Source organism: Bufo bufo, chromosome 6 (genome assembly GCF_905171765.1).
Source record: "Bufo bufo chromosome 6, aBufBuf1.1, whole genome shotgun sequence".
In the NCBI taxonomy this organism is placed as follows: domain Eukaryota; kingdom Metazoa; phylum Chordata; class Amphibia; order Anura; family Bufonidae; genus Bufo; species Bufo bufo.
This window is the reverse complement of record NC_053394.1, coordinates 175,612,028-175,756,206: the sequence shown is the minus strand read 5'-3', so window position 1 is coordinate 175,756,206 and position 144,179 is coordinate 175,612,028. Positions and strand designations below refer to the sequence as shown.

Here is a 144,179-nt window from a genome sequence, read left to right as displayed (position 1 = left end):
AGTTTTCACGAAGTGAAAACTCAGCTTTGAAAAAGCTTTTATGCAGACGGATCTTCGGATCCGTCTGTATAAAAACTAACCTACGGCCACGGATCACGGACATGGATGCCAATCTTGTGTGCATCCGTGTTCTTTCACGGACCCATTGACTTGAATGGGTCCGTGAACCGTTGGCCGTGAAAAAAATAGGACAGGTCATATTTTTTTCACAGCCAGGAAACACGGATCACGGATGCGGCTGCAAAACGGTGCATTTTCCGATTTTTCCAAGGACCCATTGAAAGTCAATGGGTCCGCGAAAAAAAACGGAAAACGGCACAACGGCCACGGGTGCACACAACGGTCGTGTGCAGGAGGCCTAAGGTGTATCCATATAAATGGCCCACCCTGTATACTGAATGTGAACAGAGGCTTTATAGTGAGCGCTACGGCTGTGGGGCGTCGCTTCTATAAAGTGCAATATTGCGCGATGACGTTCATAGCGGCCAGAAGAAGCGCGATAGTACGCGCGAAACGGCCGTAGCCGCTAATCATCTGCAACAGGCTGTCCGCCCCTGCACCCCACTCATTATTGTCCTGGAAGAAGGAAGAATAACGATTTACATAGGTTCTACTTCGGTGAGTGCCGCATGATACTTTGTTATCTTGTACCAGATTGTTACTGTTGTTTTTTTTTTGTATTTTACTTTTTTATTGATTACATTTTATTATGTGTATAAATAATAAGGCTTGCACTCTCAAACCTGGTACGTGTTATATCGAAATATTGTATTTATTAAAACAGTAGGTCAGAATTACTGAAGACAAGATGATAAAGGAATGCATGATATAATCAAATGCCTATCATTACTATTGAAGGCAAGTCGTGTTCTATTAATATTTATTGAATAACTGTGCCATCAAATACATAGACCTTGTTGGTGCTACTATATAAATCTACATATGTGGCAGTAAAATAAAAATATGCCTACGGATGAATATGAATATTGAAAACTATATAAGCTAAGTGGACTACCTTTTTTAATTGATGTTTATATTTATATTCATTTTTAACTATATTTTTTATATATTTTTTTTTAAATATATTTTTTGACATCATTTTTTTCCTTTTCATCAGTTTTTTTTTATTTTACAGCGGGGGCCCCATGATAATTAATAAAATGAGGGGGTTTGGAAGCAATAACTATATATTTCATACCTTTTTCATCTAATCTATCAGTAATTGTGAGCTAATGTTTTAATAAATATGTGTACCAGGTGTGTGAGAGTGCCAGCTTTATTCTTTATACACTTATCTATTGCATTAAGCCAATAAGCTACAGCACCAATTTTTTCCCATTTTTGCAGTAACATTGAGCCGCTATTCAGTGTTGCAATCTTACATTTTATTATGATTGGGCTCCTGAAGTATCAGCTGAATTAACCCCTTAGGTCTCTTTCACCGCAAGATTTACGTCTGGGTGCGATGCTTCATTTTTCATGCATCATTTCTGTGTTCAGGAAAAATGGCAGCATGTTCTATATTGTGCTTTTTTCACGCAGCTCTGGCTCCACAGAAGTGAATGGGGCTTGTGTGAAAAATGGAAGGCATCTGGGTGCGTTTTTCACTGGTGGTTGCTAGGGGATGTAGATCTTCATTCTTCAGGCTTTTTTCATATGTGTGAAAAACACAACCATTCAGGACTGAAAAAAAATGCACACACTGAACGCAATCGCAGACAAAACTGATAGTTTTGTATGCAAATTCAATACGTTTTTTCCTAAACAGATCCTGACACAATCCTTATCACTCTTGTGAAAGAGACCTTAGATGGCCCCTTAGATTAACCCTTTAGATGCCGCTGTCAATGCTGATCGCAGAATCTAAGGGGTATACAGAGGAAGGGAGCTACCTCTAACTCTATCGGCTCCCCACAATGAGATTGCTGGATGCTGATGGTTGTCATGGCACCTGGAAGCCTTACAAAGGCCTCCAGACCTGCAATGTACAGAAGTCTTTGAGGCCCAGCCCAACACAATCTGCTTCCTCAGGTGAATGCTGTAAAATAAAACACAATGCCAGAACAGGTTACCTTGCCCCTCCCAAAAATCGTAAAACCAAGTGATCAAAAAGTCTTATGTACCTTAAAATGGTACCAATGAAAACGTCACCTCATCTCACCAAAAACTAGCCCTCACACAAGACCATCAGTTGAAAAAAAAATTATTTTTAAAATTATGGCTCTCAGGAAATAAAAACGTACGTATTTTGGTGAACACCGTAAGAAAATAAATAAATAAAAACTATGCATGAACTATGCATTTGTTTGGTCACAACTAGAGATGAGCGAATGGAAGTTGACTGATCATATAGTCATGACATCATCACAGGTCCTTTACTCCTGGGCAGCACAGCCTGGAACCTGACTCTTCCCACACAGCTGACTGATCACGTGATTCTGACGTCACCACAGGTCATTTAACTCCTCAGGCAGCAGCACAGAGTGTGACATGCTAAATTTACGTGAGCTTGTAGCAGCAGGGTAATATCTTCATCCAGTGCGCTCTGGTAATACAGATTAGTAATATAATAAATAACCCCAATTAGGGTGAATCGCACGCTGAGTTGGTGAGTGAGGCTTGTAATGTCATGTGACCCTGTGGATGTCACAAGGTCCCTACTACGCATGGGATTTAGACAAACTACACATGTGACTGATCACATGACATAATCAAAGGTCCTTTAGCCCACTGGCATCTATTGAGGAGTCACTGGTCAGGATAAGTGTGATTTGTAGTCATTGTTATTATGTCCTTCCGGTCTGTAGAATGCACGATAAGGAGGCGGAGCTAAAATTGGCGTGCAGGATCAAGGCGGATGTCGCCCTCTGATCTGAGGTCTGCAGGTAAAAGTATTTAAAGGGGTCAGAGGTAAAGTGGCCAAACATGTCAGAGCCTGGTACAAATCAAATTGAGACCTCTCAGGGGCCTACTATTGTAAGTTACTAAAAGTCTCTTGGGGGAATGATTTATATTTTTACTTATGCTAACCCCCTTGTATCTCTGTCTCCCTCTCTTCCTCTATGCATGTAGAGTGATAAGGATGGGGCTCAGAGAGCTAAGTCTAGTCCTAAAATTAAGAGGTGTGTTATATGTTCGGTAAAATTACCCGATACATATAGTAAAAAAAACTCTGCAAAAATTGTACTACTAATATGGCGAAGGATCTGGTTCCTTCTATTAGAGAGGAACTAAGGGACGTAATCAGGAAAGAGATGCGGGTGTCACCGCCAGTTCTGTGAGAAGGTCTGGCAGACGTTCTTCTCTACCTCTTGCATGACGTTTTTTGTTTTGGTTTCACTTTGTCATCTCCTTTTCTTCTCCCAGGTGTCACCTATTTAGACTAATTGTCTCCCTTTATATTCCCTCCCATACTGCCTCACTTTGCGGTTTATACTACTTCCTGGATGAGGTGTTCACTGCTGGAGGCTGCTGCTGCTGTTTGCTAAGATAAGTCTTTTTCTTTATTTGTGTTTCCCTGCTGGCTTGATTTTAGGTGACCCTGACTCCGTCCGTATTAAGTGCAGGGAGCCGGTGGTCGTGTCCCCTCACTATTATAGGGTCTTCAGGTGTCACACAGTCTTAGGTTCGTGGGCATGCAATCGTCTACCATTCAGACCCTTGCATGGGCATAGCAGTCAGGGAGAGCTCTTAGGGTTTTATAGGGCTCACCCATATGCTCCTTAGTTTGGGATCAAGCCAGTCGGATGTTTATTTATAAGTTTCAGCTATCTGCAACATCATCCGTGACAGCGGGCTGCCCTATCTGAAAATCCTATGCCTATCCCTGGTAAATCTACCTCAAAACAGAATCGTCCTCAGATTCAGAGGGTCTTGACTCTTCTGATTCCTCTGGATTTGATTTGGAATTTTAAAGCTTTCCCTTATCCTCTGAGGATACAAAGGAGTTAATCAAAGCTGTCAGGAAGACCATGGATCACTCAGACGAAAAGGTCAGAGAAAAGGTCCAAGATCAAATGTTAAGTGGATTAGAACAAAAGAAAAAGAGAGTTTTTCCAGTCCACAAAAACATGCAGGAGTTAATAAAAAGGGAATGGAAGACTCCGGATAGGAAATTATTTATTCCAAAAACTATGAGATGAGGCCTTGTTAACGTCCTGCCCTAAAGTAGATGTATCTCTATCAAAATTGGTCAAGGGGGCAAATGCCCTTCCCTTTGAGGACATGGACAAGCAGATTCATGTCTGAAGAAGACCTGGGAGGCTGCCGCTTCCTCATTAAAGAGGACCTTTCACCTGAAAATGAAAGTTAAACTAAAGATATAGCCTTACTTACATGCCCCCGGTATTGCTTATTCAGTCATTAATTTTTCAATCAGTGCCCCCGTTTGTCCGCGCTGCCCCCCGGAATATTTGCCGCCTTGTATGCGAATGAGCCATTCGGCTCAACTGGGCGGGCCTTCAAAAGTTCTCCCGGGCGTGTCATTCTTCTCCCTGGCACGGAGCGCATCCAATCAGCGCGCTCTGCTCTTAGCCAGGGAGAAAACTCTCCTGTACCCTAACCACTTTTACAAACTCAGACCCTTTCAGATCACTTCGCCAATCTAATCTATCATTAATATAACAAGTAACTCACGTTACTCCTGGGATATTACAATTTTTCCATGTCCCCTTTTTGCTAAATTAAGCGATGGACCTTCAGAGTAACCACCACCACCTAATCATGCAACTTAGAACTACGTATGCAAAGGCATATGGACACACGCGCGTCCATATAATCTATAAAGTACCATTCACAGCCATATGGCCTTTTTGTACATCCAGTTTTTCTCCAGATTACAGATTTATGGGGTACTCCCCAGGTGGATCCGTTTGCCTCAGCAGAAAAAACTAAAAAAACTATTTTCCCTAAACCCCTTCGACGGGAACATAGGAGTAGACGCGCTGTCGCAAAAGTGCGACTTTCAGTTGGAATATGCCTTTCCTCTTCTTCAGCTAGCTCCCAGGGTGCTAAAAAAGATCCATCTAGACAAGGCCCATGTGATTTTAATAACCCTTCTGTGGCCGAAAAAGCCGTGGTTCCCTCTTCTGAAGCTCCTGTCAGTTCAGATCCCATGGATTCTTCCCTGGAGACAAGATCTGTTGTCGCAGGGTCCAGTCTATCATCCCAAAGTGGAAAGGTTACATCTGGCGGCTTGGAACCTGAAAGGGTGACATTGAAGTCCAAGGGCTTATCGGACGCCATAATTGACACCATGGCGGCTAGCAGGAAAGAGGTTACTTCCAAGATTTACTCTAAAGTCTGGAGAAGGTTCTGTAGTTGGTGTACTCAATCGGAGAACTCTTCTCAGAAATTTTCCATTCAAGCAATTTTGGGATTCTTGCAAACAGGATTTGAGAAAGGGCTGCGTCTGAATACCTTGAGAGTACATACAGTCAGGTCCATAAATATTGAGACATCGACACAATTCTAACATTTTTGGCTCTATACACCACCACAATGGATTTGAAATGAAACACACAAGATTTGCTTTAACTGCAGACTGTCAGCTTTAATTTGAGGGTATTTACATCAGGTGAACGGTGTAGGAATTACAACAGTTTGCATATGTGCCTCCCACTTGTTAAGGGATCAAAAGTAACGGAACAGAATAATAATCATAAATCAAACTTTCACTTTTTAATACTTGGTTGCAAATTCTTTGCAGTCAATTACAGTCTGAAGTCTGGAACGCATAGACATCACCAGACGCTGTGTTTCATCCCTGGTGATTCTCTGCCAGGCCTCTACTGCAACTGTCTTCAGTTCCTGCTGGTTCTTGGGGCATTTTCCCTTCAGTTTGGTCTTCAACAAGTGAAATGCATGCTCAATCGAATTCAGGTCAGGTAATTCACTTGGCCATTGCACTTCTTTCCCTTAAAAAACTCTTTAGTTGCTTTTGCAGTATGCTTTGGGTCATTGTCCATCTGCACTGTGAAGTGCCATCCAATGAGTTCTGAAGCATTTGGCTGAATATGAGCAGATAATATTGCCCGAAACACTCCAGAATTCATCCTGCTGCTTTTGTCAGCAGTCACATCATCAATAAATACAAGAGAACCAGTTCCATTGGCAGCCATACATGCCCACGCCATGACACTACCACCACCATGCGTCACTGATGACGTTGATTGTTGACTTTGACACACATACACCTACATCCTGGAGAGTGTTCTTGATCTGGCCAACTGTTGTGAAGGGTGTTTTCTTCACCAGGGAAATAATTATTCGGTCATCCCCCCATAGTTGTTTTTCGTGGTCTTCCGGATCTTTTGGTGTTGCTGAGCTCACAGGTGCGTTCCTTCTTTTTAAGAATGTTCCAAACAGTTGTTTTGGCCACGCCTAATGTTTTTGCTATGTCTGTGATGGGTTTGTTTTTGTTTTTTCAGCCTAATGATGGCTTGCTTCACTGATTGTGACAGCTCTTTGGATCTCATCTTGAGAGTTGACAGCAACAGATTCCAAATGCAAATAGCACACTTGAAATGAACTCTGGACCTTTTAACTGCTCATTTTAATTGGGATAATGAGGGAATAACACACACCTGGCCATGGAACAGCTGAGAAGCAAATTGTCCCATTACTTTTGGTCCCTTAACAAGTGGGAGGCACATATGCAAACTGTTGTAATTCCTACACCGTTCACCCTCAAATTAAAGCTGACAGTCTGCAGTTAAAGCACATCTTGTTTGTTTCATTTCAAATCCATTGTGGTGGTGTATAGAGCCCAAAATGTTAGAATTGTGTCGATGTCCCAATATTTATGGACCTGACTGTATATCAGCATTAAGTTCGGTGTTTGATAAAAATAAATTGCGGACCACCCAAGGGTTATCCGTTTTTTGAAAGGGACAGGTAGGTTAAGATCCTTCTTAAGACCTACAGTTCCTCCCTGGGATCTTAATTTAGTTCTATCAGGTTTGACAATTCCCTCCTTTGAACCCCTTTCAGAAGCCTTGCTGAAGTATATTTCACTAAAGACCCTATTTTTGGTAGCAATTACCTCAGCACGTAGAGTAAGCGAGATCCAAGCTCTAAAAATAGTGGAACCATTCTGTATAGTGTTCCCGGACAGGATTGTTTTTAGATTGGATAATTCCTTTCTTCCTAAAGTCGTATCCAATTTCCACAGACAGGAGGAAATTTATTATTCCATCATTTTGTTCAGATCCAAAAACAGAAGGGGAAGAGAAGTTTCACAGACTGGATGTGCTTAGGGCTATTTTGTTCTATCTAGAAACCACAAAGCCTTTCAGAAAATCAGATTACTTGTTTGTACAATTCAGTGGGGCACATAAAGGTCACAAGGCCACAAAGAATTCATTGTCCAGATGGATAAAGATGGCGATATCTGAATCCTATAGGCCAAAAAAAAAAGTATGTGAACCCTTTGGAATGATATAGATTTCTGCACAAATTGGTCATAAAAGGTGATCTGATCTTCATCTAAGTCACAACAATAGACAATCTGAGTCTGGTTCAACTAATAACACACAAAGAATTAAGGCCTCTTTCACACTTGCGTTGTTGGGATCCGGCATGCACTTCCGTTGCCGGAGGTGCCTGCCGGATCCGTAACAACGCAAGTGTACTGAAAGCATTTGAAGACGGAACCGTCTTCCAAATGCTTTCAGTGTTACTATGGCACCCAGGACGCTATTAAAGTCCTGGTTGCCATAGTAGGAGCGGGGAGCGGGGGAGCGGTATACTTACAGTCCGTGCGGCTCCCGGGGCGCTCCAGAATGACGTCAGAGCGCCCCATGCGCATGGATGACGTGATCCATGTGATCACGTGATCCATGCGCTTGGGGCGCCCTGACGTCACTCTGGAGCGCCCGGGGAGCCGCACGGACGGTAAGTATGCTGCTCCCCTGCTCCCCGCTACACTTACCATGGCTGTCAGGACTTTAGCGTCCCGGTAGCCATGGTAACTATTCAGAAAAAGCTAAACGTCGGGTCCGGCAATGCGCCGAAACGACGTTTAGCTTAAGGCCGGATCCGGATCAATGCCTTTCAATGGGCATTGATCCCGGATCCGGCCTTGCGGCAAGTCTTCAGGATTTTTGGCCGGAGCAAAAAGCGCAGCATGCTGCGGTATTTTCTCCGGCCAAAAAACGTTCCGTACCGGAACTGAAGACATCCTGATGCATCCTGAACGGATTACTCTCCATTCAGAATGCATTAGGATAATCCTGATCAGTATTCTTCCGGCATAGAGTCCCGACGACGGAACTCTATGCCGGAAGACAATAACGCAAGTGTGAAAGAGCCCTAAATGTTACCATGTTTTTATTGAACACACCATGTAAATATTCACAGTGCAGGTGGAAAAAGTATGTGAACCCTTGGATTTAATAACTGGTTTAACCAAACATTTCCTGTAGTTGCAGATCAGACGTGCACAACGGTCAGGAGTAATTCTTGACCATTCTTTACAGAACTGTTTCACTTCAGCAATATTCTTGGGATGTCTGGTGTGAATCGCTTTCTTGAGGTCATGCCACAGCATCTCAATCGGGTTGAGGTCAGGACTCTGACTGGGCCACTCCAGAAGGCGTATTTTCTTCTGTTTAACCCATTCTGTTGTTGATTTACTTCTATGCTTTGGGTCGTTGTCCTGTTGCATCACCCATCTTCTGTTGAGCTTCAGCTGGTGGACAGATGGCCTTAAAATCTCCTGCAAAATGTCTTGATAAACTTGGGAATTCATTTTTCCTTCGATGATAGCAATCCGTTCAGGCCCTGAAGCAGCAAAGCAGCCCCAAACCATGATGCCCCCACCACCATACTTCACAGTTGGGATGAGGTTTTGATGTTGGTGTGCTGTGCCTCTTTTTCTCCACACATAGTGTTGTGTGTTTCTTCCAAACAACTCAACTTTGGTTTCATCTGTCCACAGAATATTTTGCCAGTACTGTTGTGGAACATCCAGGTGCTCTTGTGCAAACTGTAAACGTTCAGCAATGTTTTTTTTGGACAGCAGTGGCTTCCTCTGTGGTATCCTCCCATGTAATCCATTCTTGTTTAGTGTTTTACATATCGTAGATTCGCTAACAGGGATGTTAGCATATGCCAGAGACTTTTGTAAGTCTTTAGCTGACACTCTAGGATTTTTCTTCACCTCATTGAGCAGTCTGCGCTGTGCTCTTGCAGTTATCTTTAAAGGACGGCCACTCCTAGGGAGAGTAGCAGCAGTGCTGAACTTTCTCCATTTATAGACAATTTGTCTTACCATGGACTGATGAACAGCAAGGCTTTTGGAGATACTTTTATAACCCTTTCCAGCTTTATGCAAGTCAACAATTCTTAATCGTAGGTCATCTGAGAGCTCTTTTGTGCGAGGCATCATTCACATCAGGCAATGCTTCTTGTGAAAAGCAAACCCAGAACTGGTGTGTGTTTTTTTTATAGGGCAGGGCAGCTGTAACCAACACCTCCAATCTCATTGGAGTTGACACCTCACTCCAATTAGCTCTCGGAGATGTCATTAGTCTAGGGGTTCACATACTTTTTCCACCTGCACTGTGAATGTTTACATGGTGTGTTCAATAAAAGCATGGTAACATTTAATTCTTTGAGTGTTATTAGTTTAAGCAGACTGTGATTGTCTATTGTTGTGACTTAGATGAAGATCAGATCACATTTTATGACCAATTTGTGCAGAAATCCGTATCATTCCAAAGGGTTCACATACTTTTTCTTGCAACTGTAGGTATGGGTTGTATATAGGTGGAGGTATGTGTTGGTGTGAATGAAGAAAAAAAAAGGAAAATACTCTCTAGGCTGGAGGAGGAGCCGGAGGAGGGTGAAATATATTCATCCTGTCCCCACCTGGATGGAGGTGGGTCATTTCATGGTATGCCGTCATGGAGGATTTATGAAAGGGATCACCCACAATGCCATGCATGCAGCCAATCAGCAGCTAGCCAGCCTCTGTGATGTCACAGCCTTATAAATTGCCTCACCCATCTTGGATTCAGCCATTTTCCAGTGTACTTAGTGCAGGGAGAGACGTCAACAGGCACTAGGGAAAGTTGTAGAAAAGACTTTAAAACTTTTTTTTGGCTGAATAGAAGTTCAGGAAAAGATCATTAGAAGTGTAGGGAAAGGATAGGGAGAAATTATTACACACTGTAAAAGGAGAACAGGGTCCAATAGGGGAGTGTACAACCCGGGTAATTGGAGCGATTACACCTTGCTGCACTGACTGGGGATCCAAATTGCCATTATACTGCTGCTTTTAGGTTTGCAATAGATGAAACCTCTGTAATTCCAGCAAACCTTTCTTGTTATTGGGGTGCAAGTGCTGTGTGATACAGCCATTAACAGGGTGTATTACTTGGAAATATTTGTATGTCTCATTAGCCGTTGTGCAGTGCAGTTATATGTTTTAAAGCATTTTTGTGGTGTATTAGTGGGAAAAAAGGGCTTATTAGCCGTTCAGCGGTGCAGTTATATGTTTTAACCCCTTAGGGACCCATGATGTACCGGTACGGCATGGTTCCTGAGTCCTTAAGGACCCATGACGTACCGGTACTTCATGTGTTGTTCCGATCACCGCCACCCGGCGGGCGGTGATCGGAACAAGGTGCCTGCTCAAATCATTGAGCAGGCACCTCGGCTAAATGCGCGGGGGGGTCCCGTGACCCCCCCGTGTCGGCGATCGCCGCAAACCGCAGGTCAATTCAGACCTGCGGTTTGCGGCTTTTACCTGGTGCGGCGGTGGTGCCATCGGGTCCCCATGGGGCTGTGGGGGGGACCCGATGGCATGGAAGGCAGCGCGATGCCTTCCTGAGGCATCTGTGCTGCCTTCCGGTGAAGAGTCTGTGAGATCCAGCCCCCTGGATCTCACAGGCCCCGGAAGCTGTATGAGTAATACACACAGTATTACTCATACAGCCAATGCATTCCAATACAGAAGTATTGGAATGCATTGTAAAAGAATATACCCCCAAAAGTTCAAGTCCCAAAGTGGGACAAAAAATCAAGTGAAAAAAAGAGTTTTCCCCAAAAATTTTTTAAAATTTCAAGTAAAAATAAACAAAAACATAATTTTCCCCAAATAAAGTAAAAAAAAAAGTTTGTAAGAAATAGGGGGGGGGGGGGGGAAAGTACAGTCGTGGCCAAAAGTTTTGAGAATTACATAAATATTGGAAATTGGAAAAATTGCTGCTTAAATTTTTATAATAACAATTTGCATATACTCCAGAATGTTATGAAGAGTGATCAGATGAAAGTCCTTCTTTGCCATGAAAATTAACTTAATCCCCAAAAAAAACTTTCCACTGCATTTCATTGCTGTCATTAAAGGACCTGCTGAGATCATTTCAGTAATCGTCTTGTTAACTCAGGTGAGAATGTTGACGAGCACAAGGCTGGAGATCATTATGTCAGGCTGATTGGGTTAAAATGGCAGACTTGACATGTTAAAAGGAGGGTGATGCTTGAAATCATTGTTCTTCCATTGTTAACCATGGTGACCTGCAAAGAAACGCGTGCAGCCATCATTGCGTTGCATAAAAATGGCTTCACAGGCAAGGATATTGTGGCTACTAAGATTGCACCTCAATCAACAACTTATAGGATCATCAAGAACTTCAAAGAAAGTCCAGCAAGCGCCAGGATCGTCTCCTAAAGAGGATTCAGCTGCGGGATCGGAGTGCCACCAGTGAAGAGCTTGAGCAGGAATGGCAGCGGGCAGGTGTGAGCGCATATGCACGCACAGTGAGGCGAAGACTTTTGGAAAATGGCCTGGTGTCAAGAAGGGCAGCAAAGAAGCCACTTCTCTCCAAAAAAACCATCAAGGACAGATTGATCTTCTGCAGAAAGTATGGTGAATGGACTGCTGAGGACTGGGGAAAAGTCATATTCTCCGATGAAGCCTCTTTCCGATTGTTTGGGGCATCTGGAAAAAGGCTTGTCCGGAGAAGAAAAGGTGAGCGCTACCATCAGTCCTGTGTCATGCCAACAGTAAAGCATCCTGAGACCATTCATGTGTGGGGTTGCTTCTCATCCAAGGGAGTGGGCTCACTCACAATTTTGCCCAAAAACACAGCCATGAATAAAGAATGGTACCAAAACACCCTCCAACAGCAACTTCTTCCAACAATCCAACAACAGTTTGGTGAAGAACAATGCATTTTCCAGCACGATGGAGCACCAAAAGTGATAACTAAGTGGCTCGGGGACCAAAACGTTGACATTTTGGGTCCATGGCCTGGAAACTCCCCAGATCTTAATCCCATTGAGAACTTGTGGTCAATCCTCAAGAGGCAGGTGGACAAACAAAGACCCACTAAGGCCTCATGCACACGACCGTTGTGTGCATCCGTGTCCGTTGTTCCGTTTTCCGTGATTTTCTACGGACCCATTGACTTTCAATGGGTCCGTTGAAAAATCTCAGAAAAGTCACCGTTGTTCATCCGCGTCCGTAATCCGTGTTTCCTGTCCGTCAAAAAAATAGGACCTGTCCTATTTTTTTGACAGACAACGGTTCACGGACCCATTCAAGTCAATGGGTCCGTGAAAAAACACGGATGCACACAAGATTGTCATCCGCGTCCATGATCCGTGTCCGTAGGCTACTTTCACACAGACGGATCCGCAGATCCGTCTGCATAAAAGCTTTTTCAGATCTAAAACATATATTCTAACACAGAGGCGTTCCCATGGTGATGGGGACGCTTCAAGTTAGAATATACTACGAACTGTGTACATGACTGCCCCCTGCTGCCTGGCAGCACCTGATCTCTTACAGAGGGCTGTGATCCGCACAATTAACCCCTCAGGTGCCGCACCTGAGGGGTTAATTGTGCGTATCATAGCCCCCTGTAAGAGATCAGGTGCTGCCAGGCAGGAGGGGGCAGACCCCCCTCCCTCCCCTGTATTACATTCATTGGTGGCCAGTGCGGCCCCCCCTCCCTCCCCTGTATTACATTCATTGGTGGCCAGTGCGGCCCCCCTCCCTCCCTCCCCTGTATTACATTCATTGGTGGCCAGTGCGGCCCCCCTCCCTCCCTCCCCTGTATTACATTCATTGGTGGTCAGTGCGGCCCCCCTTCCCTCCCTCCCCAGTATTACATTCATTGGTGGCCAGTGCGGCCCCCCCTCCCTCCCCTGTATTACATTCATTGGTGGCCAGTGCGGCCTCCCCTCTCCCCCCCCTCCTAATTAAAATCCCCCCCCCATCATTGGTGGCAGCGGAGAGTTCCGATCAGAGTCCCAGTTTAATCGCTGGGACTCCGATCGGTAACCATAGCAACCAGGACGCTACTGCAGTCCTGGCTGCCATGGTTACTTAGCAATTTTAGAAGCATTATACTTACCTGCGCTGTCTGTGACCGGCCGGGCGCTCCTCCTACTGGTAAGTGACAGGTCTGTGCTATAAGCAATGCACCGCACAGACCTTTACCTTACCAGTAGGAGGAGCGCCCGGTCGGTCACAGACAGCGAAGGTAAATATAATGCTTCAAAAATTGCTAAGTAACCATGGCAGCCAGGACTGCAGTAGCGTCCTGGTTGCAATGGTTACCGATCGGAGTCCCAGCGATTAAACTGGGACTCTGATCGGAACTCTCCGCTGCCACCAATGATGGGAGGGGGGATTTTAATAAGGAGGGGAAGGAGGGGAGGCCGCACTGGCCACCAATGAATGTAATACAGGGGAGGGAGGGGGGGGGCTGCACTGGCCACCAATGAATTTAATACAGGGGAGGGAGGGAGAGGGGGCCACACTGGCCACCAATGAATGTAATACAGGGGAGGGAGGGACACGGATCACGGAACTACGGAACCCGTTTTTGCGGACCGCAAAAAAAAACGGTGGTGTGCATGAGGCCTAATTCTGACAAACTCCAAGAAGTGATTATGAAAGAATGGGTTGCTATCAGTCAGGAATTGGCCCAGAAGTTGATTGAGAGCATGCCCAGTCGAGTTGCAGAGGTCCTGAAAAAGAAGGGCCAACACTGCAAATACTGACTCTTTGCATAAATGTCATGTAATTGTCGATAAAAGCCTTTGAAACGTATGAAGTGCGTGTAATTATATTTCACTACATCACAGAAACAACTGAAACAAAGATCTAAAAGCAGTTTAGCAGCAAACTTTGTGAAAACTAATATTTGTGTCATTCTCAAAACTTTTGGCCACGACTGTATACATATTAGGTATCTCCGCGTCCGTATCGACTGGCTCTATAAAAATATCCCATGACCTCGCCCCTCAGATGAACACCGTAAAAGAATTAAAATAAAAACTGTGCTAAATAAACAATTTTTTGTCACCTTACATCACAAGAAGTGTAATAGCAAGCGATTAAAAAGTAACACGCACCCCAAAATAGTGCCAATAAAACCGTCATCTCATCCTGCAAAAATCATACCCTACCCAAGGTAATCGCCCAAAAACTGAAAAAAATTATGGCTCTCAGACTATGGAAATACTAAAACATGATTTTTCTTGCTTCAAAAATTAAATCATTGTGTAAAACTTACATAAATAAAAAAAAAGTATACATATTAGGTATCGCCGCATCCGTGACAACCTGGTCTATAAAAATATCACATGATCTAACCTGTCAGATGAATGTTGTAAATAACAAAAAATAAAAACGGTGCCAAAACAGCTATTTCTTGTTATCCTGCCTCACAAAAAGTGTAATATAGAGCAACCAAAAATCATATGTACCAACAATACTGCCACCCTATCCCGTAGTTTCTAAAATGGGGCCACTTTTTTGGAGTTTCTACTCTAGGGGTGCATCAGGGGGGCTTCAAATGGGACATGGTGTCAAAAAAAACAGTCCAGCAAAATCTGCCTTCCAAAAACCGTATGGCATTCCTTTCCTTCTGCGCCCTGCCGTGTGCCCGTACAGTAGTTTACGACCACATATGGGGTGTTTCTGTAAACTACAGAATCAGGGCCATAAATATTGAGTTTGGTTTGGCTGTTAACCCTTGCTTTGTAAAAGTAAAAAAAATATTAAAATGGAAAATTGCCAAAAAAGTGTAATTTTTTAATTGTATCTCTATTTTCCATTAATTCTTGTGGAACACCTAAAGGGTTAACAACGTTCGTAAAATCAGTTTTGAATACCTTGAGGGGTGTAGTTTCTTAGATGGGGTCACTTTTATGGAGTTTCCACTCTAGGGGTGCATCAGGGGGGCTTCAAATGGGACATGGTGTAAAAAAAAAACATTCCAGCAAAATCTGCCTTCCAAAAACCGTATGGCATTCCTTTCCTTCTGCGCCTTGCCGTGTGCCCGTACAGTAGTTTACCACCACATATGGGGTGTTTCTGTAAACTACAGAATCAGGGCCATAAATATTGAGTTTGGTTTGGCTGTTAACCCTTGCTTTGTAACTGGAAAAAAATTATTAAAATGGAAAATCTGCCAAAAAAGTGAAATTTTGAAATTGTATCTCTATTTTCCATTAATTCTTGTGGAATACCTAAAGTTTGTAAAATCAGTTTTGAATACCTTGAGGGGTGTAGTTTCTAAAATCGGGTCATTTTTGGGTTGTTTTTATTATGTAAGCCTTGCAAAGTGACTTCAGACCTGAACTGGTCCCTAAAAATTGGGTTTTTGAAAATTTCTGAAAAATTTCAAGATTTGCTTCTAAACTTCTAAGCCTTGTAACATCCCCTAAAAATAAAATATCATTCCCAAAATGATCCAAACATGAAGTAGACATATGGGGAATGTAAAGTAATAACTATTTTTGGAGGTATTACTATGTATTATAGAAGTAGAGAAATTGAAACTTGGAAATTTGAAATTTTTTACAAATTTTGGGTAAATTTGGTATTTTTTTTATAAATAAAAATGATTTTTTTTACTTCATTTTACCATTGTCATGAAGTACAATATGTGACGAAAAAAACTGTCTCAGAATGGCCTGGATAAGTCAAAGCGTTTTAAAGTTATCAGCACTTAAATTGACACTGGTCAGATTTGCAAAAAATGGCCACGTCCAGAAGGTGAAATAGGGCCGAGTCCTTAAGTGGTTACAGCCTTTTTTGTGGTGTATTAGTGGAAAAAAGGGCTTAACTGTTCAGCGGTGCAGTTATATGTTCTAAAGCCTTTTTTGTGGTGTATTAGTGGGAAAAAAAGGCTTGTTAGCCGTTGTGCGGTCAAGTGACAAAATTACAGCGAGGACGAGCTACAAAATTACAGCGAGGGTGAGCTACTAGAGGACAGTCAGCAGCTACTGCCCAGCCAAGATCTGCAGGAGACATCTGCCTCTACCTCCAGTAGGCTGGCAAGTAGTGATGAGGAGAGTGGAGTAGATGCTGGTGTTGCGAGCGGTCAGGCTCCTTGCAAAGAGACTGTTGAGGAGGACACCCCACATTGAAGATCCGCTGGACTACTGGGCAGCCAAACTGGATTTTTGGCCACAACTGGCCGAGTTTCCCTGGAAAAACTGTCCTGCCTGGCCAGTATTGTGGCATCAGATCCGGTGTTTAGTGCGGCGAGGGCCATAGTTAACCCAAGGAGAACTCTCCTGTCCACCCAAAATGTGGAGAGACTGACCTTTGTCAAGATGCATCAGGCGTGGATCAGCCAGGATTTTCACCCACCAATGCCTGATGTATCATATTAGATCATCTATGCTGCCTTACCCAAACCTTGACAAGAGACCGGTTTCATCTGGCTACCTGCCTCAGCTACTATTCTGTTGCTGCCACACATCTGATGCGAAGTGCTCCTTCTTACACCCACCATCGTCAGCGGGTACTGTTATTGCCACCCACATCCCCACTCTGTCACCGGGTCACTCTGTGGTCTCCTGATGCTGCTGCTGCCACCTCCACACTCTGTCATTGTGCGACTCTGTGGTCTCCTCATGCAGCTGCCACTTCACCACTCTGTGGTATCCTCATGCTGCTGCCAAATCACCACTCTGTGGTCTCCTCATGCTGCTTCCACCTCCACACTATGTCACCTTGACAGTCTGTGGTCTCCTCATGCTGCTGCCACCTCCACATTGTCGCCTTGCAAGTCTGTGGCCTCCTCATGCTGCTGCCACCTACACAACTCTGTGGTCTCCTCATGCTGCTGCCACTTCACCACTCTGTGGTCTCCTCATGCTGCTGCCAAATCACCACTCTGTGGTATCCTCATGCTGCTGCTACCTCCACACTATGTCACTGGGCCACTCTATGGTCTCCTCATGCTGCTGCTGCTGCTGCTGCTACCTCCACACTCTGTCATTGTGCCACTCTGTGGTCTCCTCATTCTGCTGCCACTTCACTCTGTGGTCTCCTCATGCTGCTGCCACTTCACCACTCTGTGGTCTCCTCATGCTGCTGCCAACTTACCACTCTGTGGTCTCCTTATGCTGCTTCTACCTCAACACTATGTCACTGGGCCACTCTGTGGTCTCCTCATGCTGCTGCCACTTCACCACTCTGTGGTCTCCTCGTGCTGCTGCCACGTTCACACTATGTCATTGTGACACATAGTGTGATGCTGCTGCCACCTCCACACTATGTCACCTTGCCATTCTGTGGTCTCCTAATGCTGCTGCCAACTCACAACTCAGGTCTCCTCAGGCTGCTGCTGCCACCTCCACACTCTGTCGATGTGCCACTCTGTAGTCTCCTCGTGCTGCTGCCACTTCACCACTCTGAGGTCTTATGCTGCTGCCAAATCACCACTCTGTGGTATCCTCATACTACTGGGGCCACCTCCACACTATGTCACCTTGCCAGTCTGTGGCCTCCTCATGCTGCTGCCACCTCCACACTATGTCACCTTACCACTCTGTGGTCTCCTCATGCTGCTGCCAACTCACAACTCTGTTTCTGGGCCACTCTGTGGTCTCCTCATGCTGCAGCCACCTCCACACTCTGTCATGTTCCACTCTGTGACCTCCTCATGCTGCTGCCACCTCCACACTATGTCACCTTGCCACTCTGTGATCTCCTCATGCTGCTGCCTCATCACCACTCTGTGGTCTCCTCATGCTGCTGCAACCTCACCACTATGTCATTGGGCCACTCTGTGTACTTCTCATGCTGTTCCCACCCTCCCCACTCCATGACTGGGCCACTATTTTGCATTTTTTGCCTGGTTGACATAATTTATTTGACCCTTCTTCTGATCTGTCAGAAGGAAGTAAAAATGAGCCGCACAACTGATCCTGTCTATGTAGCACCTGTAACGCCTGTATGACATGGTCCCTATTTTGCATCAGAATTGGCTTATGATTTGGTAGCCAAAAGCAGGAGTGGGTACAAAACATTCCATTCACGTGTCCTCTCTGTTTTGGATCCACTCCTGTTTTTTGTTTTTTTTTTGCTTTAGCAATACTGATGGATTACTGACCAAATGCTGACCGAGTGAAGGCAGATGCTCAACAGACAGAATCAGTTTTTTGGGGGTTATTGTTCTGACGAATGAGAGGAAAAATAATCTGTGACGTCAACACAAACTTATTGCTGACACCCTCTCTATTCTATCGGGGGGCTCTACTTGTATAAGAGTTTCATAGAAAAGGTTTTGTAGACATCTGTGTGGAATCAGCTGACGACGGTGTTAAAGGAGTGCGATTCTTCTTGATGCTAACATTGACCTGTAAGGCTGAGTTCACACTTGAGTTATTTGGTCAATTTTGGCCCTGTAACTGCCCAAATAAGTGAAGTGTGCAGTGATTCTAAGAGCGACGCCTGTCATCTGCATGTCATACTGACCCACAGTATTGTTTCACTACCACAGCAGACTCCCTATGCATGTTACTGCAAGGCACAGTGTTCTACACCACTATACAGGCTCTCTGTAGCCAGGAAATAGCTATTTTTTAACGTGATTCGCCACTAATAAATTCGTATTGAATCAAATCTTTTCGGAAAATTCGGCGAGCCGGCCGAATCGAATTATTGAGAAATTCGCTCATCTCTAGCCACAACATCTTATGTACATGAAAATCATACCAATGAAAACATCAACTCTTCCTGCTAAAAACAAGCCCTCACATAAGACCAATGCCAGAAACAAAAACATGAGTTTTCCTATATAACTTCCAGCTAGTTGGATACTATACTTCATATAAGATATTCTTCCAAGTGTTATATGACTCACCCTCCTTTCCCTCTCTGGTTGTATAACAAAAAATAGGCATTCTCCTGACTGATCTGCTAATGATGGACAAGAACAGAAAAAAGGTGGCTGAGAGAATATTAAACTTCACCCTAGAGATCATCTACCTGCTGACTGGAGAGGTAAGGGGTTCTGGAAATCATGTCACCTTTGAAGTCTTGTATCTCATAATATAGCAAGGACATGACTGGAGAGGTGAAGGGAATAAATACAGTGATATTAGTGTCTCTCTCCATGCACAGGATTATGTAGTAATGAATAAGATGACTAAGGAAGGATGGAGAAAGAACCAGCATCCTATCTTGTTGCCTCCACCTCATTTACTGATAGATGGGAGAAACAACTATCGGGAGATCCTGCAACTCACCAACAAGATCAATGAACTTCTGACTGGAGAGGTGAGCGCTGCTGGGAATGATGGGAGGTGGCAGGCTGATGACTATAGTCTTGTGTGTAAAGGCAGTTAGTTAAATTGCCTGGGGGCAGAGGGCAATTATTGGGAAAGGCCTTTGAGTGGGATCAGTGGGGGTAAGAAGCCATACTCACCCCCACTGATCCCCCTCCTCCTCCTGTTCTGACATTTAAAGGATCCCCACTAGTCTCTGATTCTTGGTTCATGTCAAGCCAGCGTCGGACTGGAGTTCCTTGGGCCCACCTGAGAAAATTACTCTAATGGCCCAACCCCTATATCATCAATAAAGTATAATTGATTCAAAACCTAAGACAAAGGCACTAGTGGCTAGTGATTGGCTCCAAAGGCATCTCCAAATGCATTTTTTCTCTTAGGCCTTTGGGGTCCATCATGGCTTCATAGACTGGGCTCACCGGAGGATGCTCTGGTACTCTAATGGGCCAGTCCAACCCTGCATGTCAACACACTGTAAATGTGAAGAGATGCCTAAAACATCCCATTGACTCATTATCTTTTTATAGAGCCCCATTAAAATGGTTTTCTGAGATTTACTTTAACTGACAACCTATCCTCTGGATAGGTCATCAGTATCTGATCGGTGGGGATTTGACACCCGGGTCCCCCGCCAATCGCCTGTTTTGAGAAGGCAGGGATGCTCACCAAGCATAGTGCCGTACATAGTATAGTGGCTGTGCTTGGTATCGTAGCTCGGCACCATTCTAGGCCACGTGAATGACGAACTGACGTCACTGGCCTAGGAAAAGCAGAGACAAGGCTGCAGCGCTCACAGCTGTTTTGCAGGGGTCCTGGGTGTCGGACCACCACCGATCAGATACTTATGACCTATCCTGACCTAGTTTACCAGAGAAGTTGCCTTGATAGGTTTGATCCGAGTCTGACTCATTGTAGGTTGAGTCTAGTTTCAACTTACAGTGGGACAAAAAAGACCATTGTATGTTGGAAATATTTTATCCTGATGCCATGTATCTTGAGGGCACTACACCACACTTCCTGTGGGTAAGGAGATCTGTATACAGCGTGAAAATTACACTTTTGATGCTTCTGTTCATCAGTAGGTTGAGGACACTGAGATATAGTGAAATAACTTTACAAAGGATTTGAGAGTGGTGGATGCATGGATAGATAATGCTCTGCAACATTTGGGTAGGTCAGCATTGTCCTACTAACAAGGTGTAAGAATGGTGGTCCAGGCCATATCTGCTTCACCTTATAAAGAATAGTTAGGTTTATCAGGGAGTCTAAGCATGGCATTTTAGCATAACTGTAATTTCTCGTGTCAGATCTCTACCAAGTTGTTTGGTCAGCAGTGAGAATCAGTGTACAGTTGTGTTAAAGACCACTTCAATATTTGAATCTATCTCCACCCAAAATCTGAATCTTACTTATGCAAGTGTACTAAATTCTTTGGGAACATCAATATAATAAAATAGCAGAGTAATTTAACTGTTAACAGCAATCCAAGGGCAAATTGCCAGATTACAAAAATGGTATAAGGTATTGGAGTCCCCCTAGAGCAAAGGATCTGGAGGGATGTTCACTGGCAAGGCTGGAGTGTTCAATCAAAACTGTCCATATGAAATCAGATTTTCATAATGATCCTTTTTTTTTATTAAACCCCTTTTTAACTGTATTGTGGTTGACCTTTCATTTCAGGTTAGTTATCAGGGGTTCTTAGATTTAACAGTATGAAGTAATTTTATAGCTTGGTATAGAATGGTCAACATAAGTGGCTGGTCACCTCAGGGTATTTAGACCACCTTCCCCTGTGGTGCCTGAGCAATAGTTTCTAGTTCACTACGTGTCCTGCAAAGGTGTGCTGTTATATTGTTTGACTGCCCTGTTTTTAGTCTGTTCTCTTATTGACCCTGTGCTACCTGCCCTGACCTCTGACTGTTTGCTGGATTGCAGATACACCGCCTGCTCGAAAATTGTCCTGTACCTGACTACTGCTTTGCCTGACCCCTCAGTGTTTCTTGACCCCCCCATGAATCAGCAGGCTACTTTGGGTGGTTCCCCTGCAGCAGAATCCAGGTTCCTGTGCAGGGTTTAAAGGTGGAAGACCAGGGGTCTGCCAGGATGACACTCTTAGGATTAGCCCTAAGACAAATCTGTTTCTGTAGGCACAGCGGATCCATATATGCTTTGTAGCAGAAATTTTTCACGAAAGATATGAAATCAATCATAAGAGAGGAAGTATACTGTATCTGTTGTGGGATTATCTAATGCTTCAGGCACCAAATCATTGTGCTCCCTTTAAACACCACAAAGCTATAATCCTATCCTCCTTTATATTCTGACACTTTAAAGGGTTTTCCGAGATATTTTTTTACTGATGGCAGAATACTTAAAGGCTATTTGAAATGCAATGAATTCCAAAGAAGTGAAACAAATCAGACTCAGATGTTTACAAGCTTTAACCATAGACACTGGGGTGATAGGCAATCAAATATCAGGTTAGGACCGAAGTCTTTGAGAACTGAAAATGTTCTTTCCTACATTAGTACTTGATTGTTGTACAATCCCATTGTAATACATGTCATGATATTTAATGCCATGTAGACCAATCTTATTTATGTTTTTGATATAGATATTCATTATCATTTTACTATAAAGCAGAATTTACTTTTTTGAACCTTAAAAATTTGAATAAAAAAATGAATTTAAACAGATGTTTACAAGCTTTAAGGCCAAAAGCTTCTTATACTTATGGTGTCCAGAGAATTCAACAGACTGCAATTTGATGAGGAAAACTTAATGCTTAGGACAAGTGATCTGGGTTCTTTATATTCCTCTCATATGTGTACTAGCCTCCAGGAAGTATATATCTTTTCCAGGGCAAGCTGGATGAGATATAAGAAATCCAGAAATCTGAATATCCCTATCAAAAAGCTGTTTGCTAAGGGTTTTGGTAAGAACCTGCAGAGAGGTTGGGGCTTCTTAGTCCTGATGAAAGAAAGAAGGATCAAGGGACGTAGACGAAGTTGGCAAAGCTAGCAGCTTCTTGGCCTCTTTATGGAACTCTGCTTAGCATCGCAATACTCTTTAAAGAGGTTATTCAACTCTGATGAACTGATGACTAGGCATAGGCCCTAGGTCTTGGTGGGGCTGAATTACTCTGGGTTATGTGACCATCACTGGTTCTGACATCACTGGCCTAGGGTAAGCAGCAAGAAGGCTGTGGCGCACACAGGAGCGCTGGGGCTTTCTCAAACTGCTGATTGGTGGGGGGTCCCGAGTGTGGGACCCCCACCGATCAGATTCTGATGACCTATCCAAATGACAGGTCATCGGTTACAAAGAGTCATAAAACCCCTTTAAGTGTACACTGTTCTCATTGTCTGCCTGTGTACCCAACTTCTGCTTGTTGACCAAATCTCTGCTGCCTGCCCTGACCTTAGCATGTGTACAATTTGGTCCATTTGCTGTATTCCCTGACTTTGGATTAGTTTCACAGAATTTCACAAACTCTGCCTCCCCTGACCTCTGCCTGTTTACAAGTATTGCCTGACCCCTTAGTGCTTCGCACCAGTGTCGATGACCCCAGTGGGTCAGCTGCCACAATTCTGGTGTAAAAATCAAGGTAAGCCAACCAAATAGTTGGTAAAAGTGTCTATTCCTGCACCATGTAGATCATCAAGTCTGAGACCCTATGATAAATCTGGTGCAGGTTTAGACCACCTGTCTAATCTTAAGGCATCTACAGGCTTAGAAAGAGGTAATTTGACTACAAAAGGTGAATAAATTCTAAAGGCCCAGATCTACTATCTGTAGCATAGCACCTTAAAGCCCAAAGACTATACACAGTGTATATATACGGACAGAACCTTTGACACTGGATTAGTGGCAATTATGTACAACACAAACATAGTTTAATATTGGTATGAAATAGAAAGATGTTTTGCTGTAATAACAATATCCACTAATAGCTGTCTATATTTCAGGTTTCTATGAGGTGTCAGGATGTTACTTTCCATTTCTCCATGGAGGAGTGGGAATATTTAGAAGGACACAAGGATCAGTATGAGGACATTTTTGTGGTGAATCAACCTACTCCCATGTCACCAGGTAAGACGAGACTTTCCATGTTTGTTACTGTACCGATAATTGCCTGATTATCAGTGGAGATGAGGGCTGCGTTTACATTCAGCAGTCACCTCCTGTGTATAGGGAAAATCGATCAATACAGAAATCGCTTGTCCCCATAGAAGATCATTATTCTTGGGCAGTAGATGGCTGGTTAGACAACACGATCTCCTGCACAGAAAATTATTTAAGGTACTGGGTGAAAGATGATCATCTTACACTCGTTCATCGCGTAATTGCTGGCAGCTTTTACACAGGCCAGTTATCTGGAATGAGCATTTCTACAAACACTCATCCCTGATAATTGGCTGATTATGGTTTAGTTGTAAAAGAAACTGAAAAAATAGCATGGTGTTAAACAGGCAGGAAGTGCTCAAACCCATATGCAGTTGTGCATGTGTATACAGGGGAGCAAATCCTGCACTTGTGGCCCGTTGCTAATGGCGATTTCCAGCAAAAATGCATACAGTGGAGGATGCCCGCAGCGGACCACAAGTACCACAATAAACATCCTACACAAGCTAGCAATTATGTGGATGTGATAATCAATATAACAATATAATAATATTTGCAAAGACAGGTGCACTCTGCGGTCTTACTAAACCCTTAAACTGATGTTAAAATTGAGAGATTAGACACCATGTCCTACTATGGAGGACATGTCTGAGCCCGAGCACCGCGCCAAGGTTTCTCAAGTAGCTCGGGTCCTAACACTCACATCCACATAATTGCTATCTTGTGTAGGATGTTTATTGTGGTACTTGTGGTCCGCTGCAGGCATCCTCCACTGTATGCATTTTTGCTGGGGATCGCCATTAGCAACGGGCCACAAGTGCAGGATTTGCTCCCCTGTATACACATGCACAACTGCATATGAGTTTGAGCACTTCCTGCCTGTTTAACACCACGCCATTTTTTCAGTTTGTTTGTTTATAGCGATGCCTGGAGGTTTATAAACTCTAATTTAAATGTGCCTGATTTCCATCTACAGGCCACATTTAGGTGCACTTACGAGGTCTGGGCCATATCAACCAGTATTGAGTGGGACTCGCAGACTCCTCCCTCCTCCCATTGCAAGCATGGTTACATGCTGGAGGTAACTGGTGAGTTGTCTGTGAGTCGGACCTCACGCTCCTGTAATTCGCCCACTGGCCCCTGGTATTGCCCATACGGCACAGGTAGGTGAGTGTTAGGACCCGAGCTACTTGAGAAACCTTGGCGCGGTGCTTGGGCTCAGACATGTCCTCCTGGTAGGACATGTTGGCTAATCTCTCAATTTTAACATCAGTTTGAGAGTTTAGTAAGACTGAAGAGTGCACCTGTCTTTGCAAATATTATTATATTGTTAGTTGTAAAAGAACCTTCAGAGCATGCTACTTTTCATAACATCCAATCACCCCAAAAAATCGTTGTATGCAGACTTTTAAATGTTTTGCTGGAGAGTAGCATCTGGCAGCCGCTGGTTTGACCCAAAAAAGCCACAAAAAGGACACCAAAATGCATTACCACTGTGTGTGAGCCACATTCAGATACAAAATCATCTTTAAAAAATTCAAAAATTTATAACATGCCCATTATGTTGCTTAAGTGTCTTTAAAAAATAGATTTACATTTCTGTTACATAAGGATGTGTGGCAAAACTTGGCCAAATCTGAGGTGATAAGTCCTTCTACTTTTCTGTTGGATGGTGCTTTGCCGTTGACTGAAATAACTGCACTGTGTACACAAGGCAAAGCATCCAAATAAAGCGCTTACCTTGATGAACATATATAAGAGTATTTAAAATATTTTGCAACAATGACAATCGCATCTAATTTATTAAAAGGTGCATGAGCTTTGTGGTTGAACAATATTTTTTTTTTGTTTTTGTATTTTAACAATGGCACGATAAATTTGACTCGTCTGGGTTGGGAAACTTACAGTACACCTGAGATTCCTCCATTTAGATTGCATCAAAGTGACTGTGCCACTGTAGATCTCTGGGAAGCTGCTGCCTGCCACTGCCTGTCCTGCCTATTCATCACTTGTGCCTTCGTGAATTTTTGTTGCTGTCACAAAGCTGGTGTTGACCCACTGTGTCTCTAAATAGATATAACTTGGGCCTACTTTTAAGTTGCCCCCTGCTCTCTTCCCTTTAACCACTTACAGGGATCTGGATTCTGCTACAGGGGAACCACCAGGCTGCTACCTCTTGAAGTAGACTCTTTTCAGTGACAGCTGACCCAGACAGGTCAAGAGACATTGGTGCGTGGCACCCAAGGGACAGCCTGAAGCACAGTAAGTGGACAGACTGAAGTCAGGGCATGGAAGTCAGGCAGTAATCAGGTCAGGCAGCACAGGGTCCGATCCGGTAAACAGGCAGAGGTTGAGCACAAGAAATCAAAATTGAATAATAGCACACCTTTGCAGGACTAGAGAAACTAAGACCTATTGCTCAGGTATTGACTGGGGACAGATTTGAGTGTGTGTGCAGTAGCTTTAAGAGGCATAGAGAGCACATGTCCGTGCCCCAAAAAAGCATGAATTAGCAGAAGGAAGATAGCATGGGACTGAAGTGGACACACATCAGCGGTGGGCACTAACGGCTGGTGATACAGCTCTGCAGGAGAGTTAAGTATTTTGTCAGCCATGCCCACCGAGGGCAGGAAAAAGATGGCAACCCCAGACTGCCAGCATTACAGCCACTGTCACCAATCCTGACCACCCATGGTGCACAATACTGTGTGAACATGTTGCAAAATGTTCTGCACACTCAAGATTAAGGTGACCGCACTATATGGGGGCATTATAAGAAAGCAGAGCTTCACTTGCAATGCTAGAAAGAGGGAGCAGTCTTGGCAGTAAGGTGACGGCATTGTATGGGGGCATCTGGTACAGTACTGCTTGCCCACCAGTCCACTCATTCTCCTAGACTTGAATGGCTATGCCCCTTAGTAGGCCTCACGGCAGACAGTCTGTCAGTATCCGTTGGTCACACCAACTCTGGGCTGGTATATCCGTAGCCCACTCTGAACCAGCAATGGCTCCCATAGTTTCTTAGTCTCTTGTTTCAGCTATGCTTGGGCCCTGCTGAGCACCACCACTCAGGCTCCCTCAGTCTGCAGCTCAACAGTTTTTCTCATTGTGTCTACATTTGGATCAAATTGCTAAGCACTTCCTTGGCAGGCCCCTCTGGAACTACATGTGGTTACTCCACAATACCTTCTTCTGATACCAGCTCTCTCTTTTTATCAACTCTCCTGCCACCTTTCAGTGTACTGATGCAACACATAGTCCCAGAATGCTTGCCATATTTTCACTGACACATGCCACATCCTACCCCTCCAAGCTGGCAACTGGGCAACTGGTGCCCAGCAATACTCACAGAGTTTGGTGTTACCACCAAATTCAGAGGCATGTTAGCTCTTTAAAACACAATAAGTTAAATAGGTGCACAAACATTGGAGGATGCAAACTAGGCAACAATAACATTTAAATGTAAATACACTTTTAATGTAAGATGGTGAATTATGAGGGTGCCCTCACAATCACCAGGACAAGTTTCATGTCCTCATATGGATAGACAGCCTCAATTAGGACAGAATGGTAAGTCGATTTGGGAGTCTTAAACTTTGCTATTTGATAAATTAGGCTAAAAGTTGGTTTACACTCACTTTTCACGGCTGTTTTGCTGCTTTGGTTGAGTAGACAAATGTCACAAAATTTGGCTGAGTTTTATTTGTTTAAATCCATGCAGTTTTCACCAATCTCAGGTAATAACTCTATAATAATTTTAGGCCATTATGTTCCATCACTATAGGTGTGCCTTCTACAGATGAATCCAGTAAGGAAGAAAGACCAGAGAGATGTCCTAGTCCTCTATATTTCAAGCACTTTCCACATGAAAATGTCCCACAGGGTCACCAGGTAGATAGAGTTGCCAGATGCTGTATTGTATATGATGGTGTTTGATCTCTGGTTATGAATTTAATAATGAAGGAAGAAGATGGAGGATCACATGACATTAGAGGAAGTGGGGGTGGAGGACTTGCCCTGATGCAGGGCCGGTGCAAGGATTTTTGTCAACACAAGCGAATCTAGTCCATTTCTTGCCCCCCCCCCCCCTCATCATTTCACATTTCTGCCCCTCATGATTCATGTCCATTTCTTGCCCCCCCCCCCATCATTTCACATTTCTGCCCCTCATGATTCATGTCCATTTCTTGCCCCCCCACCCATCATTTCACATTTCTGCCCCTCATGATTCATGTCCATTTCTTGCCCCCCCCCCCCCCCCATCATTTCACATTTCTGCCCCTCATGATTCATGTCCATTTCTTGCCCCCCCCCCATCATTTCACATTTCTGCCCCTCGTGATTCATGTCCATTTCTTGCCCCCCCCATCATTTCACATTTCTGCCCCTCATGATTCATGTCCATTTCTTGCCCCCCCCCCCCCATCATTTCACATTTCTGCCCCTTATGATTCATGTCCATTTCTTGCCCCCATTCATGTGCTAATATCATAGTGCCATCCTCTCCCCCTGCCCCCTAATGTGCCAGTATCAAGTGCCTCTCTCCTCCCCCCTCCATGTGCCAGTATCATGGCGTCAATAGCCCCCCCCCCCCCCCCCCCATCGTGGCAGTAAAGTAACAGTCCGGTATTTAAAAAATACCAGACTCTAGTGTTGAAGATTTGGTGCTCGTGTTCTTATTTAGCCTGTCTTTCAGAAAAGTTTATGTTATAGATAACTTTGATACCTAGTGTACATCCATACACATGACAGCTGCCCCAGTACACTGTGTATGGATGTAGCAGTGCTGGGTGTGTTGGGGCAGCTGTCATGTGTATGGATGTAAACTAGGTATCAAAGTTACCTACAGTAGAAGTCTTATATATTTTTTTTTAAGTAACTGGCTATACAGCTCTCATAGCTGTGTGGGTAAGTGCATTGCCTCTGATGTGAAAGGTTGTGAATTCGAATCCCAGGAGAAACTTATCTGAAAGACATTCTAAATGAGATTTAAATACACCAGGGTCTCGTAGCTCAGAGAGCGTGTGTGTGTGTGTGTTTTTGTGTTGCTGCGGCTGCTGCCTCAGCCTGTCAGCTGCATGCCGCTCGCTCTGTGACTGAGACAGTGAGGGCAGGGGGGCGGCCGGGCTGCTCGGCAGGGTAAGTTAGCAAGTTAATTGTTTTCCGCCCCCCCTTCTCTGCGCCCTGAAGCAGATGCTTGGGCTGCCTTATGATAGAGCCGGCCCTGCCCTGATGGGCTCAGTATCTGACTGAGCCAATCGGGCAGGATTCAGGTAGTTCCTTTGCTGAGAACGACATAGAACGCCATTTTGTGTACAGTTTATGAGCTGGAAGAATGTGTTGGGGCAGGTCTAAGAAAAAGCAGTTGCAGACACATTCCACTAATCTAGCTGTACTAAGGAAACTATAGTGATTTATTTATTTTAAACAAGTTTCTACAGTTCATAGGCTCATTGCCAGCATTCCAATAGCATATGTTCTGCTCCAAATGCTGAACAATTGAACATTTTTCTTCTTCTAAAAACCAGTTAAAATTTACCATTCGTAATTGGAGATATCAGTGCATTATTAGACGTCAGTCTTAATAAGCCCCTGCGCTGGCAGTGGATTGCTGAAGTTATGTATAGACGCTGGCCTCTACATAACTTTGACGTAAACACTGCCGATTCTAAATGTAAGACGACTTTCTTGCTATCTTACATTTCGACCATTTTTTACTTCTTAACCAGGCGTAGAAAATGATAAATGAGACAGGCCTGGAAGAAGTTGCAGATTCTGCCGTACCATGGTGTGTGACAGAATCTGCGCCAGATATACGCGTATATCTGTTTGTAAATGACCTCCATAGTTTAGAGGTGCTGGTCTAACGTTCTTTTGTATTGAGAAAGGCTCTAATGTTGAGCTGAAACGTCAGGTCCATTTTCTTATTAAATATTGAACTTGCAGTCAGATATCCAATACTAGTACCTCCTGTTACTTATCTTGATACTTTTTACATTTCCATTGCTGCTGTATGTTTGTTTCTTTTGTATCGTACATTTGGGGGAGTGGCTTCCCCTATTTAGATCTTGCACTCCCCCCCATTTGCCTACTGCTTCTAATCAGAGTATCATATAACTGGATTCTACATTGCCTTGAATTTTGTAGGCCAAAAGGCCAGGAAAGGCAAGTCTTTTTGTGTACGTCCCATCAGTTAGAAGCCACCTTGTCATTAGTAGATGTGCCTGACACAGTTTTGATCAAACGTGCACAAAGCGCTTCTAATTTTCATAGAGTAAGTGTAACAGTTATGCAATCTACTTTTATTCGTGTTCCCAGTGTTTGCATGTGTCTTTGTGCATAAAGCAGCTTATTTTGCTTTTACATTGCAGCTATGGTAGTTTGCACCTGAACCCCTCTTTTTATACATAGTTTGGAGGTGCTAGTCTAACTGCGGCTCTCCAGCTGTTGTAAAACTACAACTCCCACCATCCCCTGCTGTAGGCTGATAGCTGTAGATAGTGTGGGCATGCTGGGGATTGTAGTTTTGCAACATCTGGAGAGCCTCAGTTTGGCCATCCCTGATCCAGAGAATAGGACATCAGTTACAAAGTTTTAACCTTAAGGACCAGGACGTTTTTTGGAAATTTGACATGTGTCACTTTATGTGGTAATAACTTTGGAACTCTTTTAGTTATCCAAGCCATTCTGAGATTGTTTTCTTGTGACACATTGTACTTCATGATAGTGGAAAATTTGAGTCAATATAATTCACTTTTATTTATTTTAAAGTCCCAAATGTACAGAAAATTTGGAAAATCACAATTTTTTACATTTGAATTTCTCTGCTTTAAGGCAGATAGTGATACATCATAACAGTTATTACAGTTCCCAAAACCCACTTTTTTAAGAACTAGTTCAGTTATGAAGCCATTTTGTGGGGTTTACATAGTGGAAACAACCTATAAATTACCCCAATTTAGGAACTACACTCAAGTTATTCAAAACTGATTTTACAAACTTTAACTTTTTAGGTGTTCCACAAAAATTAAAGGAAAAGGGAGAAAAAAAATTAATTTTACTTTTTTTTGGCAGGTTTTCCATTTTAATCCATTTTTTCCTGTAACACTTCAAGGGTTAACAGCCAAAGAAAAATCAATATTTATTACCCTGATTCTGCAGTTTACAGAAACACCCCACATGTGGTCGTAAACTGCTGTAAGTGCACATGGCAGGGCGCAGAAAGAAAGGACATTTATAGCCCCCCGATGCACCCCTAGAGTAGAAACTCCAAAAAAGTTACCCCGTTTTGTAAATTATGGGATAAGGTGACAGTTTTATTGGTACTATTTTGGGGTACATATGGTTTTTGATTGCTCTATGTATTACGCTTTGAAGCTTTGTTTATTTTTTGTTATTTTACGGCGTTCACCTGACAGGGTAGATCATGTGCTATTTTTATAGAGCAGGTTGTTACAGATGCAATAATATCAAATATGTCTACTTAAAATTTTCATTTTTTTTCAGGTTGACTTGGGGCTGCCAAGGCAACCATCGGGTCCCTGTCACCGCATTGCGGGGACCTGGTGGATCAAGAGAGGGAGCACGAACCTTCCATATGCCGTGGTCAGCGCTGACTGCTGGTGGATGTAGCAGGGGTCTGGCTTTCAGTAACAGCCGGACCCCTGCCGCTGATTGCGGCACCATGTGTGGGGCAGGGGAAAGAACCCAGGATGAAAATGCTCGTCCTGGGGCGCAAAGTATCGGCAATTTATGACGAGCATTCTTGTCCTAGGTCCTTAAGGAGTTAACCAGTTCCCGACTGCCCATTGACTATAAATGTCCTGGGCGTCCGTTCAGAGATCACCGCTGCTGAGTGGAGAGCTCGCTGTCAGCAGAGCAACCCATAGAGAAAGCAGGGATGGTTCCTCAGCATTGTACAAGCTCTCTGGGGGTTGTATTCCCCCTGTAACTGGGGCTACTATGTCTGTCCCAGTTATAGGAGAAATCTGCAGTAAAAACAAATGTAATGTTAAATGTCCCCCAACGGTCTTCTATGACCTTATAGGGGACACCAAGTGTAAATTAAAATATATAAATAAATCAAGTAATTAAAAAATTGTAAAAAGAAAAAATAGACATATTTGGTATCCCTGCTTCTGTAACAACCAGCTCTATGAAAATATCCCATTATCTACCCCATCAGGTAAACGCCATAAAAAAATTAATAAAAATTATGCCTAAACAGCTATTTTTTCACCTCATCCCAAAAACATATCAAACTATAAAAAAATTGTGTATACCCCAAAATGGTACCAATGAAAATGTCACCTCATCCTGCAAAAAAATAAGCCCTCACACAAGACCATCACCATAAAAATAAAAATAAAATGACTCAAAATGGCGACAAAAACTTTTTTCCAAAAATGCTCTTATATAAAAACTGAAAAAAGATCACACTATTTACCCCATCAGGTGAACCCCATAGAAATAGGACTTGAGGGGATCAAGGTTATAGTTAGTTTGTTCTTGTTAGATAGACAGCTCACCTTATACTGATATTTGTAAGGGTGCCAGGATTGGCAGCATCAATGCAGATGCCCTGGTATCCAGGAACAGAGAAAGAGAAACATATAATAGAATGTTACCCTTTACCCATGAAGAAGACATGGGTTGTTGTTGATGCAAAACACAATGTGCGCATCTATAAACGTGGCTGTGTCCACGAAAGTATGTTTATGTTTATCTTTTATGTACTGAAAATACAATAAAAAGATTGAAATATAAAGGGTTAACAACAGTTCTAAAATCTGTTTAGAATAAATTGAGGGGTTTGGGGACATTTCTGGGTGGTTTATATTATATAAGCTCCTGAAAGTGAAAAATTGTCTTTTAAGTATCTAAAAAAAATTTTTTTATTACATTCCCAAAAGGATGCCAGCATAAAGTGGACATATGGTGAATGTTAATTATTAACAATTTTGTGATATATTTTACCTTTATTTATATAACAAATCCAAAATTGATAAAAATATGGAAGAATTCACAAATTTCAAAATTTCTATCTCTCTGCTTTTAAGACAGATATGTCTTAAAAGCAGAGAGATAGCAATTTTGAAATTTGTGAATTTTTCCATATTTTTATCAATTTTGGATTTGTTATATAAATAAAGGTAAAATATATTGATGCAAATTTACTACTAATATGAAGTACAATGTGTCATAAGAAACCAGTCTCAGAATGGCTTGGATTAGTAAAAGCATTCCAAAGCTATTGCCACATAAAGTGACACATGTCAGATTTGCAAAATTAGGCTTGGTCAGGAAGAGGGGTAAATTGCCTGGTATGGAAGTGGGTAAATGACTCATAAAACGTCTGCACAACAGAGTAGTGCAAAACAAAAGAGTCAGAATGTTGGTAGGAGCAGCACCAGCTATCTGACCAGTAATAGTAGTTGACCACAGTTCTCCCTGACTTCCGATTATTATTGAGGACAAAGAGGATGAGATTGTGAACTGGATGGCTCACTCCTCCTCTCATTTATAGTAGGATCATATGAATGTCACTTCTGAGTGCCTTCCTCCTGGCAAGCCCAGAGAAGTCTTTCAAATGCATCCTCTCTTTCTTCACTGCCCCCTCCTAGTGGGGCACCTCCTTTTTTTTTACTAAGAGCCAACAAACCCTGTGTGCTATGGAAGATACTCAAGATGATCTCCCTGTTGATGTCTGATATAAGAACACTGTGTTTGGACTGCCATGAGGATTAGGGTCAGGCAGAGGACCCCATGCATAGCTGTGGTAGTAGTGGTGGTAGTAGTGACACTTGTAGTCATAGTGGTGGTGATAGGGGCAGCGATAATGACAGTGGCATTTGGGGCAAATACAGAGCAGGGAATGGGAGAGGGCCAAGGAGCCCACAATGACATATCACAGTCTGATAAAACTGGCATGGAGGGTCAGGATGATGATTGTGTTGAACAGTACCTCGGCTCCGGATCAGGGTGCTGAGGAGGAGGGTGGCAGCTGCAATGGCAATAAAGAGCAGAGGCAAAGTATATGGCCAGAACCTCCCAGAAAACTCCCAGGGCCAGATATGCTTCTGCTATGGTCAGCTGGGGAACTGGTGATGCCGCTGATACTGTGGGTGTATGCTCAAAACATGCCACACCTAAGCCAAGCTTGGCTGCTGCTAGCTCTATGCCAAGTGTGTATCCCCTGCCTGGCAGTTTTTCTCCACAGTACCGGAAGACAAAAGCATTGCCGTGTGCAAGATCTGCAGGATTAGAATAAGTCGTAAGAAATCAAACACAAACGTAGGCACCATAGCTCTATTGCAGCACATAATGTTGCATGACCAGTTACTGCGGGGAAAATAGAAGTGGCCACCAGCTAGCGCAACAAAAATGTGCTCCTTCTCGTCCAGGAGATAGTCCGCATTTCAGCCATTCTTAAATGGCATGGAACGTTGTTCTGGACTTGAGGCAACAGAACAGTCTGCCCAGGGGTCAAGTCCTGGGAAAAAAAGTGTGGGAACTCACCCAAGATCCAGCCCCCCCGTCAGTGCCTCTCATCACCCCCCCCCCCCCCCGTCAGTGCCTCTCCATCAGCCCCCCCCCCGTCAGTGCCTCTCATCAGCCCCCCCCGTCAGTGCCTCTCATCAGCCCCCCCGTCAGTGCCTCTCATCAGCCCCCCCGTCAGTGCCTCTCATCAGCCCCCCCGTCAGTGCCTCTCATCAGCCCCCCCCGTCAGTGCCTCTCATCAGCCCCCCCCGTCAGTGCCTCCCATCAGCCCCCCCCCGTCAGTGCCTCTCATCAGCCCCCCCGTCAGTGCCTCTCATCAGCGCCCCCCCTGTCAGTGCCTCTCATCAGCCCCCCCCGTCAGTGCCTCTCATCAGCCCCCCCCCCGTCAGTGCCTCCCATCAGCCCCCCCCGTCAGTGCCTCTCATCAGCCCCCCCCGTCAGTGCCTCCCATCAGCGCCCCCGTCAGTGCCTCTCATCAGCCCCCCCCCCGTCAGTGCCTCTCATCAGCGCCTCTCATCAGCGCCCCCCCCCCCCCGTCAGTGCCTCTCATCAGCGCCCCCCCCGTCAGTGCCTCTCATCAGCGCCCCCCCCTGCTGAAAAAAAAAAAAAAACACTTACACTTACCTCTCCTGCTCCTGGACGCAGACGCTCCTCTTCTACTGCTGTAGGCTGCGCACGGAGTGACGTCACAGAGCGACTCACTCGGCTCCTGTGCGCAGCCCTCACAGCCGACAGCCGAGGATCAGGAAGGCGGCGGTGAGTACAAAGCCTTCACCGCTTCCTCCTGGTCCTTTTGCCCTGAAAGGGAACGGCGTTCCTGCCATGAAAAAAGTGCAGGAACGCCGTTCCCACGCGTTCCCCCTTGACTCGACCCCTGAGTCTGCCATTGCACTGCTTGATCCACGAAGTTCCAACTCACCGGAATTCCACCTTGCATATGCTAGAATGTCTGTACGAGCAGGGCAAAGTGGTGAATAATTTTGCCATGCATCAGACCTCCTCAGCAGGGAGTTTGTATTGTTTCGAGGGTAGGCAGTGAAAGCACTTCAGAGTGTGGGTAAACAGTTTGAAGGTTCTCTAAGGGATGCTATTCTGAAGTATCTCAATGAAAATAGGCGTATTACACTGTATCAGCATAACTTCATGAGGATTCGGTCATGTCAAACCAATTTATACAGTTTCTATGAGGAGGTAAGTTATAGACTTGATTGGGGTGAGTCAATGGATGTCATATATCTTGACTTTTCCAAAGCATTTGATACTGTGCCACATAAAAAGCTAGTACATAAAATGAGAATGCTTGGACTGGGAGAAAATGTGTGTATGTGGGTAAGTAACTGGCTTAATGATAGAAAACAGAGGGTGGTTATTAACGGTACACACTCAGATTGGGTCACTGTCACTAGTGGAGTACCTCAGGGGTCAGTACTGGGCCCTATTCTCTTCAATATATTTATTAATGATCTTGTAGAAGTCTTGCACAGTAAAATATATTTTTTTGCTGCTGACACTAAACTGTGTGAAGTAATTAACAAGGTAGAAGACAGTAGACTGCTAGAGATGGATCTGGTTAGATTGGAGGCTTGGAAAAGGAGCATATATGCAAGTGATGAGAACATAGTCCTGACAATTTACAAATCACTAGTCAGACCACACATGGAGTACTGTGTACAGTTCTGGGCTCCTGTGAACAAGGCAGACATAGCAGAGCTGGAGAGGGTTCAGAGGAAGGCAACTGAAAGTAGTAACTGGAATGAGTGAACTACAGGACTCAGAAAGATTATTAAAATTAGGGTTATTCAGTTTAGAAAAAAGACGAGTGGGGAGATTTAATAACTATGTAGAAATACATAAGGACAAGAAAATTTAGACTAGCACATCCAAAGTCACAGGTGCACATCCATAAAGCTAACATGCAGATAGCAAACAAAATACGTATAGCAGCACACTTATACATGCAAACAATAGAACTAGGGATTAGAGATTATTCTGGATTACAGTGGTTACTCTACATGAAAAATGGAAGCTCTTCACGCACATTTTTGATCAAATGTGTCACGGCTCTCATAGTGCCAGAGGCTCTAATGTGCTGCATATACTGAATGTACTAAGTCAGCCTTAAAGAGGACCTTTCACCGATTCTTACCCTATGAACTAACTATACAGACATGTGGAGCGGCGCCCGGGGATCTCACTGCACTTACTATTATCCCCGGGCGCCGCTCCGTTCTGCCGTTATGCCCTCCGGTATCTCCGCTCACTAAGTTATAGTAGGCGGAGATACCAGTCCCTAAGTTATGGTAGGCGAAGTCTGCCCTAGCGCTGGCCAATCGCAGCGCAGAGCTCACAGCCTGGGAGGTTATTTTCTCCCAGGCTGTGAGCTATGCAATGCGATTGGCCAGCGCTACAGAAGAACAAGGGCAGACTCCGCCTACCATAACTTAGGGAACGGAGATACCGGAGGACATAGCAGGAGAACGGAGCGGCGCCCGGAGATAATAGTAAGTGCAGTGAGATCCCCGGGCGCCGCTCCACATGTCTGTATAGTTAGTTCATAGGGTAAGAATCGGTGAAAGGTCCTCTTTAAGAACTGTACAGATAGGCTGGCGTTATCGCTACACACTCATCACTAGAGTGTTGTAGTACTACACCTGAGTCAGCGCTAAAGATAGCACAGATAGGCTGGCGCTATCGCTACATACTCACCACTAGAGTGTTGTAGCAATACATCTGAACTAGACTGTGTATGGTACTCTTTGCTCCTGATGAAATACCGATTAATATCGGCAGGGAAACGCTTCGAGCAATAGAATGCACCTACTTATGTTCAGTTTCAAGAGACTAATGATATTTGCAGAGCCGCTGTTTTAGTTGAGGGACAGTCCATTCAGCAATCACTAGGGGTCGTGTCCTTTGCTACAGTGTATGTAGCGGGGCTAATAGATGAGTAAGGACAGACCATACAAAGTGACTGAGTTAGGATTAAACTACCTCACTAATCCTATGGGCTTTATGTAGATCCCACAACAAAATAGGGAGACGTTTTTGTGGCAGTGTCAGTTGAGGAGATAGTATTTATACAGATTTTCTATGCTCCGGCTCACATCATTAACCTGACTGTTAGATTTGGTGGAGAACCTACTTTTAATAATATATCTAATAAAAATGTTTTTAATGTACTTTATTCAGGCAGTTAACAGCAAACATGTGTCAGGCCTATCTACCAACGTCAAGGTGGCTTCTCCAGATGGATACCTAACACTAACAGAACTGAGCCTAACTTAACCCTACAATGTTCAGGGCAGTGTGGGATCCAGATATATTTATACTCTGCTTAGAAGTCCTGGGCAGATGGGCGGGGAGTGCTTAATCTAAAAGGAGGCAGCTACCCTCCAAACACAACGCAAACAAATTTAGACTAGCACCTCCAAAGTCACAGGTGCACATCATAGTTACATAGTTAATACGGTTGAAAAAAGACATAAGTCCATCAAGTTCAACCAAGGGATAGGTGAAAATGCGAATCCCAGAAGGAATTGAGACATCCATAAAGCTAACATTCAAACAGCAAACAAAATACTTATGGCACTTATACTCTGCTTAGAAGTCTGAATGTTAGGTTTATGGATGTGCACCCATGACTTTGGATGTGCTAGTCTAAATTTTCTTGGAGTGTGTTTGGAGGGTAGCTGCCTCCTTTTAGATTAAGCACTCCCCACCCATCTGCCCAGGGCTTCTAAGCAGAGTATAAATATACATAGTTCTTACACCGCCCTGAACACTGTAAACTTAGGTTAGGCCCAGGAGAGGCAGTTCTGTTAGTGTTAGGCACCCATCTGCAGAAGCCACCTTGATGTTGGTAGATGGGTCCAACCCATGTTTGATCAAAAATGTGCACAAAGAGCTTCCATTTTTCATGTATAGTAGGTAGAAGTGCCTGACACATGTTTGATCAAAAATGTGCGCAAAGAGTTTGCATTTTTCATGTATAGTACCACTGTAATCCAGAATATTTTCTAATCCCTAGTTCTATTGCTTGCATGTATAACAGTGTGCTGCCGTACATATTTTGTTTGCTATCTGCATGTTAGCTTTATGGACGTGCACTTGTGACTTTGGATGTTCTAGTCTAAATTTTCTTGCAGTGTGTTTCGAGGGTAGCTGCCTCCTTTTAGATTAAGCACTGTCCATTCATCTGCCCAGGGTTTCTAAGCAGAATATAAATATAGTTGGTTCTTACACCGCCCTGAACATTGTAGGCTTAAATTAGGCCCAGGAGAGGCAGTTCTGTTAGTGTTAGGTATCCATCTGCAGAAGTGACCTTGATGTTGGTAGATGGGTCCGACTCATGTTTGATCAAAAATGTGCGCAAAGAGCTTCCATTTTTCATGTATAGTAGGTATAGTACCACTGTAATCCAGAATAATCTCTAATCTCTAGTTCTATTGTTTGCATGTATAAATGCAAATATATTTATACCTAGGATTGTGACTGTGATGAGGGGACATCCCCTACGTCTAGAGGAAAGAAGGTTTCTACGCAAACAGTAAGAGCATTGAGACTATGGAACTCTCTGACTGAGTAGGTGGTGATGGTGAATTCACTAAAAGAGGGGCCTGGATGTATTTCTGAAGTGTTATAATATTACAGGTTATAGTTACTAGATTTCTGGAGAGGGGTCGTTGATACAGGGAGTTGTTCTGATTGCGAGATTGGAGTCGGGAAAGGAATTTTTTTCTGCTTAAATGAGGAAAATTGGCTTCTACCTCACTGTTTTTTTCCCCCCTTCCACCGGATCAGCTTGTATGATAACAGGCTGAACTGGATGGATGGATGTCTTTTTTTAGACTAACAAACTATGTTACTATTTTATGTCTGTCATGTACTGAGGCACTTCAAATAAGCCACCAGATTTGTCAGTAGGAACAACTGCATCATAAACAATGTTGTTCCCCTGATACTTATCTCAGAGAAGATGCTTATGCTGATGTAACAGTGTAAACAGTTTGTCCATCTTGCTGACTTCCCTGAAGCTGTTTGGGACCCACACAGATAAAGCCCCATGGAGTTAGAAGTGGAAGATGAAGAGCTGCACTGGAGGAAGAGGAGTCACTTGTGCTGGAGGGCGAGGCTGATGATGACAATGATGACACTGGCCATGATGACAAATTATCTAATAATCTCCTGCCACCTCCGCTACTGCAAGCAGTAGAAGCCGCAGCAGCAGCCAATTCAATATTATCAACAAAATGGAGAAATATTTCCACCTGCTACGCTAATCAGCAAAAAGAGATGCATCTCCTGAACATCCAGTCCTACCTAGACTCTGAACTTTCTTCAGCGCATACCGTATTCCCTGACCCCATGGACTTCTGGGCAGGTGGACTGGAACAGTGGCAAGAAATGGCCCTAGTGTGCTCTCTCTGTACTGTCTTGGTATCATCTCAGAGACTGTTTTTAGTACGGCAGGTGACATCATCATCACACCTAAAAGGACAAAGTTGTCCTCCAGTGTACTAATCATCACTTTTGTCAAAATGAATGAGGCATGGATTTAAGGATGCTCACACAACTCTGGCTGAGGCCGATGAATAGATCTACCCTTGCTTATCGTGCCCCATCATGCCACTGCCATGGTCTGCCTGCCTACCATCATGTTCCGTAGCATATGGTTGCTACTTCCGCCATCATACCACTGTCTGCCTGCCTACTATCATGTTCTGTACCTTATGGCTGCGGCTGCCACCACAGATACTTCCTGCTGTTAATTCCCTTACTGCCACTTCTGTTACCCTTATTGCTATTACAATTACTCCTACACAGCCGCTACTACTACTACCCCAACACAGCGGCACATATTTCTACTTACTACCATGTCTGTTCCATGCTGTACTGCTACTGCTGGCGCCACTATTGCTTCCACTATTACTCCCTCAAACCTTACCTTTTCCACACTGTACTGCTGCTGCTCCCAAATAAAAGGGAATTTTTTTTTCCAGGCTTGTTCAACTTCGGAACAAGCCAGTTTCCTCTGACAATTAACACTTGTGTGTGTATAAATACAGGCAAGCATTCTGCCCCCATTAATACATAATTTTTGGGCGCTTGTGCAGAACAAACCACTTTCTTATGACATCATCAATGTGTGTGTGTGTGTGTGTATAAACAGGTGCAGGGATCATCTACTCCCATTAAGGCATAATTTTGGAAACTTTGTCCCAACAAACCATCTTTCTTACTCATAACACGGCGTGTTTAAACACCATCTACCCCAATAAGGGACAATTTTCAGCATGTTTATAATGTGAAAAAGCATGCGACAGCGTAGTTTGTTTTTAAGCACTCTGTTTATTAGCACCATCAACCATGCTTTTACCCTTAGCTACAGTATGTATGTCAGTGTCATTCTGATATTATCTGCTATTGCTGTCATTTCATTCAAGAGCTTAAAAGGAGGGGGTGGTAAGAGCAAATCAAAATTCTTAAAAATTGTAAAAAAAAAAAAAAAAGAGGTATAAAAAAACAAAATCCCAGGAGACCTCAGACTGCCATATACCGATTTTCAAGCCAATTGGAGAATAGACATAAATACAAATTTTTTTATGTATTTTTTTTATTCGATGAAAGAAGAATTTCTCTAATTGAAATATGTTGAAAAATTTTCAGACATGAAATAATGACTTTATTTATTTTACACAATTATTTAGCAGTGACATATTCCACAGCACTTTACAACCATTCGCATCACGCTGTCCCTAATGGGGCTCACAAACTAAGTTCCCTATCAGTATGTCTTTAGAGTGTGGGAGAAAACCCACGGGGAGAACATGCAAACTCCGTGCAGATGCTGTCATTGGTCAGATTCGAACCTAGAATCACAGCACTGCAAGGCACCAGTGCTAACCACTTCATTAGCTACCTATCTGATGTAGTTATATACTGCTTCCATCAAAAATGTTGTCAAGATAGTTAGCTTTCTAAACTTCTCTAACTGCTTTTATAATTGTGCGTCCTTTATTTCGTATGTGGTGAATTAGGTTATAGATGTGAGTGATATAAAATCTGAAGACATAATTGAAGAAGAGAGCTATGTGGGTGTAACTCAGCTGTGTACGGTAGAAGATATTCCTACAAATATTAACACTGGTAAGTGAAAATCATAAATGTTGGGAAAAGTCCCATATTCATAGGTCATGTCAAGCGGCAGAGAGTCAGAATCAAGGAATCAGGCAGAAGTCAGTACACAAGCAGACAAATGGTTTATAGAACCTTAGCAGGATCTAGCACCCCCTCTGTACCCCAGATTTATGAATAGAAGTTCACACCCAAGGGATAGAAAAGGTCTTGGTTTACTATATCTTATTGGGACCTATCCCATGGCAGCATAAGTCTCTCATGGGAGCCGCTCCCCAGCTTCCAAGATGGCCACAATGCCAGTATGTGGGAGCCAAGTGATCCCGGTCGCGCCGACCCTTCTGAGCCCTCAAGGCCTTCTAGTCCAGTACTGGTCCTGAGGAGTGGGGTACATGTGCAAAAAATGTGAGATAATTCCTTTTTATCCTAAGCCTGGGATTTTTTATTTTTTATAGTTTAGATACCAAAAGTTCCTAGGAAGGCTGCAGTGGGAGGTTGTGAAGTATATCTTCTCCTCTACCTTGATCCTCTGTAAGCTTTGTTTGGAAGGATGATGGTAATGCAAAAAAAAATTGAAAAGGGAAAAATAGGGAGTGAAAAACAAAAATGAAAAAAACTCCAGGGCTAAAAGGCCTAAAGGAGGTGCAGCTCTGATTTATCTCTGTCTCCTTCAAAGTTTTCCCTGCACAGAGGCAACTGGATGTGCAGGAAACTGCAGCATGGGCACGATCACTTGGCGTTTTGAGTGCCAAAAGTGGTGCATCATTAAAGAGAGCATATAGGGTAGTTAATATATTTTAGGGACAGTTATGTACAGGTATGTCCCTATATACTGTATAGCAGCTTCCCCCTGCACTGCCTGTAATAAGCGCTTACTGCTCGGCCAGGCATCGCTCCTGGCGGCTGGTTGATTAGTCAGCACACCAGGAGTGCAAGGGGAAAGCTCACTGACATCGCTGGCCACGCTGGTCAGTGAGCATAAAGTTAGTGTATACTGTAAGCCTATATTTAAAAAGGGGGGAAATGTATGTTTAATTTAAACACATTAGGCTCCTGTCCCCACCAGGCTGTGAGGGAGCAGGGCAGAGGCCCACAGCTCTCTCTAGTCAGCATAGTACTATGCTGAGGGAAGACGGGTGACACTCATATGAAAGAGCGCTGCTAAGGGACATTTCAGCCCAAGTTTTCTAGCATAAATAAACGTTTTCCCTAAATAAAGTATATTACAAAAATGTTCCCTGTCACTGTCCCTACATATTAGCAAAAATTAAAATATAAAATTTAAATGGCAGCTACACTTTAACAATAATTATAATGTTTACACTTGTTTCACAGGTAGGTTTCAGAACAGGTATGTAAACCCAGTTGGCAAACAAGGATATTTGGTGCTGCATGAAAGATGCGGGCCCTTAGTCATTATATAGGGAAAGTTTTTATAAAATATAAGCTTTATTCTGATTTGCAAAACAATGACATAAAATCTGCTTCTATTTCCAGGAGATGAAAGCACCAAAAACTTTCCAGGAAATCTCCTTTTCTCCCCTGCTTATGAAGTAAAATATAACAATATCAAAGAAGAGAACCACAGAGAAGATTCTGCAACCTGTCTTACTACAAGTATACTCTTAGTCCTTCACAGCAGCGATCAACCTAATGATCCCACTAATCACAAGGAACCTTCATCTGGTCAGCCATTGATTGTTAAACAAAGTACAGAAGATCCAGGAAGTAAAATATTTCCATGTTCTGAATGTGGGAAATGCTTTACAAGGAAGTCAAATGTTATTAAACATCAGAGAACTCACACAGGGGAGAAGCCATTTTCATGTCCACAATGTAAGAAATGTTTTAGCCAAAAGTCAGATCTTCGTAACCATCAGGTAGTCCATACGGGGGAAAAGCCGTTTCCATGTTCTATGTGTGGGAAATTCTTCACAAGGAGGTCAAGTGTTGTTGAACATCAGCGAACTCACACAGGGGAAAAGCCATTTTCATGTCTAAAATGTAAGAAAAGTTTTAGCCAAAAGTCAGATCTTCTTAACCATCAGGTAGTTCATACAGGGGAGAAGCCATTTTCATGTTCTGAGTGTGAGAAATGCTTTACAAGGAAATCAAGCGTTATTTATCATATGAGAACCCACACAGGGGAGAAGCCACATTGTTGTCCAGACTGTGGAAAATGTTTTAGCCAGAAGTCAAATTTTGTTACACATCGACTAACCCATATGGAGGAGAAGCCATTTTCATGTTCAGAATGTGGAAAGCATTTTATAAAGAAATCAGATCTTGCTACACATCAGAAATGGCACACAGGGGAGAAGACATATTCATGTTCTGAGTGTGGAAAAATTTTTCAAAGGAAATCGTGTCTCATTGATCATCAGAGAATTCACACAGGGGTAAAACCATTTTCATGTCCAGAATGTGGCAAATGTTTTAGCCTGAAGTCCGATCTTGCTAAACATCATTTAATCCACACAGGGATGAAGCCATTTTCATGCTTGGAGTGTGGGAAATGTTTTACTAGGAAATCATATCTTATTGAACATCGTAAACAACACACAGGAGAAAAACCATATTCATGTCCAGAATGTGGGAAATGTTTTAGTCACAAGTATAGTCTTGTAAAACATCAGGAAATTCATACAGGCGAAAAACCATTTTCATGTAAGGAATGTGGGAAATGCTTCACAAGAAAATCAAGTGTTGTTGAACATCAGAGAATTCACACAGGAGAAAAGCCATATTCATGTTCAGAATGTGGAAAATGTTTTATAAATAAATCGAGTTTGGTTACTCATCAAAAAAGTCACACAGGAGAGAAGCCATTTTCATGTTCTGAGTGCGGGAAATGCTTCACAAGAAAATCAAGTCTTATTGAACATCTGATAATTCACACTCAGAAGAAGACATTTTCATGTTCAGAATGTGGGAACTGTTATAAACATAGATCAGCTCTTGCTCAGCATAAGAAGCGCATCCATTTTAATGATTAGACTACAAAATGTTTAACTGTACCTAAATGTTTTAGATTTAGAGTGAAAGAGAAATAAAGTGTTAGACATTTTCCTCAAATTTGCTCAAACTTTACATTTACTCCAGTGTCTGTATCCCATTGGATGGCGTAAAACTGAGGTGCCAAACAGAACCTGGCTCCTTGCATGGCTCCAGACTCTATTCTGCCTTATCTGCATACACTCCCAATCCTTAATCTTTATGGCTTGGGTAAAGTTTACAAGCAGTGTGTCGTGCCTTTCCTTCCAAGCCATAATCAAGGTCCTGGAACCGCACTGTCCTTGTACAGCAGAGTGTTCTGGAAATGGCAGGTGGCCCCACACAATTTGATCAAAATGTGCACTGTGTAAATATACAATTACCTGAAAATGTCTGGACAGATTCCATAAAGAAATTTCTTGAAATGGTCCTTAATAAGAAATCATTAGGCCTCTTCTTTACGTGTAATATCCAGGAGAGACTGCAAAGAAAAAATGGGGTCAGTCAGCACATCCCAATGCGCAGGAGCACGTCGCCGCGGCTAGAGACACAAAGAAAAAAACACAATGCAACAGCACTCTGCAAACACAAATAACGTACAATAATGCTATAGTTATCGAAAATATTCTGGTGCTAATGCTACGCTTATTTTGTAAATTTGATATTCTTGGCAAATACATTTTGTACAAAATTATTTGTGCCCGTTTGCCGGCGTCAAGGCGATCTCTTTAATTTGGGAACCTAACACTAAATACTACCTCTTATTGTGCCATACTGACGCCATAAAATACAGGGGATGCAGGTTCCACATGCATGCTGGGTCCACTCTGCCTTTTGCCTCTTTTGGTGCCATAATGGCCTCCATTAAATCCAGGGAATGCAGGTCCAACAGGCATGCGAAGCCCACTCTATACCTTACCTCTCCTGGTGCCAGAAGCGTAGCATTAGCACCAGAATATTTCTATAAGGCCTCATGCACACGGACGTTGTTGTGGTCCGCGTCCGAGCCGCATTTTTTGCGGCTCGGGTGCGGACCCATCCACTTCAATGGGGCCGCAAAAGATGCGGACAGTACTCCGTGTGCTGTCCACATCCGTTGCTCCGTTCCATGGCCCCACAAAAAAAAAATGGCATGTCCTATTCTTGTCTGTTTTGCCAACAAGAATAGGCAAATTGCGGAAGGCACACGGTCGGCTTCTGTTTTTTGCGGATCCGCGGTTTGTGGACCGCAAAAAATGGCACAATCGTGTGCATGAGGCCTAAGGCTACATGCACACGAAAGTTGTTTGTTTCCGTGTCCGTTCCGTTTTTTTGCGGATAGGATGCGGACCTATTAATTTCAATGGGTTCGCAAAAAATGCGGACAGCACACCGTGTGCTGTCCGCATCAGTATGTCCGTTCCGTTGGCCCGCAAAAAAAATTGTGCATGTCCTATTTTATTCTAGTTTGCGGACAAGGATAGGCATTTATTACAATAGATCCGCAAAAAAAATGGATGCCATACGGAAAGTCATCAATTTTTTGGGCGGACCGCAAAACACATACGGTTCTGTGCATGTAGCATTACTGTACTTTATTTGTGTTTGCAGAGTGCTGTTGCATTCAGGTTTTTTTTCTCTTTGTATATCGAGGAGAGAGCCTTTATGTTTTGTTTTGTTTTTTTGTTTTTTATCTATCAACCACTTTGTTTAAAGGAAGGGGGGACAGCGGTTGAAAGCCAATAATATTTAGGGAACCCAAAGCAAATATAGGCTGAGGCTCGGTTCAATTCTGCGGTAGAGGTCCTTTGCAGCTTAAATGAGAAAAAGGACACAAAAACACAACATGCAGCAGTATTTTGTCCAAAAAAAATACAGGAATCCATACTGGAAACTCGAATGGATCACATTATAGTCAATGGGATCTATCAAATGGAAAACTGGAATTTCACAGTATATGTGAACATAGCCTTATTGAGTTCTGATAACAGAGACCACTAAACCCCTCTGGTGCCACTGATCGCAGCGCCCTGTCATAGAGGTCGGGTGCGGGCTATGTTATTCTGCCGCTGGCACCCGCCTCCTGTATCTGTATTAAACGTTAATTATCTTCATTGGTGGCTCCCCCTAAGTATTAAAAACATTGGTGGTGCAGTACGCCCTCCCCAGTAATAAAAACATTGGGGGTGCAGTGCGCCCCCCCTCCCCCCAGTATTAAAAACATTGGTATCGCAGTGCGCCCTCCTCACCTCACCTGTCACGGCCTATGGTGTGTTTTGTGACACTTTCCTTCACTTGGTTGCCCATGGCAACGTGTGGTGTTGTGTGCATGTGGTGGCAGTGTCTCAGCCCTATGGCTGATCCCCAGGACATGGTTGCCACGCATGCCGTTGCCCGCGGCAACAGGTGAAGTGTGTGTTTATGTGTGTACTTCCCCTTTAAGTGTCCGTCTTCCCTTGCCTTGTGTTGGAAGGGTTAACTCCCTTCTGTGTGTGTGTGATCACCTGGTGTGTCTGAGTGTGGGTGTGGCTACTTTGGGCTATAAAGCCTCTGCTGTTTTCAGTTAGCTGAGGGGTTCTTCAGCCATGGTTGCTGGAGACATCCTCCTGTTATACCATCTGCCAGTGGGGGCCACCCTTGTGGTCATAAGTTCATGTATGGTGTTTAGTAGATGTTTGTTTGGTCTTTTGTTATTGCAGCATATGGTTTACTGGGTTCCCGTGTGATGTCTGTTGTGTGCTGTGTCCTTTGTGTTGTTGTGGACAGCAGCACTTGTACTTGGGTTCCAGGTTGTGTGTCTGTGGCAGGTAAGTGTGGTACTAGTCTCACTTACCTGTCATTGCCATATGTCTGTTTATGTTCCCCTGTCTTTGTAGCATTGGCCTGTGAGACTCCTGTTCCTCTGCATCTAGCAGGAACAGGTCGTCTTACCCTGCTCCTAAAAAGCTTAAATAGAAAGAGGAGAGCGAGCACTCACAACACCTGTGTCATATGGAAATGATTTTACTTGGACCTAATAGGTCAAAAAAACGTTATAATACTATTACATTCATTACTAAAATACATCCACATTAAAATACAATAAACATAAAATGGTACCAATTTGATTATACGACTGTGGTCGGGGTAAAGAATCCGTGGCCGCACTCCGTGGCACTTATGAAATAGTGTCAATGTCTATAAATTGAATAGATGAAAGTGTCCTAAAAGATCCTCATGTGGGGCACTTTTCACGGCTTGTTTCCAATGTGAGCGGACACCATGTATATCAATTCCTGCAGAAAGGTTCGCTCCTGCCAGAAGAGTAAAGGCAAAGTCCCAAACTTAGGATTTTCAGTTCCTACCTGGTTCCTTAGTTATGTACCTCGCTATGTGGCGTCTCCTCGAGGCGAGCGGTGCTGGCCGTCCGAGCGTTCTCCGCCGCAAATCTCAGGCGGATGACGACACAGTATCGCGGGATCCGACAGGTAGGATTCCAGACAGCAAAATGCGCTGAAGGCTATGTGCGTACTTGCTTTACTGGCGATTCATCCATGCATGGCCATGCAATCCATACGAGGGTCCGGTATGTTAGGTGGGCGCTTTTCCTTCTCTTACACCAGACGCGTTTCGGGGCGTCTACACCCCTTCCTCAGTGGTCAAAGCGCCATCAATCTTTCTCCACCTTTTATAGTCTCTATGGTGATCCACAAAACAAGAACAGGAATCCGGATCATTCGGAAACAAAAACTACCGATGCGGTTTTGAGTGCGGTATTCGTGCGGTTTTTCAACATCTATTGCGTTTTTTATTGCAAATGCAACTAACCCACTACAATAAACTACCCGACACAATTTTAAAAATAAAAAATGATAATTTAAGATACAATTAATACTTTAATATATAAATTAAAATTAAAATGGATAAAACTATAAATAGATATACATACATTCTAACCCTTTCTCTGCACACATTAATAAGCTTCAGCTGATGTATCTGGGGACATTAATATATAGATATATAAAAATATAAAAATATATATAAGGATATAGAATATATAGAGGAAAATTTCTGCCAATGAAATAAATGTAGAGAATGAGGTTCAGAAGTCATGGATGCCGATCTCATCTCGGACGGGAGGCCCCAGAGCCAAAAGGCTAACCATGGGATCTCTCGTCAAAGAGGAGAACAGCATCCTATAGAAAACCAAAGATCTCAAGGTCCGAATTCAGGCCTGCTGGTAATAGGCAGCCAAATTCATAAATATGTTTTGATTCGGCTCTGGACATCCTTTTAATATAATCACCCCCTCTCCAATGTCTATCGATTTTCTCCAGGGCCACAAAGAACAATTTCGATGGATCCCTGTTATGTACTTCATCATAGTGTTTGGAGAGGGAGTGTTTCAAATAGCCCTTTTTAATATTTGATACGTGTTCACTTATTCTAACTTTCAGTAATCTTTTTGTTCTGCCAATGTATTGGCGCTTACATGGACACTGTATCAAGTAGATAACTCCAGATGAGTTACAGGTGAGACAATTATTAATTTCCCAGACAAAAGAGTTATGTGCTGAGTGTACTTTAGTGATTTTTCTTTCTTGCAAGCTCATCCTGCAACCCATACATCTCCCGCACTTGAAAAAGCCTTTTAGGTTCATATAGGATCCTAAATTAGTGATTGTGGGACCTTTTTCTTTTTCTTTCACTGACGGGGCTATTTTGAGTTTTAAATTTGGGGCTTTTGTATATATTATTTTTGGTATATTCGGCAGTAATGGGCCTATCACTCTGTCACTCGTCACATGATGCCAGTGTTTGGATATAATGTTTTTTAACTTTTTATAATCACTGCTAAAAGGTAAAATTATTTTAATTTCACTCTTAGAGTCCTCAGTTGTCTCAATTATTGTTTTTTCTTTAAAAAAGGACTTTCTATCCAATTCTCTCACCTTATTTAGTGAATCGTCCAGAACCATTACTGGATATTTTTTATCCATGAATTGTGATTTCATTATAACTGCCTCTTCCTCAAATTTTCCGGGTTCAGTGCAATTTCTTTTAATTCTCCGGAATTGGCCTAATGGGACATTTAGTAGCCACCTGGGTAGGTGGCAACTATTAAAAAGAATAAAACCATTCTTCGCAGTTGGCTTTTGATACGTACTGCAAGAATAATGATCACCTGCCTTTTTTATCAAGAGATCCAAAAATTCTGTTTCTTCTCTGATGTTAGACGTGAATATTAAATTTCGGTCATTATTATTAATCTCTTCCAGAAACCTCATTAATTCTGTCTTTCCCTTCCTCCAGATAAATATCACATCATCGATGTAACGCCGCCATAGGACCAGATCCGCCCCAAGTTTGGGTAAGATGGTAGTAAATTCCCATTCCGCCAAAAATAGATTGGCGTAGCTTGGGGCAAATCTGGTCCCCATGGCGGTGCCACATCTCTGCAAATAATATTCCCCTTCAAAATAAAAATAGTTGTGTTGTAGAATATACTGGATACCTTCTAATATCAATTTTATTTGGGGGTCCTCAAATGTGCCATTTCTTATCAGCTGTTGTTCGACTGCCTCTAATCCCTGCTGATGGTCTATAATTGTATACAGGGATTGGACATCTAGAGTTCCCATAATCCAGTCCTGTTCAACTGTTAGTTCCTCCACAATCTGTATAATCTGTGTGGTGTCTTTCAAATAACTTTTGGTATTTTTCACCACAGGTTGGAGCTGGAGATCTATGTATCTAGACAGGTTGGAAGTGACGGATCCTATTCCGGACACTATAGGGCGTCCCGGAGGATTCGTCAAACTCTTATGTACTTTGGGCAAGCAGTAGAAGGTCGGTAACCTTCTCTCCGTGTCCAAAATAAACTCCATTTCTTGTTTCAGGAGAATTCCCTGTTCCAATCCTCTCTTGCATAGATCCTCCAGACCCTGAACAAATTCTTGTATTGGGTCACTCTTAAGTTTTATATATGTGGCCTGATCAGCTAGCAGTCGTAGACACTCCTTATTATATTGATCCGTGTCTAAGATCACCGTAGCTCCGCCTTTATCAGCCGGGCGCACGGTAACCCTATTATCCTTTTGGAGTGACTTAATGGCTTGGATCTCCCGTTTCGTCAGATTATTTCTAACAGGTGGTCTGACCTTCATCTTCCTTATATCATCCTCAACACATTTTTGAAAGGTAGCTATCTCTTTACCTATCTCATTACGTGGGAACATTTTGGATCTCTTTTTCAAGGAGGTATGTTTAAAAGTATCAACTACCTTACCACCGGTTGGATCTCTAGTTATAGGGTTTTTTATATGATATTTTTTAAGGCAAAGGTTCCTGATGAATTTTTGGATCCCTATAAAGGCTCTGGGGCCTCCCGTCCGAGATGAGATCGGCATCCATGACTTCTGAACCTCATTCTCTACATTTATTTCATTGGCAGAAATTTTCCTCTATATATTCTATATCCTTATATATATTTTTATATTTTTATATATCTATATATTAATGTCCCCAGATACATCAGCTGAAGCTTATTAATGTGTGCAGAGAAAGGGTTAGAATGTATGTATATCTATTTATAGTTTTATCCATTTTAATTTTAATTTATATATTAAAGTATTAATTGTATCTTAAATTATCATTTTTTATTTTTAAAATTGTGTCGGGTAGTTTATTGTAGTGGGTTAGTTGCATTTGCAATAAAAAACGCAATAGATGTTGAAAAACCGCACGAATACCGCACTCAAAACCGCATCGGTAGTTTTTGTTTCCGAATGATCCGGATTCCTGTTCTTGTTTTGTGGATCACCATAGAGACTATAAAAGGTGGAGAAAGATTGATGGCGCTTTGACCACTGAGGAAGGGGTGTAGACGCCCCGAAACGCGTCTGGTGTAAGAGAAGGAAAAGCGCCCACCTAACATACCGGACCCTCGTATGGATTGCATGGCCATGCATGGATGAATCGCCAGTAAAGCAAGTACGCACATAGCCTTCAGCGCATTTTGCTGTCTGGAATCCTACCTGTCGGATCCCGCGATACTGTGTCGTCATCCGCCTGAGATTTGCGGCGGAGAACGCTCGGACGGCCAGCACCGCTCGCCTCGAGGAGACGCCACATAGCGAGGTACATAACTAAGAAACCAGGTAGGAACTGAAAATCCTAAGTTTGGGACTTTGCCTTTACTCTTCTGGCAGGAGCGAACCTTTCTGCAGGAATTGATATACATGGTGTCCGCTCACATTGGAAACAAGCCGTGAAAAGTGCCCCACATGAGGATCTTTTAGGACACTTTCATCTATTCAATTTATAGACATTGACACTATTTCATAAGTGCCACGGAGTGCGGCCACGGATTCTTTACCCCGACCACAGTCGTATAATCAAATTGGTACCATTTTATGTTTATTGTATTTTAATGTGGATGTATTTTAGTAATGAATGTAATAGTATTATAACGTTTTTTTGACCTATTAGGTCCAAGTAAAATCATTTCCATATGACACAGGTGTTGTGAGTGCTCGCTCTCCTCTTTCTATTTAAGCTTTTTATTATCCTTGGGATCGGGCTCCCAATTTCAGAGTTAGCAGCACCCATCATAGCTATTAGGTGAGAGCCACCCACCTACATATATATTACCCTGCTCCTAGTCTAGGGCCACCCTGAGGGCTAGAAGGGACTCCAAGGTTCCGGAGTATGAGCCCTCCCACCATCAGGGTTGGCTCATACGGCTAGGAGACAGGGTCAGAATTAGGGATTGATAGGAGGTGACCTGCTCCCTGATTCCTGTCCTGGCCTTGCACTGACCATCCATCTGCTGATACCGCACGGCTGAGGGTTTTCCCCATCCTCAGCCGTGATAGTATGACCACAATGGCTCCTCATGTGGCGGTTCCCTCGAAAGAGGGTGCAGCATGTACCGCCATCTTCGGATGGGGTGCATGCGCGTTCTCCGGAGGGAGGCGTTATGGGGGTTTCACCATTTACGGCGCGGTGAGTGGCATTCCCCGCCATTCCTTTCTCACCGTTGTCCGTGTTGGTGTCCTCTTGTTTGTCATTCCCCTCCCCCCCTCCCATTGTTTTTTATGCCTCACCAACTTTCCCCTTTTGTTGTTGGGAGGGGCTTTGAGGGGTGGGAGTATCCCGCCTTCGGAAGAGGGCGCAGCATGTGGTGCCTGCCGCTTTCTGGCACACATGCTTATCCTCCGGAGGGAGGGTGAAAGGGGAACCCTGATACTGTGCAGTTCTCTGTGGCTGTGGCTGCAGTGTGTGTGAACTGGCACTTGTGGTTGGGTCTCTCCTCGTCCACTTCTCAGAGGTTCGCTCACCTGTGTCGGTGTGGCTGGCTGCAGTCCTCGTTTGGACTGGCTGTAGTGTGTGCTGGGAAAGGATGCATGCTGGCAGCGACTTGGTGGAACCGTTTTCTGAGAGTGGACGCAGTGTTCAGTGCGGTCTCTCTGGGCTGTTTCTTTGCTGGTCTCTGGTCCCTGTGTGTTGTTCCAGAGGCTGGCAGTCAGCTCCCTGGTCCCTGTGTGTTGTTCCAGGAGCTGGCAGTAGTCCTGGGGAGACTCGCTGACACTGATTCTGCTACCCTTTTCCCTTCTCCCTTCCTTGTTTTGGGTCCCACACTGGTTTTCCCTTTTTGTGTTGGTAAGGGGGCTTTGAGGGGTGAGAGTGTCACGGCCTATGGTGTGTTTTGTGACACTTTCCTTCACTTGGTTGCCCATGGCAACGTGTGGTGTTGTGTGCATGTGGTGGCAGTGTCTCAGGACATGGTTGCCACGCATGCCGTTGCCCGCGGTAACAGGTGAAGTGTGTGTTTATGTGTGTACTTCCCCTTTAAGTGTGCGTCTTCCCTTGCCTTGTGTTGGAAGGGTTAACTCCCTTCTGTGTGTGTGTGTGATCACCTGGTGTGTCTGAGTGTGGGTGGGCCACCCTGAGGGCTAGAACGGAGTCCAAGGTTCCGGAGTATGGGCCCTCCCACCATCAGGGTTGGCTCATACGGCTAGGAGACAGGGTCAGAATTAGGGATTGATAGGAGGTGACCTGATTCCTGTCCTGGCCTTGCACTGACCATCCATCTGCTGATACCGCACGGCTGAGGGTTTTCCCCATCCTCAGCCGTGACACCACCCCAGTATTAAAGTCATTGGTGGTGCAGTGCATCCCCCCAGTATTATAATTATTTGTGGCAGTTGCCACAGGGCCTCCCCCCTCCTCATTGGTGGTGCAATGGTGGTTGTGATCGGAGCCCCAGCAGTGTAATCCTGGGGCTCCGATTGGTTACCATGGCAGCCAGGACGCTACTGAAGCCCTGGCTGCCATGGTAAGCTCGCTGCTGCTGTGTGCACAGGGCAGCAGGGAGAGTGTAAATTCCTATTCACTCTAATAGAGCTCTATTAGGGTGAATAAGACAGGGGATTAAAAGATCCCAGGTTGACTTCCGGTTCTGGCGCTGGTATGTGAGGCAGCAGGGACCTCGGCTCCTCACCGCCGCAAGAAATAACTCTCCTGCTCCGACAACCTCCCGCAAGATTGGGAGAATACTTGCAGCCTACAAAGCTCCAGCCCCTGTATGGAGTGCTACTTACTGAGGAGCGGGCAGAAAACCTCTTCTTCCAACCGGCGGCAGAGCGTGCAGGGACGCGAGGCTCCCAAGATGGCGCTGACTCAGGAAGCGGTGGCGGCTCCTATAGTAGAAGAGGAGAGAGTAGCACAATCTCAGGCGCCTGTAGACACACAGGTAGACATGTTCGGCACAGCGGGGGGTACAGTGGACATTAAGGCTCTGGCCATGGAAGTGGCCAAGCAATTAGGGCCTGACATCATTGCCTCCCTGGCATCTACTGTGCAGACGGCGCTGAATAAGCTACAGGAGGATGTGGCAAACCAGAGTAACAGGCTCACAGAAGTGGAGCAGAGAGTGGCTAATATGGGGGAGGAGACAATAGAGACCTCTGTGAAACTACAAGACATAACTCTGATGGCTGACAGACTGAAAGATAGAATTGAGGATCTAGAGAACAGATCCAGGAGGAGCAATGTCAGAATGGTTGGGGTCCCGGAGTCTGTACCTGTAAAAGAATTGAGCCAACTGTTTGAATATGAGCTACCGCAGGCCTTGCATCTGCCGGGTAGAAGAAAAGTAGAAAGAGCGCACAGAGTAGGCCCACTGAGAGAAGTTTCGGCGCGCGCCACTTCTGACGCAAATAGCAGACCCAGGCAGGTTATCTGCAAATATCTGGACTTTACTGATAAAGAAGAAATATTAAGAGCATACAGAATGAGAAAGGAAGCGCTGGTGGTCAGAGGCATAAAAATTCTACTGTTTGCCGACTATTCCTCAGAAGTAACCAGAAAGCGCAGAGCCTTTAGCGAATTGTGCTCCAAAGTCCACAAAAATGGAGTTAAGTTTCAATTGGCGTATCCAGCAATACTCAGAAAACGACGTAGTGATGGTACGCTGAAGCAATTTGCGGACCCAAAAGAGGCGGAGGACTTTCTGCTGTCCTCAGGAGAGGAAAACCTAGAACGGCGGGAAGGATCATCTGCCTCAACAGGACGCCAAGCATGGCGGAGGGTGTCTCCACACCACGCGAAGATGACTAATGGATCCCCTAACATACAACGTTCTCAGGCTGGGAACCGTCTCAGAGATACTTCGTGATATGTACATCACCTAGATTTGGCATACATTCTATAGGTTGTCTGCAACGCCGACTGGAGAAGATCATTATTAACGGCGGTAATGGTGGTGAGGGCTAGGTGAGATTATCAGAAAAAAGGAGGTCTAAAAGAGAATTGAGTATTGATTGTTGAATTTTGCACTGTTTCTTAAATTGTAGTTTTATCCGTTATACTACTTAAATTTCCGGGGATGTGGACTCAGTACGTTGTAATTGTGAACAGGGTTGGAAGGTGTTCGGCTGGGAGACACTTCTCCGCTGTGGTGTTTAGGTCAGGAGCCCTTGGCTATATAGGGGGATGGATCTTCATGCAGCAATGTAGTATGAGAATTGTCTCATGGAACGTCAAGGGGTTGCGCTCCCCAAACAAGCGTATTCAAATCTTACGTCACCTTAAAAGACTGAAAACAGACATAGCATTGCTGCAGGAGACCCATCTCATGAAGACAGATTTTCACAGGATGGAGAAGCTGTGGGTGGGAAAGGTCTTAGGATCGGAGGCGGTTGAAAGAAAAGTGGGTGTTTTGATCTTGATAGGGCGACATCTCTCCCATCTTATCCACAAGATGGAGATGGATACAGAAGGCCGGATGGTACACGTGCATATTTCAGGGCCCTTTGGTGATTATAATATCTATAATGTATATGCCCCAAATTCTGTCCAGGAAAAATTTATAAACGCCTTGAGTAAAACAATATTACAGAACTCCTGCTCAAATTTAATAGTGGAAGGTGACTTCAACTTGGTCATGCACCCGGCAGAATGCAAAGTCAAAGGGAAAACAAGGAGTGTTGGCGGGGTTTGCTACCCTACTGTCACTTAAAGATAGTTGGAGACTGTATCACCCACAAGATAGAGATTATACCCACTATTCTCATGCTCACGATAATTGGTCCAGAATAGATTATTGCTTTCTATCCAATAACATTCTTCAAAAGGTTGTGGATGTCAGTATTAAAGACATGGTTATATCTGACCACTCTCCCATGTTCTTGGAGTTAGTGAATCAGAACCCCAGGAGCAGGGATTATGTGTGGAGATTCCCAAACTTTCTACTGCGTGATGAAAACTTCATAACAATAATGCAGGGGTGGTGGATGGAGTTTGTGAGAGACAACGCAGAGCACATTCACTCTCCTTTGTTATTCTGGGAGACAGCTAAGACTGTGCTGAGAGGCCGTCTGATAGCCTATGTCTCTGCCATTAAAAAACTTGCCAGGGAAAAGTATGAAAAAGCCAGTGACGCCTTGAGAAAGGCATATGTACATTTCATCTCGGACTCGGGAAGCTAAAGAAAAATGGGCTTTAGCAATGAGAGACTTTGACATATGGGCATCTAAACAGGAAGATCTAAAGAAAACCCAGTATGACATAGAGTTTTATAAATACGGGAATAAATCTGGAAAGTTATTAGCTTCCCTAGCCAAAGGTAAACGGAAAATGACACACGTGCCCAGCTTGCTAGGGAGGGATGGTAAAAAGGAAGATGGGCCAAAGAAGATTATAGAAATGTTTGGTGATTACTTCGCCAACTTCTACAGGAGTGAGGGGGTGGTGGGTGGCGGAACATCGTTCCTAGAAACCCTGTCATTATCTAAACTCACTGGTGAACAAAGGGACTCCCTTAATGCCCCGATAACGGCCCAGGAAGTGCAAAACACCATAAAATCTTTTCCTTCTGGGAAGGCCCCAGGACCCGATGGGTACACCCCTGATTTTTATAAAGCCTTGTGTATGCAGATAGCGCCGACGCTCACTACTTTGTATGCCGTTGTAGCTGCAGGGAACAACATACCAGAGCATATGAACACAGCTTATGTCACACTGATACATAAGGAGGAGAGGCCCCCAGATAGCCCTTCGTCCTATCTCTCTGATCAACCAGGATTTGAAAATAGTATCTAAAGTCCTGGCGAGCAGACTGGCCAACATACTACCTTTGATCATATCTCCCAACCAAGTTGGCTTTGTTAAGGGAAAGTCTGCTGTCACCAATATCAGGAAAGTTCTGCTGGCCTTATCGGTGGCAAAGACGGAAAGATATTTTCGGCGGAATCCTGCCATAGTAACATTGGATGCCGAGAAGCCTTTTGACAGCCTAAACTGGAGCTGGCTGAACTTGGTCTTAGATGGAATGGGTTTCACAGGTCTTTTCAGAACAGTGCTAGAAAAGATTTACCATAACCCTAGAGCAAGGACCAAGAGTGAGATACTCTTTCTAAGGGACAAAAAAGGTGCTGCGCCTGGTAGTCAACCAACATCCATCGCAGGTATGCCAATAGCGAAATCTAATATAAAATATCTTGGAATACGTATAGGTAGCACCTTGGAGTCCATCTATCGGCGGAACTATGCCCCACTGATAGACAAAATAATAAAAGAACTGAAACAATGGCACGACTTACCATTGTCGCTGATGGGAAGGAATCATTTATTAAAAATTATGTCCATGTCTAAGCTCCTCTACCCCTTACAAACAATTCCTTTACTATTAAAACACCAGGATGTGCAGAAACTTAATAATCCCTTTACTACATTCCTGTGGCACGGTAAACGGCCCAGAATCTCATTATGTAAATTGATGGCTGCTAAAGAAAGATGTGGCATTGCCTTTCAGGACATCAGGGGGTACAACCTCGCTTGTATGGCGAGGCACATAGCTGACTGGATCAATGGGACGAGTCATTACTCGGAGCTATCCTTGGAAAGGGAGTTTTGTGCCCCCTGGTCGCTGGTGGCGTTGTTACATTCAAGACTATCTACCACTCCCTCTTGGATAAAACAATCCATCATAATAAAAGATACCATAGCGGTCTGGAGGATTTTGCGAAAGCAATATTGGCTCTCTTTTAGGGTGTCAAAACACTTACCGTTATGGAATAACCCAGGGTTTAAATTGGGACAGACAAATAGCCTTTTCTTAGAATGAAGAACGAAGGGTATACTCTTGGTGAAGCATCTTTTACATGAACAAGAGCCTAGATGGCTTAAGGAGGAAGAGCTGATAGCCAAATTTTCTTTGAGACCCTTTCAGACTATACAATCTGCCCAAGTTAGGAAGGCCATTATGTCGAATTTGGTGGTTGTCCATTACGAAATCAGCCGAAACACTCTAGATAAAATATTGGATCTGGGGGGCGGGGGACTATCAGTCTCACAATTGTATTCCAGACTAAAAGAGACAGATTCCCAAACAGACAGGGTAGCTGGGTACAAAAAATGGGAAGAAGAACTGGGAATTGAAAATGGATCTTAAATGATGTGCCAAGGCTGGATGAGAGTCAGGAAGCATATTATAAATGAGGTTTGGAGGGACACGCAACTAAGAATAATACATAGGGCTATATTCGAGTTCAACATACTCCCTCACCCCGATAAGCCCGACAGACTGACAATTTGTCCAAAGTGTGGACAGGGATATACTGACTTATTCCATGGATTATGAGAGTGCTCGCATAGCAAAAATCTCTGGAGGGCGGTGGGAAAAATGGTCAAAGATATCTGGGGCCTGACAGTGTCAGTCACGCCACAACTATTTTTGTTCCATTATGAGACTGAGGGTCAAAATACACGGCCTCTTCCCATCTTATTTCACTCAATTTGTTTAGTTGTGAAACTATGTATTCTGCAGAGGTGGTTACAACCAGAGGAATTAAAGAAACTTTTCCACTTGGAACGTATAGACACACTAAGAAGAAAAGACAAAAAAACAAAGACTATTTCAAAAATGGAGGAAGTTTATTATCGCATACATGTCAGAAAATGAAATACAGACAGTTATGGGTCCATTCTCACTAACGGACAGGTATCTAACTGAACAACTGAAGGGTAAACTGGGTAAATTATTGCTGCGTCCACCGAATGTGTAAGGGTACCTCCTCGACACCCACTGCAGTATATGTTGAAGATAGTGTTATACTCTATATTAACGTGACATTCTTAGCAAATGATCTGAGTCAAATTGCATTGTATTGTCAGATACTCTGGAAAAATTGAGAGTTGTTATTCTCTGTGTGTTTGTGTTCTTGTATTGTTGGGGTCTGCGTACCCCCCTGTATGTGAAAAAAGAACATGGATAAAAGATGTTGAAATAAAGATTATATATTTTTTTTAATAATCCCAGGTTCTAGCCCCTAAACTGTGTGCTACGCCAAGTTTAAAAAACCCCCACCAAAATATTAAGTATAAATCACCCCCTTTCCCAATTTTACATAAACAATATATATAAAATTATATATAAACAATAAATAAATAAATAAACATATTACATATCTCCACGTCCAAAAAGTCCAAACTATTAAAATATAAAAAAAACTATGCGATGAACACCGTAACAGAAAAAAATAAAAATAACTGTGCTACGCCATTTTTTTTGTCACCTTGTCTCCCTCAAAAATAGAATAGGACTGTTCAATTACGGGCCGGACGTTCCATAAAATGCGGAATGCACGCGGCTTTTTTGGTGTTTTATTTTTTTCGCATGGTATAGAATGGTATCGAAATCGAATCATAATTTTTGTATTGTGACAACCCTACTTACATTTTTATACTCAACATTGAACATTGAAATTGCAAAGCCAATAAGGAAAGGTCATGGAATTATGTAAATTACAGGATAGATAGGCATGTTAATGATATGCAAATGAAAAAAACAAAATATTCCAAAAATCTCTATATATTCAGTATCGAGTATGAGCGTCGCATGCAGAAAATCCACACACTTACATGTCTTAGCATGCTATCAGTGAGATTATTAATGGTTGTTTAAGGAATGTTCTGCACACTAAATGCACACTAAATGCACTTCGGCATGCAAATCATCAAATCTTCTGCTGGCATCTCCCCTTGCAATTGCCGACCAATGACGTCCCAGATGGGGGACAAGTCTGGAGACGCTGTAGGCCATGGTAGCACGTTTTGGCCACACTTGTGCTACAGTGAACAACCTGTGAGCTACTGGAGCAACATGCGGCCTGGTGTTGTTCTGTGGAAAAACGCTTTGGAGAAATGGCCCTACCACTGGTTGTATGACCAAATTAATGTAACACCAAGCTGTTAGTGTACTTGAAATGAAGACTAAAGGGATCTGGCTACTGTACATTATGCCAATCCACACCATAATCCCAGGAGTAAGACCACTGTGCTGTTCCCTTGTGAAGTCCTGTTCATGGGGTCTCCAGACCAATCTCCGGCCATTATTGCGTCTGAGACAAAAGCGGGGCTCATCGCTGAAGAGGATAGACCCCCATTCCAGCATCCATTGCTGTCTGGCGTGACAGTAGCCTTTGAGAGCAGTGGTGTGAGTTCAGTCAAGAAACCTGTAGCTGGACTTCTCACTTGTAGCCCAATGTTGTGCAAATACCTTGTGATTTTTTGCTGTACTAGGCTTGGGATGTTTGTGAAATACTTGATTAGGACTCTGGCCAATGCTATTGGTGTCAATGGTAGGGAAATTCTTCTTCAATTTTTTAGAAAAACCATGGCACTCCAGTGATATATGCAATTAAATCAAAGTGTCTTTATTTTCTATCCAGCTTAAACAGGCTTGGAATTTGTCCAATTTAATTTGTAATACACAATGGATGACTACGTGCCAGTGGCGGATTTGGAACTTGATGTGGCCCCATTTTGTAGGTGGAGCTCAACTGATAGAAGGCATGGCCAAGCCAAGTGGCCAGGATAACTTTGCCTCTCTGGGTCAGTATGATTATAACGCAAGTTCTACTACTTTTGCCCAATAAAAATGTTTTTTTTTTATGTTTTTACTTTAATGCATCCAAAGACCTATAACTTTTTTTTTTTTTTTTTATTTCTACAGAACTGTGTGAGGGCTTGATTTTTGCAGACTAACTTATAGTTTTAATTGGTATCATTTTGGGGTACATAGTTGGTGGCAGATAAGAAAAAAATTGCAAATCAGGCACAATGGCCACCTGACACCGACCTGAAAGAGCATTCACACCTTAAACATTTATATCATATCCATGGAATAAAAACTGCTGATACCCAAGAGTCCCAGAGCTAGACTCCCTTTTGGGAGAATGAGGTCCTGTGACTCCAATTCATGAGGACCTCTTCTGCATGGCTTTCTCCAATGAAGTCTCTAGCAGCTTTTACCAGCCTTTTTATTTTATAAATGCCACTTGTATTGGGCCTGTGGTATGCAGGTAAACCTTAAAGGCTATGTACATCTTTGGGGGAAATTAGTTTTTCTTATTATTGCATTGTACTTATTTTGAGCTAAAAATCTTTTTTTCAATTGGTCTCTGGATTTTCTCTCTTTTGCATCAGTTGGGGAGCAGACAGACTTCTTATCTCTGATCTCTGACATTATAAACATTACTTAAAGCTCAATCCTTATCTTACTGATAAGAATATGGCTTAAATAAGTTTTTATAAACTATTAATAGTTTAGAGATAAGGGTTATTAGATGGCACAAATAAGATTTTTAGTCAAAAATGAGTAAAATGCAATCATAAACAAAAATTGTCTTCAAAGGTGTACATTGCCTTTAAAGAGCATGACCTGTTTCATGGATAATAATATACACAACATGATCTGAGGCTCTCAAAGACCAATGACATCCGTATTCATGCCCTTCTATACCTACTGTATATTGGCTAGATGGGAGAAGTTCTTCTGGAGTGATCTCACCCCTCATTAACATACATGAACCACCCACAAAGCAACCAAAGAACATGGTGAAGTTCGCATGCACTAGAGACCTAGAACAACAGGTAGGTAATTAGGCTAACCGGATAGAGTTGTGCAAATGCTGCTACACTGCATCTATTCTACCTTGTATCCTGGTTTGCCAACCTAAATTTTATTTTTTTCTGGACAATTTAAGAAAAAAATCACAGGCAGTCAACATTTTTTTACAGACAAATTGGAAAAACTATAAAGATCATAAGTAATACATGTCTATAGATCAGACACTAATACTGAACACATTACAAGCGTTTACTGTGAAGTCTAAAATGTTACGTGTCCCTCTATGATAGTCCAAAGAGTTGGAAGGTATGCAGACAGAGTGTACAGTTGCATGCAAAAGTTTTGGCACCTCTGGTGAAAATTACTGTTATTGTAAACCGTTAAGCAAATTGAAGGTGAAATGATCTCCAAAAGGCATAAAGTTAGATGACACATTTCCTTTGTATTTAAAGCAAAAACTATTATTATAATTTTTTTCATCCAGGGTCGGAATGAAGGGTAGGCAGAGGAAGGTGTGTGCCTTGGGCGCTACTTCTTGTCAGGCTGTAAGGGGCGATGTTTTCCTACTAAGAATGCGAGTGTCAGCAGAGTGAGAGCAGGCTGCAGACATCTCTGCATGTGCTCCACCACTCCATGTTCTCATTTTTGGTCTGGGTCACTTATTCTCTCCTCCCCACTAGGGATCGCATTTGTGAGTTGTAATGTACCCAGTACTGATGTCCTATACAATATCCATTTTTGCATAGGACACATTTTAGCCCTGTGTCCCCTGATGAGTCTGGGGCTTGTAACAATTGGATGAAATGTGTTCGGACATGTTTGCCATGCTGCTGCCGGAACTCCGGCCCCATTGACTATAATGGGGGAGGGCCGACCTCTGGCGGCATGCGTAAACTAGCGGCAGCACGGATTTGACAGGCTGTTCACCCACCAGAACAGCCTGCCGGAGAAGGCTGCCGCTAGTGTGAAAGTAGCTCTAACTGTATTTGCTTTGCAAGTTGGTTCTTTGCAAGTTGGGCCTCAAGACTATGTAACAATGTACATTGTTAATTGTATGTTAAGACTTAAAAAAAAAAAAAAATTAAAAGAAAATATTTTTTTCCAAAGTATTTCTTTTTTGTAATTATAAAACCACAAGAAAAACTATACAAATGTGGTACCTCTGTAATCGAACTGATCCAGAGAATGAAGGGAATAGTCAATTTTACCCCATAGGGACCATCGAAAAAACGAAACACATAAAACTATCACGGAATAGTTTTCTATTTATAATTTTTTTTTAAATTTCACCCAATTTGGATTTTTTTTCCTGCTTAGGTTACTTTCACACTAGCATTGTTAAAATCCGGCAGGCGGTTCCAGCAAACGGATAGCTTTTTTTTCCGGATCCGTTAGACGGATCTCATCCGGTATGATCCGGAATAATGGATCCGGTATTTACATTTTTTCGAAGATCAAAAGCGAAACTAGCTCCTCCTATATTCCAGTGCATGCGCAGACCGGAAAACCCTATCCAGAGATGCGGCAATTTCCAGAACACTTGGTACCTGATCTGACATTAATACATCTTTATGGAAATTAATGCCTGATCCGGCAAGTGCGGTATTGTTCCGGGACGTACAAGGGACGGAACGGAAAACATATTTCTATTCAGAATGCATTAGGACAAAACTGATGTATTTTTTTCCGGTATTGAGACCCTTTACCGGATTTCAATACTTGAAAGGAATAACCCTAGTGTGAAAGTACCCTAACCACTACATCGTATGGAATATGGTGATATTAGAATGTACAACTTGTCCCACAAAAACAAACCATAACACGGCTCTGTGAATGGAAAAATAAGAGTTATGGATTCTGGAAAACAGGGAGTAAAAAACAAAAATGGAAAAGCCTCCAGTTCTGAAGGGGTTAATAAAAGATACAGTTAGCAAATTCTTAGTTATGGATACAGCTTTAACTGATCACATGGCCATGACATCACCAAAGGTCCTTTAGCGACACACTAAGGATTTGACTCCTCCTATACATGTGACTGAACACATGGCCATGACATCACCAATGGTCCTTTAGCGACACACTAAAGATTTGACTCCTCCTATACATGTGACTGAACACATGGCCATGACATCACCAAAGGTCCTTTAGCAACACACTAAGGATTTGACTCCTCCTATACATGTGACTGAACACATGGCCATGACATCACCAAAGTTCCTTTAGCAACACACTAAGGATTTGACTCCTCCTATACATGTGACTGATCACATGGCCATGACATCACCAAAGGTCCTTTAGCAACACACTAAGGATTTGACTCCTCCTATACATGTGACTGAACACATGGCCATGACATCACCAAAGTTCCTTTAGCAACACACTAAGGATTTGACTCCTCCTATACATGTGACTGATCACATGGCCATGATATCACCAAAGGTCCTTTAGCAACACACTAAGGATTTGACTCCTCCTATACATGTGACTGAACACATGGCCATGACATCACCAAAGGTCCTTTAGCGACACACTAAAGATTTGACGACTCCTATACATGTGACTGAACACATGGCCATGACATCACCAAAGGTCCTTTAGCTCCTCCAGCAGCACACTCAGGATTTGACTTCTGCATATGTGGTTGATCACATGATCCTGACATCACCAAAGGTCCTTTATCCCACTAGGCTGTAATATCTATCTGTAATTTACTGGTCAGGGTACGTGATTTGAATTGATTGTTATTATGTCCTTATAACTTTTATGTGTGGGGAAGAAGTGCATATATAATGTGTGACTTGTATTCAGTGTGCACGGTAGGAATACTATATACATCTGTAGATCCAAGTGTATAGCTGTAGTATTGGGTTGCATGTGATGTTAGTAATATGTAGCATATGGATATGTATCTATTGGGGGAGATTTATCAAACTGGTCTAAAGGAAAACTTCTGTAGTTGCCCATAGCAACCAATCAGATTCCACCATTCAGTTTTCAGAGCTCAAATTTAATTGATCATTATGAGCAAATAACCCAGCTTTCCTTTACACCAGACAAATAGCATAGGACTGAAGGTTTCATAGATCTGTTTATAGATATGTAGTAAAGATCCTCCATGTAAAGGTTCATGCAGATACATGGAGTTAGCATATCTATATCTGTGTGATTTTTGTCATTTACCTTGTATCTACCTGGTTATGCTTTTTGTGAGTGTCTGTTACTCTGATTGAAGTTCGCAGGATGTTTGGAGTGTTGCCCGGTCGGCATCACGACTCCTATTACAAGTACCTGCGCTCGGTGGCGTGACTGTCTGTAGTTGTCTCATATACAGTCGTGGCCAAAAGTTTTGAGAATGACACAAATACTAGTTTTCACAAAGTTTGCTGCTGAACTGCTTTTAGATCTTTGTTTCAGTTGTTTCTGTGATGTAGTGAAATATAATTACACGCACTTCATACGTTTCAAAGGCTTTTATCGACAATTACATGACATTTATGCAAAGAGTCAGTATTTGCAGTGTTGGTCCTTCTTTTTCAGGACCTCTGCAATTCGACTGGGCATGCTCTCAATCAACTTCTGGGCCAATTCCTGACTGGTAGCAACCCATTCTTTTATAATCACTTCTTGGAGTTTGTCAGAATTAGTGGGTTTTTGTTTGTCCACCCGCCTCTTGAGGATTGACCACAAGTTCTCAATGGGATTAAGATCTGGGGAGTTTCCAGGCCATGGACCCAAAATGTCAACGTTTTGGTCCCCGAGCCACTTAGTTATCACTTTTGCCTTATGGCACGGTGCTCCATCGTGCTGGAAAATGCATTGTTCTTCACCTTGGATTGTTGGAAGAAGTTGCTGTTGGAGGGTGTTTTGGTAACATTCTTTATTCATGGCTGTGTTTTTGGGCAAAATTGTGAGTGAGCCCACTCCCTTGGATGAGAAGCAACCCCACACATGAATGGTCTCAGGATGCTTTAATGTTGGCATGACACAGGACTGATGGTAGCGCTCACCTTTTCTTCTCCGGACAAGCCTTTTTCCAGATGCCCCAAACAATCGGAAAGAGGCTTCATCGGAGAATATGACTTTGCCCCAGTCCTCAGCAGTCCATTCACCAAACTTTCTGCAGAAGATCAATCTGTCCCTGATGTTTTTTTTGGAGAGAAGTGGCTTCTTTGCTGCCCTTCTTGACACCAGGCCATCTTTTAAAAGTCTTCGCCTCACTGTGCGTGCAGATGCGCTCACACCTGCCTGCTGCCATTCCTGAGCAAGCTCTGCACTGGTGGCACTCCGATCCCGCAGCTGAATCCTCTTTAGGAGACAATCCTGGCGCTTGCTGGACTTTCTTGGACGCCCTGAAGCCTTCTTAACAAGAATTGAACCTCTTTCCTTGAAGTTCTTGATGTTCCTATAAATTGTTGATTGAGGTGCAATCTTAGTAGCCACAATATCCTTGCCTGTGAAGCCATTTTTATGCAACGCAATGATGGCTGCACGCGTTTCTTTGCAGGTCACCATGGTTAACAATGGAAGAACAATGATTTCAAGCATCACCCTCCTTTTAACATGTCAAGTCTGCCATTTTAACCCAATCAGCCTGACATAATGATCCCCAGCCTTGTGCTCGTCAACATTCTCACCTGAGTTAACAAGACGATTACTGAAATGATCTCAGCAGGTCCTTTAATGACAGCAATGAAATGCAGTGAAAATGTTTTTTTGGGATTAAGTTAATTTTCATGGCAAAGAAGGACTATGCAATTCATCTGATCCCTCTTCATAACATTCTGGAGTATATGCAAATTGCTATTATAAAAACTTAAGCAGCAACTTTTCCAATTTCCAATATTTATGTAATTCTCAAAACTTTTGGCCACGATTGTACATAGCATTTTGCGGTGGTTTATGGTGGAAAGAGCAGTGCTTTTATTGTTGGACATACTTTTGCATATATATAGTTTTTCATTTTTAACCTAATTAGTATTAACAATATTTGATTTCATTTAAATATTACCTGTCACTAGTGTTGAGCAAAATTGTGTTTTCAAGTTCGGCGTACAAGGTTCTGGTTATCTAAGAATTTCGCTCTGGATTCCGCTACCACGGAATCCATAACGGAATTCTTAGATATCCCGAACCTTGTACGCCGAACTTGCAAACACAAGTTCGCTCATCCCTGTCACCTCTCCTGGCATGTTTGTTTTAGTAAATTCTCGTGTTCCCCATAAAATAAGAGTTCTGGAACATCTTTTCTCATAACCCTGTGTTATACCATTCCCCTCTTATTCCGAAATGTTTAAAGTGTGACTGCCATCCTCTGTCTTCTGTTTACATAACACAGTCAATGTTGAGCAAGTCTCCACTGTTATGTAAACAGAAGACAGAGGAGCGTTGCTAAGGCTCCAAATGGGCCACTTTAGAGCTATTTTTCTAATAGAAATGTATGATTTCAGTAATTAAAGTATATTACAAAAATGGTCAGTATCACTGCCCCTATATATTACACAAATAAAAATAGAATGGCAGTTACACTTTAAATACATTGACAACTGGGTGTTATCATTGCCACCTTTCAATACAGTCTGTCGCAACACAGTCTGATACTGTGTACACTGATTGGACAGTGATAGTGTCAGTGTGTAGGGACTCCCTAATAATCATGTGGCAGCACGGTGACTCAGTGGTTAGCACTGGTGCCTTGCAGCGCTGGGGTCCTAGGTTCGAATCCGACCAAGGGCAACATCTGGATGGAGTTTGTATGTTCTCCCCATGTTTGCGTGGGTTTCCTCCGGGTTCTCCGGTTTCCTCCTACACCCCAAAGACATACTGATAGGGACCTTAGATTGTTAGCCCCATTGGGGACAGTTGGATGCTAATGTCTGTAAAGCGCTGTGGAATATAGTAGTGCTATATAAGTGCATAAAATAAATAAATAAATCTGACTGGAGGGTCCACAGTGCTCCTTTGAGTGCTGTGTTCCAGTCACTCTTCCACTGTTTGTGGAGTCACTCTACAATAATGGCTCTTCCCAGTATTACAGCTCATTGCAGAAGAAGAAAGAAGATGAACCTTTGGATGGCGCTGTCAGCAGGAGTCGGAAGCAGGTAGGTATTGGTAACAATACTTTTTTATTTTCAGTCAACGCGTTTCAGGGGCGGAGAGCCCCCTTCATCAGGACAGTATATACTATTATATACTGTCCTGATGAAGGGGGCTCTCCGCCCCTGAAACGCGTTGACTGAAAATAAAAAAGTATTGTTACCAATACCTACCTGCTTCCGACTCCTGCTGACAGCGCCATCCAAAGGTTCATCTTCTTTCTTCTTCTGCAACGTACTTCTCCCCGACGAATACCTCCAAGGCACGGGGCTGGAACCTAGGCAGCAGCGCAGGCACCCCGCACGCTGATCGGGAAAATCAGCACAAGCTTCACATAGGTGTTGTGACTCTTCACAACATCTTCTGGTAAGAGTTTTTTTTTATCTATCTCTTGCCCCTATTACGAGACAATACCACACATGAGGCGCTGCCTCCTATCTCTCTTTTATCTCCAGTATTACAGCTCAGTTGAATAGAACAGCAGTGATTTCAGACAATCAACACCTTGATGACATGTGCTGTGTGTGTGTATATATATATATATATATATATATATAACATTTTCCCAGTGTGTATTTTTCTCTATAACTTCCAACTACTGTGATGTTGTACTTCATTTAGGATGTTTTTCCAAGCATTATTTGACCCGCTCTCCCTTTTCCTTCAGATTCATTTAGCAGAAAAATAGGTCTTTTCCTGACTGATCTACTAAAGATGGAAAAGGACAGAAAACAGATGGCTGAAAGAATATTAAACTTCACCCTAGAGATCATCTACCTGCTGACTGGAGAGGTGAGGGATTCTGGAAATCATGTCACATATAAAGTCTTGTATCTCTAGATAAAAGGTCCATTCACGCGCCCGTAAAATGGGTCCACATCCGTTCCGCAATTTTGCGGAACAGGTGCGGACCCATTCATCTTCAATGGGGCCGGAATGTGCTGTCCACATTTGGATCCGCACTTCCGTTCCGCAAATAAAATAGAACAATTGCGGACAAGAAAAGTAAATTTCTATGAGAGTGTCGGCGATTTGCGGTCCGCAAAATGCTCAACGCACATTGCCGGTGTCTGTGTTTTGCGGATCCGCAAAACACATACGGACGTGTGAATGGACCCTAAACCAAGGACTTAACTAGAGAGGTGAAAGAAAACAATACAGTGATAACATTGCCTCTCTCCATGCACAGGATTACATGATAGTGAAGAAGATAAAAGAAGAGGGTGAAGAATGGAGCAGGAACCAGGATCCTATCATGGTGTCTCCACCTCATTCACTGACACATGAGAGAAACGGCTATCAGAAGATCCTGGACCTCACCAACAAGATCACAGAGCTGCTGACTGGAGAGGTGAGCGCCACTGGAAGGCTGGTTTCTGGATGACTACTGTAGTCTTGTGTGCGGATGCAGGAACCCTGTTACCACATTCATGCTACACTAGCTGCAGGCAGTGTCAATTAGCTACAAGTAGTCTAATTGCACTAAAGGGGTTTTCGGAGTTATTTTTTTGCTCTTTGTATGTTTCTAACTAATCAAATGTAAGGACTTTACCATTCACTTATTTCATCCGCAGTTGCTGCTTTCTCAGATTTCACTGAGGGTCACATGACCTGTGATGTCAGCTTCTCTCCCTGCTCTGATAATGAGAGCAGATATGTGTCTGTACATGAGACGTCACTGTGCTGGCCACGCACCCCTGCACTGCCGTCTGCTCTCTCCCTGGATACTTCAGGAAAAACTTTAACCCCTTCAGTAGCACAGACTCAGGGCTGAAGGCTTTACTGAGTAGCTGCAGGCAGTGAGGAGACAAATGCTGGGCACAGGAGCTGACATCCTCGCTTAGCAGAGCAGGGGGAGGGGCAGAGATTGTTGTAATTGCAGGTAAACAAAGAGCCAGAAGAGAACCAGGGAAATGAGTAAATAGAATTTTTTTTTGCCTAAAACTTAGCAGAGTTATATATTGCTGCCCATCAGATTTACAGTGCTATATATATATATTTTTCATAACTCGGACAACCCCTTTAAAGGCTATCTACACCTTCGGGGGCATTTTTTTTATAATTGCCTTTTTCTCATTTTGGGCTAAAAATCTTTTTTTCAGTTGGCCTTTATTAAAAATATTGAGCTGTTCTGGGTTAACTGTTTTTCTAGCTGTGTCACTTATACTTTCACTTTGTGCCGGTCATCTAATAAACCTTGGGGCACGTTTATTAAGACCGGCGTTTTAGACGGTTGGTCTTAATAAACCCCTAAGCTGCCAGTGGTTCCACTGAAATTATGAAGAGGCACTGGCCTCTCATAACTTCGGCGGATCCTCTGGCAGTTCTAAAGACCTAAGACCTTAGAAAATGGTAAATAAGACGGGCCTACTGGCCCGTCCCCTTCCCCGTCCACACCATGCCCACAATTTTAGACCTGGCGTGAGTGGGAAGAACCGTTGTGCCGCAGTCTGCGCCTGAAATGCGCCTATATATAGGCATATTTCAGCTTAATAAATGACCCCCCTTATCTCTAAATTACTAAAAGGTCATAAACACTTACTTAAAGGGTTTCTGTCACCCCACAAAACTCATTTTTTTTTTTTGGATAGTTAGATTCCTTATAGGGCGATATAGGAGAATATAATAGTCTTACTTACTTTCATGCGGCCGATTCTTTATAAAACGAAGTTTTATAATATGTAAATGAGGGCTCTACCAGCAAGTAGGGCGTCTACTTGCTGGTAGCCGCAGCAGCAATCCGCCCCCTCCTCTTGTTGATTGACAGGGCCAGCCGTGATCTCCTCCTCCGGCCGGCCCTGTCAGTATTTCAAAAATCGCGCGCCTCTGGTCATTCGGCGCAGGCGCTCTGAGATGAGGAGGCTCGTCTCCTCAGTGCGCCTGCGCCGATGACATCACCGAAAGAGAAAAATGAATTTGGTCTCCCGCAATCGGCCTTTTATCAATTTCTGCAATTACGTCATGCTTTCCAGAAGCAGGCACAATCGACGTCATTGAAATGTACTACGGTTCCGCTGTTTCAACAGATCCTTACAAACAATTCCTCATGTGGTTTGATATCATCCATTTATAGGAATTTGTATGTAAAATCACTGAAACAAGAGGTCCTAGCAGTCAAGCATAAATGTGAGGCAGAGGTGGGACCAATTTCGGAGGAGCAATGAAAGTCGATTTTAGCGCTAACTCCACAACTGTCGGTGTGTGAGGGACACCGTATGTCTCAGTTGTTTTTACTGCACCGTGTGTATAGGACCCCAGAGTTCCTATGTAAGATAGGTGTTTGGGTAAATGCGGACTGTCCTAGGTGTGGTAACGGTCCTGCATCCCTGATGCATATGTTCTGGGACTGCGCGGAACTCCGGAATTTTTGGACGGCGATTTTGATTTTGATCAAAGACGCCTATAACATAGTGGTTCTGCCTGGACCGAGGGCATGCGTGGCTGGGATATTGGACATTAAAGATCGTCATCACCGTCTGGGAATACAACGCATGCTTTTTCAGGCCAGGAAATTGATCCCCAAACACTGGCTTCGACCGCAAGCTCCGACTAGGAAAGAATTCTTAAATAGGTTGTCAGAAGTCTTGCGACTAGAAAAAGGTGTTTATGTTATAAGAAAGTGTGTGGCAAAATTTGATAAGATATGGGAAACTTGGGAAAACTATAGGATACGTTACCCTGACTAGTCTCCCTTACTAAGGCCTCTTTCACACGACCGTTTTTTTTTCCCGTTTTGCGGGCCGTTTTTTTGCGTTCCATATACGGTCCATATACGGAACCATTCATTTCAATGGTTCCGCAAAAAAAACGGAATGTACTCCGTATGCATTCCATTTCCGTATTTCCGTTTTTCCGTTCCGTTTTAAGATAGAACATGTCCTATATTTGGCCGCAAATCACGTTCCGTGGCTCCATTAAAGTCTATGGGTTCGCAAAAAAAACGGAATGCATACGGAAATGCATCCGTATGTTTTCCGTATCCGTTGCGTTTTTTGCGGAACCATCTATTGAAAATGTTATGCCCAGCTCAATTTTTTCTATGAAATTACTGTATACTGTATATGCCATACGGAAAAACGGAACGGAAACACAACGGAAACAAAAAACGGAACAACGGATCAGTTTAAAACGGACCGCAAAACACTGAAAAAGCCATACGGTCGTGTGAAAGAGGCCTAAGGATGTAGATTCGGGAGCTGCTGTGTCGATCAAAATATTCTCCTCTCTATGATGCTTATACATGGTGCCAAGTTTGGGTTCCCTGGTATGTATAATTGAAATACCGTTGATATGGTAGGATAATACCTGCTGTACTTATATGGGTGGTACTTCAGGTATTGACCATTAGAGTTATGAACATTGTACTGGGTTGGAAGCCTAGTGCCCGTTTCACCGTCTGGGGGGGAGGGGGGGGGGAGTTTGGTTGGTTGGGTGGGAAATTTTTTGTTCATTATTTAAAAGTGAAAAAGTCGATGTATATGCCTTGTACAATTGACCATAACACACTGTAATGGCGGTCACTGTTGACCTTTATTATTGTATCGAGTATATTATATCCTTTTCATGCGCTTAATGAACAGACGGACTCTATGATGATATTTGTAACCGCTTTATTCTTTATTACCAAGAAATTGTACAAGCATTCTTTATTCTGAGGAATATTGTTAATAAAAACTATCTGATTTAAAAAAAAAAGAAATACATAGCCTGCTATTAGAGAATCTCAAGGCTGTACAGAGAAAGGGACTCAAACATTTTAATGAAGACCAAATGAATAAATGATTTTTAGCTCAAAATGAATGCAAACCAATAAAAACAAATTCTCCCAAAGGTGTACATAGCCTTTAACCCTTTCAGCCCCTGTTTTTTTTTGTTTGTTTTTTTGCAAGACAAGTTTTACTTTCTAATGCCACCATTTAATATTGCATACAATGTAGTGGGAAGCTGGAAAAAAATCCAAATGAGGTGAAATTAGTAAAAAAAAATGCAATTCCACATCAATTTTATGAGTTTTGTTTTATGGTGTTCCCTATGCAGTAAAACTGACCTGTTACTTTCATTCTCCTTGTCTTTTAATACTGAAAAAAATGATAAAAAACCTTGAAAGAAATTAGTTTTTTCTTTTTGACGCCATATTCTGACCCCTATAACTTTTTTTGTAGTATGTGTGAGGGCTTATTTTTTTGAGGGGTGATCTGTACTTTTCATTGGTACCATTTTGGGGTGTGTATAACTTTTTCATCACTTTTTATTAAATTTTTTGTTGGAGATGAAAACCAACCAAAAAAGGCGAATCGGCCATTTTGACATTTTATTCCGTTTCACCGTTTGCCGTATACTATAACTATAGCTCTCTATTGGGGTGAACAGGACAAGGGATCAAAAGATCCCAGGTTCTAGCCTCCTAAGGGGCTAATAGTTAATAAGTAAAAAGTAAAAAAAAAATATTAAAAGTTTAAATCACCCCTCTTTCCCAATTTTCCACAGAAAAAAAAATAAACATATTAGGTATCGCCACATCCAAAAATTTGAAAAAAAAGTGAGCAAAAAGTCGTACATACCACAAAAAATAGTACCAATAAAAACTACAGTTCGTTAGGCAAAAAAACAAGCCCTCATACAGCTCTGTAGACCAAAAATAAAAAAAAGTTATGGCTGTCAGAATATGCGGATGCAAAGAAAATTCTTTTATATTTTTTTTTAAAGGGATTCTGTCACCAAATTTAACCCTATTAAGCTAGCTGACATTAGCAATGTGCTAATGTCAGCTAAACCTAACTAGCCTATTCCTACTTTTATCTATGCCCCTGTTATGACAGAAATCTAACTGTTATAATATGCTAATTAGCCTCTAGGAGCAGGGGGGGGGGGGGGGCATTGTTCCTGCTCCTAGAGGCTCCGATCTCCCACCTTTGTCGCCTCCCTCCAAGTCCTGATTGACAGGGCCAGGCAGCGCTCGCATCCGTCTGCCAGCCCTGTGCTCTGGTGAAATCTCACGCAGTTCAGTATTCGGCGCATGCGCAATGAGGAAGCTGGCAGACTACGAGTGTCTTTCCCTCACCGCGCCTGCGCCGAATGCTGAACGGCGCGAGATTTCACCAGAGCACAGGGCTGGCAGACAGATGCGAGCTCTGCCTGGCCCTGTCAATCAGGACTTGGAGAGAGGCGACAAAGGTGGGAGAATGCAGACTCTAGGAGCAGGAACAACGCCCATCCCCCCCTGGTCCTAGAGGCTAATTAGCATATTATAAGGTCTCTTTAAGACGGGCGTTGCGGGAAAAGGTGCGGGTACGTTGCGGGAACATGCGCGATTTTTCCGCGCAAGTGCAAAACATTGTAATGCGTTTTGCATGCGCGTGAGAAAAATCGCGCATGTTTGGTACCCAAACCCGAACTTCTTCACAGAAGTTCGGGCTTGGGATTGGTGTTCTGTAGATTGTATTATTTTCCCTTATAACATGGTTATAAGGGAAAATAATAGCATTCTGAATACAGAATGCATAGTAAAATAGCGCTGGAGGGGTTAAAAAAAATAAAAAATTATTTAACTCCCCTTAATCCACTTGATCGCGCAGTCGGCATCGCTTCTGTCTTCTTTCTTTGCTGTGTGCAGGAACAGGACCTGTGGTGACGTCACTCCGGTCATCACATGATCCATCACCATGTTAAAAGATCATGTGATGACCGGAGTGACGTCACCACAGGTCCTGTTCCTGCACACAGCAAAGAAGGAAGACAGAAGCGATGCCGGCTGCGCGAACAAGTGGATTAAGGTGAGTTAAATTATTTTTATTTATTTTTTTTTAACCCCTCCAGCCCTATTGTACTATGCATTCTGTATTCAGAATGCTATTATTTTCCCTTATAACCATGTTATAAGGGAAAATAATAATGATCGGGTCTCCATCCCGATCGTCTCCTAGCAACCGTGCGTGAAACACTTGCTTGCGGATGCTTGCGATTTTCACGCAACCCCATTCATTTGTATGGGGCCTGCGTTACGTGAAAAACACACAAAATAGAGCATGCTGCGATTTTCACGCAATGCACAAGTGATGCGGGAAAATCACTGCTCATGTGAACAGCCCCATAGAAATGAATGGGTCGGGATTCAGTGCGGGTGCAATGCGTTCAACTCACGCATCGCATCCGCGCGGAAAACTCGCCCGTGTGAAAAGGGCCTAAAAGTTAAGTTAGAGTTCTGGAGTAACGGGGGCATAGATAAAATAGGCTAGTTAGGTTTAGCTGACATTAGCACATCGCTAATGTCAGCTAGCTTAAAAGGGTTAAATCTGGTGACAGAATCCCTTTAAAGTAATTAAACAAATTATGAGATACACCCAAAATTATTAAAAGAGCTTAGTGGTGAGCTGGCAAAACCGTTAACAGATTTATTTAACCAATCATTAGTAACAGGCGTCGTCCCGGAAGATTGGAAATTGGCAAATGTCGTGCCCATTCACAAGAAAGGTAGTAGGGAGGAATCGAGCAACTATAGACCAGTGAGTCTGACATCAATAGTAGGCAAATTAATGGAAACCCTTTTAAAGGATAGGATTGTGGAACATCTAAAATCCCATGGATTGCAAGATGAAAAACAACATGGGTTTACTTCAGGGAGATCATGTCAAACAAATCTTATAGATTTTTTTGACTGGGTGAATAAAATAATAGACGGTGGAGGTGCAGTAGACATCGCATATCTAGATTTTAGTAAGGCTTTTGACACTGTCCCACATAGAAGACTTATCAATAAACTGCAGTCATTGAGCATGGACTCCCATATTGTTGAGTGGATTAGGCAGTGGCTGAGTGACAGACAACAGAGGGTTGTAGTCAATGGAGAACATTCAAAACAAGGTCATGTTACCAGTGGGGTTCCACAAGGATCTGTACTGGGACCGATTTTGTTTAATATCTTCATAAGTGATATTGCAAAAGGCCTCGATGGTAAGGTTTGTCTTTTTGCTGATGACACAAAGATATGTAACAGGGTTGATGTTCCTGGAGGGAAACGCCAAATGGAAAAGGATTTAGGAAAACTAGAAGAATGGTCAGAACTCTGGGAACTGAAATTTAATGTGGATAAGTGCAAGAAAATGCACCTGGGGCGTAAAAACCCAAGGGCAGAATATAGAATATTTGACACAGTCCTGACCTCAGTATCTGAGGAAAGGGATTTAGGAGTAATTATTTCAGAAGACTTAAAGGTGGGAAGACAATGTAATAGAGCAGCACGAAATGCCAGCAGAATGCTTGGATGTATAGGGAGAGGTATAAGCAGTAGAAAGAGTGAAGTGCTTATGCCGCTGTACAGAACACTGGTGAGACCTCACTTGGAGTCTTGTGCGCAGTACTGGAGGCCATATCTCCAGAAGGATATAGATACTCTAGAGAGAGTTCAGAGAAGAGCTACTAAACTAGTACATGGATTGCAGGATAAAACTTACCAGGAAAGGTTAAAGGACCTTAATATGTATAGCTTGGAAGAAAGAAGAGACAGAGGGGATATGATAGAAACTTTTAAATACATAAAGGGAATCAACTTGGTAAAGGAGGAGAGCATATTTAAAAGAAGAAAAACTACCACAAGAGGACACAGTTTTAAATTAGAGGGGCAAAGGTTTAAAAGTAATATAAGGAAGTATTACTTTACTGAGAGAGTAGTGGATGCATGGAATAGCCTTCCTGCAGAAGTGGTAGCTGCAAATACAGTGAAGGGGTTTAAGCATGCATGGGATAGGCATAAGGCTATCCTTCATATAAGATAGGGCCAGGGGCTATCCATAGTACTCAGTATATTGGGCAGACTAGATGGGCCAAATGGTTCTTATCTGCCGACACATTCTATGTTTCTATGTTTCTATAAAACTATACAAGTTTGGTATTGCCACAATCGTACTGAGCCACAGAATCGTTAATTTCTAACGATAATTTGTTTTCCCTTAGTCCTAACAGCAGCACAGATGGGGTTAACTGCCCCTGTGGACTGGTAGGACCGGCGGAATTTTAATGAGCCCAAGAACCAATAAACGATCTTCAGCTCCCTGAAAGGGAGGAGATCACCCCCCAGCCCACCGTGTTTTTAACAAGCATAATGTATTTAGGGTGGGATATTTGTGTGCTGCTGTTAGGACTAAGGGAAAACAAATTATCGTTAGAAATTAACGATTCCCTTACGTCCTCAACAGCAGCACAGATGGGGAGATAGCAAGAAGAATCCCCTAGGGAGGGTCCTCATGCCTGGCAGAACTAAGAACAGTCTGCCCAAAAGCCGAAAACTCTGCCATCCTAGCATCTATCCTATAATGGGAGATGAAGGTTGACTCAGAGCTCCAGGAGGCCGCCTTACAGATCAACTCTAAGGGGAGGAGTCTTCTCTCCGCAACCGAGGTGGAGCCGCCCTAGTAGAATGGGCTCTCACAAACTCAGGAGGATCTAAGGATTGGGAGACGAAAGCTTCCATAATGGCCTCCTTGATCCAGCGACTAATCGTGGCTTTAGACGCTTTACGGCCTTTAGACTTACCGGCAAACAGGATAAGAAGATTCTCATCTATCCTGAACTCACTAGATCTATCCACATAGATCTGGAGGCATCTTGAAATATCCAGCGGGTCTCTAGCTGGAGTATCAGAGGAGGAGGCTGTAAACAAAACTGGTAAAGATATTACCTGATTGATGTTCTGGAAAGTAGGCACCTTAGGCCTGAAGTAAGGTAAAAACTTCAGGAGTACTCTATCCTGTAGAAAAATAATGTACGGGTGAATTGCGGAGAAAGCCTGCAATTCAGAAACTCTTTTGGCTGAAGCTATAGCCAGAAGAAAGACCATCTTTAAAGTCAAAAATTTAAAATTTACCTCCTCCAAGGGCTCGAAGGGAGGAGATGCTAGCCCCCTGAGCACTACTGAAAGATCCCACTGGGGGATAGGTTTCAGTATAGTAGGCTTTAGTCTTTCAGCTCCCTTCAGGAAGCGTTTGATGAGTGGGTCCCGAGAATGTGGCCTGTTGAGACAGGCCGAGATGGCAAAAACCTGGACCTTCAAGGTAGCTGGAGATAGGCCTCTATCTAATCCATCCTGAAGAAATTGAAGTATCGCAGGAAGGGGCGGATCTGCAGGCGCCACCTGTCTGGAATCACACCATGCCTCGAAGATTCTCATGATCCTGGAGTAGGCCTTCTTTGTAGACTCTGCTCGGGAATGCGACAAAGTTCTCAGGACCGACTCGGAAAGCCCTTCTATGTTGGGAAGGGACTGATCAACCTCCAGGCTGTCAGGTTGAACCTGTGCAGATCTAGGCAGAGGTGAGTGTCCCACGACACCAGGGTCTGCTCCGGGGGGAGTCTCCAGTATTGTCCCCGACTCATCTGAATGAGCTGGGTAAACCAGGATCTTCTGGGCCAACTGATGGGCTCTGGGCGCTTAAAAGGAAACGAGATCAGCACCACTCCCTTTTTTTTTTTTTTTTCTTGTAGAAAAACCAGAGCCTATACTGGCTCTACCTATACGAAAATTGTCTCCCCAGACTAATCCTAAGTCCGGGATGTCCTTCTAGGGAGCCAGTTTTAAAGAAAGGTGAGTTTTATACATCACCGCAACGCTTCGGAAAACCGGAAGTGACGTAGCGCACCTAGGGCGCGTCACTTCCGGAAAATGGCGGCGCCCATAGCGCCGCACACATGCGGTAACGGAGGGACGGAGCACTGTCTACAGATGATGAGAGAAGAGGGGAGGGGACGCCCCCCTCCCCGACGGTACCCCAGACCGAAATCGCCATGATCAGGCCTAAAATAAAGGCACTGAGATCCATAGAAAGCGAGCTAAGCTTAAGGAGGGGAAAAGAACCCCTAAGCAATCTTCAGCTCCCAGAGAGGGAGCGACACGCCAGTCCACCTGTCCAGAGGACAGAAAAAAACACGGTGGGCTGGGGGGTGATCTCCTCCCTTTCAGGGAGCTGAAGATCGTTTATTGGTTCTTGGGCTCATTAAAATTCCGCCGGTCCTACCAGTCCACAGGGGCAGTTAACCCCATCTGTGCTGCTGTTGAGGACGTAAGGGAATAAGGAGTTCATTTTTTTAGCACGCAGTGAACTCTTTGATGTGAAAACCCCCAAAACTTTTTTAAATTTTACCCCACAAAGAATGTTTTTTTCTTTTTTTCCAATACAAGACATGGTAAACTTAACGGCAGCATTAAAAATACATCTTGTCCTGCAAAAAATAAGCCCTTATATGGCTATGTGAATGGAAAAAGTTATGGGTATTGGAACTTGGGGAGGAAAAATTAAAAATGCAAAAATAAAAATAGATCCGATCTTTAAGGGCTTAATCTTTTTATTGTGATATAACAATTGCCCATCTCAGCCATTACATCTTACACTTGATTTTAAACCAAAAACCATTAAGACTCAGAAGGGTCTCATTGAGCACAGTGGTTTTGGGTTCATTTTATAATAATGTGTTATCCATGTTTTTCATTTTTGTTAGGGCTCATTCAAACAAACGTATGTATTTTGCGTTCCGCAAAACATGGATCCGCAAAAAAACAAAACAACGGATGACATCTGTGTGACGTCCATGTTACATCTGTGTTTGGTTTTATTTTTTGCGTATCCATTGTAACAATGTCTATTCTTGTCCGCACTTGTGGAACAGACTTGCGAACATACGGATACAGAATGCACACAGAGTCATTTCCATATATATTTTTTTTTGGGGCCCCATTGAACTGAATGGATCCGCCTAAGGGCCGCAAAAATAACGAACACGGACAAAAAATAAGTTTGTGTGCATGAGCCCTTCTAAGCATATAGCATAGCTGTCACGGAGGTGTATGAAAAGAAACAAGCTGTAAAAAAAAAAGTGTTTGGGGTATTGAGGAGAAACTTCTTAGGCACACCCAATGGGGGAGATTTATCAGATTGGCGGAAATGAAAACTGGCGTAGTTGCCCATAGCAACCAATCAGTATCCACCTTTCATTTTCCAAAGGAGCTCTGAAAAATGAAAGGTGGAATCTGAATGGTTGCTATGGGCAACTATGCCAGTTTTCCTTTTATCCAGTTTGATAAGTCTCGCCCAGTATGTTGTCCTAATCCTCTTCTTTGATTGCACCCATATGCTATACCTGCCTCACTTAATATGGGATATTATAGCTGGGGAGTCTAACATGGTGTAGCATAAATGTAATATCTTGGGTCAGATGTGCTCCAAGCTGTTTGGTCTACAATAAGGGTGAGTGCACATTTACATTCCAAACCACTAGGATCTATGGGCCAGATATATCATTAGGCTAAGTCACTTTTATGGAGTCAAAAAGTCGCAAAAAAATGCGCAAATCAAAATTTTGCGACTTTTTTGCGACTTTTTGAAGGCAAGCGCTAAGCACTCCAGTTTTGAGAAAATGGGCGTTTTGCCTTATGCAAATGATTGGCAAGACAAATTTACTATTGCGACTTTTTTAAAAAGTCGCAAAAAAGTCGCAAAAAAGTCCCAATTTCACTCCAGCGAGGACCATGCTTATCTTATGAGACTTTTTAATAGAACATGCGACTTTTTCATAAAAACGTGCGACTTTTTCATCAAGATGTGCGACTTTTGTAAAGCTGCTTACTGACGGATAAACTGCTACCGTCAAACCACATTTATTATAGTCTTAAAGGGCCGATCATAAATCTGACTTGGCTAAAACTGACTTTAGCCATATGTTAAAGTGGAGTGAGCTGTCAGAGGAATGATAAATCTGGCCCTATGAGTCTATGAAATTTGTCATCTGACAACCCCCCAACCAGGTCTTTACCTGTTAAATTAACTCTTAATGGATAGCCCACAAGTATGACATTTAACTGATTTGAATGTCGTAGTGGATTCAAGGGAGGAAATCCCTGTGGTCCCTGCATTGTCATGGATGTCCTGGGTATTGAAGTAAAGGCAGGAGACACTTTGTAAGGCCTGGTTTGGTTGTGGTTAACTAACGATGGAATCGCTTGTTTCCGTCTGTCAGTGGGGGATCGGTGTAATACAAGGATGGCTTGAGTCTGCCAGAGCAGGAGCCGCATATGCACCCTGGCTGTCTGGTGTAGCTCATACAGTGCCTTGCAAAAGTATTCCCCCCCCCCCCCCCCCCCCCACCCCCTGTTGGTGTTTTTCCTCTTTTTTTTTGTGTGTTTTTTGCATTACGACTTGGAATTATAATGGATTTTTTTGTTTTGTTTTTGTTTTGGGAGGGTTGGTGTACGCTTCGATTTACACAACATGCCTATCACTTAGAAGATGCTAAATATTTTACTGTGATACAAACAATAATTTAAGGGGTATAGTGGATGGTTAAAGTTATTCCCTGTCCACGCTAGGTTTAGTTTTCCATAGCAACCAATCCTTTCATTTTCCAACGGAGCTGGAGGCTGCTGGTTTGCCCTTTTACTTGCCCTTACTCAAGATGGCCAATATTGTGTGGAATGGGAGACATCTTGTTTCCTGTTTGGGCCTATTTCAGTCCATGCCATTTCTCCAAACATTTCTTGAGTGACTAGCTCCATTATCCCCAGATCTTTACCGGACAGTTCTTGTTGGACTTGTAGTTCACCTAATCTACACTTCAATCAGTTCTGCTGAGGACATCTACCATTGGTTCGTTACCATGTTTCGCTCATTCCTTCTTCCTTGGATTCCAGCAGTGTTCACCAGTATTGTAACAGGAGCTCTGAAAAATGAAAGGTAAAATCTGATTGATTGCGATGGGCAACTAAGCCATTTTTCCTTTACACCAGTTTTGGTAAATCTCCCCTACAAGGAGCATTTGTTAACCTTTTTACATCACTATTGCACTATTGTGGCATTTAAAAGTCGCAGATTATGGCACTTGCCATATTTGCACCATAATTTGTGACTTTTTGAGTTTCTCGACACTTTTCTAAAGTAACAAGAAAAGGGGAGGGGCTTAGGAAAGACCTATCACGGCCAGCCTGAACTTGTGCCAGAAACTGCGGTAACTTATAGTTTGTCTATGCCAGTGCCAGCCGTGGCTGGCTTCGATTTCAGTTTCTGGGGCCAGAGATGCGCCTTATTTATTGAGACATATGCCTATTAATAAAGTGGACGCATCTTACTCCAGGGCGCAGGGAGTATGAGAATGCCAGTGTTGAGAAATGTTAGCCTATGTTTTTTGTCCATCTTCCAGGTAAAACTGATCCAACTCCTTCCAGTTAGATGGGTAGTGTTCGTGCACAGCAATTCTCTGTTGGATTGAGGTCTGGGCTTTGACGTGCCCATTTCAAGGCATTTAAATTTAACGTGGTTATGCCATAATTAATGTAAAAAATGAAAATCGGGCATTATAAAGTCCATGACAATTTATCCAACAAACTAGAACCTCACATGAATCCAGTGCTCCCCCCATTCCTTGTTCTTATTGTTCTGCTAGATTTCCCTCATGCTGGCAGCTCGGGGTGTGTCCTCTCCCTCTCTGTGTGGGTGTGTTCTTTCTGCAGCAACTCTCCTCCTATAAGGGTGCATTCAGAGCACCGTATTCCTGGGTCCGCATCCATTCCGCAATTGATTCATAGAATTCATTTCAATGGGGCCACAAAAGATGTGGGCAGCCCATGTGTGCTGTCCGCATCCATAGTTCTGTTCCGTAGCCCCGCAAAAAATATAGAGCAGAAATATAGAGCATGTCTGGTATCCGTAATTGGCGGACTGCAAAAAAACATGAGTGTAGCCTAACTGTCACAGCTTTTAACAGTAGATAAGGCTGGAGGCAGTCGAAGAATGGAACTGACATGTGTGACCACCACAGTAGGTGGATGTGCACATTACTATCCAAATTAACAGGTTAAGAATTACTTTGCCCCCCAGGACAAGACTTCTTGTCCTGCGGTCCGTCTCCTACCCCACATGCGGTGCCGCAATTAGTGGCAGGGGCCCGGCTGTAACTGACATCCACCCTGCTGCATTCACCAGCATCTGTGACAACACCGATGCCGGTGGATTAACCCCTCATATGTCATGGTCGGCGCTGATCGTGACATAGGGGAGGATCTCGCTCCCTCCCTTAAGGGGTTAAGCACCAGGGGGCACCATTTTTGTAACAGAAAGTAACAGTTTTGTTCATGCTAAAGTATATTAAAATAACATATAATGATGGCACAACCCCTTTAAACAGCTCCAATGCAGCTTTGGCTGCATTTAGGGTCATTGCCTGTTGAAAGGTGAAACTCCGTCCCAGTCTCATATCTCTTGCAGACTGAACAGGTTTTTTCCTCAAGAATTGCCCTATATTTACTGCCACCCATGTTTTGTTCAGTCCTGACCAGTTTTCCAGTCCGTACTGATGCGGGAATGGTGTTATGTGAAGTGTTGGTTTCCACCACAACACATTATTAATGCTGATTTCTGAACACCATCTAAAAGAAAATTTGTTGCCCGTAGCAACCAATCACAGCCCAGCTTTCATTTTTCAAGAGCAGAATATGAAATGAAAGCTGAGTTCTCACTGGTTGGGAGACAACTTTTCTTTTAGGTAGTTTAACAAATCTCCTATACCATTTCACATAATGGAAAAAGCTTTGGTTTAGCTTCGTCTGGACAGAGAACATTCTTCTATGTGTTGGGAGAGGCTGCTGGTTGGTGAACTGTGTTTTCTTATATTTTTCTTAGGCCCCTTTCACACGGGTGAGTTTTCCGCGCGGGTGCAATACGTGAGGTGAACGCATTGCACCCGCACTGAATCCGGACCCATTCATTTCAATAAGGCTGTGCAGATAAGCAGTGATTTTCACGCATCACTTGTGCGTTGCGTGAAAATCGCAGCATGTTCTATTTTTTAACCCCTCAAACAACATTTTACTAAGCATTCTGTATTAAGAATGCTATTATTTTCCCTTATAACCATGTTATAAGGGAAAATAATAACATCTACAAAAAACCGAACCCAAACCTTAACTTCAGTGAAGAAGTTCGGGTCTGGGTACCACATTCAGTTTTTTTTATCACACGCGTGCAAAACGCATTGCACCTGCGCGATAAAAACTTAACAACGCAACGCAATCCCAGTCAAAACTGACTGAAATTGCGTGCACACTCGCGCGGGTTTCCTGTAATGCACACGCGACGCATCCGGAGCAAATCCAGGACGCCCGTGTGAAAGAGGCCTTAAAGGGTTTTTCCAGACTCCTGAAATGAATGACATGTCCTCAGGAAAATCGGCGGGGGATCATCACCCAGCACTCCCACCAATCAGCCACTCTTCTGCTGGAACTAAGCTCAGCTGCCATTCTCTTCAGTGGGACCTCACAAGCTATGTCCATAGGATGGAGCAAACGGGAAAAAAACTGTTCATACTGGTATACAGGGAGTGCAGAATTATTAGGCAAATGAGTATTTTGACCACATCATCCTCTTTATGCATGTTGTCTTACTCCAAGCTGTAAAGGCTCGAAAGCCTACTACCAATTAGGCATATTAGGTGATGTGCATCTCTGTAATGAGAAGGGGTGTGGTCTAATGACATCAACACCCTATATTAGGTGTGCATAATTATTAGGCAACTTCCTTTCCTTTGGCAAAATGGGTCAAAAGAAGGACTTGACAGGCTCAGAAAAGTCAAAAATAGTGAGCTATCTTGCAGAGGGATGCAGCACTCTTAAAATTGCAAAGCTTCAAAAGCGTGATCATCGAACAATCAAGCGTTTCATTCAAAATAGTCAACAGGGTCGCAAGAAGCGTGTGGAAAAACCAAGGCGCAAAATAACTGCCCATGAACTGAGAAAAGTCAAGCGTGCAGCTGCCAAGATGCCACTTGCCCCCAGTTTGGCCATATTTCAGAGCTGCAACATCACTGGAGTGCCCAAAAGCACAAGGTGTGCAATACTCAGAGACATGGCTGAAAGACGACCACCACTGAACAAGACACACAAGCTGAAACTTCAAGACTGGGCCAAGAAATATCTTAAGACTGATTTTTCTAAGGTTTTATGGACTGATGAAATGAGAGTGAGTCTTGATGGGCCAGATGGATGGGCCCGTGGCTGGATTGGTAAAGGGCAGAGAGCTCCAGTCCGACTCAGACGCCAGCAAGGTGGAGGTGGAGTACTGGTTTGGGCTGGTATCATCAAAGATGAGCTTGTGGGGCCTTTTCGGGTTGAGGATGGAGTCAAGCTCAACTCCCAGTCCTACTGCCAGTTTTTGGAAGACACCTTCTTCAAGCAGTGGTACAGGAAGAAGTCTGCATCCTTCAAGAAAAACATGATTTTCATGCAGGACAATGCTCCATCACACGCGTCCAAGTACTCCACAGCGTGGCTGGCAAGAAAGGGTATAAAAGAAGAAAATCTAATGACATGGCCTCCTTGTTCACCTGATCTGAACCCCATTGAGAACCTGTGGTCCATCATCAAATGTGAGATTTACAAGGAGGGAAAACAGTACACCTCTCTGAACAGTGTCTGGGAGGCTGTGGTTGCTGCTGCACGCAATGTTGATGGTGAACAGATCAAAACACTGACAGAATCCATGGATGGCAGGCTTTTGAGTGTCCTTGCAAGGAAAGGTGGCTATATTGGTCACTGATTTGTTTTTGTTTTGTTTTTGAATGTCAGAAATGTATATTTGTGAATGTTGAGATGTTATATTGGTTTCACTGGTAAAAATAAATAATTGAAATGGGTATATATTTGTTTTTTGTTAAGTTGCCTAATAATTATGCACAGTAATAGTCACCTGCACACACAGATATCCCCCTAAAATAGCTAAAACTAAAAACAAACTAAAAACTACTTCCAAAAATATTCAGCTTTGATATTAATGAGTTTTTTGGGTTCATTGAGAACATGGTTGTTGTTCAATAATAAAGTTAATCCTCAAAAATACAACTTGCCTAATAATTCTGCACTCCTGTAGTATTGGTGGCCAGGAGAACGTCTGTATGGACATATATGTATAATGTTTCCTTTACTCTATGTGGTTTGCGTCATGTCTGGTCTTCACAGTAATGGGTAAATGTGGGGTTTTGTTCTACACTGATTTGATTAATGTAATCCCGCCTAAATATGTCCCCCTGATAATAAAATACTCTGCAGGGCATTGCTCCCCAGAGAAACTTACTTGGAAATGTTGTATTTATGTCTTTCTTTCTCTCCGATGCATCGTAACAGACCTTATCTGACCCACACTAACAGACTTGGAGACCCTCTGAAGTCTCTCCTAAATTTCAGAAAAGAGGGTTTTCATAACACCCTTAACGCATAATCACGTACATGTATGTCACTACCGTTAAGGGGTTTTATGGAGCAAGCTGACATGCTGATCTTGCTGCATACATGGTAGGTGCTGACTGTGTAATACAGCAGACACCAACCACCAATGACTGGGATCGACAATAATGCTGATCACTGTCATTTAACCACTCAAATGCTGCTGCCAATAGCGACTTTGGCATTTCTGAGGTTAGACAGAGAGAGGAGGCTCCCTATGTCCTCCAATCAGAGCCCTTTCATGTCACAAGCTGCCTGTGAAGCTATATCTGAGGCATGACTTCACAGGCAGTGTATCACTTGTCAGAAGATCATATGTTGAAATCCCCTAAGGGCACTAAAAATTACTGTGTAAAAAGTAAATATCCTTGCAACATTGTCATATGTAAACAGTGATGTGCTGCAAAATGATAGGGGACAAACAATCCTAGTAGTACTTTATCCCCATACAACAGTAATCATTGCTAATGATCTGGACCTTGAAAAGCAAACACTACAGACTGCGATATTTTCCTAATAAGGACATTACATCTGGATGCAAAATTTCCCTCCCTAAGTCTACTTTCAAACTCGCGTTTTGGGCGGATCCGTCATGGATCTGCAAAAACGGATCCATTACAATAATACAACCGCATGCATCTGTCATGAACCGATCCGTTTGTATTATCTGTAACATAGTCAAGATGGATCCGTCATGAACTCCATTGAAAGTCAATGGAAAACGGATCAGTTTTCTATTGTGTCAGAGAAAACTGATCCGTCCCCATTTACTTACATTGTAAGATTCCCCAATAGCGAGATAGGATCTCCCTCACTTGATTGTGAGCGTCATCAAACTCTCCAATAATACGAATCTGTTCTGATTCCAATGACCTGTTACGAGATTCCCTATCACAGCCCAGTGTGTGTTGGTATGCTTGACTTAGCACAGAAGGGGGGTAGCCACGGTCCAAGGACCGCTGTCTCAGTTCATTCGCAGCAATACGAAAATCATGCATGTTGGTACAGTTGCGGCAAAGACTCAAATACTGCCCCTTCGGAATACCACGCTTTAGGGCCAATGGACGACAGCTAAGTACGCTATTAGTTGCTATCTTTTTGCGAAAAAGCCGAGTGCCAATGTGCCCACTAGAATCCTTGTAGACAGTAAGATCCAGAAACGTGATGGTGTAATCATGGCTCTCAGACGTGAAGTAGAGACCTCAATCATTATTATTGAGGTGTCGGACAAATTGTTCAAAAGTATTTTCGTCCCCTTTCCACAGAATCAGTACATCATCAATGTACCTTAACCAAAGGACAATTGATGACGCAAATTCCCCAAACACCACATCACGTTCCCAGCCACCCAAGTAAAGGTTTGCGTATGTGGGGGCACAAGGGCTGATTCCATGGCTGACCCTTTTGTCAACTGAGTTTGTATCTTTGTGTGTGTCAGGTTTCTATAAGGTGTCAAGATGTCACTGTGTATTTCTCCATGGAGGAGTGGGAGTATGTAGAGGAACATCTGGATCAGTATGAGGACATTACAACGGAGACTCACCAGACTCTCATATCACCAGGTAAGAAGACACCTTTCTTGTCCTCAGTTGTGAACACAAAGAACAGCTTTAGAGGAGTTGGTATCCAGGGGTTTTCCAGACTTTGAAAAATGATGGTCTATCCTTGGGCCATCAAACCTAGATCTGTGGAGGTCCCATTCTTGGCACCCCAATGAACAACCATTCACCCTCTTCATTGTTGACATTAGGTCTTACACTAATTCATACTGCACATTGCTGCTTTGTATCACAGGTCGTTATGATTGCACTGATACATATTCGTGTGGATGGGAGCCCCCTCCGTCTGTCAGGATCCTTATATGCCTCAGTCATTATTGGCAGCATCTAAGGCTGAGTTCACACATCACTTATATGATCAGTTATTTCCATCAGTTATTTTGACCCAAAACCAGTAGTGAAGCCTCCTCAGAGATCAGATGTAATGAAAAGATCTGCACCTGTTCTGTGTTCTTGACCCACACCTGGTTTTGGCTCACAATAACTGATTGAAATAACTGATTAAATACCTAAAGTGTGAACTTGGCCTAAGGCTACATGCACACGACCGTATGTGTTTTGCGGTCGGCAAATTGCGGATCCGCAAAAAAAAACAACGGATGACATCCGTATTCCATCCGGGTTTTTTTTTTTTTTTGCGGCTCCATTGTAACAATGCCTAAAACGGACAAGAATTTGACATGTTCAGTTTTTTTCGCGGGGCTACAGAACGGACATACTGATGCGGACAGCACACGTTTTTTTGCGGACCTATTGCAATGAATGGGTCCACATCCTATCCGCAAAAAAAAAACTGAACCGTTACAGAAACAAACAATGTTCGTGTGCATGTAGCCTAAGAGGTTAAACAGCCAGTATCAGTACCGCTGGCGACTGCAGTTAGGTCAGACAGGTGAATGCAATTTGGACATAATAGCGCATACGTTTATAGAAAGGGTTGACATTAGGTTTCCAGCGTTACATGTCCATTTTTGTCGGTTTTCACCCTTGAAATGAAATTTGAAACCGTTTTAAATGTGACTTTAAGTCCGTGACAATTCCACCAAAAGTAAATGTGGGCCATTTCATGATATTTGTGTGTCTTTTACAGATGAATCCAGTAAGAAAGAATCGCCAGAAAAATATCCCGGTCCTTTGTATTCTGAGAATTATCAAAAGGAAAATCAGGATGTCTTGCAAGATTATCAGGTACATAGAAATCCCAAGTGCTGTATATTATATTGTTCTCCAGTCATTAACCCCTTCAGGGGGACCGGTCACCTTTCCTGACATGTCTGTTTTAGTAACTGGAGTGTCTTTCCTTAGAACTCTACATTGCACCGTTCCTCTGTTATTCCTATTTGAAATGTATAAATAAATTGACAACAGGGCGTTAACATTCTTGTCAGTGAGGTTTGTCGCTAACACAGTCTGACAGTTTTAGCATCTGATTGGACAGTATGTGAGTATGCAGAGACAGACTCCCAGTTGTCAAGTTATTCATACATTTTTGATAGTAATAATAAAAGACCGGTACAACACAAGCTTATAAGAAAAGATCCTCCAGAATTTTTATATTATGAGGAATACAAGTATTCACTAAAACAGACATGTCAGATTTCCTGTGGAACGCCAAAACGGATAAAAAAAAGTTTCTAAAATCAGTTTTGAATAATTTGATGGTGTAGTTTCTATGCAAGCCCCACAAAGTGACTTCATAACTGAATTGGTCCTTTAAAGGGTTTCTGTCATCAGAAAAATCATTCTGTATCTGGCTGACATTAGCGATCTGCTAATGTCAGCAGTATGATTTTTAACTCCCTCCCTGCCGCCGTTCCCTCAAAATAAAGACTTTTATAATATGCTAATGAGCCTCTAGGTGCTAGTGGGGCGTTGCTATAGCACCTAGAGGCTCCGTCTTCTCACCCTTTGGCACGTCCATGTCCAGTTGATTGACGTCCTAGTTCTCCTCTTTGCCCGTAAAACGGGACGGTGCAGGCACGGGATTTTACGGGCAAAGAGGAGAACTAGGACGTCAATCAACTGGACATGGGCGTGCCAAAGGGTGAGAAGATGGAGCCTCTAGGTGCTGTAGCAACGCCCCACTAGCACCTAGAGGCTCATTAGCATATTATAAAAGTCTTTATTTTGAGGGAACGGCGGCAGACAGGGAGTTATAAGTCATACAGTTATGTTCTGCTGACATTAGCACATCGCTATGACAGAAACCCTTTAACAAGACAGTAATGGAAATTTTGTTGAAAATTTTAAAAAATTGCTTCTAAAATTTTGTCCTAAAAAAAAAAAAACATTTACAAAAGGATGCAAATGTAAAATAGACATATGTTGAATATTAATAGCTATTTATGAGGTATGGCTATCTGTCTTAAAAGCAGAACAATTCATATTTTGAAAATCGTGATTTAAAAAAGAAAAATCTGTACATTTTTTTTTTTTTTTTTGTTTATTTTTTATAGAGAAGGGTAAAACGTATTGACACAAATTTACCATAAAGTGACACATGTCAGATTTGAAACATTAGGCTGGGTCCAGAAGCGGACAGCAGAGGTTACAGATCCTATTTGAAGGCATCTGTGTTGGTCCCATGTTCATATGTGGCACATTGCTGAGAATTTTTTTTTTATATATGGAAATGAGCCTCTAAGAGCAATGGGGGTGTTGCCATTACACCTAGAGGCTTTGCTCTCTCTGCAAATGCCACACCCTCTGCCCTTTGCTTGACAGGGCCAGGCAGGCGTGATGATATTTACACTGCCTGGCCCTGTCAATGAAAGTGGAGAGGGCGTGGCAGTTGCAGAGAGAGCAGAGTCTCTAGGTGTAATGGGAACATCACTATTGCTCCTAGAGGCAAAGTTTTTCTTATCAATGCAGGCACATAGGAACATGGGACCAACACAGATGCCTTCAGCTGCCAAGCGCACATGTAACAGGTCAGCCAGTGTCATGGGTACAAATCTGCTGACAAATGCTCTTTAAACTCTGTTTTAACTTTTTTTGTCCCACATAATTATCTCTGATTCTGGCAGCTGGAGATTGGCTGTGTGATCTCGAAAGCTTACCATGACAAAAATATACAGTATATCATGAAGTAGGAACAGATGACTGGAATATACAGTATATATATATATATATATATATATATATACAGTACAGACCAAAAGTTTGGACACACCTTCTCATTCAAAGAGTTTTCTTTATTTTCATGACTATGAAGGCATCAAAACTATGAATTAACACATGTGGAATTATATACATAACAAACAAGTGTGAAACAACTGAAAATATGTCATATTCTAGGTTCTTCAAAGTAGCCACCTTTTGCTTTGATTACTGCTTTGCACACTCTTGGCATTCTCTTGATGAGCTTCAAGAGGTAGTCCCCTGAAATGGTCTTCCAACAGTCTTGAAGGAGTTCCCAGAGATGCTTAGCACTTGTTGGCCCTTTTGCCTTCACTCTGCGGTCCAGCTCACCCCAAACCATCTCGATTGGGTTCAGGTCCGGTGACTGTGGAGGCCAGGTCATCTGGTGCAGCACCCCATCACTCTCCTTCATGGTCAAATAGCCCTTACTTTCAAAGTTTTCCTAATTTTTCGGCTGACTGACTGGCCTTCATTTTTTAAAGTAATGATGGCCACTTGTTTTTCTTTACTTAGCTGCTTTTTTCTTGCCATAATACAAATTCTAACAGTTTATTCAGTAGGACTATCAGCTGTGTATCCACCTGACTTCTCCTCAACGCCACTGATGATCCCAACCCCATTTATAAGGCAAGAAATCCCACTTATTAAACCTGACAGGGAACACCTGTGAAGTGAAAACCATTTCAGGGGACTACCTCTTGAAGCTCATCAAGAGAATGCCAAGAGTGTGCAAAGCAGTAATCAAAGCAAAAGGTGGCTACTTTGAAGAACCTAGAATATGACATATTTTCAGTTGTTTCACACTTGTTTGTTATGTATATAATTCCACATGTGTTAATTCATAGTTTTGATGCCTTTAGGCTCAGTTCAGACCTGAGCGTTTTACAGCGCGTTCCTACGCGCTGTAAAACGCTCAACAAGGAGAAACCAATGCTTCCCTATGGGAATGGTTCTCACCTGGGCGTTTTACAGCGCGTACGATCGCGCTGTAAAACGCCCGACGCTCAAACAAGTACAGGAGCGTTTTTTTGGGCGCTTGTCGCGCGTTCCCGTACATAGACTTTCGGGAACGCGCGACACTGTGTGTACACTTGTCTCTGTATGCGCGATTGTAAACGCCCGTACAATCGCGCATACAGAGCGCTCCTTTCAGAACGCTCAGGTCTGAACTGAGCCTAAGTGTGAATCTACAATTTTCATAGTCATGAAAATAAAGAAAACTCTTTGAATGAGAAGGTGTGTCCAAACTTTTGGTCTGTACTGTGTGTATATATATATATATATATATATATATATAATATACAGGGAGTGCAGAATTATTAGGCAAGTTGTATTTTTGAGGATTAATTTTATTATTGAACAACAACCATGTTCTCAATGAACCCAAAAAACTCATTAATATCAAAGCTGAATATTTTTGGAAGTAGTTTTTAGTTTGTTTTTAGTTTTAGCTATTTTAGGGGGATATCTGTGTGTGCAGGTGACTATTACTGTGCATAATTATTAGGCAACTTAACAAAAAACAAATATATACCCATTTCAATTATTTATTTTTACCAGTGAAACCAATATAACATCTCAACATTCACAAATATACATTTCTGACATTCAAAAACAAAACAAAAACAAATCAGTGACCAATATAGCCACCTTTCTTTGCAAGGACACTCAAAAGCCTGCCATCCATGGATTCTGTCAGTGTTTTGATCTGTTCACCATCGACATTGCGTGCAGCAGCAACCACAGCCTCCCAGACACTGTTCAGAGAGGTGTACTGTTTTCCCTCCTTGTAAATCTCACATTTGATGATGGACCACAGGTTCTCAATGGGGTTCAGATCAGGTGAACAAGGAGGCCATGTCATTAGATTTTCTTCTTTTATACCCTTTCTTGCCAGCCACGCTGTGGAGTACTTGGACGCGTGTGATGGAGCATTGTCCTGCATGAAAATCATGTTTTTCTTGAAGGATGCAGACTTCTTCCTGTACCACTGCTTGAAGAAGGTGTCTTCCAGAAACTGGCAGTAGGACTGGGAGTTGAGCTTGACTCCATCCTCAACCCGAAAAGGCCCCACAAGCTCATCTTTGATGATACCAGCCCAAACCAGTACTCCACCTCCACCTTGCTGGCGTCTGAGTCGGACTGGAGCTCTCTGCCCTTTACCAATCCAGCCACGGGCCCATCAATCTGGCCCATCAAGACTCACTCTCATTTCATCAGTCCATAAAACCTTAGAAAAATCAGTCTTGAGATATTTCTTGGCCCAGTCTTGACGTTTCAGCTTGTGTGTCTTGTTCAGTGGTGGTCGTCTTTCAGCCTTTCTTACCTTGGCCATGTCTCTGAGTATTGCACACCTTGTGCTTTTGGGCACTCCAGTGATGTTGCAGCTCTGAAATATGGCCAAACTGGTGGCAAGTGGCATCTTGGCAGCTGCACGCTTGACTTTTCTCAGTTCATGGGCAGTTATTTTGCGCCTTGGTTTTTCCACACGCTTCTTGCGACCCTGTTGACTATTTTGAATGAAACGCTTGATTGTTCAATGATCACGCTTCAGAAGCTTTGCAATGTTAAGAGTGCTGCATCCCTCTGCAAGATATCTCACTATTTTTGACTTTTCTGAGCCTGTCAAGTCCTTCTTTTGACCCATTTTGCCAAAGGAAAGGAAGTTGCCTAATAATTATGCACACCTGATATAGGGTGTTGATGTCATTAGACCACACCCCTTCTCATTACAGAGATGCACATCACCTAATATGCTTAATTGGTAGTAGGCTTTCGAGCCTATACAGCTTGGAGTAAGACAACATGCATAAAGAGGATGATGTGGTCAAAATACTCATTTGCCTAATAATTCTGTACAGGGTGTATATATATATATATATATATATATATATTACATAAAGCTGAGTGTATGTGTGTGTGTATTAGGGTTGTTTCGATACAAAAATTTTGATTCGGTTTCTATACCATTAGAAAATATTGCGATGAATTCCGCATTTTATGCAACATCCGGCCTATAATCGAACAGTCCTATCCTATTTTTGGGGGGGGGGACAAGGTAACAAAAAAATTGGCGAATCACAATTACACTGCTGGGGCTCCGATCAGAAGTTGCCACTGCCACCAATCAGAGGAGGTGAGGAGACCCTGTGGCCACTGCCACCAATGTTTTTAATACTGTGGGGATTTGGGGAGGCGCACTGTGCCACCAATGTTTTTAATACTGTGGATGGGGGGGGGGACGCACTGCACTACCAATGATAATTAACATTTAATGTACAAATATAGCCGGCGGCAGAAACACATTGCCGGCACCTGACCTCTGACAGGGCACTGCGATCAGCGGCAGTTAACCACTCAGGTACGGCACCTGAGGGGTTAATTGCCGCGGATCGCAGCGCCCTGTCAGAGAGAGGGTGCCAGCAATGTGTTTCTGCCACCGCCTGCATTTGTAATGTATTAAACGTTAGTTATCATTAGTGGCCACAGCCCCTCCCCTTCTCCGCCCCTCTGTGCTCTCAATGGAGGCAGCAGCAGCACAGGGGGGAGGGAGAGACTGCTTCCTTCTTCCCTGTGCTGCTGAGAGAACATGGCGCACGCTGAGAGCAGCGCGATCTATATTCTCTGATACTGGGCTGTGCAGTAGCACAGCCTAGTATTGATAAAGGACAAATCCCGGTATCGTATCGATACCGGGCTAAAAGTATCGATTGGGTATCGAAAGTTCGATACCCGAAACAACCCTAGTGTGTATGTATGTCCGCTAAAGGAATCCGCACCGTCGCATTTACAATCATGAAATTTGGCACACAGGTACACCAGGTGTCCGGGAAGGTTTTAGACCAGGTCTCCGCTCTCTAGGACGTACCGTTCCTGAGATATTCCCAAATAAATGCATTAGCCAATAGAAGCTTGGTCACATGACCCTTATCAGCCAATAGAAGCTCGCAGGCCGTTAGCCTCCACATACACAGTTTAACTCCAGGTTTCCATAACAACCCAGTCATTTTTCTTCACTGCTGTAAGTGAGCTTTAAAGGAAATCTGTCACTAGGATAAAACCCCATCCCCAGGTCCCACTAAATCACGCCCCTGATCCGGTTAGGCCACACACCCTCCCTCTCCTCAGCCAATGGGGATTGAAAAAATTAAGTTCAAAATCAACGTCTATCAGCTGCAGGAGTGGGAGTGAGGGTGAATTTCTCCCTGCAGCTTACACTCAAACAGCACATTAGAGTGAGCTGTTCAAAAGGACACGCCCCCGATCCAGTTAGGCCACGCCCCCTCCCACTCCTCAGCCAACAGGGATTGTAAAAATTTAGTTAAAAATCAACTTCTAGGTCCCACTAAGCCACGACCAAATCTGGTTAGGCCACACCCCCTCCCACTCCACAGCAGACAGGGATTGAATAAATGAAGTTAAAAATCAACTTCTGTCAGCTGCAGGGGAGGGAGGGTGACTTTCTCCCTGCAGCTTACACTCAGACAGTACAGTGCTGCTGTCTTAGAGTGAGCTGTTCAAAAGGGCATCCTTGTGTCCGTCCAGGCCGTCTGAAAGCCGGACTGTCCGGCCTAAAATAGAACCTCTGGCCACCCTAGGGGAAGGCTGCTGTGGAGGTCACAGTTAAAGGGATGGTATGCTATGGAGGTCAGTATTAAGGGGCAGATTGCTGTAAAGGCCACTGTTAAGGGAGCGAGCCCCTGTGGAGGTCACTCTCAAGGGGGTGGTGTGCTGTGAAACTCACTGTTAAATGGGATGGCTGCTGTAAAGGTCGAAGTTAAGGGGGTAGGCTGCTGTGGAGGTCCAATTTTAACCCCTTAGGGACCCATGACGTATCGGTACGGCATGGTTCCCGAGTCCTTAAGAACCCATGACGTACCGGCGCGGCGGGGGTTAATCGTGACAGGATGCCCGCTGAAATCCTTCAGCGAGCATCCTGTCACAATGCCGGGGGGGGGGGGTGACCCCCCCGTATCAGCGATCAATTCAGACCTGCATTCAGCCTACAGCCAATGCATTCCAATACAGAAGTATTGGAATGCATTGTAAAGGAATATACCCCCCAAAGTTCAAGTCCCAAAGTGGGACAAAAAATAAAGTGAAAAAAAAGTTGAAAAAAAAAGTTTCCCCCCCAAAAAATTTAAGTTTCAAGTAAAAATAAACAAAAACGTCATTTTCCCCAAATAAAGTTTTAAAAAATTGGTAAAAAATAGTATACATATTAGGTATCGCCGCGTCCATATCGACCGGCTCTATAAACATATTATATGACCTAACCCCTCAGATGAACACCATAAAAAATAAAAACTGTGCTAAATAAACCATTTTTTTTGTCACCTTACATCACAAAAAGTACAACAGCAAGCGATCAAAAAGGTGTTTGCCCACCAAAATAGTACCAATCTAACAGTCACCTCATCCCGCAAAAAATGAGCCCCTACCTGAGACAATCGCTCAAAAAATAAAAAAAACTATGGCTCAGAATATGGAGACACTAGAACATCATTTTTTTTGTTTGAAAAAAGCTGTTATTGTGTAAAACCTAACCTCTCAGATGAACACCGTAAAAACAAAAAAATAAAAACTGTGCTAAATAAACCATTTTTTGTCACCTTACATCACAAAAAGTGTAATAGCAAGCGATAAAAAAGTCATATGCACCCCAAAATAGTGCCAATAAAACCATTATCTCATCCCGCAAAAAATGAGACCCTACCTAAGATAATCGCCCAAAATCGGAAAAAACGATGTCTCTCAGAATATGGAGACACTAAAACATGATTTATTTTTTGTTTCAAAAATTATATTATTGTGTAAAACTTACATAAACCAAAAAAAGTATACATATTAGGTATCTCCGCGTCTGTATCGACCGGCTCTATAAAAATATCACATGACCTAACCCCTCAGATGAACACCGTAAAAAATGTAAAATAATAATTATGCTAAATAAACAATTTTTTGTCACCTTACATCACAAAAAGTGTAATAGCAAGCGATCAAAAAGTCACACGCACCCCAAAATAGTGCCAATAAAACAATCATCTCATCCTGCAAAAATCCTACCCTACCCAAGGTAATCGCCCAAAAACTGAAAAAATTATGGCTCTCAGACTATGGAAACACTAAAACATGATTTTTTGCAGGATAAAACTTACCAGGAAAGATTAAAGGACCTTAAAGAGGACCTTTCACCTGGAAAAACATTGTGAACGAAGTATGCTTACATGGAGAGCCGTGCCCAGGGATCTCCCTGCACTTACTATTATCCCTGGGCGCCGCTCCGTTCTCCCGTTATGCCCTCCGGTATCTTCTCTCACTAAGTTATAGTAGGCGGTGTCTTCCCTTGTCCTGTGGGCGTCTCCTTCTCCCAGGCTGCAGCGCTGGCCAATCGCAGCTCACAGCCTGGGAGGTTTTTTTTCTCCCAGGCTGTGAGCTGTGCGCTGCGATTGGCCAACGCTACAGCCTAGAAGAAGGAGACGCCCACAGGACAAGGGCAGACACCGCCTACTATAACTTACTGAGAGAAGATACCGGAGGGCATAACGGGAGAACGGAACGGCGCCCAGGGATAATAGTAAGTGCAGTGAGATCCCCGGGCGCTGCTGTATATGTCATGATACTTAGTTCACAATGTCAGGATCGGTGAAAGGTCCTCTTTAACATGTATAGCTTGGAAGAAAGACGAGACAGAGGGGATATGATAGAAACTTTTAAATACATAAGGTAAAAGAGGAGAGAATATTTAAAAGAAGAAAAACTGCTACAAGAGGACATAGTTTTAAATTAGAGGGACAAAGGTTTAAAAGTAATATCAGGAAGTATTACTTTACTGAGACAGTAGTGGATGCATGGAATAGCCTTCCTGCAGAAGTGGTAGCTGCAAATACAGTGGAGGAGTTTAAGCATGCATGGGATAGGCATAAGGCCATCCTTCATATAAGATAGGGCCAGGGGCAATCCATAGTATTTAGTATATTGGGCAGACTAGATGGGCCAAATGGTTCTTATCTGCCGACACATTCTATGTTTCTATGACATGGTGTCAAAAAAAACAGTCCAGCAAAACCTGCCTTCCAAAAACCGTATGGCATTACTTTCCTTCTGCGCCCTGCCGTGTGCCCGTACAGCGGTTTACGACCACATATGGGGTGTTTCTGTAAACTACAGAATCAGGGCCATAAATATTGAGTTTGATTTGGCTGTTAACCCTTGCTTTGTAACTGGAAGAAAATTATTAAAATGGAAAATCTGCCAAAAAAGTGATATTTTCCATTAATTCTTGTGCAACACCTAAAGGGTTAACAAAGTTTGTAAAATCAGTTTTGAATACCTTGAGGGGTGTAGTTTCTAGAATGGGGTCATTTTTGGGTGGGCTCTATTAAGTAACCCTCACAAACTGACTTCAGACCTGAACTGGTCCCTAAAAATTGGGTTTTTGAAAATTTCTGAAAAATTTCAAGATTTGCGTCTAAACTTCTAAGCCTTGTAACGTCCCCAAAAACTAAAATATCATTCCCAAAATGATCCAAACATGAAGTAGGCATATGGGGAATGTAAAGTAATAACTATATTTTTGGAGGTATTACTATGTATTATAGAAGTAGAGAAATTGAAACTTGGAAATTTGCAATTTTTTTATAAATAAAAAAGATTTTTTTTTTAACTTCATTTTACCAGTGTCATGAAGTACAATATGTGACGAAAAAACAATCTCAGAATGGCCTGGATAAGTCAAAGCGTTTTAAAGTTATCAGCACTTAAAGTGACACTGGTCCTTAACCGCTTTACGTCCGCCCATAGGATATAAACGTCCTATGGGTGGACCTCTATTTCTGAAAGCACGTTTTAAAACGTCCTTTCAGAAATAGCAGCTGCACGCTAATCGTGCAGCTGCTGATCGGGTTGCCCGCTGTCAGTGACAGGAGGGCAACCCTTAGAGAAGGCAGGGACAGTGCCCAGGTGTCCCTGCCTTCTGGATCGCTGCAGACACAGCGCTCACCGAGCGCTGTGTATGCAGAGAAGGAAGCGCTATGCGCTTCCTGTTCCGGCCCGGCGGTCATGTGACCGCCGGGACCGGAGCGTGCAGGAGCTGTGTGAGGTCTCTCAGAGACCTCGATCAGCCCTGCTCTGAGGCTCTACAGCGCTCGATTGCTGCTGTACAGCCTCTCTAGGGGTGCATTTGTCCTGTAACTGGGGCTACTATGTCAGCCCCAGTTACAGGAGAAATCAACAGTGAAAAAAAAAAAAAAAGAAAAAGTGAAGTAAATGTCCCCCAGAGGTCTTGTATGACCTTATGGGGGACGAAAAGTGTAAAATAAAATAAATAAAAATAAAAGGTTGAAAATAAAAATATAAAAAAAAAGTTTCACATGTAAAAAAAAAAAGTCCCCAAGTAAGGAATGAAAAAAATTTTAAAAATAGAAAAAATAAAATAGACATATTTGGTATTGCCGCGTCCGTAAAAACCAGCTCTGTAAAAACTATAGCTCTTAGAACATGGAGACACTAAAACATAATTTTTTTGGTTTCAAAAATGCTATTATTATGTTAAAGTGAAACAAATAAAAAAAGTATACATATTAGGTATTGCCGCGTCCGTAAAAACCAGCTCTATGAAAATATCACATGACCTAACCCCTCGGGTGAACACCGTAAAAAAAAACTGTGTCAAAACAAGCAATTTTTGTCACCTTGCATCACAAAAGGTGCAACACCAAGTGATCAAAAACGCGTATGTCCCACAAAATAGTACCAATAAAACCGTCACCTCATCCCGCAAAAAATGAGCCCCTACATAAGAAAATCTCTCAAAAAATAAAAAAAATATAGCTCTCAGAACATGGACACATTAAAACATAATTTTTCTGTTTCAAAAATGCTATTATTGTGTAAAACTTTAATAAATGAGAAAAAGTATACATATTAGGTATCGCCACGTCCGTAACAATCTGCTCTATAAAAATGTCACTTGACTGAACCCCTCAGGTGAATGCTGTAAAAATAAATAAATAGAAACTGTGCTAAAACAACCAATTTTTTGGTCACCTTGCCCCATAAAGTGTTATAATGAATGATCAAAAAATCATATGTACCCAAAAATAGTACTAATAAAACTGGCACCTTATCCCCTAGTTTCCAAAATGGGGTCACTTCTTGGGAGTTTCTACTGTAAGGGTGCATCAGGGGGCTTCAAATGGGACATGGCATCTAAAAACCATGTGGAGCTCCTTTTCTTCTGTGTCCTGCCGTGTGCCCATACAGCAGTTTATGACCACATGTGGGGTGTTTCTGTAAACCGCAGAATCTGGGTAATAAATATTGAGTTTTGTTTGGTTGTTAACCATCGATGTGTTAAAGAAAAAAAATTGATTTAAAATGGAAAATCTGCCCAAAAAGTGAAATTTAAAAATTTGATCTCCATTTTCCTTTAATTCTTGTGGAACGCCTAAAGGGTTAACAAAGTTTGTAAAATCGGTTTTGAATACCTTGAGGGGTGTAGTTTCTACAATGGGGTCATTTATGGGGGTATCCACTATGTAGGCCCCACAAAGTGACTTCAGACCTGAACTGGTCCTTAAAAAGTGGGTTTTGGCAATTTTCTTAAAAATTTGAAGAATTGCTTCTAAACTTCTAAGCCTTCTAACGTCCTAAAAAAATAAAATGACATTTCCAAAATGATGCCAACATAAAGTAGACATATGGGGAATGTTAAATAATAAATATTTTATTAGGTATCACTTTCTGTTTTAAAAGCAGAGAAATTGAAATTTAGAAAATTGCGAATTTTTCAAATTTTTGGGTAAATTTGGGATTTTTTCATAAATAAAGGTGAAATATTTTGACTCAAATTTATGACTATCATGAAGTACAATGTGTCACGAGAAAACAATCTCTGAATGACTTGGATAAATAAAGGCGTTCCAAAGTTATTACCACATAAAGTGAGATATGTCAGTTTTACAAAATTTGGCCTGGTCAGGAAGGGGGCAAATGGCCCAGATGGCAGGTGGTTAAGGTGAAATAGGGCTGAGTCCTTAAGGGGTTAAAGGAATGGATCACTGGGGGGGGGGGGTCAGTGTTAAGTGGTGGGGGGCCGTGGAGCTCACTGTTATGGGGGCGGGGTGCTGTAGATGTCACTGTTATAGTGGATAGTGTCTATCTTTTAACAACACATGCAAGCATTAAATGAAATAGATGAAATATACCCGAGTCCTTCAGCTAGTGTGTGTGGAGTTTATTTTATGTCAGGTGTAGATGTTCACACATGACAGCTTGTGGTGATAAACGTTTAGTTTCATTGTAGGGTGCATTCAGACTGTGGTAGGGGTGCGGCTAAAAACCCCTCAAACCTGTATCTGTAAAACCACATGCAGTTTTACCACAATTTGCCACAGTTTTTTCAGTGTGATAACTGGCCAAGCGTTTTTATAGGAGAAGCAGATTTCTTTTATATGTTTCACCTGTAAAAAGTATGCTGTCACATACATTCTGCAAATTACTGTAGTAATGCTGCAAGTGATTTTTCAGAGGCAGTTTTGATTGTTTTTAACTACAACACAATGTCTAAATATACCTTTTAAGAGGGAAATTATTATGAGGGTAATATCTTAGGTCAGTTTTACAAGTCAGCGTCGGTGTACTTAGCGTCACATTTGTCAAATGTTGTACATTGTTACATTTGGCTCATCTTTAAAGGGGTTATCCCCATGTGCTGGGCCACTCAGAGGGAATATACTGTCCCCGCACTGCTGCTTCTCCCTGTACATGGATGGGGGGGGGGGGGGGAGCAGCCAATGGCAGTCGGGGACTGGGACAAGCCTCCCTAGCATCGCGGGTGACGCTAGGGTGGCTCGTCCCCGTCCGCGCCTGCTATTGGCTGCTCGTCTCCCCGACACTTGATGTTTTCATATGTGTACAGGGAGAAGCAGCAGCGGCGGTGCGGGGACCAGGAGGGGTCCGGCACATGTGGGGGCTGTTTCAGAACTTGGATAACCCCTTTAAACCTAACACTTTTGTCTAGAAATGCTACTCCAGCTTTTCTATGACAATCATCTAGTGGAGTGAGTAAAATGCCAGGGCCAATGCACCTCCAAAGTGGCGAGGATTCCGTAAAAAACCCTGTGCAACAAGATATTGTTGCATGGGCTTTTAAAAAGACGCAAAATGGTGTCTTGTAAAAATTTTTAGGCCAAAAACTGGCGTAGGGCAGAAGATACTGTTGCATGGGCTTTTAAAAAGCCGCAAAATGAGGTCTTGTGAAAAAAAAATTATGCCAAAAACTGGCGTAGGGCGAAGAAAGTTCACACCTATGTGGTAGCCCTACTGCATCAACAAACATGCTTTCACAACCCAGATAAATAATCTAGCCGGCTACAATTAATGAAATCAATGGCTAAATTCTATAACTGCATTGTGAATGCGTGTTTATTGATCTGGTAACTGTGTGCAGCTTTCCTCTACATCACAACTGCGCCGCGTGGCAGCACCCTCAGTCCTCTCCTTACTTGTACATTATTTGTTCTATATGGTGTGAATTAGGTTACAAATGTGAGCGATATGAAAGCTGAAGACATAACCGAAGAAGAGGAGACAAATGTGGGTGAAACCCAGCTGTGTAAGGAGGAGGACATTCCTACAGGTATTGGCACTGGTGAGTGATAATCATTAACTATTAAAAGCACATATTTTCCTTCTTCAGTCTCCACTGTAATCTGTTATTCTAAATTCTGTTCTGATAGTAAAATCTTAAAGAAAAATCTTTCCTGGATCACTTTTCTCCCATTAGACGCCAGCTCTTTCTTCCACATTCTGTCATTTCATTGTACATTAAAATATTCAGATACCACTAGGATACCATACGGCATGGCAAGCTGAATGTAAGCACACCATACCGTATATTTGCGGCATGACTTTAGACAGTCACTGTTGAAAGTGACAAGTGACCAGATAATGATGGCTGCTGTCATTAACAATAGACCATCACTGCTAAGGGCTCATGCACACGACCGTATGTATTTTGCGGTCCGCAAAAAATTCGGATTTGCGGAACGGAACAGCTGGCCCCTAATAGAACAGTGCTATACTTGTCCGTAATGCGGACAATAATAAGACCTGTTCTATTTTTTTGCGGAACGGAAATACGAACATACGGAAACGGAATGCACACGGAGTAACTTCCGTTTTTTTTGCGGACCCATTGAAATGAATGGTTCCGTATACGGTTTGCAAAAAAAAACTAAACTGACACGGAAAGAAAATACATTCGTGTACATGATCCCTAACTGCCGGGGGACCAATCGGGCCATACCGGTGTTTGCTTCTATTGGTCAGACAATGCTGAATGACCAATAGCAGAGATGTAGCAGAAAAAAGGCTTGTTTTCTTATGCGCCTGCGCTGTAACGGCCTCATTTTTGTGATTAAAATGTGAGCTCAGGAGATGTCCTACAGCCATTGTGGTTAAGAAAAAAAAAAATTGTACAAAACTAAGAAAAATAAAAGTAATACATAGTAGTAGGCTAGTAAGCATTTACTGTATTTTTATAGCACACAAGTTAGACTACTTTCACACTCGCGTTTGGTGCGGATCCGTCATGGATCTGCACAGACGGATCCATTCAGATAATACAAACGTCTGCATCCGTTCAGAACGGATCCGTTTGTATTATCTTTAACATAGCCAAGACGGATCCGTCTTGAACACCATTGAAAGTCAATGGAAGACGGATCCGTTTTCTATTGTGCCATAGAAAATGGATCCGTCCCCATTGACTTACATTGTGTGTCAGAATGGATCCGTTTGGCTCAGTTTCGTCAGACGGACACCAAAACGTTGCAAGCAGCGTTTTGGTGTCCGCCTCCAAAGCGGAATGGAGGAGGAACGGAGGCAAACTGATGCATTCTGAGCGGATCCTTTTCCATTCATAATGCATTATGATAAAACTGATCCGTTTTGGACCGCTTGTGAGAGCCCTGAACAGATCTCACAAACGGAAATGCCAAGACGCCAGTGTGAAAGTAGCCTTACCTAATTGGTGCTTCAGCAAGCTAGTTAGCATATACTGTATTTTATAGCACATTACCTAATTGGTTTAGTGAACAGAATTTACTTAAAGTAAACCTGTCACCTGGATTTAGTGTATAGAGCTGAGGACATGGGTTGCTAGATGGCCACTAGCACATCCGCAATACCCAGTCCCCATAGCTCTGTGTGCTTTTATTGTGTATAAAAACTGATTTGATACATATGCAAATTAACCTGAGATGAGTCCTGTCCCTGACTCATATCACATACAGGACTCATCTCAGGTTAATTTGCATATGTATCAAATTGTTTTTTTTGACACAATAAAAGCACACAGAGCTATGGGGACTGGGTATTGCGGATGTGCTAGCGGCCATCTAGCAGCCCATGTACTCAGCTTTGTACACAAAATCCAGGTGACAGGTTCCCTTTAAATTTAACAAGTGACTCCTCAACTGATACATTTTCAGAGGGGGTATAAACAGTTGAACATTTTTCAGACAGATAATTTAGAAGTGACCCAATTTTATATAACCGGTCGTAATTCGGAGAAAAATTTGGGGGGATAAGGACTCATGGGGGAACCGCCAAACTGCTACCTCTTGAAGCAGTCTCCATTCAGTGGCTGCTGATCCCCAGGCTTCAAGAGACACTAGTGCGGAGCACCGTAGGATCAGGCAAAACCATAGTCAGAGAACAAGCCGAGGTGGGGGCAGGCAACAGATTAGCAATCCAGTAAACAGTCCAAAGATCAGGGCACTGGGTCAAAATGAGGAAGAGGTCAAAGCTGGAAACAGGCCGAGATCAGTACATGGGCAGGCTAACAAGACAATGGTGCACTTTTGCAGGAAACTAGCTAACTAGAACCTATGCTTCAGGCACCTTCCCACAGGCTTTTTATACCATGAGGTAGCCAGCAAAAGGCCAGGGAAAATGAAGGTGTACACATGAGGGAGCTCATGTGTCATACGGGCAATAAAAGTTGGAGCAGGCCTCAGTATGTATGGAGTGAACAGAGTAGCACTGCTCCAGCAGCCATATCTGTTGGAGGGAGCAGCAGAGGAGAGCAGGTGAACGCCTTGGGGGCCATACCCACCAGTAGTGATGCAGTGGGCACAGCCACTGGTATAACAAGCGCACTGCTGAGCAGGAAGGCAAGGGGAAGGTACAAGTAAGACAGTTCAAGAACAACTGGAACAGATATTTGACAAGACAGTTCAGACATGATTGGTGAAGGTAATGGAATTTCAGGAGACAGTTCAGACACTCCAGGCACATGTATAGAAATTTAACAAGGCAGTACAGATATGTAGTATGGCAGCAAGTCCGCAAACTCAAGTCTTGGAATTACCATAGAGAGGAACTGGGTAAACCTGTGGAGCAGACACTAGAACTCCAGCGGCAATTAAATCACACGCACAGCGTTGCTTGGATCCATGAACAGGAATAGGTCTCAGGATAGAGAAACATTTTTAAAGATTGACCTGCAACCACGTGTAAGCCAGAAATATGAGGACAAGAGCAAACATTATGGGTATGTTCAGACTATAAAATTACTTATCACAAAAATGTGGTTTATTTGTCATGGCAGAAATCCGAGGCTGACCCTTGAATTTCGAATGTGGTTTTTACAGGTTTTTTTTATGCTGAGTATGCATTCACCAAGTTAGCACCATTGTGAACATCCGCTTTGGTTTCTGCATGTCAGGTTTTTTATCTGTGACATGATTTTAGAAACTCTGTATGGAAAAATGAGTCATGTCTAAACTATGGCATGGATTTCCAATACCTGGACCGGGCTGTTTAACCTTTTACATGCAGCGGGCAATGGCACCCGCTGCATGTAAGCAATTGCAGAGGGAGCTAACTCCCTCTGTATCCCCGCAAATAAGATTGTTTGGTGTTAATGCCTAGTTTAGGCCTCAGGCATGCCTCCAGCATTTTCCAGCACGTTTCGCCTCGCTTCTTCAGGGGGCTCCCCTGAAGAAGCGAGGCGAAACGCACGTCGGGTTGGTGCCATCATCCTCTCTCCTCTCCTGGTCAGTATTTGCTTGCTTTATGCCTATTATTATCCATTGCCCATTGTTTTTGGTTGCATTTATGTTAGCACACCTGTGATGTACTTGGAGATTCCGGTGGAGACTCCATGTCTAACTTATATGCAATGACATTGCAATGGGTAGGATTAGGTATTATGGCATGAGGTTTTAGGTCTTAGATTTGCCCATTATTTATACCTTTACATGTGATTTCTGCACAATATTTGTATCAATTGTTGGTGTGCAATCTTTCCATTGACTGCGCGAACGATCCATAGGAGTTATTACTTTTGGAGGGATGGTGGTTTTATACTTGTCGCAGTACATTCCTGCACTGCTACCACTATATGCAATTTTTTAGCAATTTTTTTTTGCTGTATTATGTATTTAATTGTTCTCTTTTAAACAATAAAGATTGAGTTTATACTATATGTGTGTAATATTTATGAGTTATCTGTCTGAGTGACACACATATTCTACCATTGACATCAACGTATTGGTTGTTAATAAAATTAAATGTAAGAACATATAACCACTGTAACTAATCACTTAAACACCATCATTGGTCAGCTTATGATATGACATGGAGAAGTAATTAACCCCTTCCCGACTGCCATACGGCTATGTACGTGCTAACTACACATGTCCCGTGCATCTAGCACGTGTATAAACGTCGGCAGCCTGAAAGAGCGCGAACGCTGCTTCACTGCTCTCTGCAGCTCTTCCCCACGATGTACCCGACTTCCTTCTGCCCAGCAATAACCGAGCCTATAGCATTAGTTTCTCGGCAGAATAGTATCTGTTGACCACCATAATTGTCTAGTCGCGGTGGTCATATGTTTACATGACCCAGCGCTCCCCGTCCTTATTTTAGCCTCCTCCTTCTTCACTTCACAGCGCGATCCAGTGAAGGAAGAGTGAAGAAGACACAGTGAAACATTTCTCTATATATCTATATACATAGTATAGAAATACACTGCTCAAAAAAATAAAGGGAACACAAAAATAACACATCCTAGATCTGAGTTAATTAAATATTCTTCTGAAATACTTTGTTCTTTACATAGTTGAATGTGCTGACAACAAAATCACACAAAAATAAAAAAAATGGAAATAAAAATTTTTAACCCATGGAGGTCTGGATTTGGAGTCACACTCAAAATTAAAGTGGAAAAACACACTACAGGCTGATCCAACTTTGATGTAATGTCTTTAAAACAAGTCAAAATGAGGCTCAGTAGTGTGTGTGTGGCCTCCACGTGCCTGTATGACCTCCCTACAACGCCTGTGCATGCTCCTGATGAGGTGGCGGACGGTCTCCTGAGGGATCTCCTCCCAGACCTGGACTAAAGCATCTGCCAACTCCTGGACAGTCTGTGGTGCAACTTGACGTTGTTGGATAGAGTGAGACATGATGTCCCAGATGTGCTCAATTGGATTCAGGTCTGGGGAACGGGCGGGCCAGTCCATAGAATCAATGCCTTCGTCTTGCAGGAACTGCTGACACACTCCAGCCACATGAGGTCTAGCATTGTCTTGCATTAGGAGGAACCCAGGGCCAACCGCACCAGCATATGGTCTCACAAGGGGTCTGAGGATCTCATCTCGGTACCTAATGGCAGTCAGGCTACCTCTGGCGAGCACATGGAGGGCTGTGCGGCCCTCCAAAGAAATGCCACCCCACACCATTACTGACCCAATGCCAAACCGGTCATGCTGGAGGATGTTGCAGGCAGCAGAATGTTCTCCACGGCGTCTCCAGACTCTGTCATGTCTGTCACATGTGCTCAGTGTGAACCTGCTTTCATCTGTGAAGAGCACAGGGCGCCAGTGGCAAATTTGCCAATCTTGGTGTTCTCTGGCAAATGCCAAACGTCCTGCACGGTGTTGGGCTGTAAGCACAACCCCCACCTGTGGACGTCGGGCCCTCATATCACCCTCATGGAGTCTGTTTCTGACCGTTTGAGCAGATACATGCACATTTGTGGCCTGCTGGAGGTCATTTTGCAGGGCTCTGGCAGTGCTCCTCCTGTTCCTCCTTGCACAAAGGCGGAGGTAGCGGTCCTGCTGCTGGGTTGTTGCCCTCCTACGGCCTCCTCCACATCTCCTGATTTACTGGCCTGTCTCCTGGTAGCGCCTCCATGCTCTGGACACTACGCTGACAGACACAGCAAACCTTCTTGCCACAGCTCGCATTGATGTGCCATCCTGGATAAACTGCACTACCTGAGCCACTTGTGTGGGTTGTAGACTCCGTCTCATGCTACCACTAGAGTGAAAGCACCGCCAGTATTCAAAAGTGACCAAAACATTAGCAGGAAGCATAGGAACTGAGAAGTGGTCTGTGGTCACCACCTGCAGAACCACTCCTTTATTGGGGGGGGTCTTGCTAATTGCCTATAATTTCCACCTGTTGTCTATCCCATTTGCACAACAGCATGTGAAATTTATTGTCACTCAGTGTTGCTTCCTAAGTGGACAGTGTGATTGACTTGGAGTTACATTGTGTTGTTTAAGTGTTCCCTTTATTTTTTTGAGCAGTGTATATAATCTCCAATATAATCTCATTTGCCCCAACCAGATTAGTCAGGTAGTGAAGAAAAAAAAGAAAAGATATTTCTATAAGGGTATAAATATATATAATATATATATATATATATATATAATACTATCTATATGTGTGTGTGTGTGTATGTATGTATGTATGTGTGTGTGTGTGTGTGTGTATGTGTGTGTATATATATATATATATATATATATATATATATATATATATATATATATATATATATATTTATTGTGACACAGTGAGAGGTTTAGTCTGGGAAAACAGGTGTTTTCCTCCCAGCATGTGCTGCTGGGCTGATTTACAGCCAGGTGAGGTCAAATACCGGACCGAACTTTAAGTGCCGGTCCGGGTTTTGGCAGCACCTGGTTGTCCTTAAATAGGCAGCTGGGCTCAGAAGCGAGGTCTCTGTGTTGGGATCTGGGAGCCTTGTGTCTGGATGAAGGCTTGCTACCTGTTTGGCGTGAAAATAGGTTAATGCTGCTATGCTCAAGGACTCTTTGAGGCAGAATTGCCACATGGTGTGAATTACCATCAAGACCGCAACGTGACTTTTTGCTTGTTTATGACTGCTTGTTTTGTCATTTGCCTAAAGTGTGAATAAAACACTGAACTGTTTGATCCAAAGAACTTGTTGCCTCTATACTGCGTCCGCTAATCCTGTCTACCAGAGCGAAACCCCACAATTTGTGGAGGATTCGGGCAAGAGCAGTGAGGCTGGCATAAACAACGATATTTTTGGTTTCTGCATTTTTCAGGCACGGTTGTATGTCGTACATTACACCAGCTGTATTACAACCAGTGCCCCACGACAAAATGGAGGCTGTTGTGAAGGCCCTCATGGAGGCTAATCTGCAGCAGCGAGAGACAAACCTGCAGCAACGCGAGGCTAATAAGCAGCAGCAGGAGACTAACCAGTTGCTGCTACAACACGTGATGGCTTTGCAGACAGCAGGAGCAACCCCGAGCGTCCATGATGCCCGGAAAGCAGTCCGTGCCGCGATTCCTAAGATGACTCCCGCAGACAACATCGAAACCTACCTGCCAATGTACGAGGAAGTGGCCATCAGGGAAAAGCTACCCCGTGACCAGTGGGCTGAGGTCGTTGCTCCGTTTCTGGCATCCGATTCCCAGCAGGTGTATTTCGACTTGCCGGACGATCAAGCGGCCGACTACCGGAAACTCAAAGGTGAGATTCTGGCAAGACTGGGGGTGAATGTGTTGGTCCGGGCCCAGCGGGTGCATCAATGGGGGTTCAACCCGTCTGAGCCTGCAAGACCCCAGTATTATAGAAACATAGAAACATAGAATGTGTCGGCAGATAAGAACCATTTGGCCCATCTAGTCTGCCCAATATACTAAATACTATGGATAGCCCCCGGCCCTATCTTATATGAAGGATGGCCTTATGCCTATCCCATGCATGCTTAAACCCCTTCACTGTATTTGCAGCTACCACTTCTGCAGGAAGGCTATTCCATGCATCCACTACTCTCTCAGTAAAGTAATACTTCCTTATATTACTTTTAAACCTTTGCCCCTCTAATTTAAAACTGTGTCCTCTTGTGGTAGTTTTTCTTCTTTTAAATATGCTCTCTTCCTTTACCGAGTTGATTCCCTTTATGTATTTAAAAGTTTCTATCATATCCCCTCTGTCTCTTCTTTCTTCCAAGCTATACATATTAAGGTCCTTTTAACCTTTCCTGGTAAGTTTTATCCTGCAATCCATGTACTAGTTTAGTAGCTCTTCTCTGAACTCTCTCTAGAGTATCTATATCCTTCTGGAGATATGGCCTCCAGTACTGCGCACAATACTCCAAGTGAGGTCTCACCAGTGTTCTGTACAGCGGCATAAGCACTTCACTCTTTCTACTGCTTATACCTCTCCCTATACATCCAAGCATTCTGCTGGCATTTCGTGCTGCTCTATTACATTGTCTTCCCACCTTTAAGTCTTCTGAAATAATTACTCCTAAATCCCTTTCCTCAGTTACTGAGGTCAGGACTGTGTCAAATATTCTATATTCTGCCCTTGGGCTTTTACGCCCCAGGTGCATTATCTTGCACTTATCCACATTAAATTTCAGTTTCCAGAGTTCTGACCATTCTTCTAGTTTTCCTAAATCCTTTTCCATTTGTCGTTTCCCTCCAGGAACATCAACCCTGTTACATATCTTTGTGTCATCAGCAAAAAGACAAACCTTACCAGCGAGGCCTTTTGCAATATCACTTATGAAGATATTAAACAAAATCGGTCCCAGTACAGATCCCTGTGGAACCCCACTGGTAACATTACCTTGTTTTGAATGTTCTCCATTGACTACAACCCTCTGTTGTCTGTCACTCAGCCACTGCCTAATCCACTCAACAATATGGGAGTCCATGCTCAATGACTGCAGTTTATTGATAAGTCTTCTATGTGGGACAGTGTCAAAAGCCTTACTAAAATCTAGATATGCGATGTCTACTGCACCTCCACCGTCTATTATTTTATTCACCCAGTCAAAAAAATCTATAAGATTTGTTTGACATGATCTCCCTGAAGTAAACCCATGTTGTTTTTCATCTTGCAATCCATGGGATTTTAGATGTTCCACAATCCTATCCTTTAATAGGGTTTCCATTAATTTGCCTATTATTGATGTCAGACTCACTGGTCTATAGTTGCTCGATTCCTCCCTACTACCTTTCTTGTGAATGGGCACGACATTTGCCAATTTCCAATCTTCCGGGATGACTCCTGTTACTAATGATTGGTTAAATAAATCTGTTAACGGTTTTGCCAGCTCACCACTAAGCTCTTTTAATAATTTTGGGTGTATCTCATCAGGCCCCTGTGACTTATAACTTACTTCACCTCTTGCAAAAATGGCTACAGCCTGACGTGCTGAGTCCCACTGCTATGCTGGATTGTCTGTTAACCGATATGTTCTGGAGGGCTTTGCCATACCCTATCCAGCACTGGATCGGTCAGGTGTCTCCTGGCAATGCCCTTGAGATGGTGGACCTGGTGGAACGCTATAAAGCTACCTGGAATCTAAAGGAGGGTTCTGTCAGGAGGGGGGTTGGCAAACCCCGGAAATCTCCACCCCAGGCCCGGAGATTTGAGCCGATAAAACTCACCTGGGATGTACCCACGGCGGACCTGGTTCCGATAGTCTGCTGGCGGTGTCAGGAGCCTGGCCATGTAAGGACTGACTGTCCCCATCGGGTTGAGCCCATGGACACAGATACCCCAGAGTCTCTAGATCACTTGTGCCAGGTGGAAGTGGGAGACACTCCGGCGGAGCTCTGCTGGACTTAAGGAGTCTGGTGACCCTAGTAAGGGCTACTCTGGTGCGGTCCACTGCGCATATTGGCCGGAAAGTCGGGGTGATGTGCATCCACGGAGACTTAAAGGGGTTCTGCAGTTTTTTTAAACTGATGATCTATCCTCTGGATAGATCATCAGCATCTGATTGGCAGGGGTCCGACACCCAGAACCCCTGCCGATCAGCTGTTTGAGAAGGCAGCGGCGGTGGCAGCAGTGCCACGGCCTTCTCGTTGTTTACTGTAGGCCCAGTGATGTCACGACTAGTATCCATGGCCTGGGCGGGGCTGAGCTCTGTTCACTTGAATGGAGCTTAGCCGCACCGAGGCCAGTGATACTATGAAGGATGTCACTGGACCTGCGGTAAACAGCGAGAAGGCCGCGGCTCAAACAGCTGATCGGCAGGGATCCCGGGTGTCGGACCCCCGCCGATCAGATGCTGATGATCTATCTAGAGGATAGATCATCAGTTTAAAAAAACTGCAGAACCCCTTTAAAAGACTACCCCACCGCGCTGGTGTCTCTAACCACTGTGGCCGGTAGATAGACCCACGAGTTGGCTGTCGCCACAAATCTACGTTATGAACTCATAATAGGTAGAGACTTCCCGGAACTGTGGCCTGCTATGAGAGTGACTGATACCCATGAGACAGGGGTAACGCTAGCAGAGTGGCCCGGCTCAGGGGGGAGACCAGAACCCTGGGAACCTGAGACCGAAGGGCCAGCAGTAGGGGTGACCGCCACTTCAGTGGCACTGTATCCAATTTCTGTTAGAAGAATAGCTGGTGAATAAAGGGCACTACTTTCTTCACTGAAGTTGGATGTGCTGCGGCTTCTTTTTCTTATATAATATACCATATATATCGTGTTAGTGATACCATTTAGGGCTCATGCACATGACCATATGAATTTTGTGGTCCGAGAACAAGGATCCACAAAAAAAATTATGACATCTGCGTGACACCTGTGTTGCATCCATTTTTTTTTTTTGCGGATCCATTGTAACAATGTCTGTTTTTGTCTGCAAAACAGACAAGAACAGGACATGTTCTATTTTTTTATTTTTTATTTTTTGCGGAATGGACATGCGGACATACAGACACGGAAAAGCACACAGTAATTTCAGTTTTATTGTGGACCCATTGAAGTGAATGGTCCTGCATAAGGGCCACCAAAAAAATATGGAATGGACACAGACGAAAAATACGTTTGTGTGCATGATCCCTAAGGCCCCTTTTACACAAGCAAGCTCCACGCATTGGTCTTTCAGTGTGTGTCAGCGAGAGCACCCATCCTGACCTTCCAGCACTGCCGGGGTCGCTTAGCATTATATTGATTTATGATGCCGTGTGACCCTTGCATAATGCGGTCAGTGTTACTGTATACAATACATTCCAGAGCTGTAAGGCTGAGTTCACACTTCAGTTAGGTGATCAGTGATTTCCATCAGTTATTGTGAGCCAAAACCAGTAGTGAAGCCTCCTCAGAGATCAGGTGTAATGAAAAGATCTGCACCTGTTCTGTGTTTTTGACCTGCACCTGGTTTTGGCTCACAATAACTGAGGGAAATAACTGACCAAAAGTCACATAGTGCTAATTAGGTTGCGGGGGGGGGAAAGGGGGTCACATAAGCGTTTTGATTTCCGTATAACATGGCTATAATGGAAAATAACAGAACGGAATTGGTATAACGGAAACCAAAAGGAACACTTTCTGTCCTAATATAGTTGAATGGAGAATAAATAATAGTGTGTTCGCTGATAGTTATTTAAAAAATAATAATTCAGAAATATGTCTCAGAAACTGTACACTGCAGATGATGCTTACGAACTGCTGTGCTTAGACACTGAGCTGTCTGATAATACTGATAGTGATGTCAGTTTCTGTGGTTTTGATGAGAGCGACACAGAGAGCTCTGACAGTAGTGTGCACGCTGGACGATTATCAAAGAGGTGCAGAACCACCAAACCACAAAATTCTGACATGCTTACCACCAGCAGAGACGTGCCAACTACAGGTGCACCAAGTCCTGACATGCCTACCACCAGCAGAGACGTGTTAACTAGAAGTGCACCAAGTCCTGACACGCTTAGCACCAGCAGAGATATACCAACTTCCGGCAGAGAGGCACAAGTGCCTGAAACACTCTGTCAAATTGCCTCTCTGAATTGGCAACCCCCAAGTGGAGTCATCCCGTTTGACCCAGAATTTAATGCTGTACCAGGTATTGCACTGGATGTAACTGGATTTGACCCACTACAGTTTTTTCAGCTGTTTGTACCGGACGACCTTTTTGAGCTTTTTGTAAAAGAGACAAATTTATATGGTGCTCAATATATTTAAAAAAAACCTGCTCTTACTATGCCCGGCCTGAAAAATGGACATCCACAAATGTGAATGAAATGAAAACATTTTTGGCCTTAACATTAGCCATGGGTATCGTAAAAAAAACTACAATACGGTCTTATTGGGAGGCAAGTCCCATCCATAGCACCCCTAGTTTTGCAACTGTTATGCCCAGATACCAATATGAAATTCTCTTCAAATTCTTCCATTTCAATGACAACAGTTAGTGCCCCCGAAATTTTTCTCCGGATTACGACCGGTTATATAAAATTGGGCCACTTCTAAATTATCTGGCTGAAAAATGTTCAACTGTTTATACCCCCTCTGAAAATGTCTCAGTTGAGGAGTCACTTGTTAAATTTAAAGAGAGGTTACATTTCAAGCAATTCCTTCCATCCAAGCAGGCCAGATATGGCATCAAACTTTACAAATTGTGTGAAAGCACAACAGGTTACACTTCTGCATTTCGAGTGTACCAAGGGAGGGACAGTGAACTAAAACTCCAAGGATGCCCAGCTGGTTTAGGAACTAATGAGTCCACTGTTAAAAAAGGGGTACAAATTATTTATAGACAATTATTACACAAGCATTCCCCTTTTCTAAAGCTTGCAAGAAGCAAATATGGGAGCATGTGGCACGTTCAGGAGAAATCGCAGATGTTTTCCACAATCCCTGCTGGTAAAAAAGACTACAAAGAGGAGAATCTGGTGCCCTTCGTAGTGGCAACCTGCTGGCACTACGCTACAAGGACAGAAAAGATGTACTTCTGCTAAGTACAATTCACACAGAAGACACAGTGCCAGTAAGAGAAAGGGGGTCGACCACCAATAAACAAAAACCAACTTGTATACTAGATGACAATAAATACATGGGGGGGCACTGACCTGTCTGATCAGGTACTTAAACCATACGAGGTAATGCGCAAGTCCTATGTTTGGTATAAAAAGTTATCCATCTATTTGCTACAGATGGCAATGTACAACTCCTATGTGCTGTACAAAAAGTCTGGGGGAACACAAACATTTCTTTGGTATCAAGAAATAATTATTGAGAAATGAATGTACCCCATTAGAGGCCCCACCCTACCACTGGAAGCAGAAGAAATAAGGAGATTAGTTGAAAGGCAATTTATTGCAGCCATACCCCCAACACTAAACCAAAGACATCCACAAAAGAGGTGCCATGTCTGCTCAAAACGAGGCATCAGACGAGACACAAGATACTTCTGCCCTGACTGCCCCCTCTCTGCCACCACTGTGTATTGGAAACTGTTTTAAAGTGTATCATACACAGGCACGCTTTTACATTTTCTTGCTGAAGAAAAATATGTATAATATTTCTGTTCCCTTTTTGTATTTTGGTACACATAGGGCTGTAGTAGGATTTATTTATTTTTTTGTAGTTTGAGCTAAATCAGCAGCATAGTGAAAAAATGCAATTTTTTATGTTTTTTACATCTTCCAACAAAAGGTGAAAAAAATGGAAAATGTTAATTTTACAATAAACCCTTTGTTGAATACGTTGCATTGTCTATTTTACTCAGTAGTGTCCTTTTTAGGTGATTTTTAACATTTCTGCTGCATATGGCCATTGCAAAGACAGCATGCTGGTATCTAAGCTGAAAGGTATGCCTTTACTTCTGGGCACCATAAAATGCATTGGGAGTGGGCGATGTACACAATTGGGGTGTCTTTTTTTTGCAGGAGTGTTTCCCGCATTGATATTGGGGTGCTTTTTCTTGATAGCTTGCAGCATGTTTGCAGTAATTTGGACTAAATTAGCAGCAAAGTGAAAAAATTAAATTTTTTTATTTTTTGTTCCATCTTCCAACAAAAAGTGGAAGAAAATGTAAATTTTTCAATATACCCCTCGTTGAATACGTTGGGATGTCTATTTTACTCAGTAGTGTCCTTTTTAGGTGCTTTTTAATGTTTTAGCTGCATAGGCCCACTGCAAAGACAACATGCTGCTATTTAATGGCCTATGGAAAAAATAGCACTTTAAAGCTGAAAGGTATGCCTTTACTTCTGGGCGCCATAAAGTGCCCTGGGAGTGGGCGACATACACAGTTCAGATATTCTATACGTCCAGATCAGTAAGGTAATATATTTTGGTATCAATATTTGCATTTGTACTACTAATTAAGGGAGTGTAGTGGCCAAATTTAACAAAAAAAAAGTTAAAAAAAAACTCATCTCAGGGACAGGACTCCTCTCAGGTTAATTTGCATATGTATCAAATCGGGTTTTTTGACACAATAAAAGCACACAGAGCCATGAGGACTGGGTATTGCGGATGTGCTAGCGGCCATCTAGCAACCCATGTCCTCAGCTCTATACACAAAATCCCAGTGACAGGTTCCCTTTAATACAGGGCACTTACTAATGTATTGTGATTGTCCATATTACTTTGCTGGCTTGATTCATTTTTACATCACATTATACACTGCTTGTTTCCATGGTTACGACTACCCTTCAATCCAGCAGTGGTGGCCGTGCTTGCGCACTATAGGAAAAAGTGCTGGGCTCTCTGGTGGCTGGAAATGTGGGAGCTCACATAGGCTGGTGTTTTTTTCTATAATGTGCAAGCATGGCCACTGCTGCTGGATTGCTGGGTGGTCATAACCATGGAAACGAGCGGTGTATAATGTGATGGAAAAATTAATCCAGCCAGCAAAGGAGGCAATATGGACAATCATAATACAGGGTGGGCCATTTATATGGATACACCTTAATAAAATGAGAATGGTTGGCGATATTAACTTCCTGTTTGTGGCAAATAGGTATATGTGAGGGGGGGAAACTTTTCAAGATGGGTGGTGACCATGGCGGCCATTTTTAATTCGGCCATTTTTAATCCAACTTTTGTTTTTTCAATAGGAAGAGGATCATGTCACACATCAAACTTATTGGGAATTTCACACGAAAAACAATGGTGTGCTTGGTTTTAACTTAACTTTATTCTTTCATGAGTTATTTACAAGTTTCTGACCACTTATAAAATGTGTTCAATGTGCTGCCCATTGTGTTGGATTGTCAATGCAACCCTCTTCTCCCACTCTTCACACACTGATAGCAACACCGCAGGAGAAATGCTAGCACAGGCTTCCAGTATCCATAGTTTCAGGTGCTGCACATCTCATATCTTCACAGCATAGACGATTGCCTTCAGATGATACGAGATGTGCAGCACCTGAAACTACGGATACTGGAAGCCTGTGCTAGCATTTCTCCTGCAGTGTTGCTATCAGTGTGTGAAGAGTGGTTGCATTGACAATCCAACACAATGGGCAGCACATTGAACACATTTTATAAGTGGTCAGAAACTTGTAAATAACTCATGAAAGAATAAAGTTACGTTAAAACCAAGCATACCATTGTTTTTCTTGTGAAATTCCCAATAAGTTTGATGTGTCAAATGACCGTCTTCCTATTGAAAAAACAAATGTTGGATTCAAAATGTCCGACTTCAAAATGGCCGCCATGGTCACCACCCATCTTGAAAAGTTTCCCCCCTCACATATACTAATGTGCCACAAACAGGAAGTTAATATCACCATCCATTCCCATTTTATTAAGGTGTATCCATATAAATGGCCCACCCTGTACATTCGTAAGAACCTTGTATTAACTTTCTCTACATAATAAATGCTATTTGCTAAAATGAGACAGGTGAATATTACTTGAAACTAGGACACAACTTGTATATCACTAAATCACAGTTTAAATATGTAGGGATTTGGACAGACATGAATTTATGAAAACATGATAAAGGAACTCGAAAGGATTTTCTCATGTTTCGGTAGAAATAGTTTCATAAAAATGATCAGCTTTCCAAAGTTATTATGTTGCATGCAGATGCTACCTTGTTTTATAAAACATCTGAGTATACTCCAGAGGTTCATATGGAAAGGAACGTTTCCCAGTATACCGACTGCTTGTTTCCAAAGACAGACTAATAAAGGAGGTGTGTCTTTTCTGGTCCTTTTTGACACAAAAAAGCACACAAAGCTTGTAACAGTCCGGTATTAAAAACAAAACAAAAAAAAAAGTATACTAAGGCTACTTTCACACTTGCGTTTTTCTTTTCCGGCATAGAGTTCCGTCACAGGGGCTCTATACCGGAAAAGAACTGATCAGTTTTATCCCCATGAATTCTGAATGGAGAGTAATCCGTTCAGTTTGCATCAGGATGTCTTCAGTTCAGTCGTTTTGACTGATCAGGCAAAAGAGAAAACCGCAGCATGCTACGGTTTTCTCTCCGGCGAAAAAAACTGAAGACTTGCCTGAATGCCGGCATTTTTTCCCATAGGAATGTATTAGCGCCGGATCCGGCATTCAGAATACCGGAATGCCGGATCCGTCCTTCCAGCCTGCGCATGCGCAGAACAATAAAAATGTACAAGACGGATCCGTCTGTCCGCATGACAAGCGGAGAGACGGATCCATCCTTGCAATGCATTTGTGAGACGGATCCGCATCCGGATCCGTCTCACAAATGCTTTCAGTGAGCGGCAGAACGGCAGATCCGGCGGGCAGTTCCGACGACGGAACTGCCCGCCGGACCACACTGCCGCAAGTGTGAAAGTAGCCTTACCTCCATCACACAGCGATGCGATTCAGGCCTCTTCCGGCCTGTGTCCCGCACTGTACGGCTCAGGCGGCGCGATGACGTCATCACGCCGCCTGCACAGGCCTCTGATAGGCTGCGGGCCTTGTGCCGGCAGCCTATCAGAGGAACAGGGAAGGGAGACGCCTCTCCCTCCCCTGCCCCACAGCACAGGCATCTGTATCGCTGTTCTGAGGACGGCGATACAGATGACTATGGAGATAAACGCTTTCACAATGGAAGCGTTCATCTCCCTGTGACCTCACAAAAAAAAAGGCTTGGGACCAGCCGGTGTTGGGTGGTGGACTTGGGGGCCCCTAAGGACTCGGGGGCCCAGGGGCAATTGCCCCTTTGCCTATATGGAAGCGCCGGCCCTGTGTGTGTGTGTGTGTGTGTGTGTGTGTGTGTGTGTGTGTGTATATATATATATATATATACAGTATATATATAACACAAAACGAACCCTTCCATCAAAATTCTAGCAAGTGAGGAATCTTGTTCTAGGACAGGTACATATTTGTGAATAATGCCTGTGATCTGTTGATATTGTCTTCTATAAGTAGTAACAAATGTTAAAGGATGTTTCCAGTTGGTTTTACATTTTTTTTTTTTTTTTTTATTCAACAACTTTATTAGTATACAAAGGAGTAAAAAATACACAAATCAGACAGTTAATTTAATAAAATTAGCTTACTCTATTTTTTTTCCCCCACCCCCCCTCCCAACTGCGATGCATTCCCTGTCCTCCCTCCCCTCCCACCTCCAAAAGGAATAGAGGGAAGGGAAGAGAGGAGAGTAAGAGGGAAGAAGAAGAAAAAAAAAAAGGTAACACGTAGCTAAATTCAGCATAAAAGCCTATCATAACTTCCAACCTTCCCATATCTTATTCCAGTTTTCTGACCCACCTCTATACTTATACAGGATCCGTTCGTAGTTTTTGATCTTATTAACCAGGTTTATCTAGTTATTTACTTGTAAAGTATGGCGTGCAAACCAACTTCGACTAATCATCATTCTACCCAGTAGAATCTTTTGGTGTTTACGGATAGTTAATGTGAACAAGTCGTTCAGTAAGAACAATTGTGGATCAAGAGGTATACATATTTTTAATTTGTGGGTAAGATTTTTAATACCATTCCAGTATGCTACCAGGCCTGGGCAGAGCCATATCATATGAAGATAGTCCGCTCCTTCATTATCACAGCGAGGGCACTTGGAGGTATCTCTTAATCCACACTTGTTTAACCAAGTGGGAGTAATATAGTCTATGATAAATATTAAACTGTGTTAAAACGTGATTAAAATTGTGAGAAAGTACATCTTGATTAGTAAAGATACTCCCCCATCCCACCAGCTTTATATTTGGACAGTCCATCTCCCAGGCCCTTTGTCCTGGTGATTGTGTCTCGGAAAAACTTGACTTAATTAGTAATTTAGATATATTTGAAATCTTCCTTCCTGGTGATATCTTTCCTAACCATTCATTTAGTGGTGACAAAGTATCTATTTCCAATAGTGATTTATCGTACAAACTAGAAAGTGCCGAGCGAAGCTGAAAGTACCTAAACCATGAGAGGTTCTGTACACTGTTGGTTTTACATTTATTTTTTATAATCCCGTTCTTTTAAGAGTGTTTTCTGTGATACATTTTCAATCTTTTGTACTACCCCTAGCGTATAGTTGCAAGAAAAAGTATATGAACCCTTTGGAATGAAATGGATTTCTGCACAAATTGGTCATAAAATGTGATCTGATCTTCATCTAAGTCACAACAATAGACAATCACAGTCTGCTTAAACTAATAACACACAAAGAATTAAATGTTACCATGTTTTTATTGAACACACCATGTAAACATTCACAGTGCAGGTGGAAAAAGTATGTGAACCCCTAGACTAGTGACATCTCCAAGAGCTAATTGGAGTGAGGTGTCAGCCAACTGGAGTCCAATCAATGAGATGAGATTGGAGGTGTTGGTTACAGCTGCCCTGCCCTATAAAACACACACACCAGTTTTGGGTTTGCTTTTCACAAGAAGCATTGCCTGATGTGAATGATGCCTCGCACAAAAGAGCTCTCAGAAGACCTACGATTAAGAATTGTTGACTTGCATAAAGCTGGAAAGGGTTATAAAAGTATCTCCAAAAGCCTTGCTGTTCATCAGTCCACGGTAAGACAAATTGTCTATAAATGGAGAAAGTTCGGCACTGCTGCTACTCTCCCTAGGAGTGGCCGTCCTGTAAAGATGACTGCAAGAGCACAGCGCAGACTGCTCAATGAGGTGAAGAAGAATCCTAGAGTGTCAGCTAAAGACTTACAAAAGTCTCTGGCATATGCTAACATCCCTGTTAGTGAATCTACGATACGTAAAACATTAAACAAGAATGGATTTCATGGGAGGATACCACAGAGGAGCCACTGCTGTCCAAAAAAAACATTGCTGCACATTTACAGTTTGCACAAGAGCACTTGGATGTTCCACAGCAGTACTGGCAAAATATTCTGTGGACAGATGAAACCAAAGTTGAGTTGTTTGGAAGAAACACACAACACTATGTGTGGAGAAAAAGAGGCACAGCACACCAACATCAAAACCTCATCCCAACTGTGAAGTATGGTGGTGGGGCATCATGGTTTGGGGCTGCTTTGCTGCGTCAGGGCCTGGACGGATTTCTATCATCGAATGAAAAATGAATTCCCAAGTTTAACAAGACATTTTGCAGGAGAACTTAAAGCCATCTGTCCACCAGCTACAAAATGGCCTAAACAGAAGAAAATACACCTTCTGGAGTGGCCCAGTCAGAGTCCTGACCTCAACCCGATTGAGATGCTGTGGCATGACCTCAAGAAAGCGATTCACACCAGACATCCCAAGAATATTGCTGAACTGAAACAGTTCTGTAAAGAGGAATGGTCAAGAATTACTCCTGACCGTTGTGCACGTCTGATCTGCAACTACAGGAAACGTTTGGTTGAAGTTGTTATTGCTGCCAAAGGAGGTTCAACCCAGAACAGTCTTTAACAAGGGGGAAAAGGGGCAGCTGCCCCGGGCCCAGTTTCTCCTGGGGGACCCAAGGCAGCTCCCTCTTGAGCGCTGCTGGCCACTGCGCCGTGTGTCAGGCTGTCAGCTACACAAGAGGGTGCTGCCATGCCCTGCCTGCCTGCCGGCACTCCAGGCAGTGAACTGTGATTCTAAGGACCTTAGATGACATCATCACCATGTGACCAGTAACCTAGCAATATTACTGGTCACATGTCTATGAGGTAATCAAAGGTCCTTTCTACCAGGAGTGTTGCTGCAGGAGAAGTTTGTCTTAACTGTGGAGCTTTTTTGTGTGAAGATTAAATCAGGAAAAGGTGACAGGGGCTGTTAAACTAATATACTGTAAGCTACTGTATACTGTGGGGTGCTGTATATTGTGGGGTGCTATACTGCTCTACTGTATACTATGGGGTGCTGTATACTGTGGGGTGCTGTATACTGTGGGGTGCTATACTGCTCTACTGTATACTATGGGGTGCTGTATACTGTTGGCTGCTGTATACTGTGGGGGGATGTATACTGTGGGGTGCTATACTGCTCTACTTTATACTGTGGGGTGCTGTATACTGTGGGGTACTATACTGCTCTACTGTATACTGTGGAGTGCTGTATACTGTGGGGTGATGTATACTGTGGGGTGCTTTACTGCTCTACTGTATACTGTGGAATGCTGTATACCGTTGGGTGCTATACTGCTTTACTGTATACCTGGGGTGCTATACTGCTCTACTTTATACTGTGGGGTACTGTAATGTGCTGTATTCTGTATAGTTTAGGTGCTGTATACTGTGAGGTGCTGTATATTGAGTGCTATACTGCTTTAATGTATACTGTGGGTGCTGTATACTGTGGGGGGCTCTATACTGTGGGGTGCTATACTGCTCTACTGTGAGGTGCTGTATGCTGTATAATTTGGGGTGCTGTATACTGTGAGATGCTGTATATTGTGGGGTGCTGTATATTGTAGGGTGCTATACTGCTCTACTGTATACTGTGAGGTGCTGTATACTGTATAGTATCGGGTGCTGTATACTGTGGGGTGCTATACTGCTCTACTATATACTGTGGGGTGCTGTATAATGTATAGTATGGGGTGCTGTATACTGTGGGGTGCTGTATACTATAGGGTGCTATACTGCATACTGCAGGGTGCTGTACACTATAGGGTGCTATACTGCATACTGTGGGGTGCTGTAAACTATAGGGTGCTATACTGCATACTGTGGGTTGCTGTATACTATAGGGTGCTATACTGCATACTGTGGGGTGCTGTATACTATAGGGTGATATACTGCATACTGTGGGGTGCTGTATACTATAGGGTACTATACTGCTTGCATACTGTGGGGTGCTGTATAGTATAGGGTGCTATACTGCATACTGTGGGGTGCTGGGGTGCACTGTAATGCTAGGGTGAGCCGAGCCCTGGTCTCCTTCCTGAACTGCAGAGTGGTGCCCACTTCCAGACTGAGCCCAGCTGCCCAGAGCACTGATCCTGAGCTGCTGGAGTCTTCAGAACTGGAAGTATTTACAGTCATTCACTGTACTCTATGAGGTGTGTGGACTTTTTTTTTTTTGTGCGTGTTGTGGTGGAGGCCGTGATTGCATGCTAGGGTGTGGGAAGGCGGGATCCAGGGGGCCCAAGTAAACTTTTTTTCCCAGGGTCCAATCAATATTAAAGACGGCTCTGGTTCAACCAGTTATTAAATCCAAGGGTTCACATACTTTTTCCACCTGCACTGTGAATGTTTAAATGGTGTGTTCAATAAAAACATGGTAACATTTAATTCTTTGTGTGTTATTAGTTTAAGCAGACTGTGATTGTCTATTGTTGTGACTTAGATAAAGATCAGATCACATTTTATGACCAATTTGTGCAGAAATCCATATCCTTCCAAAGGGTTCACATACTTTTTCTTGCAACTGTATATACAGGATAAACTCGAAAAATTAGAATATCGTGCAAAAGTTCATTTATTAAAGTAATGCAAATTGAAAGGAATTGCTTAAAATTAGAATTTTGTGAAAGGGTTCAATATTCTAGGCTCAAAGTGTCACACTCTAGTCAGCTAATTAATCCATTATCCCTGAGCAAAGGGTACCTCAAAATTGTGACTTTGGGGTTTTCATAAACTGTAAGCCATGATCATCCAAATTATTACAAATAAAGGCTTAAAATATCTCACTTTGCATGTAATGAGAATATCTCATATGTTAGTTTCACCCTTTAAGGCCTCATGTACACGACCGGTCCGCAAAAACGGGTTCCGTAGTTCCGTGATCCGTGTCCGTTTTTTCTTCTGTGGGTCTTCCTTGATTTTTGGAGGATCCGTGGACATGAAGGAAAAAGTCGTTTTGGTGTCCGCCTGGCCGTGTGGAGCCAAACTGATATATATAATTAGGAGGGGGAGAGAGGGGAGGCCGCACTGGCCACCAATGAGTTAAATACAGGGGAGGGAGGGGGGGACGCACTGGCCACCAATGAGTTAAATGCAGGGGAGGGAGGGGGGTCTGCCCCCTTCTGCCTGGCAGCACCTGATCTCTTACAGGGGGCTATGATACGCACAATTAACCCCTCAGGTGCCGCACCTGAGGGGTTAATTGTGCGTATCATAGCCCCCTGTAAGAGATCGGGTGCTGCCAGGCAGCAGGGGGCAGTCATGTACACAGTTAATAGTATATTCTAACTTGAAGCGTCCCCATCACTATGGGAACGCCTCTGTGTTAGAATATACTGTCGGATCTGAAAAAGCTTTTATGCAGACTGATCTGCGGATCCGTCTGTGTGAAAGTAGCCTACGGCCACTGATCAAGGACGCGGATGACAATCTTGTGTGCATCCGTGTTTTTTCACGGACCCATTGACTTGAATGGGTCCGTGAACCGTTGTCCGTCAAAAAAATAGGACAGGTCATATTTTTTTGACGGACAGGAATCACGGATCACGGACGCGGATGAACAACGGTGCATTTTCCAAGTTTTCAACAGACCCATTGAAAGTCAATGGGTCCGCAGAAAATCACGAAAAACGGAACAACGGACACGGATGCACACAACGGTCGTGTGCATGAGGCCTAATTGAAATAAATGAACTTTGCATGATATTCTAATTTTCAAGTTTCACCTGTATATATCTACTGATGCTCCCAAAAAAACTGGCTATCTCATCCTGGTTTTTATAATTGCAGGCACAAGAAATGTAAAGCATATCACTATGCCAAAACCAGTCCATCATTTTAATCCTGTACTACATCTGAAGAGTATAAATTAAATACCGTATTTTTCGCTTTATAAGACGCACCTGATTATAAGACGCACCTAGGTTTTTGAGGAGGAAAATAAGAAAAAAAATATTTTTAACCAAAAGGTGTGCTTTTGGTGGATTTTGAACTAATGGTCTGGGGATGACACTGTTATGGGGCTCTGTGGATGACGCACTGTTATGGGGGGGATCTATTATGGATGATGCACTGTTATGGGGGGGAATCTGTGGATGATGCACTGTTATGGGGGGGATCTATGGATGATGCACTGTTATGGGGGGGGAATCTGTGGATGATGCACTGTTATGGGGGGGATCTATGGATGATGCACTGTTATGGGGGATGTGTGCTGTGAAACATAGGGCCATGAGGGGGGCCAGCATAAGATGCTATATGTGTGGGTGACACACATATAGCATCTTATGCTGGTCCCTCTCATGGCCCTATGTTTCACAGCATTACAGTACTTTATTCTTTGTATGTAAAATATTTCTTTAATCCTGAAGCAATCGCTCTCCTTTTGATAAACTAGCTGACACTGATAAATCGCCGGCCGCTATGCTGCACAGTGTGGCCGGCGATACATCAGTCACAGTGCGGGGAGGGAGGAGGGGCTGGAGGCAACTCACAGCGGGGCCCGGTGCAGTCACTGTAGTACACCGGGCCCCGCGCACAGAAGTCTCTTTGTATGTAAAATCTTTCATTAATCCTTTATACTGTAAATCGCTCTCCTTTTGATAAACTTTACTAGCCTAATCGCCTGCATCAGTACTCACTATGAATGTAGCGTGCGGTCCCTCTGACGCTTGACTTCATTCTGCTCCTGCTTCATTAATGAAGTGGGAGGAGCGTGACGTCAGTCACACGCCGGCCGGACCGCACGCTACATTCATAGTGAGTACTGATGCAGGCGATTAGGCTAGTAAAGTTTATCAAAAGGAGAGCGATTTACGGTATAAAGGATTAATGAAAGATTTTACATACAAAGAGACTTCTGTGCGCGGGGTCCGGTGTACCACAGTGACTGCATCGGGCCCTGCTGTGAGTTGCCTCCAGCCCCTCCTCCCTCCCCGCACTGTGACTTATGTATCGCCGGCCACACTGTGCAGCATAGCGGCCGGCGATACATCCGTGTCAGCCCTGTAAAAAAAGTCAACTATCGTTTTATAAGCCGCATTGTCATTTTCCCCCCTCTTTTGGGGGGAAAAAAGTACGTCTTATAAAGCGAAAAATACGATGCATACATAAATTGTAATATTACACATGTACTGTATATTTAGCAACTTGCTCTTTATAAAACCTACAATATGTGGGACAAACATCAGGTCCATTAAAGGTACGCATCAGATGTCATATATCTGATGCTGCAACAAACAAAGTAAATGTCTCCTCTCTCACTAAACATTTCAGGGATTTCCATAAGAAAAATTTTATTACAGTATACTAGCTTCTCCTTTCAGTGAATTGAAAGAGTGGTTAGACCATACAGAGGCGATTACATAAAAAAAAATTCTCAACACAGAAACCTATTATACACTGCTCAAAAAAATAAAGGGAACACTTAAACAACACAATGTAACTCCAAGTCAATCACACTTCTGTGAAATCAAACTGTCCACTTAGGAAGCAACACTGAGTGACAATCAATTTCACATGCTGTTGTGCAAATGGGATAGACAACAGGTGGAAATTATAGGCAATTAGCAAGACACCCCCAATAAAGGAGTGGTTCTGCAGGTGGTGACCTGACCACTTCTCAGTTCCTATGCTTCCTGGCTGATGTTTTGGTCACTTTTGAATGCTGCCGGTGCTTTCACTCTAGTGGTAGCATGAGACGGAGTCTACAACCCACACAAGTGGCTCAGGTAGTGCAGCTTATCCAGGATGGCACATCAATACGAGCTGTGGCAAGAAGGTTTGCTGTGTCTGTCAGCGTAGTGTCCAGAGCATGGAGGCGCTACCAGGAGACAGGCCAGTACATCAGGAGATGTGGAGGAGGCCGTAGGAGGGCAACAACCCAGCAGCAGGACCGCTACCTCCGCCTTTGTGCAAGGAGGAACAGGAGGAGTACTGCCAGAGCCCTGCAAAATGACCTCCAGCAGGCCACAAATGTGCATGTGTCTGCTCAAACGGTCAGAAACAGACTCCATGAGGGTGATATGAGGGTCCGACGTCCACAGGTGGGGGTTGTGCTTACAGCCCAACACCGTGCAGGACGTTTGGCATTTGCCAGAAAACACCAAGATTGGCAAATTCGCCACTGGCGCCCTGTGCTCTTCACAGATGAAAGCAGGTTCACACTGAGCACATGTGACAGACGTGACAGAGTCTGGAGATGCCGTGGAGAACGTTCTGCTGCCTGCAACATCCTCCAGCATGACCGGTTTGCATTGGGTCAGTAATGGTGTGGGGTGGCATTTCTTTGGAGGGCCGCACAGCCCTCCATGTGCTCGCCAGAGGTAGCCTGACTTCCATTAGGTACCGAGATGAGATCCTCAGACCCCTTGTGAGACCATATGCTGGTGCGGTTGGCCCTGGGTTCCTCCTAATGCAAGACAATGCTAGACCTCATGTGGCTGGAGTGTGTCGGCAGTTCCTGCAAGACAAAGGCATTGATTCTATGGACTGGCCCACCCGTTCCCCAGACCTGAATCCAATTGAGCACATCTGGGACATCACGTCTCGCTCTATCCACCAACGTCACGTTGCACCACAGACTGTCCAGGAGTTGGCAGATGCTTTAGTCCAGGTCTGGGAGGAGATCCCTCAGGAGAACGTCCGCCACCTCATCAGGAGCATGCACAGGCATTGTAGGGAGGTCATACAGGCACGTGGAGGCCACACACACTACTAAGACTCATTTTGACTTGTTTTAAGGACATTACATCAAAGTTGGTTCAGCCTGTAGTGTGTTTTTCCACTTTAATTTTGAGGGTGACTCCAAATCCAGACCTCCATGGGTTAAAAAATTTGATTTCCATTTTTTTTTTGTGTGATTTTGTTGTCAGCACATTCAACTATGTAAAGAACAAAGTATTTCAGAAGAATATTTAATTAATTCAGATCTAGGATGTGTTATTTTTGTGTTCCCTTTATTTTTTTGAGCAGTGTATTTTTCTATTGCAGACTAGATATCCTCAGGGTCTAAATAGACGCTGGGATGTGATGTATTCTTACTAATTTATAAACATAATATGGCCATATACATATGTGTGTGTGTGTGTGTATATATAATATATATATATGATGAAATATGAATATTTATGTATTTTATACTGGCACCTTGCATTTTATGTATATGAATTTGACCTTTTTATATTAAAGGATAACTGTCACATTTAGACCCTAATTTAAATTTTCATATATGTAGTTCCTAATAACATGATATTCCAGAATCAGTTACTATTAGTCTGACTTACCCCATATTTAATAAGATTCAGCCCTTAGCAACCATAAAACTGCAATTTCACTATTTAGTTAAGATGGCCGCCGCTGCCCTCACCCTGCGGCTAATCCCACCTGCCCTCACTAGCCAGTAACAATAGACCCCCAAAAGTGTCAGTAACCAGAACCCTCCGCCTAAAGGGTTAATCTCATGCAGCACAAAGGGGTGCTCTTACCACATGTTGCTTTCATTTATACACTGAGCAGATGGCATATCTCCCTTCCCTGTTGTGTGCTGCTTCAACTCTGCATTCTCCAGCACTGCTGAGTGAGGGCGCGTCTGCCAAGCGCAGGGACAGGGAGAAGTGCACACAGCCCAGGCACTGTTATCAGCTGCTGGGGAGGACCTGGCTTTAATCATTTACTTACAGTCCCTGGCTTTCAGTAATGTGACCTTGCACGCAGCCTGCTTCTGCGTCCTCCGTCCTTCAACAGATAGACGGACCATGCCTAGCAACCCTATTTTAAGCACCGGTAAAAGTAGACAGTACAGGGAACAAAAATGTGGAATTAAGGGGTAATTGACTACACAGTGAAAAGTTTAAATAGGGCCACCAAGGTGATATTAATCACCACAATCCAATACTCAAAAAAAATATATATATATGAAAGTTATCCTTTAATTATGTTGATTTTATATATATATATATATATATATAATGTAGCAAAAGAAGGCAGCACTCCAGTTTGCAGTAAAAAAGTGGACGGTTTATTCACTCATCAGCAACGTTTCAGCTCTCACATTGGAGCCTTTTTCCAGCTGAGTAACATGTGCAAAATTACATACATATATAGTGCAAGTAATTACCAAAATACAAATTAACCCATCATATAATAAAGTGCAAATGCATAAACATAATCATCACATTACAAATATAATCAGTGTATTGTCATAATTTGATATAGCAGCAATACAGACATAACCGTAAGAAAATTCATAATATAGTGGATGTGATATAAAATCACCAAACTGTCATAATGACCAATCAAATGTGAAGGTGAACAGGTGTGTTTAAACATGATATAACAATCAAAAAAGATTAAAAACCTTTGAATGAGTCACTTGCGGCTGACAGGGCATGGTAGGAACTGTTGGCGTCCGGAAAGGAGCATGGCGCATGCGCCGCTCCAACCACTATCGCGAGATTCACTGAGGTAATGTGTGGTAAAACAACCACATCAAAGATGGCCACTTTGGAACAATGTTTAAGGGCGCATGCGCGTACCAATGCTACCGCCCATACGAGTTTGACAGACACAGATACAGTGTCCGAGCGCCGCAGTGTACAGCAGAAACAGCTGATCTATTCATCGGGGGCCGACGGGTCAACGTGGGTCACCAGTGAGATATCTGTACATGTGGGATGATGCGGTTGTCACACCGTTAGCATCCCACTGTCCAGACTGCCAGCATATCCGCTCTATGTCCCTTATAGCCATACAGTAGACGATGTCCACTTGAAATCGGCCTGAAGGACACAGATAGAACTGCATCGGGGCTCATAGTATATATAAATGTATATAGAATAGGTCAACTGTACCCGTCTGTATAGGTGTCACCCCAGTCCCAAAGGGGGCTTGAGTCACACCATGGCACAGACCGGTACTGACCATAAATATTAATAGAACTTATTACAAGATTATGAAAAAAGGGGATCGCCAACATGTTCCTCCAGGCTTCGCCATACGTGAACATTCGAACTTTTATGCTTCAGAATAATTTCCTATAAAAAAAGAAAAAATATTTAATGTATAGCACATGTTGTTTTCCATATGAGTCATCAAATTGGGAGAGAACACACATAAATTCAATGACTAGACAACCCTAAACTCCACATTTAAACCTTGTGGCCTCAAAGTGCCAAGTGTGTAGATCCAATAAAGTTCACGCTTTTTCAATAACTTTATCCGATCCCCACCTCGCCTTGACAGAGATATTTGCTCCAAAATTCTAAACCGTAGGTCATCTTGTGTATGTTTAGCTTCAGTGAAGTGTTTGGACACTGGGAGATCCATTTTTTGTTTTCTAATTGAATACCTGTGTTGGTTGAGACGGGTTTTGACGTCCCAAGTGGTCTCACCAATATAAAGCAGACCACACGGGCACACCAACAAATAGATGACATAAGACGAATCACATGTTAAATATTGTTTGATCTTAACCCTGTGGCCCAGGGTAGGGTGCAAAAAAGAATCCCCTCTCAACATTAGTTTACAATTGATGCAGTTATAACAAGGATAACAGCCTTTGCGTGTGGAGCCAAAATACATTTGGCTCCACACGCAAAGGCTGTTATCCTTGTTATAACTGCATCAATTGTAAACTAATGTTGAGAGGGGATTCTTTTTTGCACCCTACCCTGGGCCACAGGGTTAAGATCAAACAATATTTAACATGTGATTCGTCTTATGTCATCTATTTGTTGGTGTGCCCGTGTGGTCTGCTTTATATTGGTGAGACCACTTGGGACGTCAAAACCCGTCTCAACCAACACAGGTATTCAATTAGAAAACAAAAAATGGATCTCCCAGTGTCCAAACACTTCACTGAAGCTAAACATACACAAGATGACCTACGGTTTAGAATTTTGGAGCAAATATCTCTGTCAAGGCGAGGTGGGGATCGGATAAAGTTATTGAAAAAGCGTGAACTTTATTGGATCTACACACTTGGCACTTTGAGGCCACAAGGTTTAAATGTGGAGTTTAGGGTTGTCTAGTCATTGAATTTATGTGTGTTCTCTCCCAATTTGATGACTCATATGGAAAACAACATGTGCTATACATTAAATATTTTTTCTTTTTTTATAGGAAATTATTCTGAAGCATAAAAGTTCGAATGTTCACGTATGGCGAAGCCTGGAGGAACATGTTGGCGATCCCCTTTTTTCATAATCTTGTAATAAGTTCTATTAATATTTATGGTCAGTACCGGTCTGTGCCATGGTGTGACTCAAGCCCCCTTTGGGACTGGGGTGACACCTATACAGACGGGTACAGTTGACCTATTCTATATACATTTATATATACTATGAGCCCCGATGCAGTTCTATCTGTGTCCTTCAGGCCGATTTCAAGTGGACATCGTCTACTGTATGGCTATAAGGGACATAGAGCGGATATGCTGGCAGTCTGGACAGTGGGATGCTAACGGTGTGACAACCGCATCATCCCACATGTACAGATATCTCACTGGTGACCCACGTTGACCCGTCGGCCCCCGATGAATAGATCAGCTGTTTCTGCTGTACACTGCGGCGCTCGGACACTGTATCTGTGTCTGTCAAACTCGTATGGGCGGTAGCATTGGTACGCGCATGCGCCCTTAAACATTGTTCCAAAGTGGCCATCTTTGATGTGGTTGTTTTACCACACATTACCTCAGTGAATCTCGCGATAGTGGTTGGAGCGGCGCATGCGCCATGCTCCTTTCCGGACGCCAACAGTTCCTACCATGCCCTGTCAGCCGCAAGTGACTCATTCAAAGGTTTTTAATCTTTTTTGATTGTTATATCATGTTTAAACACACCTGTTCACCTTCACATTTGATTGGTCATTATGACAGTTTGGTGATTTTATATCACATCCACTATATTATGAATTTTCTTACGGTTATGTCTGTATTGCTGCTATATCAAATTATGACAATACACTGATTATATTTGTAATGTGATGATTATGTTTATGCATTTGCACTTTATTATATGATGGGTTAATTTGTATTTTGGTAATTACTTGCACTATATATGTATGTAATTTTGCACATGTTACTCAGCTGGAAAAAGGCTCCAATGTGAGAGCTGAAACGTTGCTGATGAGTGAATAAACCGTCCACTTTTTTACTGCAAACTGGAGTGCTGCCTTCTTTTGCTACATTATCTACATTTGGGATCTTGGTCGCAGGTCTCCTGGGAGGATTTTTTTGCACCCGTTCATTTTTTGTGTGCTGCTTTCTTTCTTTTTCTTTTATATATATATATATATATATACTACAAGAAGATTTAGACTAGCACATTCTTATTCATAGTCATAGGTGCATATGCATAAAGCAAATATGGTTGATAAAAAATAATGGCTGCACACACATACAAACAATAAAGCTGAGAAATGGGGATCATTCTAAATTCAAATGGTATTATATCTACTATAAATGGATTAATGGAAGCTCTTAGCACACATTTTGATCAAACTTGTGTCGGGCCCATCTACCAGGCGTCAAGGTGGCTTCCGCAGACGGGTCCCTAACACTAATATACCGCCTCTCTTGGACTTACCTAAGTCTACATTTTCAGGGCAGTGTAGGAACCAGCTACATAAGTACTTTGCTCAGAAGCCCCAGGCAGATGGGCGTTTGCTAAGTCTAAAAGATGTGCTACCCTCAATAAATACTACAAGAAGATTTAGACTAGCACATTCTTATTCATAGTCATAGGTGCATATCCATATATATATATATATATATATATATATAATATATATTTCAGTGACATATACAGTCAGGTCCATAAATATTGGGACATCTACACAATTCTAATTTTTTTTGGCTCTATACACCACCACAATGGATTTAAAATGTAACTAACAAGATGTGCTTTAACTGCAGACTGTCAGCTTTAATTTGAGGGTATTTACATCCAAATCAGGTGAACGGTGTAGGAATTACAACAGTTTGCATATGTGCCTCCCACTTGTTGAGGGACCAAAAGTAATGGGACAATTGACTTCTCAGCTGTTCCATGGTCAGGTTATTCCCTCATTATTCCAATTACAATGAGCAGATAAAAGTTAATTTCAAGTGTGCTATTTGCATTTGGAATCTGTTGCTGTCAACTCTCAAGATGAGATCCAAAGAGCTGTCACTATTAGTGAAGCAAGCCATCAGTAGGCTGAAAAAACAAAACAAACCCATCAGAGAGATAGCAAAAACATTAGGTATGGCCAAAATAACAATTTGGAACATTCTTAAAAAGAAGGAACGCATCGGTGAGCTCAGCAACACCAAAAGACCCGGAAGACCTCAGAAAACAACTGTGGTGGATGACCAAAGAATTCTTTCCCTGGTGAAGAAAACACCCTTCACAACAGTTGGCCAGATCAAGAACACTCTCCAGGAGGTACAGTGGGAATGCGAAAGTTTGGGCAACCTTGTTAATCGTCATGATTTTCCTGTATAAATCGTTGGTTGTTACGATAAAAAATGTCAGTTAAATATATCATATAGGAGACACACACAGTGATATTTGAGAAGTGAAATGAAGTTTATTGGATTTACAGAAAGTCTGTAGGCAGGTGCATAAATTTGGTCACCACAAAAAAGAAATGAATTCAATATTTAGTAGATCCTCCTTTTGCAGAAATTACAGCCTCTAAACGCTTCCTGTAGGTTCCAATGAGAGTCTGGATTCTGGTTGAAGGTATTTTGGACCATTCCTCTTTACAAAACATCTTTAGTTCATTCAGGTTTGATGGCTTCCGAGCATGGACAGCTCTCTTTAAGTCACACCACAGATTTTCAATTATATTCAGGTCTGGGGACTGAGATGGCCATTCCAGAACGTTGTACTTGTTCCTCTTCATAAATGCCTTAGTGGATTTTGAGCAGTGTTTAGGGTTGTTGTCTTGTTGAAAGATACAGCCCCGGCGCAGCTTCAGCTTTGTCACAGATTCCTGGACATTGGTCTTCAGAATCTGCTGATACTGAGTGGAATCCATGCGTCCCTCAACTTTGACAAGATTCCCAGTCCCTGCACTGGCCACACAGCCCCACAGCATGATGGAACCACCACCATATTTTACTGTAGGTAGCAGGTGTTTTTCTTAGAATGCTGTGTTCTTTTTCCTCCATGCATAACGCCCCTTGTTATGGCCAAATAACTCAATTTTAGTTTCATCAGTCCACAGCACCTTATTCCAAAATGAAGCTGGCTTGTCCAAATGTGCTTTAGCCCACCTCAAGCGGCACTTTTTGTGCTGTGGGTGGAGAAAAGGCTTCCTCTGCATCACTCTTGCATGCATACAGCATCTCCTTGTGTAAAGTGAGCCGAATGGTTGAACAATGCACAGTGACTCCATCTGCAGCAAGATGATGTTGTAGGTCTTTGGTGCTGGTCTGTGGTTGACTCTGACTGTTTTCACCATTCGTCGCTTCTGTCTATCCGAGATTTTTCTTGGTCTGCCACTTCGAGCCTTAACTTGAACTGAGCCTGTGGTCTTCCATTTCCTCAATATGTTCCTAACTGTGGAAACAGACAGCTGAAATCTCTGAGACAGCTTTCTGTATCCTTCCCCTAAACCATGATGGTGAAGAATCTTTGTCTTCAAGTCATTTGAGAGTTGTTTTGAGACCCCCATGTTGCTACTCTTCAAAGAAAATTAAAAGAGGAGGGAAACTTATAATTGACCCCCTTAAATACTCTTTCTCATACTTTGATTCACCTGTGTATGTAGGTCAGGGGTCACTGAGCTTACCAAGCCAATTTGAGTTCCAATAATTACCCTGTTTCCCCGAAAATAAGACAGTGTCTTATATTAATTTTTGCTCCCAAAGATGCGCTAGGTCTTATTTTCAGGGATGTCTTATTTTTCCATGACACAGGGGTATCAGAGGGGGGAATCAAAATGACACCGGGGGATTAGAAGGGGGAATAAAAATGGCACAGGAGAATCAGAAGGGGATTACCATTTTAGTACCCCCTTCTGATCCTCCTGTGTCATTTTGATTCCCCCCTCTGATCCCCCTGTGTCATTTTAAGTGATCCCCCTCCCCTGTGGCAGCGGACAGTGGATTATTTAGTCTCTCCCCCCTCCCACCTTCACTAGACTTTCCCCCCCCAACTCAGTCACTCCTGTGTGTCTGTGCCGGCCAGATTCCACACAATGTGCCCGACTCCTGCCCGACTCACTCACTGTCTAATTGTGAGTCAGCCAGACTCCGTCAGGGCAGAGCAAGCAGCAGGCGGCAGTTTGTCCTGGCAGCGGCACAGGCTCTCTGATTTAAAGAGACCTCTCACTGCCTGAACAGCTCTGGCTGCGCTGCGGCCAATTAGTGAGCTGCATGGCGGCGCCCGCCGCCACGGTCCAGAGGAGTCAGACACCTTACAGTAGCTTCGGGGGCCTTATTATCGGGGAGGCCTTATTATTGGGGAGGTCTTAATTTCGGGGGGGGGGGGGGGTGCCTTATATTACAGCGAGAGGCAAAACTGGAAGTAGGTCTTATTTTCGGGGGATGGCTTATTTTCGGGGAAACACGGTAGTTCTAAAGGTTTTGTAATCAATAAAATGACAACAGTGCCCAAATTTATGCACCTGCCTAATTTTGTTTAAACAATTATAGCACACTTTCTGTAAATCCAATAAACTTCATTTCACTTCTCAAATATCACTGTGTGTGTCTCCTATATGATATATTTAACTGACATTTTTTATCGTAACAACCAACGATTTATACAGGAAAATCATGACGATTAACAAGGTTGCCCAAACTTTCGCATCCCACCATAGTTATATGTGTGTCAAAGTCAACAATCAAGAGAAGACTTCACCAGAGTGAATACAGAGGGTTCACCACAAGATGTAAACCATTGGTGAGCCTCAAAAACAGGAAGGCCAGATTAGAGTTTGCCAAACGACATCTAAAAAAGCCTTCACAGTTTTGGAACAACATCCTATGGACAGATGAGACCAAGATCAACTTGTACCAGAGTGATGAGAAGAGAAGAGTATGGAAAAGGAAAGGAACTGCTCATGATCCTAAGCATACCACCTCATCAGTGAAGCATGGTGGTGGTAGTGTCATGGCGAGGGCATGTATGGCTGCCAATGGAACTGGTTCTCTTGTATTTATTGATGATGTGACTGCTGACAAAAGGAGCAGGATGAATTCTGAAGGGTTTTGGGCAATATTATCTGCTCATATTCAGCCAAATGCTTCAGAACTCATTGGACGGCGCTTCACAGTGCAGATGGACAATGACCCAAAGCATACTGCAAAAGCAACCAAAAAGTTTTTTAAGGGAAAAAAGTGGAATGTTATGCAATGGCCAAGTCAATCACCTGACCTGAATCCGATTGAGCATGCATTTCACTTGCTGAAGGGAAAATGCCCCAAGAACAAGCAGGAACTGAAGACAGTTGCAGTAGAGGCCTGGCAGAGCATCACCAGGGATTAAACCCAGCGTCTGGTGATGTCTGTGCGTTCCAGACTTCAGGCTGTAATTGACTGCAAAGGATTTGCAACCAAGAATTAAAAAGTGAAAGTTTGATTTATGATTATTATTCCGTCCCGTTACTTTTGGTCCCTTAACAAGTGGGAGGCACATATGCAAACTGTTGTAATTCCTACACCGTTCAACTGATTTGGATGTAAATACCCTCAAATTAAAGCTGTCAGTCTACAGTTAAAGCACATCTTGTTCGTTTCATTTCAAATCCATTATGGTGATGTATAGAGTCAAAAATTTTAGAATTGTGTCAGTGTCCCAATATTTATGGACCTGACTGTATATCCCATTGCTTTCATGCAATGTAGCATTTGTGTTTCACTAAGCATGTTTTGATTAAAAATGTGTAAAAATTTTAAATAGTCTGACAAAAGCAGAGCTTAGATACACAATATCTCTCGATGTGTGCAGAGTTCATGCACATCACTGCTGTATTTGTGCAGTTTTCAGAAAATCTTCAACACTGAAAAGACCAAAAATTTCTGCAATCCAGGTATCGACAAATATTTGAGAATCACAATGTTGAGAAATTTCCTATTCAGGCTCAGTGAAGGTTAGAAGTGCATCTTCTCCTTTGGTAGAAAAATGACCCCCTATATGTGACAAATGCAGTCGGATGCAGTTCTCTAGAAAGCTGTACAGGGAGAGAATAATAATTTGTCATCTATATTTCTGCTCTTACTTGCAGTCTCCCCTTCTCTGTACAGACAAAGAAACTAAGAAGTAAAACTTTATATCCTGCTTCCAACTTCCAACAAATGCTGCTACATGAAAGCTAAGATTCTGAGCCTTAAAATTATAATTCTAAAAAAGTACTTTGATTATTGAGTGTTTAACAGTAGAAAATATAGAACTTTTCTACATGGGTTGAATTCTGTATTTCAACACATGTTTTAGTCATTGTATGAAAAGCTCCATGTAGGAATGTTCTAAAATATCTATTTTACTATGTTTTGCAAAAGGTAAAATATAATTTGTTTCTATTTCTAACAGATGACTACACCAGAAATGCTTTTGGAAATCTTCAAGATTATGACGACAGTCATGGACAGCATTCCTCAACACCTCTTTCCACAAATGTTTCCTTAATCCTCCCCAGCAGAGATCTATTTATTGATCCCAGTCATCACAGGGAACTTTCATCTGATCAATTACAGATTCTTAAAGAAAACACAGGAGAAACAGATGGTAAACTATTTTCATGTTCAGAATGTGGGAGACATTTTAAAAAGAAATTTATTCTTTCGATGCATGAAAGAATTCACAGAGATGAGAGGCCATTTTCGTGTTCAGAATGTGGGAAAAGTTTTAAAAGGAAATCAAGTGTAATTGAGCATCAGAAAACTCACACAGAGGAAAGACCATTTCCATGTTCAGAATGTGGGAAACATTTTAAAACTAAATCCATTCTTTCTATGCACAAAAGGATTCACAGAGATGAGAGGCCATTTTTATGTTCAGAATGTGGGAATAGTTTTCGCCAGAAGTCTGCTCTTTTTAAACATCAAAGAAGACACCGAAAGGAGGAGCCATTTTCATGTTCAGAATGTGAGAGAAGTTTTCAACAGAAATCAGATCTTGTTATACATCAAAGATCTCACACAGGGGAGAAGCCATATTCATGCTCTGAATGTGGGAAATGTTTCCGCCAGAGAGCATACCTTGTTACACATCAGTGGACCCACAGATCTGAGAAGCCACATTCATGTTCCGAATGTGGAAAATGTTTTATGCAGAAATCTATTCTTCTTCTGCATCAGAGAATTCACACAGGGGAGAAGCCATATTCATGTTCAGAATGTGGGAAAGGTTTTATGCAGAAATCAGCCCTTGTTATGCATCAGAGAATACACACGGGGGAAAAGCCATTTTCATGTTCAGATTGTGGGAAATGTTTTCGCTATAAATCAGATCTCCTTGTACATGAAAGAAGGCACAGAAAGGAGGAGCCATTTTCATGTCCAGAATGTAACAAGGGTTTTCAACAGAAATCGGATCTAATTGTACATCAAAGAACTCACACAGGTGAGAAACCATATTCATGTTCTGAATGTGGTAAATGCTTTGCCCAGAGATTTTCCCTGTTAGCACATCAGAGAACGCACACCGGAGAGAAACCATTTTCGTGTTCTGAGTGTGGCAAATGTTTTATGAAGAAATCAGTCCTTGTTATACATCAGAAAATTCACACAGGGGAAAAGCCATTTTCATGTTTAGAATGTGGGAAATGTTTTCTCCAGAAATCATACCTTATTATACATCAAAAAAGGCATAGAAGGGAGCAGCCATTTTCATGTCCAGAATGTGATAGAGCTTTTCTACAGAAATCGGCTCTTGTTCTACATCAAAGAACTCACACAGGGGAGAAACCATATTCATGTTCTGAATGTGGGAAATGTTTTACCCAGAGATCATCCCTTGTTAGACATAACCTAATCCATACAGGGGAGAAGCCATTTTCTTGTTCAGAATGTGGGAAATGTTTTAGCCATAGATCAGCGGTTGCTCAGCATAAGAAGCGAAGCCATTTTCAGACTGTAACAAATGTTTTACCTCAGATGTAGTTCTATAGAAAAATCAGAGGAGAGTTTCATGTGCAGGAGCACATAACGTAAATGAATAGTATGTCACAGTTATTATGTTCACCTTAGAGTGTTTTGCAGGTTTTCCTACCTCATGACAAACGTGTTTGTCAGGAGTTGGGGATTACAGTGGAAGAGTTGCAGGATGTTCAGGTATTGGCGGATCTATGTGATGAGGGTGATAGAGGTATTGGTGATGGTCCATTCACAGACTTGAGAAATCCTTCTAAAATGTTTCCTCCTATGAATGACAATACGCCCATTGATACTTTTTTTTTTTTTAACTCGTTTTATTGAAGTTTAACAAGAGGCATGAGACATAACATTGCAAAGCTGTCACATCCCACGCAGGGGAGTTCAAGGCTTCATAGCATGCTATACAATAACATATGAATGATTGATAGGTGGGTACATAATACATAAATCCATCTCAACAAAAGTTACAGTGAGGCGCCCATTGATACTTTTATTTCGGCTGTCACCCAGGACCTTCACAAATTGAAGGGACAGTATTTTGGCTCTGACAACCTTAGCCCCAATGAAAGAAAAGCATTGGGAGATCTGGAGAGGGATTCCAACATAGTCATTAAACCCTCAGATAAAGGGGGCAATATTGTCATCATGGATCAGGAATCATACTGTGATATGTGCCTCAGAATACTACAAGACACCACCACATATAGACGCCTCTCCTCTGATCCGACCCCTATTTTTAGACAACAATTGTCTGCACTTCTCAATGAAGCCCTGAGGGACAAGCTTATTAATAAAGCTGAATTGGACTTCCTGTTACTGAAGTTTCCGGTTCGTGTTTTACAGCTTACCTAAGCTTCATAAACAGAGCACACCGATGAAAGGCAGGCCCATTGTCTCCGGCATTGGTAGCCTCACGGCCAATATTAGTACATATATTGATGTGATACTGAGGCCATTTGTGGCAAGTTTACCATCCTTTGCCCGTGATACAATGGATGTCCTACAGCACCTTGAGGGTATTCAATGTGATGAAGACACGTGGCTTCCTAGCCTAGATGTGGAGGCCTTGTACAGCTCCATTCCACATGACACTGGTTGTTTAGCTGTGCGAGCCTTCCTTCAACAGAGGGGCAAACATTTTTATCGACACAACACTTTCGTGATGGAGCTATTGGACTTTGTCCTGAGTCACAACGTGTTCTTCTTTGATTGTCAAATTTTCCACCAGCTCAGGGGAGTTGCAGTGGGCAGTCCGTGTGCCCCTACTTACGCAAATCTCTACCTGGGCTGGTGGGAAAGAGAGGTCGTCTTCAGTGAAGCTATGGAACAGTACACGTCGTCGATATTAATTTGGACCAGATATATCGACGACGTGTTTATACTGTGGAAGGGGACCAAGGACTGTTTCACCCAATTTATAGCTGAGCTCAACAATAATCAGCTAGGTTTGTTTTTTACGTCTGACATCAATGAGCGTGAAATCACGTTCCTGGATCTGACTGTTGCTGTGGGGACAGATAAGAAGATCACCACTAATCTGTTCCGCAAGCAGACTGCTACTAACAGCCTGCTGAGGTGGGATAGTGGCCATCCACTGGCCCTCAGGAGTGGCATTCCCAAGGGCCAATACCTGAGGGCTAGGAGAAATTGCTCAGAAATGAGGGATTTCAAGGTGGCCGCAAATGATCTGAGGACACGGATTATGCGTAGGGGCTATCCTCAGCAAACACTCAAAAGAGCTTATCATCACTCCATAAGTGTTAGCCGTGATCAACTACTGGTCCCCAAGCAGAAGTTGCTTGGTCAGAATATTCCAAGGATTATAGCTACGTATGATAAAGCGGAGAAACAGGTACGTGAGATCCTTCAGAGACATTGGTCTTTCTTACAGTCAGATCCTGATATTGGTGAGTTAGTGTCAGATCGTCCCCCTATCACATATCGGCGTAGTTCTAACATACGCGATCGTCTGGTTCATAGCACTTACCTACATCCAACACCTGATACATGGCTCAAAAATACACTAACTGGGACTTTTCCATGTGGAGCATGTATTATCTGTGGTAACATCATGAAAGGGACATTCTTCACTAGTCATGTGACTAAGGAAAGATTCTCCATCAGATCTTTCATTAGATACACAACTCCCACTGATGTGCATCTATTGACTTGCCAATGTGGTGTACAGTATGTGGGTAAGACCAGACGTGAACTGCGGAGACGCATTGGTGAATATCTACTTGATATCAAAAATAAGCGTGACACATCTGTGGCACGCCATGTCTGTGATCATCATGGCGGTAATCCAGATGTGCTGAAGGTCCAGGAGATTGAACACATTGTGACATCCATTCGCGGAGGGGACATTGATGTGCCGTTGCTCCGCAAAGAAACCGAATGGATTTTTAAGTTAGATTCTGTACACCCTAAGGGATTAAATGAGGCAGTCTCATTCTCCTGCTTTATTTACGAGATTATGGGACAGTAGATATGGTCCACCACTTTGCCACTACCAGATGTTCTGGTCGTGACATACACAGAGTGTGTCCCTGAATATGCCATCATCCCGCAATATGCATGGGGTGGTATATTTCACTCTAGATGTCTTCCTCTTGAAATATGGCTGTTTGTGCTTTTATTTGATGCATTAAATTGTGTCACTTCTCTTTTATATAGGCCTCCTTTATACATCCTGCCTAATTCTTCACAGCAATGTCACTCGATTATACATACCGCATTCGATTGTTCCCGCATATAATTGAGCACACTTGCGCTCCTCCCCGTGAGTGTATTACGCTGCATTGTGCGACGGCCACGTCAGGGAGCGTGTCAGAGGATGCACCTCCATCCCTGATTGGTGACTGACGCCGGCACACAGCTTCTGGGGTTGGATGTTAGATTATTTATATACGGCGTGTGTTTGGCCGCACACTGCCATCACAGCGCCGATGTATGCACGCTACAGTGCGGCAGCTTTATCTAGATCTGACACTGTGACGAATTATGTTCGCTCCTGATGACACATGACATATAAGAGTCATGTAGAAACGCGTAGAGCGATTTGTTGTGTCTTTTATCGCTTAATAAATGGGGCAGCTCTAATAAGTGATAATCCATTCACACTGGCTGCCTCACTCCGAGCGTATTGAAGCATCACATACCGCTCACTCAGGGTAGCGCTATTAGGGTGTACCAAGACCGAGTATAGCTGCTTCAACTGCACTGACTATCCACCGTATAGCTCAAACACATGAGCAATAGAAGTTATCAAGTGGATTAGATCAGTACCGTCAGTCCCTGTATTAAGTGTAGTGTCATTATTACCCTGTTGGTACAGGCTACACGTTTATCAGTGTGCTCCAATACTGAGTGTTAGCCCGACACAGGTCATTAGTCAGGCTTTCAGAGTGTCGGATGGTCTATAACTTGATCCCTCTCCGCACTTCTGATTCCCTGTATGCCGGATTTTATATATACCCTTTTGATTGAGTTAAATAAAGAGTTTATTATTTTCATACTTAACGTTCTATCAGGCTGAGAATCAATGTTTTGCAGGTAAGCACAACTAATTCAGCATATACATACAGGTTCATTGACCACAGCCAAGGGCCTGACACTAAAGACAGTGACCCTTTGGTGGAAAGCAGTAGGTTTGGTTAGCAGTGGAAAATATGAGGTCCTATGTAGGTGCTCAGGAATGAGGATGATAGCTTGATGTAAAGTTTATTTAATCAGCCATAAACAGACTATCGTCAGAATTTTGACAGATTTTGTTTTAGTAAATATCCCATAATAATGTTATCATAATATATTGCTATGGTATCAAGTGTCACTAACAGGGGACGCTAAATAAATACTAGGCAGTGCTGCTAGCTTGTTAAGAATATTGGTGTCTGAATTTGATAACATTTTTATTATTGTCTTGAATAGTAAACTACCTTCAAAGGATCAGCAATGCCCCTAGTCATGCCAAAGCTTGTGGTCAAGTCTTAACCTACTACGTCATTCAGTTCTACAGATTTGAATATTGTTATAGTGGTGCTCCATGCTGCAGCAACTCCTCTATGGACACCGCGTTACTGACTCTGCCACTACTTCTGTTCCAATGATCTGGACACGCTGGCCCTCCTCTGCCTTTAAGCAGAGTGCCCGGCTGCCGTATTACAATCTGTCTACTTCTAGGCTGCAGCCCGCACTTGCTGGCTACACCTCTACAGTCTCCTTTGCTCTTAAGAGGCCAGTGCACACACACTCTAATGTTCGACAGCCAATACCTGGCAACCCTAGGGTACATAAGGAACCTTCCCTTTGGGAAGACACCTGAGCAATAAATATTTCTAGCTTGCTAGTTCCTTCGAAGATGCACCGTTCCATTTGTCTACCCATGTAACAACTTCTGTCCGATTCCTGACTGAGTCTCCGCTGCCTGACCTGTGCCTAATTACCATATTATTATTATTATTATTTATTATTAAAGCGCCATTCATTCCATAGCGCTGTACATGTGATAAGCGGTGCACATACATAATACAGACAATTGCACTAATCATAAACAAGACAAGTTACAAACTGGTACAAAAGGAGAGAGGGCCCTGCCCGTGAGGGCTTACAATCTACATGGTATGGGAGAAGGACACAGTAGGTGCGAGTTAAGTTGGTCATGGCGGTATAGAGGCAGCAGGGTCACTGGTTGTAGGCTTGTCTGAAGAGGTGGGTTTTCAGGTTTCTTTTGAAGGATTCCAATGTAGGTGAGAGTCTGATATGTTGGGGTAGCGAGTTCCAGAGTATGGGAGATGCACGGGAGAAATCTTGGAGTCGATTGTGGGAAGAGGCGATCAGAGGAGAGGAGAGAAGGAGGTCTTGTGAGGATCGGAGAGTGCGTGTGGGGATGTATCGGGAAAGTAGCTCCGAGATGTAGGGAGGGGACAGGTTATGGACGGCCTTGTATGTATTTGTTAGTACTTTGAAGTGAATTCGCTGGGCAATGGGGAGCCAGTGAAGGGATTGGCAGAGGGGAGAGGCAGAGGAGTAATAGGGTGAGA

The 144,179-nt window shown here is 43.0% G+C and overlaps 2 protein-coding genes across 6 annotated transcripts; both read left to right on the top strand.

Annotated features, from left to right (window-relative positions):
* The first annotated feature begins 2,440 nt into the window (after nucleotides 1-2,440).
* On the top strand, nucleotides 2,441-44,358 carry LOC121003392 (gastrula zinc finger protein XlCGF26.1-like). 5 transcript variants are annotated; one of them, XM_040435219.1, is made up of 8 exons: nucleotides 2,721-2,754; nucleotides 19,158-19,261; nucleotides 19,382-19,537; nucleotides 23,514-23,637; nucleotides 27,455-27,561; nucleotides 41,208-41,316; nucleotides 42,802-43,085; nucleotides 43,206-44,358. In XM_040435219.1, exons 2-8 carry the CDS (start codon nucleotides 19,181-19,183, stop codon nucleotides 44,298-44,300), a joined length of 1,956 nt encoding a protein of 651 aa, XP_040291153.1. In that variant the 5' UTR covers nucleotides 2,721-2,754; nucleotides 19,158-19,180; the 3' UTR covers nucleotides 44,301-44,358. The 5 variants fall into 5 exon arrangements, with proteins under 5 accessions (XP_040291150.1, XP_040291151.1, XP_040291153.1 ...); XM_040435216.1 differs by lacking the exon at nucleotides 2,721-2,754 and adding an exon at nucleotides 2,441-2,453 and having other exon boundaries at nucleotides 42,802-44,358; XM_040435217.1 differs by lacking the exon at nucleotides 2,721-2,754 and adding an exon at nucleotides 2,483-2,608 and having other exon boundaries at nucleotides 42,802-44,358.
* A 19,986-nt stretch (nucleotides 44,359-64,344) lies between these two features.
* Nucleotides 64,345-143,582, top strand: LOC121003391 (zinc finger protein 260-like). The gene is made up of 8 exons (XM_040435214.1): nucleotides 64,345-64,392; nucleotides 68,443-68,557; nucleotides 68,955-69,116; nucleotides 87,454-87,577; nucleotides 88,665-88,762; nucleotides 102,257-102,368; nucleotides 137,573-139,242; nucleotides 142,693-143,582. The coding sequence occupies exons 2-7, from the start codon at nucleotides 68,480-68,482 to the stop codon at nucleotides 139,141-139,143; spliced, it is 2,145 nt and encodes a 714-aa protein (XP_040291148.1). The 5' UTR covers nucleotides 64,345-64,392; nucleotides 68,443-68,479; the 3' UTR covers nucleotides 139,144-139,242; nucleotides 142,693-143,582.
* The last annotated feature ends 597 nt before the right edge of the window (nucleotides 143,583-144,179 follow it).

Bases quoted from the DNA above. Each gene is read 5' to 3' on its own strand.
- LOC121003392 (XM_040435216.1), top strand. From the start codon at position 19,181: ATGATGGACAAGAACAGAAAAAAGGTGGCTGAGAGAATATTAAACTTC. The intron at 27,562-41,207 runs GTAGATAGAGTT...GTGGTGAATTAG, and splicing joins ATGTCCCACAGGGTCACCAG to GTTATAGATGTGAGTGATAT. The intron at 41,317-42,801 runs GTAAGTGAAAAT...TTCTATTTCCAG, and splicing joins TCCTACAAATATTAACACTG to GAGATGAAAGCACCAAAAAC.
- LOC121003391 (XM_040435214.1), top strand. From the start codon at position 68,480: ATGGAAAAGGACAGAAAACAGATGGCTGAAAGAATATTAAACTTCACC. The intron at 69,117-87,453 runs GTGAGCGCCACT...TGTGTGTGTCAG, and splicing joins CAGAGCTGCTGACTGGAGAG to GTTTCTATAAGGTGTCAAGA. The intron at 102,369-137,572 runs GTGAGTGATAAT...TATTTCTAACAG, and splicing joins TCCTACAGGTATTGGCACTG to ATGACTACACCAGAAATGCT.